At 44.3% G+C, this 144,179-nt stretch overlaps 1 protein-coding gene across 6 annotated transcripts; it reads left to right on the top strand.

Moving 5' to 3' along the window:
• The first annotated feature begins 31,974 nt into the window (after positions 1-31,974).
• On the top strand, positions 31,975-136,766 carry LLGL2 (LLGL scribble cell polarity complex component 2). 6 transcript variants are annotated; one of them, XM_077251505.1, is made up of 26 exons: positions 31,975-32,113; positions 74,734-74,836; positions 95,198-95,295; positions 98,520-98,601; positions 102,876-102,991; positions 108,271-108,429; positions 108,509-108,671; positions 108,772-108,904; positions 108,991-109,045; positions 109,131-109,285; positions 110,439-110,656; positions 112,036-112,103; positions 113,577-113,730; positions 114,460-114,564; positions 120,291-120,583; positions 123,156-123,297; positions 124,502-124,652; positions 125,347-125,463; positions 126,154-126,320; positions 126,392-126,656; positions 126,781-126,934; positions 127,073-127,104; positions 127,452-127,502; positions 129,459-129,501; positions 130,452-130,513; positions 136,296-136,766. In XM_077251505.1, exons 2-26 carry the CDS (start codon positions 74,762-74,764, stop codon positions 136,298-136,300), a joined length of 3,063 nt encoding a protein of 1,020 aa, XP_077107620.1. In that variant the 5' UTR covers positions 31,975-32,113; positions 74,734-74,761; the 3' UTR covers positions 136,301-136,766. The 6 variants fall into 6 exon arrangements, with proteins under 6 accessions (XP_077107620.1, XP_077107618.1, XP_077107622.1 ...); XM_077251503.1 differs by having other exon boundaries at positions 136,293-136,766; XM_077251507.1 differs by lacking the exon at positions 31,975-32,113 and adding an exon at positions 32,116-32,251.
• Positions 136,767-144,179: the final 7,413 nt, after the last annotated feature.

The raw sequence follows: 144,179 nt of genomic DNA, 5'->3' as shown, positions 1-144,179 counted from the left end.
TTACCTTGCGCAGGCGTGTACTCCGGAGGACAGAGAATGAACTTCAATCCAATATTGCGGCCAGCATGCAGCCAGCGGGTAAGGAAAGGGTGAATCAAACACCCAAAAACCCCGCCCATATGACCCAAAACAGGTCCCGCCAAATTCAGGTGACAGGTTCCCTTTAACAGCTTGGAGTAGGACAACATGTATAAAGAGTATCGTGATCAAAATACAACTTGCCTAATAATTCTGCACAGTGTACATATTCTAGAATACCCGATGCGTTAGAATCGGGCAACCATCTAGTCACTTTGTAAAACTGGATTACTAGGCTATTCAAGTATATTCCAACTTACTTCCATTAATAGGGTTGTGCTTTAAGAGCATATGGATGTTATATATGAAAGTCCTCTGCTAAGGACACTCCTCTCTGAGTCAGAACACAGAACCCCTCTATAAGGGAATGTTCACACTTGGCGTTTTTGCTGCTTTTTTTCTGCAGCAAAACCTGATTTCTTGGCAGGAAAGAAGCTGTGGCAAAAACACATGTTTTAGTGTAATTTTGGTGTGTTTTTTTCATGCGTTTTTGGGGCTAACTTGTGTCTCCTTGTGCATGCAAATAAAGTTGAGTGCCCCCTGAGAAAAAAAGCCAACCTACTTCCTGTAGAACCATACCTCCTCTGAAAAGCCTGCAATTCAAGTGTCGCTACAGTAAAATCACACTGACAGGTTAGAATAGAATAGATGGAATAGCAATATACACATAGAATACATATATATATATATATATATATATATATATATATATATATATATATATATATATATATATATACTAGATGGTGGCCCGATTCTAACGCATCGGGTATTCTAGAATATGCATGTCCACGTAGTATATTGCCCAGCTACATAGTATATTGCCCAGCCACGTAGTATATTGCCCAGCGACGTAGTATATTGCCCTGCCACGTAGTGTATTGCCCAGCCACGTAGTATATTGCCCAGCGACGTAGTATATTGCCCTGCCACATAGTGTATTGCCCAGCGACGTAGTATATTGCCCAGCTACATAGTATATTGCCCAGCCACGTAGTATATTGCCCAGCCACGTAGTATATTGCCCAGCGACGTAGTATATTGCCCTGCCACGTAGTGTATTGCCCAGCTACCTAGTATACTGCACAGCTACGTAGTATATTGCACAGAGCCACATAGTATATTGCACAGCCTTGTAGTATATTGTCCAGCCACGTAGTATATTGCCCAGCCTTGTAGTATACAGCAGAGCCACGTAGGATATTGCCCAGTGACGTAGTATATTACCGAGGCACGTATGTGACAGGTCCAAAAAATAAAAAATAAACATACTCACCTAACGATCCGAGGGCCCCTTGTAGTGTATCATACTCACCATTCTTGTCGCTGCTCCTCCGCGTCCCGTGTCTCCTCTTCCTGGGATCCTGTGCAGATGGTAGTGCTCGGCTTCAGGAAAATGGCCGCGGGATGCCGCGCATGCGCAGATCGAGATCGCGGCGGCCATTTTCCTGAAGCCGAATTCCATTGCAAGTGCCAGGGCTGGTGGGAGCAGGACCTATGAAGACGTCGCGGTCACATGACCGTGACGTCACGGAAGGTCCTTGCCGCACACCAGCCCTGGGACGGGACCTCACCGCAAGCTGACGGTTGTAATGGAGTGGTCCGGGGAGCGTGGCGAGGAGCGAGAAAGGCGGCGGAGGGTGAGTATAGCAGGTTTTTTTTTTTTATTTATTATTTTTAACATTACATTTTGTACTATTGATGCCGCATAGGCAGCGTCAATAGTACAAAGTTGGGGACACACAGGGTTAATAGCAGCGGTAACGGAGTGCGTTACCCGCGGCATAACGCGGTCCGTTACCGCCGGCATTAACCCTGTGTGAGCGGTGTATGCGGGCGCTGGGCAGTGAGTGCGGGGAGTAAGGAGCGGCCATTTTTTTCTGGACTGTGCGCGTCGCTGATTGGTCGCAGCAGCCATGACAGGCAGCTGCCGAGACCAATCAGCGAACGAATAACGGTGACAGAAGGACAGACGGAAGTTACCCTTAGACAATTATATATATAGATATATATATATATATATATATATATATATATATATATATATATATATATATATATATATATAAAGAGAGAGAGAGATGTCAGTGATATATATATTTATATATTTTTATATATAAAAGTATTTATATGTATATTTATATTGCACAGAGAGATAGAATAAAGTCCGGTAATTCATATGCTGACTTCTGTAAAAATACCTGCAGGAGCCAACAGGATAGAAGGGATGGATTGCACACAGTAAATGCTGTACATACAGAATAAGTAGATATATAGATGTCAGTGACATGTCTTCTCCCCTCTCACCTCTTCTTCCCACAACCGCATGCAAGACTTCTCCCGTGCTTCCCCCATACTCTGGAACTCTCTACCCCAACACATCAGACTCTCGCCTACCATGGAAACCTTCAAAAAGAACCTGAAGACTCACCTCTTCCAACAAGCCTACAGCCTGCATGATCTTCAACCTACTGAACCGCCGCACAACCAGCTCTACCCTCTCCTAGTGTATCCTCACCCATCCCCTGCAGACTGTGAGCCCTCGCGCCCTTGGTGTTTTTTTGCTCATGTTTAATGTACTTGTCTGTATTTGCCCCCTATTGACATGTAAAGTGACATGGAATAAATGGCGCTATATCTATCTATATAATTGTCTAATGGGTACTTCCGTCTGTTTGTCTGTCTGTCTGTCTGTAACGGAAATCCCGCATCGCTGGTTGGTCGTGGCCAATCAGCGACAGGCTTAGTCTGGCCACAAATTGGCCCCTCCCTACTCTCCTCAAGTCATTGTCCCCTCTCTACTCCCCTCCAGTCAGCGCCAGTGTGTCGCCCCATCCCAGACCAACTTTTTACTATTGATGCTGCCTATGCAGCATCAATAGTAAAAAGATATGTTAAAAATAGCAAAAAAAAAAAAAATCATGCTATTCTCACCTTCCGTTGCCTCCGCAGCTTTCCCGCTCCCCCCGATGCTCTCAGCAGCTTCCGTTCCCAGAGATGCATTGCGAAATTACCCAGATGACTTAGCGGTCTCGCTGCTATATACTACGTGGCTGCGCTATATACTACGTGGCTGTGCTATATACTACGTGGCTGTGTTATATACTACGTGGCTGTGTTATATACTACGTGGCTGTGCTATATACTACGTGGCTGTGCTAAGCGCGACGTACATACATACATACATATTCTAGAATGCCCGATGCGATAAAATCGGGCCAAAATCTAGTAAATGTATAATAATAATAAAAAACAATTAGTACAGTGTGTGTGCAAATTACTGGACATGTATTTAATTAATTAAAGATTATTTTTGGGGAAAAAATGGCATGGGCCCCACGCAATTTTAAAAACCAGCAGAGGGAAAGCCAGTGACTAGGGGCAGATGTTTATAGCCCGGGAAGAGGGTAATACCCATGGTGCTTCCCAGGCTATTAATATCAGCTCACAACTGTATATTTAGCCTTCACTGGCTATTAAAATGTTGGACCTCTGAAAAAATGACGTGGGGTTCCCCTATAATTAATAAAAAGCAAAGGCTATGCAGACAGCTGTGGGCTGATATTAATAGCCTAGGAAGTGGTCATGCATATTGACCCCCCCCCCCCCCCCCCCGGCTAAACACATCAGCTCTCAGCCGCCCCAGAAAAGGAGCATCTTTAAGATGCGCCAATTCTGGCACTTAGTCTCATTCTTCCCACTTGCCATGTAGCGGTGGCAAGTGGGGTAATAGTTGTGGGGATTGATGTCACCTTTGTGACATTAAACCCTGAGGTTAATAATAGAGAGGCGTCAATAAGACGCCCCATTACTAATCCCATAGCTTCAGTGACGTCACAACTAGTCACTGTAGCTCCGCTCAGCAGCTCATTCACCAGTGGTTTTCAGCTGGGACAGTCGCATCTTAGCACCATCCAGGTTGAAAACTGTATATCCCCCAGATATAGATTACTGCGTGGGACACAACGACGGACAGGTATGGTATGTTGTTGGTTTGTTATTTTACTTTTATTACAGGAAATCGAGGGCTTTGCTTGGATTAAGCGTCTAAATAAAAATGGAAAACTGTGTTTAGTCTTACTTAAAATAAAGGATTTTATTCCGACGGTGTCTTTATTTAACATATAACTATAGGGTTAGTAATGGATGGGTGTCTCATAGACGCCTCTCCATTACTAAGCCGTGGGCTTCATGTCACCTAAAAGGTGACATTAACCCCACAAATATTACCCCACTTGCCACCGCTACAGGTCAAGTGGGAAGAGCCGGGCAAAGCGCCAGAATTGGCGCATCTAATAGATGTGCCTTTTCTGGGCAGCTGCGGGCTGCTATTTTTAGGCTGGGGGGCAAATATCCATAGCCCCTTACCAGCCTGAGAATACCAGCCCCCAGTTGTGAGCTTTAGCAAGGATGGTTGTAAAAAATGGGGGGGACCCCACGCCGTTTTTTTAAATTATTAATTTAAATAATTTTTAAAAAGTGTGAGGACCCCTCTATTCTTGATAACCAACCTTGCTGAAGCTGACAGCTGAGGGTTGCAGCCCTCCGTTGTGCATTTAGTCTGGCTGGTTATCAAAAATAGGTGGGAACCCAAGCCGTTTTTAAAAACAAAAATTATTTATAGTGCAGGAGCGGCAGATGAATATTCCCATCCGCCGCTCCTGTTCTCACTGTAATTAGTGGTAGCAGGTGTCGGATGATGGGATCAGTTGTCCCATCAGCTGAGCTGACACCAGTGACTGGAGGTAAAGTTTGTAACTCCAATCACAGCTGAGCGCTCCTGTTCTCTTCTGACAGCGTGGGAACCGCGGCTCTCTGACCGGCGGGGATGTTTTCAGATGCAGTGTCAAACACTGTATTGTGGGCCCCCATTCAAGTGAATGGGGTTCGGGTCCGCTCTGCTGGATGACAGGCTGCATGGACGTATCATGCAGCTTGCTATCTAGATGTAGCAGAGCCGAGTTTGAGGTCACATCCGGCTGTCCTTGACTTTTCTGCAGCAAATAGGCTGCAAAAAATTTCATCCTGTGTATTTGCAGCATTTTTTCATGTGACTTGCCCCATGTCAAGAAAACTCTGCAAAGCACAAAATCCTGATGACAAAAAAAAACCCAATGTGTGTGTATGAGATTTCTGAAATCTCAGTTTTTGCTGGTACTGTAAAAAGCAGCTGAAAATTAGCATACAAAAGCAGCAAAAACGCCCAGTGTGAACATACCATTTTGTGTGAACCATTTGTGTGAGGCCATTCATCAAAATGGCAGCAAAAATTCTGTGTGAGCGAGACTTCCTCAGGCAAAATCAGTTCTTGTGAGACAACCTCTTCCTGTGCAATATTGCAATCAGCATTTTCATGATTTTTTCTCCTCTCATCGAGTCCCTTATTTGTTCCTCATGGTTATAAATTGTGGATGCACTCACACCCTGGAGTCTGAGGAAGTCCAAAAGGTCTCTCTAGCCCGCCCATATGAGAAGATAAATTATTCATGATATTTGGGGGGGCACTGGAACTGCAGGTAAGAAGTGAAGTGACCACATTTTAGCTATGGCTGCAAATGCTGGTGCCATGGTGGGTCCAATGATTAAACCTCACAGCATCACAGAGAACTACAATGCTGTTAGCACTTGAAACCTACCGAGATTTGTGCGCCGAGTTTGCTGCCATATGGCTTCCATTACGTATGAATCCACATTTACTACTATCAGGTATGCAATGTCAGTAATGCTGGGTTTAGATGTACAATTTTACAGTTTGTAAACGGTCTGCAATGAGCATACATGACGTTATAAGTTTGAGTCAGTGTTGGCATTGCTGTATAAGGACTGTTTAATATAACGGTATGAACCTGGTTGTATAAGATGATCTTGCATGAAGTTATGCTCCCATAAACAATAAGATAGCCGTTGGATGAATGATGGTTCGATGGTTCGGCCGTCAGCTGTCTTTCCGGACTCCATACAGCCGAGAGCTCATTTATTGTCTATGAGAGAGCCTCTGCCCGACTCCTCCTGGTTGTGGTTTATCTTGCCAAGAACAAAAGGATTGGCTGTCCGAAACTGAACATGCTTTCTCTCTAACTTGACATCATCAGTTGGGGGGAGAAACTGGAGGCCCCCATACACAGTAGACTGTTGGCTGAACCCGATAATATCGGCGGGTTCAGTCAACATCAATCAAACGTGTAATGGCCTTTAGTTGTCTCTAGGCCACTAATTTGAGCCCAAAGACTAACATAAGCCAGGTTTGCTATCTAGCTCCCATGAATCCTGCTGGCAGTGTCAGTTTTAGGGCTCATTTCCACATGCGAGTCACACGTCCGTACCTCGCATGTGGAAACCAAGCTGTGGAGCCGGCACTGAGGAGCGGAGCGTGCGGCCGCATAGGAACACATGGAGCTGCACAGCTCCGCTCCTGAGTGCCGGCACCAGGGCTTGGTTTCCACATGCGAGGTACGGACGTGTGACTCGCATGTGGAAATGAGCCCATAGTTCTGCCTTCGGCGTGTGAACCTGTCTCTGGTAGCTCTTGATTTCTTCTGCTGTGATTCCTGACTTTCCCCGTGTCAGTTGACTCCCTCTGTCTGCCCTTTTCCCAGCGTTTCCCTGTTTGTCTGTTTGATTCTCTGGTTCCTGACTTGGCGCGTATTCGGACTCGCTTCTGCCTTCTGACTTTGTCTTATCCGCTTCCGACCGTTGCTGAACCTCCTGGCTTATTCCTGACCACATGTACTGCTTATCCCTTTTGATACTTCTGCCTCTGATTGTACTTTGACTCGGCTTGTCTGACCACTCTCTCGCCACTTGGTGGCACCTGTGCTGCTGCTCTGTGGTGCTTCTCTGTGTGCGCAGTGTCACTTCCCTCTCAAGCTCCCTATGGTGGAGGTTGCATTATACTGCACTGCAGCAGCATGACATTATAGGTGACCTAATACATTTAAAGGGATTTCTGCATTTTTTTTCTCTGCTCTGTTTGCTATGGATCCGCTCCATACCTTGGCGGATCAAATGGACAGTTTGACAGTGATGATCCAAGGCCTGTTTGTGGAACAGAGGGCCTTGGCCTTGGCTCATAACCACCTGCAAAGGGAGCTTTCTGACACAGTAAAATCATTGCAGACTGACTGTAAGCACTCTAACTCTGTTGATGTCTCATTGCACTCTCCTAAACCTACAGTCAAGCTTCCAGATACCTTCTCTGGGGAGATGGAGAGATTCCATACTTTTAACCCTGCTGTTCTGTTAGGTCAAAAATGACCGTTTTTGAAATTCTATAATGTTATAAAAATTCAGCGTGTGATTCTGAGACTTGAGGCTCCCTGACTTTTTTTTTCGTCATTAGGGGGGTACTCTCTGTGGGAATTTTTTTTTTTTTTGTTTACTTTATTTGGTACAATTTTTTTTACACTTGTACTGTTCGGTCAAAAATGACCGATAGGCCTTTATTCAGCTCTCCAGACAATTTTTGACAAAAATAAAAGTGCTATCACCTCATTTTGAACTATATATTGCATCTACTACTATTTATCAATGTATCTGACTACTTTTGGTCAGAACAGATTTACACATACCAACATTTTCAAGTTGCGATACAGCCGACGGATTCGCTTCCAGTATAGCTATGCGCAATTTATTTCACTGGTTTTTATTTACCCTGCTGTTCATATAGATCTAGTTCCATTCAGTTGTCAACATTTCATATTGTAAGGGTATGTGCACACGTCAGGATTTTGTCAGGATTTTGTCAGGATTTTGTCAGGATTTTTCATCAGGTTTTGTAGCCAAAACCAGGAGTGGGTGATAAATGCAGAAGTGGAGCATATGTTTCTATTATACTTTTCCTCTAATTGTTCCACTCCTGGTTTTGGCTACAAATCCTGATGAAAAATCCTGACAAAATCCTGACAAAATCCTGACGTGTGCACATACCCTCAATCATGATTTTCTGATTTTCCATGTGTTTGCTGGTTGTACAGTATTACACTGTACATAAATGTTAAATGTTAATTTATTTGATTCAAAAAATAAAAGTTTTTGATTTAATTTTTCATCTGATTATTGAAAACCATGTTCACATACAGTAAAACAATGCAACAGGTAATCAAATAACACTTGAATTAGGTACAAATCACAACTTTGTTAGGTCCGGTCAAAAATGACCGGGAACAGTATAAGTGTATAAAAAACAACGTTTTTTGCCATTTTATAGAGAAAAAAGCTTTTTTTTTTTTTTTTTTGCCTTTGAAAAAAGTATATCTACATAATGTTTGATATTATTACTTATAGTTAACATTTAGATCAAGATTTTTTTTTTATCTGCAAAAATAATCAATTTTTACAAAAATCGAAAAAATACCATGTTCCCTTTTGGATATAAAAAAAATATAAAACAAGCTTTGTATTTATTTTTTTTTCTGGTATTTGAACAACCATCTTCACAAGCAATATAATAGTGCAAAAACTGTTTAAAAAAACCACTTAGATTAGCTAAAAATGATTATTTTATAAGGACGGTCAAAAATGACCGGGAACAGTACAAGTGTATGTGAAATCTAAACAGAACAGCAGGGTTAGGGCTCATTTCCACATGCGAGACACAGGTCCGTATCTCGCATGTGGAAACCAAGCTCTGGCGCCGGCACTTTGGAGCGGAGCTGTACAGCTCCATGTGTTCCTATGCGGCCGCACGCTCCGCTCCTGAGTGCCGGCTCCACAGCTTGGTTTCCACATGCGAGATACGGACGTGTGCCTCGCATGTGGAAATGAGCCCTTAAGGAGAGTTGCAAGCTATTTTTTTCTCTTAGACCCCAATCTTCTGGAGGTGAGAGTCAGCGGGTGGGGATAATCATTTCCTTACTGCGTGAGAGAGCTCAGTCGTGGGCTTTCTCTTTACCTGCTTCTGCCCCGAACGTGTGTCTGTGGACAGATTCTTTGAGGCTTTGGGACTGATTTATGACGAACCAGACCGTGTCAGGGTAGCAGAGGACATGATCATGGGTCTCTCCCAGAATGAACTCACTGCTGAACAGTATTGTTTTGAGTTTAGGCGGTGGTCTGTTGAGGTGTCTTGGGGTGACTCTGCTCTGAGATGCTTATTTGAGAGAGGACTTTCTGATCATCTCAAGGACGTGCTGGCCATTCATACGCCACCCAGTTCCCTGGAGGAGGCCATGACCCAGCCCATTCGTATGGACCGGAGGTTACGGGAGAGAGGAATTATCCAGCGTGAGATTCCTGTATTGCCTGCCAAGTCTGAGGTAATGTAATTCAAGGAGACTATGGAAGTTGGTGACACGAACTTCAAGGAGAAAGTGAGGAAACGACGACGTGATGGGAAATTATGTTTTTATTGTGGAGATCCGGGACATTGGAAGAAGGACTGCCCCTCCTGTCATCCTGACTCTCAGGTACGATTTTCATCATTTCAAAAAGTTTTGTTAGAGGTGGAACTGTGTTATGGAGGTGGTTTTGCATCCACTTCAGCGTTTGTGGACCATGAATTTCATTGACTCTAGTCTGGTGTTCAAGTTAAAGTTAGGGACAGTTAGGCTAGAGACTCCCATCCATACTGTTGCCATTGATACGACACCGTTGGATCAAAATGTCCTTAAGTTTATCTCTGAGGAGTTCCTTCTCAAGGTAAGTTCCTTGCACCAGGAACAAATTTTATGTTATGTTATGAATAATCTTCCTGCGGGACTGGTGTTGGGGTTCCCATGGTTGCCGAGGCATAATCTTGTTATAGACTGGGGATCTCGTGATATTGTTAAATGGGGTCCTAATTGTTCCAATAGTTGTCTTTCTGCTGTTTTTGTGTCTGCCAATAGTCCAGAGGGTATTCCGGAGTTTGGGGACGTGTTCTCCGAAAAAGAGGCTGAGGTCTTACCACCCCATCGTCCTTATGATTGTACCATTAATCTTATTCCGGGTTCTAAATTGTCCAAAGCCCGTTTGTACAATCTTTCTGGCCCAGAACGTACTGCTATGAAACACTATATCTCTGATAGTCTACGCAAAGGTCATATCCATCCCTCTGTCTCACCTGTGGCCGCGGGATTCTTTTTTGTCAAGAAAAAAGATAGTGGTTTACGCCCGTGTCTCAATTTCCGGGAACTAAATAACATTATGGTGAGAAATACCTACCCTCTCCCACTCATTCCTGATCTCTATAACCAATTGTCTGGGGCTAAGTGGTTTTCCAAACTTGATCTCAGGGGAGCATATAACCTTATCTGCATTCAGGAAGGGGATGAGTGGAAAATGACATTTCTCACCTCCGAGGGTCTGTTTGAAAATTTGGTCATGCCCTTCAGTCTCAAGAATGCGCCCGCGGTGTTTCAGAACTTAATCAATGATGTTTTTTCTGATTTTATCGGGCGCTTTATGGTTGTATACCTGGATGATATCCTTGTTTTCTCGCCTGACTAGGAATCCCACATTGGTCATTTACGTGCTGTTCTTCACAGGTTACGGGGAAATTCTCTGTTCGCTAAACTAGAGAAATGTTTGTTTTGCGTCGAGGAGCTTTCTTTTCTGGGGATCATCCTTTCTGCCAATGGGTTTCGGATGGATCCCGGAAAGGTACAGGCCATTGTTGATTGGATGCAACCCAAAGACCTTAAGGGGCTGCAGCGTTTTCTGGGTGTCGCCAATTATTATCGAAAATTCATCAAGGGGTTTTCTCAGGTGGTCAAGCCACTCACCGATCTCACTCGCAAGAGTGCTGATCTCAAAGTTTGGTCACCCTTGGCAGTTGAAGCATTTGTCACATTAAAAAAGTGTTTTATGTCTGCTCCTGCATTGGTTCACCCAATCTATCTGAACCGTTCATTGTAGAGTTGGACGCATCAGAGGTGGGAGTAGGGGCGGTGTTGTCTCAGGGACACAGTTACTTTAACCAATTTAATACCATGTGCCTTTTTCTCTTGGAAGTTTTCCTCTGCAGAGAGGAACTATGATATTGGTAACCTGGAATTATTGGTCATAAAATTGGCTTTTGAAGAATGGAGGCATTTTTTGGAAGGGACGGTTCATCGGATCACGGTGATTATGGACCACAAGAACTTGTTGTATATTGAATCTGCCAAACGGTTAACTCCTAGACAGTCTAGGTGGTTGCTTTTTTTTTCTCGTTTTCATTTTTAAATAACTTTTGGCCTGGGTCCAAGAATGTCAAGGCTGATGCCTTATCTCGCAGTTTTGATCCGATATCACCCCCGAACCTCCCTCCTCCATTCTTCAGCACGGGGTGGTTGTTGCAGGGGTATCCTCTGAATTGGAGCAGGAGATTCGGAAGGCTCAGTCTCTTGCTCCTCCCTCTTTGCCTGACAAAAAGTTCTTTGTCCCAGTTCACTACCGATTGAAGGTTCTCCGAGAATTCCACGATTCTGCTCTCAGTGGACACCTGGGGATCTCAGCCACCCGGAAAGCCATTGCTAGGCTGTTCTGGTGGCCCTCCATGACCTCTGATATTACTGTGTTTGTGTCTGCTTGTGATACCTGTGCACGTGCTAAGAGCTCCCATAATCAGCCGGCCGGGGAATTGGTGCCATTGCCAATTCCAGATAGACCATGGACAAATGAGTCACTGATCTCCCTCCTTCTAATGGCAAAACTGTAATCGGGGTAGTGGTTGAAAGATTTAGTAAACAAGCGCATATTGTACCTCTGGCAGGATTGCCTAATGCTGAAACACTATCTAAGCTGTTTGTTGAGCATGTTGTACGGCTGCATGGCGTACCTTTGAATGTGGTTTCTGATAGAGGGGTGCAAGGACCACCACATCTAATCCCTGTCATGGCCTGCCCAATCTTCAGATCTGAACCCCATTGAAAACCTCTGGAATGTAATCAAGAGCAAGACGGAAAGTTAGAAGCCAATAAACAAAGAAGAACCACTTACATTTTTGTACCAGGAGTGGAATAAGGTCACCCAAAAGCAGTGTGAAAGACTGGTGGAAAGCATGCCAAGACACATGAAAGCTGTGATTAAAAATCATGGTTATTCCACAAAATATTGATTTCTGAACTCTTCCTGAGTTAAAACATTAGTATTGTTGTTTCTAAATGATTATGAACTATTTTTTTTTTGCATTATTTTTAGGTCTGCAAGCAATGCATGTTTTTGTTATTTTGACCATTTCTCATTTTCAGAATATAAATACAAAATGTATTGCTTGGAACTTCGGAGACATGTTGTCAGTAGTTTATGGAATAAAAGAACAATTTATATTTTACTCAAAAATATACCTATAAAGAGAACAATCAGATAAACTGAAAATTTTGCAGTGGTCTCTTAATTTTTGCCAGAGCTGTATATATAGATATACACACACACACTAACACACACACACAAACACACACACACATACGTTTGCCAAAGTTTTCACCCCCTTTGCATTTTTTGTGTTTTGCTACCTCATAACCTGGAACTTCACAGTTTTTTTCAGGGTTTGCATCAGTTCATGTGAGGCCGGTTTCACACGTCAGTGGCTCTGGTACGTGTGGTGACAGTTTCCTCACGTACCGGAGACACTGACACACGTAGACACATTAAAATTAATATGTCTCTGCAGATGTCAGTGTGTTTTCACGGACCATGTGTCCGTGTGCAAAACACGGAGACATGTCAGTGTTCGTGGGAGCGCACGGATCACACGGACCCATTAAAGTCAATCCGTGTGCGTTTTTTAATTCATAGGGTTAAAATGGAAAAAAATGTTTAAAAAACGGACACACGGACAGCACACTGACAGCACACGTACGAGAAAAACGGACACACGGACAGCACACGGATGACACACGGATGGCCTACATGCACACACGGACACGGATAGCTCCGGGACCATTTCTTCACGTACCGGAAAAATCTGGACGTGTGAGACTGGCCTAAAGAGCATGTCTACAATTGTGAACATTTAGTTTTCTTTTTATTGTGAGGCAAACTACAAATAGGACAAAATAACTGAAAACTTCAGTGTGCACAACTAATCACACCTCTAAAGTCAGTACTTTGTCTAGCCTCCTTTTGAGGCAATTACAGCTGCAAGTCACTTTGGATGATTCTCTATAAGCTTTCCACATCTTACCACTGGGATTTTTGGCAATTCCTCTAGGCAAAACTGCTCCAGCTCCTTTAACCCCTTTCTGTCATTGGACGTACTATTCCGTCCATGTGGGGTGGGCCCTACTTCCCAAGGACGGAATAGCACGTCCAGCGCGATCGGCCGTGCTCACGGGGGGAGCGCGGCCGATCGCGGCCGGGTGTCAGCTGCCTATCGCAGCTGACATCCGGCGCTATGTGCCAGGAGCGGTCACGGACCGCCCCTGGCACATTAACCCCCGGCACACCGCGATCAAACATGATCGCGGTGTGCCGGCGGTATAGGGAAGCATCGGGCAGGGAGGGGGCTCCCTGCGGGCTTCCCTGAGATCCCCGCAGCAACGCGATGTGATCGCATTGCTCCGAGGGTCTCCTACCTCCTTCCTCGCTGCAGGTCCCGGATCCAAGATGGCCGCGGCATCCGGGTCCTGCAGGGAGGGAGGTGGCTCTCTGAGTGCCTGCTCAGAGCAGGCGCTGGTAAGCCTGCAGCACTGTGAGTCAGATTGGTGATCTGACAGAGTGCTGTGCAAACTGTCAGATCACCGATCTGTGATGTCCCCCCCCTGGGACAAAGTAAAAAAGTTAAAAAAAAAATTCCCACATGTGTAAAAAAATGAAAATAAAAAAAAAATTCCTAAATAAAGAAAAAAATATATATATATTATTCCCATAAATACATTTCTTTATCTAAATAAAAAAAACCTAACAATAAAAGTACACATATTTAGTATCGCCGCGTCCGTAACGACCCAACCTATAAAACTGTCCCACTAGTTAACCCCTTCAGTAAACACCGTAAGAAAAAAAAAAACGAGGCAAAAAACAACGCTTTATTATCATACCGCCGAATAAAAAGTGGAATAAAACGCGATCAAAAAGACAGATATAAATAACCATGGTACTGCTGAAAGCGTCATTTTGTCCCGCAAAAAAAGAGCCGCCATACAGCATCATCAGCAAAAAATAAAAAAGTTATAGTCCTCAGAATAAAGCGATGCCAAAATAATTATTTTTTCTATAAAACAGTTTTTATCGTATAAAAGCGCCAAAACATAAAAAAATGATATAAATGAGATATTGCTGTAATTGTACTGACCCGAAGAATAAAACTACTTTATCAATTTTACCAAATGCGGAACGGTATAAACGCCTCCCCCAAAAGAAATTCATGAATAGCTGGTTTTTGGTCATTCTGCCTCACAAAAATCGGAATAAAAAGCGATCAAAAAATGTCACGTGCCCGAAAATGTTACCAATAAAAACGTCAACTCGTCCCGCAAAAAACAAGACCTCACATGACTCTGTGATCTCAAATATGGAAAAATTATAGCTCTCAAAATGTGGTAACGCAAAAAATATTTTTTGCAATAAAAAGCGTCTTTCAGTGTGTGACGGCTGCCAATCATAAAAATCCGCTAAAAAACCCGCTATAAAAGTAAATCAAACCGCCCTTCATCACCCCCTTAGTTAGGGAAAAATTAAAAAAACGTGTTTATTTCCATTTTCCCATTAGGGCTAGGGTTAGGGTTAGGGCTAGGGTTAGGGTTAGGGCTAGGGTTAGGGTTGGGCTAGGGTTAGGGCTAGGGTTAGGGCTAGGGTTAGGGCTAGGGTTAGGGTTGGGGCTAGGGTTAAGGCTACAGTTAGGGTTGGGGCTAAAGTTAGGGTTGGGGCTAAAGTTAGGGTTAGGGTTTGGATTACATTTACGGTTGGGATTAGGGTTAGGGGTGCGTCTGGGTTAGAGGTGTGGTTAGGGTTACCGTTGGGATTAGGGTTAGGGGTGTGTTTGCATTAGGGTTTCAGTTATAATTGGGGGGTTTCCACTGTTTAGGCACATCAGGGGCTCTCCAAACGCGACATGGCGTCCATTCTCAATTCCAGCCAATTCTGCGTTGAAAAAGTAAAACAGTGCTCCTTCCCTTCCGAGCTCTCCCGTGTGCCCACACAGGGGTTTACCCCAACATATGGGGTATCAGCATACTCAGGACAAATTGGACAACAACGATTGGGGTCCAATTTCTCCTGTTACCCTTGGGAAAATACAAAACTGGGGGCTAAAAAATAATTTTTGTGGGAAAAAAAGGATTTTTTATTTTCACGGCTCTGCGTTATAAACTGTAGTGAAACACTTGGGGGCTCAAAGTTCTCACAACACATCTAGATAAGTTCCTTGGGGGGTCTAGTTTCCAATATGGGGTCACTTGTGGGGGGTTTCTACTGTTTAGGTACATTAGGGGCTCTGCAAACGCAATGTGACTCCTGCAGACCAATCCATCTAAGTCTGCATTCCAAATGATGCTCCTTCCCTTCCGAGCTCTGCCATGCGCTCAAACGGTGGTTCCCCCCACATATCAGGTATCAGCGTACTCAGGACAAATTGGACAACAATATTTAGGGTCCAATTTCTCCTGTTACCCTTGGAAAAATACAAAACTGGGGGCTAAAAAATAATTTTTGTGGAAAAAAAGTTTTGTTTTATTTTTACGGCTCTGCATTATAAACTTCTGTGAAGCCCTTGGTGGGTCAAAGTGCTCACCATACATCTAGATAAGTTCCTTAGGGGGTCTACTTTCCAAAATGGTGTCACTTGTGGGGGGTTTCAATGTTTAGGCACATCAGTGGCTCTCCAAACGCAACATGGCGTCCCATCTCAATTCCTGTCAATTTTGCATTGAAAAGTCAAACGGCGCTCCTTCCCTTCCGAGCTCTCCCATGCGCCCAAACAGTGGTTTACCCCCACATTTGGGGTATCAGCGTACTCAGGACAAATTGTACAACAACTTTTGGGGTCCAATTTCTTCTCTTACCCTTGGGAAAATAAAAAATTGGGGGCGAAAAGATAATTTTTGTGAAAAAAAATGATTTTTTATTTTTACGATTCTGCATTATAAACTTCTGTGAAGCACTTGGTGGGTCAAAGTGCTCACCACTAGGGTTGAGCGACTTTTATTTTTATAGGATCGGGTCGGGTTTCACGAAACCCGACTTTCTCAAAAGTCGGGTCGAGTGAAATCGGCCGATCCTATAAAAAAGTCGGGGTTGGGGTCGGCCGAAACGCGAAACCCAATGCAATGCAATGGGATACTATGGTTCCCAGGGTCTGAAGGAGAGGAAACTCTCCTTCAGGCCCTGAGATCCATATTTAAGTGTAAAATAAAGAATTAAAATAAAAAATATTGATATACTCACCCTCTGATGCGCCCTGGTAGTAATTGGCATCTTCCGTTCTTAAGAATGGCGCTTGAAAGACCTTTCGATGACGTCACAGCTTGTGATTGGTCGCGGCGGCCCACGTGACCGCTCAGCGAGCAATCACAACAAGCCGTGATGTAATTCTCAGGTTCTAAATTCCTCATTCTAGGAATTTAGGCCATGAGAATTACATCACGGCTTGTGATTGGTCGCTGAGCGGTCACGTGGGCCGCCGCGACCAATCACAAGCCGTGACGTCATCGAAAGGTCCTTCACGCGCTCATTCTTAAGAAGGAAGGCTGCCGGAAAGAAGCCGAGGGTGAGTATATTCCTATTAGGTATATACTCACCCTCGGACGCACCCTGCTTCTTTCCGGCAGCCTTCCTTCTTAAGAATCAGCGCATGAAGGACCTTTCGATGACGTCACGGCTTGTGATTGGTCGCGGCGGCCCACGTGACCTCTCAGCGACCAATCACAAGCCGTGACGTAATTCTCATGGCCTAAATTCCTAGAATGAGGAATTTAGGACCTGAGAATTACATCACGGCTTGTTGTGATTGGTCGCTGAGCGGTCACGTGGGCCGCCGCGACCAATCACAAGCCATGACGTCATCGAAAGGTCTTTCAAGCGCCATTCTTAGGAACGGAAGATGCCGGTTACCAGCGGCGATGTCCAGGCTGCGTCGGAGAGGTGAGTATATCAATATTTTTTATTTTAATTCTTTATTTTACACTTAAATGTGGATTCCGATACCGAGTTCCGATATCGCAAACATATCGGAACTCGGTATCGGAATTCCGATACCAGATTCAGAAGATCGCCGACCTCATGGCCGACCCCACACAGGGGTCGGGTCGGGTTTCATGAAACCCGACTTTGCCAAAAGTCGGCGACTTCTGAAAATGGCCGACCCGTTTCGCTCAACCCTACTCACCACACCTCTAGATAAGTTCCTTAGGGGTTCTACTTTCCAAAATGGTGTCACTTGTGGGGGGTTTCAATGTTCAGGCACATCAGTGGCTCTCCAAAAACGCAACATGGCGTCCCATCTCAATTCCTGTCAATTTTGCATTGAAAAGTCAAACGGCGCTCCTTCCCTTCCGAGCTCTCCCATGCGCCCAAACAGTGGTTTACCCCGACATTTGGGGTATCAGCGTACTCAGGACAAATTGTACAACAACTTTTGGGGTCCAATTTCTTCTCTTACCCTTGGGAAAATAAAAAATTGGGGGCGAAAAGATAATTTTTGTGAAAAAAAATGATTTTTTATTTTTACGGTTCTGCATTCTAAACTTCTGTGAAGCACTTGGTGGGTCAAAGTGCTCACCACACCTCTAGATAAGTTCCTTAGGGGTTCTACTTTCCAAAATGGTGTCACTTGTGGGGGGTTTCAATGTTCAGGCACATCAGTGGCTCTCCAAACTCAACATGACGTCCCATCTCAATTCCTGTCAATTTTGCATTGAAAAGTCAAACGGCGCTCCTTCCCTTCCGAGCTCTGCCATGCGCCCAAACAGTGGTTTACCTCCACATATAGGGTATCGGCGTACTCAGTACAAATTGTACAACAATGTTTGGGGTCCATTTTCTCCTGTTACCCTTGGTAAAATAAAACAAATTGGAGCTGAAGTAAATTTTTTGTGAAAAAAAGTTAAATGTTCATTTTTATTTAAACATTCCAAAAATTCCTGTGAAACACCTGAAGGGTTAATAAACTTATTGAATGTGGTTTTGAGCACCTTGAGGGGTGCAGTTTTTAGAATGGTGTCACACTTAAGTATTTTCTATCATATAGACCCCTCAAAATGACTTCAAATGTGATGTGGTCCCTAAAAAAAAATGGTGTTGTAAAAATGAGAAATTGCTGGTCAACTTTTAACCCTTATAACTCCCAAACAAAAAAAAATGTTGGTTCCAAAATTGTGCTGATGTAAAGTAGACATGTGGGAAATGTTACTTATTAAGTATTTTGTGTGACATATCTCTGTGATTCAAAGTTGGAAAATTGCGAAATTTTCAAAATTTTCGCCAAATTTCCTTTTTTTTCCACAAATAAACGCAGGTAATATCAAAGAAATTTTACCACTATCATGAAGTACAATATGTCATGAGAAAACAATGTCAGAATCACCGTGATCCGTTGAAGCGTTCCAGAGTTATAACCTCATAAAGGGACTGTGGTCAGAATTGTAAAAATTGGCCCGGTCCATAACGTGCAAACCACCCTTGGGGGTAAAGGGGTTAAATAGGTGGTTTCCTCTGGTGAACAGCAATCTTCAAGTCTGACTACAGATTCTCAATTGGAGTAATGTTTGGGCTTTGACAAGACCACTCCAACACAGTTACACGTTTCCCCTTAAACCACTTGACTGTTGCTTTTGGCATTATGCTTTGGGTCATTGTCTTGTTGGAAAGTGAACCTCCATCCCAGTCTCAAATCACTGACCAACTGAAACAGGTTTTGCTCAAGAATGTCCCTGTATTTCTACCCATCCATCTTGCCCTCGACTTGGATCATCCTCCCTGTCCCTTCTGATATAAAACATACAGACAGCATGATGCTGTCACCACCATGTTTCACTGTGGGCGTGGGCGGACATATTGCCGCTACATCCGGTGCAACTTCACCGGGTCCCGGAGGCTCTGGGGGGCCCCAGCAAGGAGGCTAATAATGAGGGCAATCTGGCTAGGTTATCTGGCCCTGAGGGGCCCCTGGCCAGATTGCCCTCCTGTGCGGTGGGCAGGGAGCAATCCCTGCAGCTTCGCTGCCTGCAAGAGAAAACGGCAGTGAAGCGGAGCTGCAGGGAATGGATCCATCCTGCTTCCTGCCCCCCGCTTCCTGTTTCTCACAGCAGCGGCTGAATTAAATCATCCTTCAGCGCCGCGGCTGTGCGAGACAGGAAGCAGCCGGCGATCGTGCAGCTTCAGGATACTGTGCGCAGAGGTGATGTGAGGTGTGTGTATGTGTATGCAGAGAGGTGAATGGTGCTCTGTGTGTGTAGGTGGAGAAGAGGGCAATGTTGGGGGTGATGGGGCAGAATGCAATGATTAGGTTGATGGAGAGGGCAATAATAGGGGGGGTGGGGAGGATGAAATGATGGAGTTGGTAAATGGGCAATGATGGGGATGGTGGGGGAGGAGGAAATTATGGAGGTAGTGAATGGATAATGATAGAGGTGGTTGTGGAGAAGACAATGATGATGGCGGTGGAAAGGACAATGATGGGGTGGTGGGAAGGAGGAAATGATGGAGGTGGTGAATGGGCAATGATGGGGATGGTGGGGGAGGAGGGAATGATGGCGGTCGTGGAATGGGTAATGATGGGGAAGAAGAAATGATGGCAATGGAAAGGACAATGATGGGGTGGTGGGGAGGAGGCAATGATTGAGGTGTAGAATGGGTAATGATGGGGTAGTGGGGAGGAGGAAATGATGGAGGTTGTGGATTGGGTAATGATGTGGGTGGTGGGGAAAAGACAATGATGTGGTGGTGGAAAGGGCAATGATGGAGATGGTGGGGAGGAGGCAATGATGGAGGTGGTGGAATGGGTAATGATGGCGTGGTGGGGGAGAAAGCAGTGATGGTGGCAGTGGAAAGGACAATGATGGGGTGATGGGGAGGAGGCAATGATGGAGGTGGTGGAATGGGCAATAATGGGGTGGTGGGGAGAAAGCAATGATGGAGGTGGTGAAGAGGGCAATCATGGGAGTGGGAGAGAAGGCAATAATGAGGAGGGGGAGAGGACAATGAGGGGTGTGGGGGATTGGGATGGGAGGAAGGGGGATTTATAATGGATTTAGGAACAGGGGGAGGTGGAGGAAGATGTTATTATCGATTATTATGTCTAACACAGTCCCCTTAGTATAGACTGTACTCACTTATTATGTATAGCACAGTCCCTTAGTATATAGTTTACTCACTTATGTATAGCACAGTTGCTTAGTGTATAGTGTACTCACTTATTATGCATAACACCATCCTTAGTTACATAGTTTCCTCTTTTGTTATGTATAACACCGTCCCTTGTTGCATACCATCCTCTCTAGTTATATATGGTGCCGTCCCTTATTATATAGCTTCCTCTGCTGTTATGTACAATGCTGTATCTTACATAGTGCATTCTTGTTATTTTTTTCATTCACAGCGCCCTCTTTTATTACATAGTCCCCCTCTTGTTAGATATAAAATGACCCTGATGGAGAAGCCAGTGACCAGATGACCAGTCCATCAGATCCTCCATTCCAAAGAAGCTTTCCCATGCTCCATCAGCCATCATTGCATTATATACCTTCAGGCTCGGACTGGCCCATAGGGGAACAGGGTAATCCCCCTTGGGTCCTTGTGTAGATATGGGCCGTTGTGTAGATATGGGCCACCAGCCCCACTGTATGAGCAATACTTGGCCAAATTCACTTGATTTAATCTGTACAGAAAAAGCAGCATATCAACACTCATTAACCAAACTACCCAGTTTACTGCTATATAGAAACATAGCTAAATTTGTGAATGAGAGAAATGTAATATTTGCATGCAGGTGAAAAGTGGGCCCCCCAAAGTCAATGTTACTAGTGGGCCCTTGGCACACCAGTCCGACACTGCATATCTTACAAGAGAGGACACTATGTAATAAAAAACGGGGCTCTATAAAATCCAATATGTAAGGGAGGGCACTGTATAATAAGGGACGCTATATACATAATAAAGGAGACTATGTAATATATACATGTATGTGTGTGTGGCTATATATATATATATATATATATATATATATAAATATATATATATATATATATATATATATATATATATATATATATATATATATATAGCTGTAGCTTTGTCGCCTTAAAAGGAGGGTGGCCCGGACACATTTCCTGCACAGGGGCCCCAAGCTGTGTGTCCGCCCCTGACGATGGGGATGGTGTTCTTGGGGTGATGAGCTGTGTTGGCTTTGCAACAGACATAACATTTACATTGTTGAACAAAAAATTCAATTTTCGTCTCATCTGCCCACAGCACCTTCCTCTATACATTTGGGAAGTCTCCCACATGTCTTTTGGCAAACTCAAAATGAGCCTTACAATTTTTGTGTGTAAGTAAAGGCTTTTTCTGCCCACTCATCCATGAAAGCCACCTCTGTGGAGTGTACGGCTTATTGTGGCCTTATGGACAGATACTTTAGTCTCTGCTTGGGAACGCTGCAGCTCCTTCTGGGTTACCTTTGGTCTCTCTGCTGCCTCTCTGATTAATGCCCTCTTTGCCCAGGTTGAGAGTTTTGGTGGGCAGCCATCGCTTGACAGGTTTGTTGAGGCACCATGTTCTTTCCATGTGATAATAATGGATTTGATGAGGATCCGGGGGATTATCAAAGATCGGGATATTTTTTTTACAACCCAACCCTAATTTGTACTTCTCAACAACTTTGTCCCTGACTTGTTTGGAGATATTCTTGGTCTTCATAGTTATGTTTGGCTAGTGGTGCCTCTTGCTTAACCCCTTTACGTCCAATGACAGACATAGCATGTCATGAGCAGGAGTCAATTCCTGCACCATGATGGCTATGCCCATCATGACTTTGAACTGTCAATGTAAACATGCAGTGACAGTTCAGTGCTGAGAGATGTCATTGACAGTTCAGTGCTGACAGCTGTCAGTGACATCTGAGCGGCATGGAAAGAGGTGCTTGACCCAAACTGTCAGTCCCCGCACTCAGATTGGTGTGATCGGTCAGTCAATCTGACTGACTAATCAGAGCATGGTCCTGTAGAAGGTGTTGAAATATTAGCAACTCCTGTCCGATTAGAACAGGAGCTTGGTGCTGCTAGTGGCTGAGCTCCGACACTAATGGCCAGGGATGGTGCCAGAACCACACTGGCTATTTAACCCTCTAAATGCTGCAATTGCAACATTTAAGAGGCAGGCAGAGGGAAGGGAGCTCCCTCAGCCTTCAGATCGCTGCCCCTGCGAAGTTGCCATGGTCATGTCGACCCTCATGAAGATGGTTAGCAAGCTACAGGAAGCTCATGAGACCATGCTCAAAGCATTGTCTGAGAAGCTTTCTGTACAGGTGTAATGCATTATAAATTCAATCAAAGTGAAAAAATGTGAAAGTCCCATAGAGGGACTAAGTCTAAAAGTAAAACAAAAATGTATAAAATAAATTACAAAATAATAAAAAAATATTTCACTAATAAATATATATTTTTATGTAAAAAAACCCCTAAAGTATGCATATATGTTATTGCCACGTCCGTAACAACCAGATCTATAAAATGCCACACTAGTTAACCCCTTCAGTGAACGTCACAAAAAAACAAGGCAAACTATGCTTTTTCATTATACAGCTAGAAAAAAAGTGGAATGAAACGTGATAAAAAAGATGAATGTAAATAAAAATAGTAATGTTGAAAACATCATCTTGTCAGGCAAAAATTGTTGCCATACATCTCCATTAGTGGAAAAATTAAAATGGTATAGCTATCAGAATATAGCAATGCAAAAATGTTTCTATAAAAGTTTTTATTGCATAAAAGCGTTAAAACACAAAAAAGACGGAAATATGGTATTGCTGTAGTCGTACTGACCCAAAGAGTAAACCTGCCTTATCATTTTTTCTACATGCGAAATGGCATAAACGCCCCTCCCCCCCCCCAAGAAAAAAAAATCCTGAATTGCTGGGTTTTGTTCAATCTGCCTCCCAAAAATGGAAATTCAAAAAATGTTGTGCCTGAAAATGGTACCAATAAAGACATTAACTCGTCCTGCAAATAAAGAAGCCCTCGCATGACTCTGTCAGCAGAAATATGCAAAAAGTTATAGCTCTCAAACTATGGCAATGCAAAAACTAGTTTTTGCAAGAAAAAAGCATGTTTTAGTGTGTGACAGCAGCCAAACAGAAAAAAACTATATAAATCGGGTATCGCTGTAATACCACCGACCCAAAGAATGAAATAAATAAAACCAATTCTTCACCTGCTGTTGAGTTGTTCATTCTGCCACTCAAAGATCTTAGTAAGGCTTGTCTCACATTTATACTGCGCGTTACGCTGAGCGCTTATACCAGGGTTTCCGTGTAAATCTCGTCATTCAGATGGAACCCTCATTGGAAGATTTCCAATAATGAGGTAGATGGAGGCACAGTAGATGCCGTATGGCCTGTGGCCTGTGATCTGGTGGTGTTCGCCTGTTTAGGCGTACATAAACGTGCCATCGGCCTCAGTTTTGTGCACTTCTGAAATGAAGGATACAGCTGAACAGAGTCCAGAATAACTCTGCTGCCTCATTATAGTGAATGAATCCTTTGGGGCGTTTCATCTGAATAATGTCATTTGGACATTTAGATGGTGTCACCGATGTAAGTGCTCAGCATTGAGCTCCGGATAAATGTGATACGAAATTTTATGTAAAATGCTCCCAACAAATCTTCAACTCAATCCACAAAAAAAGCAAGTCCGTCAGCACTCAGGTCCATCATCGGTCAATGAAATTATAGGGGGCTTCCATTTACTGGTAGTACAAAGGCTCTGGAAAAGCGCTATGGCTCCTCGCCTCCAAAAGACATCCAGCAAATTCTGCTCTCCTAAATCCAAATACCCCCTCCCTTCTGAGCCCACATTCTTTCTAAACCACATTTAGCGTCCACATGTTTCATAGGTGTATAATTCCAAAATGGGGTCACTCGAGGAGGGATTCTGCTCTTCTAGTACTTAGGGGCTCTGGGAGTGGTCCACAAACTATGTTTGCAAAATCTGCGCTTCAGGAGGCAAATAGCGCTCCGTCCCTCCCGAGTCTCGCCATGTGGCTGAGCAGTACTGTACCGTCACATATTAGATATTTCTACATTCAGCAAAAATTTTTTACAAATTTTGGTGCCATTTTTACCCATTTCCCAGTGTGAAAATGTAAAATCTGTGGCTAAAACAAAATTTAGGTGGTAAAAATGTAATTATTTTTTCTTCACTGCCAATGTTACAAAGTTCTGTAACACATCTGTGGTATCAATATGACCACTGCACCCCTAGATGAATTTATCGAGAGGTTTAGTTTATAAAATGGGGTCATGTATGCTGGGTTCTGCTGTTCTGGCACCTCTGTGGCTTTACCAATGTGAACTGAAACCATCAAACCAGTTAAGCAAAATCTGAACTCCAACATGGCACTTATTCCATTCTGGGCTTTGCACTATGCCGCAAACCACAACCACATAATGGATATTGGTGTACTCAGAAGAAATTATTCAACAATTTTTGGGTTCCATTTTCTTATGTTACCCTTGTGAAAATTAAAAAATTGGGGATAAAATAACTTATGTGGCAACAGTAGTTTTCTGCCACATATGGTGTATCAGTGTACTCAGAAGAAATTGCAAAGTGTAGGGTACAATTTCTCATGTCATGTTTGTAAAAATACAAAATTTGGGGCTAAAATAACATTTTGTGGGCATAGTAGGTTTCCTCCACATATTGGGTATCTGTGTACTAAGAAGAACTTGTGCAACAAATTGTATGGTGTATTTTCACTTGCTACCCTTGTGAAAATAAAAAAAAAATGGGGCTAAAAGAACATTTAAAACTTTTTCATGGCTCAAAGTTATAAACTTCTGTGAAGCACCTGGGGGTTGAGGGTGCTCACGACACGTTTATATACCGTATATACTCGAGTATAAGCCGACCCGAGTATAAGCCGACCCCCCTAATTTTGCCACAAAAAACTGGGAAAACTTATTGACTCGAGTATAAGCCTAGGGTGGAAAATGCAGCAGGTACCGGTGAATTTCAAAATTAAAAATAGATACTCCATACCGTTCATTATGGCCCCATAGATGCTGCACATAAAGCTGTGCCATATACAATTCTCTGCACCGTTGCCCCATAGATAGCTGTGCCATATATATAATGCTCTGCACCGTTGCCCCATAGCTGTGCCATATAGTGCTCTGCACCGTTGCCCCATAGCTGTGTCATATATATAATGCTCTGCACCATTGCCCCATAGCTGTGCCATATAGTGCTCTGCACCGTTGCCCCATAGCTGTGCCATATATATAATGCTCTGCACCGTTGCCCCATAGCTGTGCCATATAGTGCTCTGCACCGTTGCCCCATAGCTGTGCCATATATATAATGCTCTGCACCGTTGCCCCATAGCTGTGCCATATATATAATGCTCTGCACCGTTGCCCCATAGCTGTGCCATATAGTGCTCTGCACCGTTGCCCCATAGCTGTGTCATATATATAATGCTCTGCACCATTGCCCCATAGCTGTGCCATATAGTGCTCTGCACCGTTGCCCCATAGCTGTGCCATATATATAGTGCTCTGCACCGTTGCCCCATAGCTGTGCCATATAGTGCTCTGCACCGTTGCCCCATAGCTGTGCCATATATATAGTGCTCTGCACCGTTGCCCCATAGCTGTGCCATATATATAATGCTCTGCACCGTTGCCCCATAGCTGTGCCATATAGTGCTCTGCACCGTTGCCCCATAGCTGTGCCATATATATAATGCTCTGCACCGTTGCCCCATAGCTGTGCCATATAGTGCTCTGCACCGTTGCCCCATAGCTGTGCCATATAGTGCTCTGCACCGTTGCCCCATAGATACTCCACATAAATCTGTGCCATTGCTGCTGCTGCAATAAAAAAAACAAACCACATACTCACCTCTCTTGCTTGCAGCTCCTCGGCGTCCCGTCCCGGCGTCTCTCTGCACTGACTGATCAGGCAGAGGGCGGCGCGCACACTATATGCGTCATCGTGCCCTCTGACCTGCACAGTCAGTGCGGAGAGACGCCGGGAAGACAGAGCGGCGCCCGGCGGGTGGAACGAGGGAAGGTAAATATGCGATACTTACCTGCTCCCGGCGTCCCGCTCCTTCCCCCGGACAGCTGGTCTTCGGTGCCGCAGCCTCTTCCTCTATCAGCGGTCACTGGCACCGCTTCATTAGAGAAATGAATAGGCGGCTCCGCCCCTATGGGAGGTGGAGCAGCCTATTCATTTCTCTAATGAGCGGTCCCACGTGACCGCTCAGGGGAAGAGGCTGCGGCACCCGGAGACCGTGGGACGGGCAGGGGGAGCGCCAGGAGCGCCGGAACTAGGTGAGTATATGACAGTCCTCACCCGCCGACCCCACCACCGATCATGACTCGAGTATAAGCCGAGAGGGGCACTTTCAGCCCAAAAATTTGGGCTGAAAATCTCGGCTTATACTCGAGTATATACGGTAAGTTCCTTGAGGGGTCTAGTTTCTAAAATGGGGTCACATGTGAGGGGTTTCCACTCTTTAGGCACATTGCAGGCTTTCCAAATGCGACATGGCGTCCGCTAATGATTCCATCAAATTTTGCATTCAAAAAGTCAAATGGCCCTCCTTTCCTTCCGAAACATGCCGTGCACCCAAACAGTACTTTTCTTCCACATATTGGGTATCTGCGTACTCAGGAGAAATTGCACAACAAATTTTAGTGTCCATTTTCTTCTGTTACCGTTGTAAAATTAAAAAAACAATTGGGGCTAAAACAACATTTTTGTGGGAAAAATGTGATCTTTTTTTATTTTTGCGGCTCAATGTTGTAAACTTTTGTGAAGCACTTAGGGGTTTAAGGTGCTCACCACACATTTAGATAAGTTCCATGAGAGGTCTAGGTTCCAAAATGTGGTCACTTGTGGGGGGTTTCCACTCTTTAGGCACATCAGGGGCTCCCCAAATGTGACATGGGGTCCACTAATGTTTCCAACAAATTTTGCGTTCAATAAGTCAAATGGTGCTCCTTCCTTTATGAACCCTGCCGTGCTCTCAAACAGAAGTTTTCCTCCACATGTTGGGTATCGGGGTACTCAGTATCAATTGCACAACAAATTGTATGGTTCATTTTCTCCTGTTACCCTTGTGAAAATGCAAAATTTTGGACTAAAAATCTTTTCTGCTGGAAAAATTTGAGTTTTTATTTTTCATATTCCACATATGGGGTATCAGCATGCTCAGAAGAAATTGCCCAGCACATTTTTTCATCCATTTTTTCCTGTTACCCTTACGAAAATAAAAAAAAAATTAAGTCTAAAGTAAAATTTTTGTGAAAGAAAGTTAAATGTTCATTTTTTTCTTCCACATGCCATTAATTCCTGTGAAGCACCTGAAGGGTTATTAAACTTATTGAATGTAGTTTTGAACACCTTGAGGAGTGTTGTTTTTGGAACGGTGTCAGTTTTGGGTATTTCTGTAATACAGGCACCTCACAGTCACTTCACATTTGATGTGGTCAATAAAAAAAAGGTTTTGTAAATTAAGTTGGAAAATTGAGAAATTGCTACCGGGAACATTATTTTAACAGCAAAAAAAAAAGATTTTTCATTTCTTCTCTCCAGCGAACGCTGCTGGAGAGAAGAAATGAATGGCGGCTTCAGCACCACAAGCTGGGGGGACAGCGCTTACTGTAGCGCTGTCTCCTGCACGGCACCCGGACGGCACCCGGACAGCATCCGTGTGCAGTACGTGTTTTACACGGACCCATTGACTTTATTGGGTCCGTGTGATCTGTGCGCTCCCACGAACACTGACATGTCTCCGTGTTTTTCAAATGGACGCACGGTCCGTGAAAACACGCTGACATGTGCAGAGGCACATTGATTTTAATGTGTCTACGTGAGTCAGTGTCTCCGGTACGTGAGGAAACTGACACCACACGTACCGGAGCCACTGACGTGTGTAACCGGCCTAAGACTTCTTATATTTTGCCATCTATAAACCATACCTACTATGTTAACTATTCATATTATTTACTGAATTGCTCATACATTGGATATTTTATCTCATTGTGTCTGCGCACTACTCTTGCATCTCTTTTTTCATGTTTTAAATGTTTTTAACTTGTTATTGTCCTCTGGCACTTTGCACGTTAAATTTGCGCTATTCTTTTTCTTTCATAATGAACAAATGTTACCGCTATCATTAAGTACAATTTGTCAAGAGAAAACTAGAAATCCCATGTCCACTATGCATCTATGTGCACCTGCGGATAACCCCCAGAAACTGACATGCAGCGCGTCTTTCAGATCCGCAATATGTAATTTTCTCTTGCGGTGACTCTAGTCTCCGCAACAGAAATTTCCACAATAGAATGTATTAGGTGCGGTAAATCCGCATGGTTCAGTGGCCATCGTAAGTTCAGTTAGGGTACGTGTCCACGGTCAGGATGGCCGGCGGTATCGCCGGAGCGGCGAAGCCGCTCGGCGCTAAGCCCCGCCCCCTTTCTGGGACGCAATGATGCCGGATGTGTTAACTGTACACATCCGGGATCATTGCACCCTCGCATAGCGCCCTGTGATATTACTTGCGGCGACGCAGCGTCGCCGCAGGTAGCACGGACATGCTGCGATCTGAAAAGACGCGCAGCATGTCCGGAGTCGCAGGGAAGTCGGATGCGTGTTTCCACGCATAGTGGACACGGGATTTCATAAAATCCCCTCCACTATGCTGGAACATCTGGACGCTGCGTGTTTGACGCTGCAGCTCTGCGCAGCGTCAAACAAGCAGCGTTTACTGACCATGGACACATACCCTAAGGGTGAGTGTCCACGGTAAGTAAACGCTGCGTGATTGACGCTGCAGCGTCAAACACGCAGCGTCCAGATGTTCCAGCATAGTGGAAGGGATTTTTTGAAATCCCGTGTCCACTATGCGTGGAATCCCGCACGCGGCGGCCCTGCGACTCCGGACATGCTGCGCGTCTTTTCAGATCGCAGCATGTCCGTGCTACCTGCGGCGACGCTGCATCGCCGCAGGTAATATCACAGGGGCCTATGGCGAGGGGTGCGATGATCCCGGATGTGTACTGTACACATCCGGCATGATCTCGTCCCAGAAAGGGGGCGGGGCTTAGCGCCGAGCGGCTTCTCCGCTGCGGCGATACCGCCGGCCATCCTGAGCGTGGACACGCACCCTTAGGGTATGTGTCCACGTTCAGGATTGCATCAGGATTTGGCCAGGATTTTTCATCAGTATTTGTAAGCCAAAACCAGGAGTGGGTGATAAATGTAGAAGTGGTGCATATGTTTCTATTATACTTTTCCTCTAATTGTTCCACTCCTGGTTTTGGCTTACAAATACTGATGGAAAATCCTGACCAAATCCTGATGCAATCCTGAACATGGATACATACCCTGAGTCAGACATTTGACTGAATTGACTCTTCAGCACATAAATTGACTTGTTGCGTGTGCTATCCATTATTTTTTCTAAATAGATCATGGATCCATTACAATATACGGTATGTTCTTTTTTTCCATTGTGTTATTTTTTCTGTAGGTGTAGGCACCAAAATATGTAATAACAATCTTTTTCAATTATCATGTTTTTATTGCATTTTTTTTAAATGCGTTTTCCCCATTTTTTTTAAATTCCTTCTTGGAGATTTGAAGTTGCGTTATATGAAATCACATTCACTTTGCTTGAGCTCAGATTTTCTGCACAAAAAATGCAGTATTTCTAGTGAGTGGAAACATGGGTAGGAGAAGCTAAGGCCTTGTGCACATGTTGCGTATCTGGTAATCTGGTAAGTTTTTTTATCTCAGTATCTGTAAGCCAAAACCAGGTGAGGAACAATCAGAGGAAAAGTATAATAGAAACACGTCACCACTTCTGTATTTATCACCCACTTTGTCTTACAGATACTGAGGTAAAAAATTCACCAAATGCTGATAGAGTGAGAAAGGCCTGAGGCCATGTGCCCACAATCTGGAAGTAGCAGCGCTTTAGACACGGCGCATGTTCACTGAACCGAGCGGATTTACCACATTCATTACATTCTATTGGTGAAATTTCTATTGCGGAGACTGTGGTCTGGAGAGACGCACCGCATGTCGGTCTCCGTGGGTGAGCAGTGGGCGTCTGTGGATGCATAGTAGACATGAGATTTCTTGAAATCCCATCCACTGAACGGTAACATATGGACGCTGCGGGTTTGACGCTGCATCAAATCCTCAGCAACTCCGGATCATGGGTACATACCCTAAGGCATTTTTTCCTCATTTTAGAAAAACGGATGCAACAAGAATTGTAGAAATTGACACACAGAACATAAATGGACCCAGCACAATGAAAGAAACACAGACCATTTTTCATGTATGAGAAAATAAATGTGTAATGTGTGAATCCAGCAGAAATGTCGGTTCACATTACGTTTTTTTTCTGGCATTTTTTCTAAAAAAAACAAAACAAAAGAAAAACAAAAACAAAACAGCAGAAAAAGAATTCATCAAATGCTCAAATGGTTCTTCTTATTCATTTCTATGTAAAATGACTTGCTGTCTATCTGTTCGGGCATTTGAGCGTTGTTTTTTTTAATTCATCAGTCTTTTTGACACGCCAGGCATTTATAAGAAGTGACATGTCCGGTCCTCAGGTGTTATGAGGCTCCTCCAAACTTTACAATAGAAGTTGATGGGAAGGCTAAAAAAAATGTCCGGAAAAAGCCTAGGCCTCTTTTTAAGCATTTTTGCCTCAAGAATGGATTAAAGAAAAAACAATAGAAAAACGGTGGAAAACACCTTAACCAAGCGCTTAACGGAAACAACCCAAAAAGTCTAACAAAAATCACTTCAGGCGAAACGCGACATGAATGGAGCGATTCCTGAAGCAGCTCCCGCTTGAGAGTCGGACATTTTTGATTGCTTGAAAAAGACGCAGTGTGCGCATACTCTTAGGCTACGTGCACACGATGCGGATTCTGCTGCGGATCCGCAGCGGATTTGACGCTGTGGATCCGCAGCAGTTTTCCCAAAGTTTACAGTAGCATGTAAACCTATGGGAAAAAAACCCGCTGTGCACATGCTGCGGAAAATTCCGCGCGGAAACGCAGCGGATTATTTTCCGCAGCATGTCACTTCTTTCTGCGGATTCCGCAGCGGTTTTCAACCAGCACCAATAGGAAAGTGCAGTTGAAAACCCGCAGAGGAATCCACAGAAGAAACCGCGATGAAATCCGCAGTGAAAACCGCAGTGGTTTTGCACTGCGGATTTTCCAAATCCGCTGCGGAAACATCCGCAGCAGAATCCGCAACGTGGGCACATACCCTTAGGCCAAGTGCACACGAGGATTTGGTGACGTTTTTACCTCAGTATTTGTAAGCCAAAATTAGGAGTGAAACAAATACTGAGGTAAAAAAACCTCAACAAATACTTAACATGTGCATGTGACGTGGCCGTAGTTTGTAAGGAGGCGATAACTTCTTATTGTCAATTACTTTGTATTTTTAAATATTTTCCCTTTTCCCAGTAATGTTCCCTTTCTTGTTAGAAAGGTGTGTAAATGTACGAGCAGGGCACAATGCTGACATGAGGGGAGAGCTGTAGTACTGGGGTGAGCAGGTGACCGTTCTCTCAGTCACTGGGCGCCACCAGCAGCTTGGAAGTAAAGCTTGCAGGGATTTCTTTTCTACACCGCGCAATGTTACGGGCGGTTCCATTCAGTATTGCGACCCAGGTAAGCCAGGTGCGCGGAGGAATCAATGACATCCAACCTAATACATTATTCATGAGAAGAAGGGCCGGACCTGGGGGCCTGTACGTAAACTGTCTATAGGGGCGTAGCTTGGGAAGCAGGCTGTCTTTTTTCCTATTGGTCAGCTCTTGTAAGGCAGTCATGAATATGTAATTAGCCGGCCCCCAGTGGAGGGAACCAGGAAGCGGCTGCGGCCCAGGCGCCTCCCGCGGGACGAGGATCGGGGAGCTGCTGGTTGCGGGGAAGGTGAGTGGGGAATGAGAGAGTGGAGAGCGGCGGAGGCGGCGGCTGCCCGGACTATAGGCGACCCCGGTAGTGGCGGGGACGTGATGGGGGCGGGGCGCTGAGTGCCTGCTGCCGTAGAGAAGAGCGCTTCAGTCATGTGTGAGTGCCCGGTGATGTGAGGGGCGCCCGGTGTGCTGGGTGGCGGCTGTGTGCCCGGGTGTGGCCGGCTCAGCGCCTGTGTCTGCCTGGTACAACAGGTGTGTGCCGGAGGGCGGGGGTGGAAGTTCCACGGTGTCATATCCTCCTGTCACCCACCTGCAGAGCACTGCTCCTCCGCTGCACTGGCGCCGCTGCTGCTGGCAAAAGTTAGTCAGTGGCCGTGGAGCAGCATACATGGAGGATGGTAAAGTGCAGGTGCTGAACTCCCAATGTAGGGAGTGATGGAAATGCCTCCTTGTGTCTGATCATTCGTAGGGAGCGATGGCGATCCCCCCCGTATGTCTGATCTGTAGGGAGCGATGGTGATCCCCCCCCGTATGTCTGATCTGTAGGGAGCGAGGGCGATCCCTCCGTATGTCCGATCTGTAGGGAGCGAGGGCGATCCCTCCGTATGTCCGATCCGTAGGGAGCGAGGGCGATCCCTCTGTATGTCCGATCCGTAGGGAGCGAGGGCGATCCCTCCGTATGTCCGATCTGTAGGGAGCGCGGGCGATCCCTCCTTATGTCCGATCTGTAGGGAGCGCGGGCGATCCCTCCGTATGTCCGATCCGTAGGGAGCGAGGGCGATCCCTCCGTATGTCCGATCCGTAGGGAGCGAGGGCGATCCCCTCCGTATGTCCGATCTGTAGGGAGCGAGGGCGATCCCCTCCGTATGTCCGATCTGTAGGGAGCGAGGGCGATCCCCTCCGTATGTCCGATCTGTAGGGAGCGAGGGCGATCCCCTCCGTATGTCCGATCTGTAGGGAGCGAGGGCGATCCCCTCCGTATGTCCGATCTGTAGGGAGCGAGGGCGATCCCCTCCGTATGTCCGATCTGTAGGGAGCGAGGGCGATCCATCCGTATGTCCGATCTGTAGGGAGCGAGGGCGATCCCTCCGTATGTCCGATCTTTCCGTAGGGAGCGAGGGCGATCCCTCCGTATGTCCGATCTTTCCGTAGGGAGCGAGGGCGATCCCTCCGTATGTCCGATCTTTCCGTAGGGAGCGAGGGCGATCCCTCCGTATGTCCGATCTGTAGGGAGCGCGGGCGATCCCTCCGTATGTCCGATCTGTAGGGAGCGAGGGCGATCCCTCCGTATGTCCGATCTGTAGGGAGCGAGGGCGATCCCCTCCGTATGTCCGATCTGTAGGGAGCGAGGGCGATCCCCTCCGTATGTCCGATCTGTAGGGAGCGAGGGCGATCCCCTCCGTATGTCCGATCTGTAGGGAGCGAGGGCGATCCCCTCCGTATGTCCGATCTGTAGGGAGCGAGGGCGATCCCCTCCGTATGTCCGATCTGTAGGGAGCGAGGGCGATCCCCTCCGTATGTCCGATCTGTAGGGAGCGAGGGCGATCCCCTCCGTATGTCCGATCTGTAGGGAGCGAGGGCGATCCCCTCCGTATGTCCGATCTGTAGGGAGCGAGGGCGATCCCCTCCGTATGTCCGATCTGTAGGGAGCGAGGGCGATCCCCTCCGTATGTCCGATCTGTAGGGAGCGAGGGCGATCCCCTCCGTATGTCCGATCTGTAGGGAGCGAGGGCGATCCCCTCCGTATGTCCGATCTGTAGGGAGCGAGGGCGATCCCCTCCGTATGTCCGATCTGTAGGGAGCGAGGGCGATCCATCCGTATGTCCGATCTGTAGGGAGCGAGGGCGATCCCTCCGTATGTCCGATCTTTCCGTAGGGAGCGAGGGCGATCCCTCCGTATGTCCGATCTTTCCGTAGGGAGCGAGGGCGATCCCTCCGTATGTCCGATCTTTCCGTAGGGAGCGAGGGCGATCCCTCCGTATGTCTGATCTTTCCGTAGGGAGCGAGGGCGATCCCTCCTTTTGCGGCCGTATGTTCCGCAGAGAATGATGGCAAGACGGACAGGACATATCTGACGCTGAATTTTTTAAAATTAAATTCTGCATGTTTTTGACAATTTTTGTTGCATTGCTAAAACCTGCACTGCAGGAATTGTCAGGCCGTGGATGTTAAATCCGTGGCAACGCTCAATTTACTCTGTGGAAATAGCAGATAGGAGGAAGCCAAAAGCATTAGTATATTCGGGCTGTAGTTAGAAGAATTCGGAAGGCTCGCCTTATAGCGTTATGTATGCATGTATAGGTGCAACATTTCTGGGGTCAATGGAGCCTGATGTCAACGTCCGTCATGTAGAGATGAAACTGCAGCAACGTGATAAAGGAAGATCTTTATTGGGCTAAGAATGTCATTCCCCCAATGAGCCTAGTATCTGAGTTGAGCTATTTAATGAATTTGGCATTAGTTCAGATGTCCATGATTGCCGTACATCTTTATACCTGTTTTTCACAGAACATGTACCCATCATAGTCTATAGTACTGTAGACACGTCCGTGCTCTCTGCAGACTGAGTGTTCATCCCTTTTTGACAATTGTCGGTTTTTGATCCCAGTCATGGATCACTCATCCATTCATGCCTGTGGTCCTATGAAAAGCTCGGACAGCGCACTAATTACAGACCAGTACCTGCTTTGCACTGTCTGATGGGAGAATCAAGGATATTTTCCTCCAATTTTTTTTATTGCTTGTGATGAAATGGATACTGATGAAAACGGATCAGTTACATGCATGCCTCGCATCTGACTTATACAAACGACCCAAGGAACACGGAAGTGCCTCCTAATTACAGAAAAAATGCATTATTTCAATATGGTTTTCTTTATTTTCTTCTTCCTTTGTATTGCACACCCTAATGCAAAAGCCTATCCTTGATGTGCATGTGTGAGAGTGGCCTGCAGTAATATAATATAGCCGCGTGTGTTTTAGGATATGTCACTTTTACTCCGAGGGCAGGTGCAGAGGACTTTGTTTTCTCCATCCAAGAAGAGAAAAATGGTCCTATTGCGTTAATCACACTCATCAGAGTGGGATCCCAGTTTCTTTGGGGTGGACAGGAAAAAAAACTGCTTCACCTTCTCCATTGTGTCAGTCCGTGAAAATTGTCAGGAATAAACAGTCGCATGTACAAGCCCTTATTGACACACCTCTGTTTATTTTCAAAAGCTAAAGATAGACTGAGCTTTTAGGCCATGTTCACACTGGATGTAATTTCATAAGAAAACGTGCCCACTGTGCACTTAAAGCTGTGTGCCCATGATCGGCTTTTGGTGCTGTGTAATTTCCCTGTGCCAAACTCAACGTCATAGGCTATGTGCACACGTTGCGGATTAGGCTTATGAATTTCTGGTGCGGATTCTGTCTCTCCTGGCAGAAAACGCACCTGCGGTTTTTTGTGCGGTTCCGCAGCTTTTTTTTGTGCATTTTTGCGGATTTGCTGCGGTTTTTACCCCTGCGGTTTTCTATAATGGAGTGGGTACAAAAACGCTGCAGATTCACAAAAAAGAAGTGACATGCTACTTCTTTAAAACTGCAGCGTTTCCGCAGCGGATTTTCAGCAAAGTGTGCACAGCATTTTTTTTTTCTCATTGATTTACATTGTACTATAAATCAATTGCGGATCTGCAGCGTTTCTGCACTGCAAAAAACGCTGCGGATCCGCAGAGAATCCGCAACGTGTGCACATAGCCATACAGTTCCAGCAAAGTGGATGGGATTTAAAGAAATCCTACGGCCACTGTGCTTTTATATATTTATTTTTTTTACCCAGTGTAAACTGACCTGCTTTGTGTGTTTCAAATCCACAACATGTCAGTTTCTCTTGTGGATGAGTGTTATGTGCAGATCTCCCCATATCCCATATTTTGCGTACTATGAGGCACCGCAAATTTTCCATAGACTTCCTGCAAAATTCTCTACTGTATCTGTGTGGACAAATCCACACCATGAGCAGCTACACTGTAGGGTTTTTATCACGATCAACCAGGGCTGTGGAGTCGGTAAGCCAAATCTCCCGACTCCTCAATTTCCATGACAGACTCCACCATAATGGGCTCTGACTCCACGACTCTGACTCCGACTCCACAGCCCTGAGATCAACCACACTGACTTGCATCAAAAACTTCTGCAACTGTCCAATTCATCTCGGGCTTGCAGAAGTGCATCTGATTGCCTTCAAAACAACCTTAGGGTATGTGCACACGTAGATGGAACCTCTGCGGATTTTTCCACACCTGTTTTGGTAAATCCGCAGGTAAACCGCACTGCAGAATAACAGTGGATTTACCGCAATTTTTTTTGAGGATTTTGTGTGGATTTCACCTGCGGTTTTACACCTACGGATTCCTATTATGGAGCAGGTGTAAACCACTGTGGAATCCGCCAAAGAATTGACATGCTGCGGAATAAACGCAACGTTTCCGCACGTTTTTTTCCGCAGCATGTGCACTGTGGATTTTGTTTCCATAGGTTTACATGGTACTGTAAACGCATGGAAAGCTGCTGCAGATCCGCAGCAAAATCCGCAAAGTGTGCACATAGCCTTATTCCAATGAGTGGGAATTATTTTACTTTGCAGGAATGTCTGCCCAAACATATCTGTGTAGGGTCTCATCAGATTGTGCTGCAGACTTTACCACTTCGACATTGCAAGATTTCACCACCTTGACCGAATGAGCATGCTACGTATGTTTTTTTTTTTCTTTTTTTTTTTTTTTTTTTAATTTTACCATAATCGTGGCAAAAGCCTATTCTGTAATTTTCCAAAGTTGTGGCAAAACCTTACTGTTCTACTTCAGTTAAAATGTTTTTTTTCGCTCAGCAATGGTCAGCAGCATGTGGATGAAATTTGAAAACCTTTCGGATTTTCGGTATTTGCTTTCACATTGTGTGGCCACTGACGACCCGTCTACTGATACCTGCCAGGTTACATGTGTGATCGCTGTTATCGCCTATCTTATTCATTAGTTTGCTAGGTTTTACAGATACTTTCTATCTGTGGGGAAAAAAGGCTGTCTCTGTTCATGGACTCCTGTACTAGAATGGCAGGGTTTTGTCCTCAAACCGGTAGGATGTTTCTTCTCTCTTTATTTCTCTCTCCAAAAAAAAGACTTGTGAATAGCCTCTGTCTATGGAGAAACTGATGACATACATTATATTCGTCAAAAACTGTTGTGTGAACAATAGCCCCCGTACTCATTAGACTAGAGTCGGCTGAACCCGACTTTCATAGAGCACATAGGCGCTCACAGCCTACCAAGTATATGGGAGGGACACTGCCCCCTGAGGAAGCAGCGGCGAAACGCGCGTTGGGGTACCTGAGCTGTGGTAGTTGGCATCCGATGGGTAAGACAGGCTGGTTGATCTTTTTAAATGTACTTATTGCACTTTAGCTTTAGCCTTACGGCTTAATTACTGTATTAATCAGCCCCATATGGTCTTTACCCAGCACTATAGGTCTTTTCCTTGAGGTTCCCCCCTTCTTTATATTTATACATGTGGGTATTTGGAACGTTCTCTTGTTATGGATAGCCTGCCACGCCAGATTTTTTGCACCGTTTATCTTTAGATCTGTCCAATAGTTGTGATATTATCTATATACATTTTATGTGACCTTTTTCATATATTTGTGTGCCTTGTTTTTTCTGTATAATCAATAAAGAGTGGTATATTTTTATAGTACCTTGTCTTGGCACTTATTATTATATTCTTACTATTCTATGGTGTGGAATGTACAAACTCCAAGGTTGTTTTCATATGGTTTCTACTGTATATGGGAGGGACGACTGAGATGGCTGTTGTCTGAATGATCGGCAGAGGCATCGTTCGGCTGATGACCAGCTTAAGGCATAAACCTGTAGCCTCCTCCGATAAACATTAGATGGCTGTTGGCTTAATCATGGTTCAGCTTGACCTCTATCACCATTGATAAAACTGGTGAACAAACACAATTTCTAAAAAGTAGGTGCCCAAACAATGAAGGAATTAATACTCCCAACCCATGTTAACTTCATAGAGTATTCTGTTCTGCCAACTTTGTGGCAGCAATTTGAGGGTGGACTGTTCCTGTTCCAGGATGTTACAGGATATCTGATCCCAACTCCAACCACAAACCACCCAACATCTATGGTCAACCTGATCCCTCATGTCCATGTCTATAGTCCTAGTAGAATGAAGGTCCTTCTAGTAGAATGGGGGACCAATTGTATGATTTATGGTTTTGGAGTGAGATGTTTATCACATCCATAGTATGTGTACACACAAGGTTATGTTTTGTAGCTGTGCGACACGCATCCAGTGTGGCATAAGGTGGACCTTATGGCTTTTTTTTCTGCAAGCATGGTGTATTGTAAGAAATTCATAACAAGTTGTAAAGGACCAGGTTATGTTTCCGTTGCTGCATCATGTTACAGATGCCACATCACCGACTATACTTTTTTGTTTTTTTTGTTTTATTTTCTTAAATAATAAATTTCGACCCATCAGAGTAATAAAGCAAAGACGACCAGATTCTTGTGTACAAGACCTCCTACCATTCCACAGCACCTCTATAGGCATCATGCACCTGTCCTAGTCAATAGTACCGGGGTATGTTATCAGCTGATTGTGCAGGTAACAGCAGGCATGGTGTCACCTCCCAGTGTGTGAGTGGAATACAAATACCCCTTTAATGCCTCTGCAGTGTGCAGCAATGTCATGGCAATACCAGCAATAAACTAAAGGTACCATCACACTCAGCAACTTTGCAACGAGAACGACAACAATCCGTGACGTTGCAGCGTCCTGGATAGCGATCTCGTTGTGTTTGACACGCAGCAGCGATCTGGATCCCGCTGTGATATCGCTGGTCGGAGCTAGAAGTCCAGAACTTTATTTCGTCGCCAGGTCGGCGTGTATCGTCATGTTTGACATGGAGCTATCAACCAGCGAGAACGATAAGTGAGTCGCCGTTACGTCACAGGATCGCTCCTGCATCGTTCTGGAGCTGCTGTGTTTGACGTCTCTACAGCGACCTAAACAGCGACGCTGCAGCGATCTAGTTTAGGTTGGCTCGTTGTCTAGATCGCCGCAGCGTCGCTGAGTGTGACGGTACCTTAAGTTTCTACTGCAGTGTGTGACTAGACCCCTAAGGTTACTATTTAATGATTGTAAGCAGAGCTCTTGATGGCTGTGATGCAATGAATCCAGCTACAGGGTGATTAAATAAAATGCTTTTTGATGGGCACAATGCTGGACAAATCTTGTGCTCATCAGTTCAAGGTGTGCTTTTATGTAGGCGAACTGCTACCGTAATTTTTGGCATACAATGGATGTCCTGCCAGTCCATAAACAACTATACTTGGCTTTTCACCAGAATATGGACAAACAGGATGCGGAAGAGACTTCTCATTACAAACAATCTTGGGTGAAGGTAGAAACTTTGTTGGCACAACTTTCCAATTATATACAGTCTAATTATAAAACTATAAACATGGTGTGGACACAGTGTAAAACCTTTCGTATTATAGAACTGCCAACGTATAGAGGCTTTGGCCCATAAATACACAAAAGTAGAAGAGTGAATAGAATAAAGTAAATGCCCCAACAGTGTCCATCCCACAGGCCATATGATGTGCTTAGTGCGGAGATATCTTTAATGCAGCGGCACGTTAAGATATAATGACACCGGTATGTAGAAAGCGGGCACTGTCCATGAAGCGTTTCCAGATGAATATTGATCGCAGCCCTGTTGCACGTTTCAGCACAGCTTTCATCTGGAAGAGACTTGGAACGCGACTTCCGAAAATGTCTCATTAAAAGCATTGCTGTATAGCCAGAAAGCCAAATCTGACTCCTCAGTTTCCCTGACTTCCGACTCCCTCTTAGGCTACATTCCCATGATTCTGAAGTAGCAGCGCTCTGCACGCAGCGCATTTTTGCTGTGGTCAAAGGGCTGCAATCTATTGAACGCAGGTAAATCTGCATGTGTTCACTGAACCTTGCAGATTTACCGCATGCAATATATTCTATTGATGACATTTCTGTAGCAGAGACTAGCTACTCCACAAGAGAAATTGCCATGCTGCGGTCCTAAAAGATGTGCTGCATGTCCGTCTCTGCAGTAGATCCGTGAGTGCCGGTGCACTCATAGTAGACATGAGATTTCTAGAAATCCCATCCACTATGCTGTAACATCGGGCTGCTGTGGTTTTGACACTGCATAAATACGCATCGTGAAAACAGCAGCAATTCCTGATCGTGAGCACAATTCTTCACTACTGAGCATGTACATAAAGTGCAGCACAGAATCATCTCCACTAAAAGCCCAGATCCTTAGATCAGGGACAGAACAGACATTTATAGGACATTTCATAACTTTCCCAAATTCTTATGGAAACATTTACAGCGCATCCTACGTTGTACTAAACCCAATTTATTATATATTTTAAGAGTCAAGGTACCTTCACACGAAGCGACGCTGCAGCGATAGCAACAACGATGCCGATCGCTGCAGCGTCGCTGTTTGATCGCTGGAGAGCTGTCACACAGACTGCTCTCCAGCGACCAACGATGCCGAGGTCCCCGGGTAACCAGGGTAAACATCGGGTTACTAAGCGCAGGGCCGCGCTTAGTAACCCGATGTTTACCCTGGTTACCAGCGTAAAAGTAAAAAAAACAAACAGTACATGCTCACCTGCGCGTCCCCCAGCGTCTGCTTCCTGACACTGACTGAGCTCCGGCCCTAACAGCAGAGCGGTGACGTCACCGCTGTGCTTTCACTTTCACTTTAGCGCTCAGTAAGTGTCAGGAAGCAGACGCTGGGGGACGCGCAGGTGAGCATGTACTGGTTGTTTTTTTTACTTTTACGCTGGTAACCAGGGTAAACATCGGGTTACTAAGCGCGGCCCTGCGCTTGGTAACCCGATGTTTACCCTGGTTACCAGTGTAAAACATCGCTGGTATCGTTGCTTTTGCTTTCAAACACAACGATACACGGCGATCGGACGACCAAATAAAGTTCTGGACTTTATTCAGCGACCAGCGACATCACAGCAGGATCCTGATCGCTGCTGCGTGTCAAACTAAACGATATCGCTAGCGAGGACGCTGCAACGTCACGGATCGCTAGCGATATCGTTACAAAGTCGTTTCATGTGAAGGTACCTTCAGAGTTGGCCCATATTATACTGACTCCACAGCCCTGATAAAAGCAATGCGTTTCAGGGCATCATAGCCCCTTTTTTTTCCCCTAAGCCCTTATTGAATGCGACCCTTGGATAAATAGAACTGCACTTTATTTTTTTTGTTGTTTGTGGGGGGGAGGGGGGATTTTCTGGTATGTGGGTCAAACTGAAGAGTTGGTTTTGTACACTTGTTCCATGAACTGCATTGTGGCTGACATTCGGTTGTCTTGTGCGAGGTTACTGACGCCCTCTTTCGTCAGCAGTTTATACATGGCGTGAGTAAACATTACACATAGGATATACATATCTTCCTCACACTAGTCAGTAGTTTATACAAATAGTTCTTGTGACCATATTAAGACTGCAGTAGTGACTCCCTGTTATGTCTGGCAACCAAGAATATTTGGGTGATGGAAAAAGCAATGTGAACTCCTGATTGATGGCTTGTATTAAATTGCCATCACCTTTTAAAACAGCACTGAGTATATAATGGCAAACACTTACTGTATGGATCCCGTCTGTAAATACATTGCTTGGCATAGTTTGTATTGATCCAAGGAGCCATCTTGCATAGTCCTGAGCTGTAATCGTGTTTCTACTGCTTGCTGCAGGAAACTGTCTACAACTTGTTAAAGGGTACCTTCCACCAGGCTTTGCTACCCCATTTGAGAGCAGCGTGATGAAGGGTCAGAGACCCTGATAACAGCGATGTCACTGGGCTGCTTGTTGCAGGTTTGATAAAATCCCTATTTTCTCTGTTGTAGCTTTAGCAGTTCTCTAAATGCTGATCTCTGTGTAACCCCTCCCACACCACTGACCGTCAGCTTTTGTGTATGCTATGCATAGGCAGAAAGCTGTGGTGGGTGTGCATTTGAACTGCATGGCAACAGATTTACTAGCGATAATCTGCTAATTGAAATTTATATAACCTACAGGAAGCAACCCAGTAAGTGACACATTGCTGGAATCGGGGTCTCTGCCCTGACATCATGCTTCTGTCAGATTAGGTAGCACAAATTTGGTGACAAATTAACGGACTCCACAGTGAGGGTACCATCACACCAGCTGGTATTGCCATACCTCTACCACGTAGAACCTGAAAATCTATTGGTTTTTTTTTTTCAGTGGTTGTGGCTTTTTCTTTTTCAGAAATAATTTTAGGCAGAAGTTTTTAGAACTGTTTCTTTGGAAATCAGTGTTATCTAAGATATAAAGCTGAATGTGTGTATGTCCGGGATTGGCATCTGAACCGTCGCAGCTACAGCCACAAAATTTTGCACATTCACACGTCTGGACCCCGAGAGCGTCAAAGCTATGTTGTGAGGTGAAATTTTAACCCCCGCGCTTTCCAATTCACCAAACAATTTTGCCCCTATCTACATAATGGGGAAAAAATTAAAGGAAAAGTGTTGGAGGCAAATTAACAGCTGCCAGATGTGAACAAGGGGGACTTAAAGAATGAGAGTGATGGCGCCAAAGACTATATACTGTACAGTTGCTAAGGTGGGGCCCCGACATGGGATAATCACCACACCACCACGGGGATATGAACACACACACAAAATGCGCCATACACTACCACGTGCTCGAACACATATACCACCCTCAGCGCACATTTCACCACACATACACCAACCTCGCCACATAAAAGTCGAAACACAAGTCGCCGCTCAAAACTCGCCACGCGCAAAACTCTCCACATGCAAAACTCGCCACACGTGCAAAACTCACCTCATGGAAAACTCGCCACACGCAAAACTCGCCACACGCAAAACTTGCACACGCGGAAAAATTGCCACATGCACAAAAGTTGCAACACATGCAAAAGTTGCCTCACACAAAACTTGCACATACTCAAAAGGCACCACACATAAAACTCGCCACACGCAAAACTCGCCATGCGCAAAACTTGCTGCACACAACTTGCTACACTAACCTGTCACATGCAACTCGACACACAAAAAGTCGCTACATGCATGTCGCCACACGCAACTCAACACACACAACTTGACACACGAAACTCGCCCTAAAACACACACAAGTCTGGTATTATCCTTCAAAAATAAAAATCTGATTAATAAGCAGACAAACTACAAGAGCAACAAATGTACCATATAGGAATCCGGCAGCTGTCAGTCACATGACCTGTCTATTATGTGTATGTGTGAGCTAATATATACTGCCTGGGGGTGGGCTTACTGTTGGCTGGCAATTTAGCTTACAAATACTGAGGTAAAAATACTGACCAAATAACGTGTGAACGAGGTCTAATACAGGAGGAGATGACATACAGATATATACTATATACAGGAGGAGATGACACACAGGTATATACTATTTACAGGGGAGATGACACACAGGTATATACTATATACAGGAGGAGATGACACACAGGTATATACTATATAGAGGAGGAGATGACATACAGGTACATACTACATACAGGAGGAGATGACACACAGGTATATACTATATACAGGAGCAGATTACCTACAGGTATATAGTATATACAGGAGGAGATGACATACAGGTATATGCTATGTATAGGAGGAGATGACATACAGGTATATACTATATACAGGAGGAGATGACACAGATATATACTATATGTAGGTGAGATGACACACAGGTATATACTATATACAGGAGGAGATTACATACAGGTATATATTATATATAGGAGGAGATGACATACAGGTATATACTATATACAGGGGAGATGACACACAGCAGGTATATACTATATACAGGGGAGATGACATACAGGTATATACTATATACAGGAGATGACATACAGGTGTATACTATATATAAGGGAGATGACAAACATGTATATACTGAGGTGAAAATGAGAGGTGTGAGGTGAAAATGAAAAGGTGTTAGTGCAAAATGAGAGGAGTGAGGGAAAATAGTGGAGTGATCGGAAAATGACAGATGTGAGGTCGAAATGACAAGTGTTAGGGGGAATGAGAGGTGTGAGGGAGAAAATGAGAGGCGTGATGGGAAAATAAGAGAAGTGAGGTGCTATAACTAACCACAGATATTTACTATGCCCAGGCAACACCGGGCTCTTCAGCTAGTACTTTATATAGATTAAATCTATTTATAAACTGTAAAATGTTGTTCAAGGGTAGACATGTACTTTAATAGTCCAGCCAACTAATGCCTTATAAAATCGGCTTACAATGCTATAAAATAACTCCAAAAAAGTAGCTCTCCTTACCAGAACCTCTACCTTTTCTGTGTTATTTTATAGCATTCTAAGCTGATCAAAATAAGGAATACATCAGGTGGCTGGACGGCCTTTTTGGGCATGCAGTTCCCCATGGGAACATGTCAGATATTTGCTGTGGATTTACATGTAGAAAACCTAGCAGTGAACCAGGCTTTTCTATCTCCAGCAATCTATATGGACTGGTGGCTTGTATGTGAGGCCACCACTCAATTTTAATTGACAGGGCATTTTAGTGCCTGAAGGCAGTCAGAGGTTGGACACCCACTGATCACAAAGTTAGCAGCTAGGAATAAATCCCTTTAAAGGGATCCTGTCAGCAGAATTGTGCACAGTAACCTACAGACAGTGTCAGGCTGGCGCCGTTATACTGATTACAATTGATACCTTGGTTGATGAAATCTGTCTTTTGGTTGTTTTTTTTTTTTTTTTTTTTTTTTTTTTTTTTAATTTTCTGTTTTGAGTTAATGATATGCTCGTGCTTCAGGGTCACTGACCCACCCCCTATTTTACATACTGAATATAATGTTTTGAAGGAGAAAAAAAATTTCACTCACCTGGCGCTTGTGCTGTAGTATGATGGCATGTATAATGTCTATGTAATTTTATTTGGTGATATACATGTATTCAGAAAGGGAAAAAAACTCTCAAAATGGCACTGGCTGCACCTGCGCAGTAACAGGCAGTGCCATCTTGGTGGAGACAAATTATTATTTTCCTGTAGCAAAATGGCTTCAGCGCCAGCACAGTAGCATCTATCAGATCAGCGATTGATGCTACTGTGCTGGTGCGGCCGGCACAGTTTTGAGGTTTTTTTTTTCTGAATACATGTATATCACCAAGTAAAATAATTACATGGACATTATACAGGTGATCATACTCCAGTGCCTGCCTGCTAAATGTGAAATTTTCTCTTTTCCAAAACCTATTATATTCATTATGGAAAATAGGGTGCAGGTCACTGAGGGATCACTGACCTGTCATAAGCCATACGGATAAATACCTAATCGGAGCACCACATCATAAAGGCCTCCCCCGGCGCTGACCTGACACTGTAGATTACTGTGCACAATCCTGCTGACAGGTTCCCTTTAAAGACTGATTTGATTTACCCCTTGTATTTTGGGGTAGTGTACTAGTTTGACAGACCGATTTGCTCATCTCTAACGCTATGTGCACACGTAGGAAATGTGGTGCAAAATTTTCTGCACTAAATCTGCATCTGCTGGCAGAATCCGCAGGTGCGTTTTTTATGCGTTTTTTGTGCAGATTTTATTTCTATAATGGAGGAGTGCAGAAACGCTGCAGAACCGCACAAAAGAAGTGACATGCACTTCTTTGAAATCTGCAGCGTTTCTGCACAGATATTTCTGCACCATGTGCACAGCTTTTTTTTTTCACATTGATTTACATTGTACTGTAAATCACAGTGCAGTTCTGCAGCGTTTCTGCTGCAGAAAAATCTGCTGCAGATCTGCACCAATTCTTCACTAAATCTGCATCATGTGCACATACCCTAATTCTCAGCGATCTACATGTGCTTCTCACAAAACTTAGAATATCATCAAACAGTTACGGTAAATTATTTCAGTTCTTCAATACAAAAAGTGAAACTCGTATATTATATAGTCATTACAAACAGAGTGATCTATTTCAAGTGTTTTGTTTGTTCATGTTGATTATGAAAACCCAAAAGTCATTATCTCAGTAAATTACAATACTTTATAATAGCAGCTTGAAAAATGATTTTAAAATCTGAAATGTTGGCCTACTGAAATGTATGTTCAGTAAATGCACTCAATACTTGGTCGGGGCTCCTTTTGCATCAATTGCTGCATCAATGCGGATTGGCATGGAGGCGATCAGCCTGTGGCACTGCTGAGGTGTTATGGAAGCCCAGGTGGCTTTGATAGCAGCCTTCAGCTCGTCTGCATTGTTGGGTCTGGGGTGTCTCATTTTCCTCTTGACAATACCCCATAGATTCTCTATGGGGTTAAGGTCAGGCGAGTTTGCTGTCCCATCAAGCACAGTGATACTGTTGTTTGTAAACCAGGTATTGGTACTTTGGCAGTGTGGACAGGTGCCAAGTCCTGCTGGAGAATGACATTTCCATCTCCAAAAAGCTTGTCGGCAGAGGGAAGCATCAAGTGCTTTAAAATGTCCTGGTAGATGGCTGAGCTGACTTTGGTCTTGATAAAACACAGTGGACCTACACCAGCAGATGGCATGGCTCCCCAAACCATCACTGATTGTGGAAACCTCACACTAGACCTCACGCAGCTTGGATTGTGGCCTCTCCACTCTTCCTCCAGACTCTGGGACCTTGATTTCCAAATGAAATGCAGAATTTACTTTCATCTGGAAACACCACCTTGGGCCACTGAGCAACAGTCCAGTTCTTTTCCTCCTTGGCCCAGGTAAGACGCTTCTGGCATTGCCTATTGGTCATAAGTGGCTTCACACAAGGAATGCAACACTTGTAGCCCATGTCCTGGATACATCTGCGTGTGGTGGCTCTTGAAGCAATGACTCCAGCAGCAGCAGTCCACTCCTTGTGAATCTCCCCCAAATTTTTGAATGGCATTTTCTTAACAATCCTTTTAGGCTATGGGCCCACGTTGCGGATTTCTCCGCACCGTTTTTAAAAATCCGCAGGTAAAACACACTGCTTTTTACCTTCAGATTACCCACAGATTTCACCTGTGGGTTTTACACCTGCAGATTCCTATTGAGGAACAGGTGTAAAACACTGCGTAATCCGCACAAAGAATTGACATGCTGTGGAAAATAATCCACAGCGTTTCTACGCAGTATTTTCTGCACCATGGGTTTGTTTTTCCATAGGTTTACATGGTACTGTACACCGCATGGAAAACTGCTGCGGATCCGCAGCCAAATCCAGAACGTGTGCGCATAGCTTTAGATTGCTTGCTTATTCAGTCTCTTATTACTCATCATTTTCACAGTTACTATGGACCTTCATCGGGTTCATTTCAAAACAAGCGAATGATGCCGATTATATAATAGTACATGGGCATTTAGACGTTCCAACACAATTCCTTTCCTATCATTAAGGGTTAACAGTATTGAACATTATCTTGTTTTTCTCCATGAACTTTGGTCAGCCATTTAATCTGTCTGTCCCATGTGCCTTAATTAGACCTTCCACAATAAACGAGGGTGTGCTGGGAAGTTAGGGACTACAGCGTGGAGTTTGGGTGGATTTAGGGAAGGGCAGCTACAAATTCCAGGTGGTTTTCTCTTCTGCTTCCCAGCTTTTGAGTCAGTGGCGTGTTCTCAGACTTTGTTTCAAGTTGTGAAAGTGTCTGCAAAGTATCTGTCATGTTTTTACCTGGTTCTACCATATTATCTGTTCATTGTCACTTGTATTGTAGGTTGTTCTTGGCTATTAGGCTATGGTAAAAGAGTAAGAACACCTATATCTTATTGACATGGTATGTTGAGAGGATTTTACAGAAGATTTTGTTAAAAACAAAACAAAAAAACTCTTCCAATATTCTTTGAAGATTTTCCATCGTCTTCGATGTACGAAATACACATCACTCATACAGATATTTTCCGACAAGTGGTTTTGAAAACCTCGCTGCTGAAAGGAGAAACAAAAGTGATACATTATTACTTTAATGTAGATTACTTGTAAGATTTGATTCTTATTTGACGCTGTTCAAAAACGCTGCAAAAAAATGCATGGGGAGGGGAAAAAACCTTAAAAATCGCATCAGATATGAAAAACCTCGTTGGGGAAAAAGTGTGTGCATGGGTTTGTAACACTGATTTATTTTGAAAACCATGTCTGATTGATTTACACTCATGCAACAAGGGGAAGCGCCAAACACCCATGTGCACAAACCCTTTAGTCTATGTTCCTACAATGAGTACGGTATTTGACAAGTTTTTGAAGTTGCAGAATTTCTGCAGCATTTTTGCACCGTTTGTTCCCCAGGCAGTGGCAACTTTTTAGTATCTGGTAACTGCAGGAGTGGGGAAAATAAGTATTTGATACACAGCCGATTTTACAAGTTTACCCACCTACAAAGAATGCAGAGATCTGTTTTTTTATAGTAGGTACAGTTCAAGTGTGAGAGACAGAATCTTTAAAAAAGAAAATCCAGAAAATCACTTTGTATGATTTTTACATAATTAATTAGCATTTTATTGCATGCAATAAGTATTTGGTATAATAGAAAAACAACTTATTTGGTACAGAAACTTTTCTTGCAATTTTTAGAGTTCAGAGGTTTCCTGTAGTTCTTGATTATCGTATATACTAGAGTATAAGCCGACCTGAGTATAAGCCGAGACCCCTAACTTTGACACCAAAAACTGGGAAAACTTATTGACTCGAGTATAAGCCTAGGGTGGAAAATGCAGCAGCTACCGGTAAATGTTAAAAAAAAATAAAAATAGATACCAATAAAAGTTAAAATTAATTGAGACATCAGTAGTTTAAGTGTTTTTGAATATCCATATTGAATCATTAGCCCCATATAATACTCCATACAGTTCATTATGGCCACATAAGATGCCCCATATAATGCTTCATAAAGTTTGATGGGCCCCATGAGATGCTCCATATTAAAATATGCCCCCTATAATGCTGCACAAAGGTTAATAATGGCCCCATAAGATGCTCCATAGACATTTGCCCCATATAATGCTGCACAAATGTTGATTATGGCCCCATAAGATGCTCCAGAGATATTTGCCCCATATAATGCTGCACAAATGCTGATTATGGCCCCATAAGATAATAATAATTATTATTTATATAGCGCCAACATATTCCGCAGCGCTTTACAGTTTAACAGTTTCAAACAACAATCATAGGTAACAATGTTAGCAATACAATAATAAAGCAAAATAAGACGACCCTGCTCGTGAGAGCTTACAATCTACAATTAGGTGGGGGAGATACAAAGTACAGGTGTGTATTTACAATGATGGTCCAGCCATCTTCAGGGGGTGGGGGATAGATTGAGATAGTGAATGGGCTACACACACACACACAAGCATAAAACCTTGATTAGTTAATGTGGTAGGCAGCTCTGAACAAATGAGTTTTGAGCGAGCGCCTAAAACTATGCAAGTTGTGGATGGTCCTAATATCTTGTGGTAGAGCATTCCAGAGGATTGGCGCAGCACGGGAGAAGTCTTGGAGTCGGGAGTGGGATGTATGGATTAATGCCGAGGTTAGTCAAAAGTCATTTGCAGAGCGCAGCGGTCGGTTAGTCCAATAGACAGAAATGAGGGAGGAGATGTATGGGGGTGCCGCACTGTGGAGAGCTTTGTGGGTGAGAACAAGAACTTTGAATTGTATCCTGTAATGAATGGGCAGCCAGTGTAATGACTGGCGAAGAGCGAATGCATCTGAGTAACGATTAGCCAGATGGATAACCCTGGCTGCTGCATTAAGGATGGACTGGAGAGGGGAAAGTCGCGTGAGGGGGAGGCCAATTAATAGAGCATTGCAGTAGTCCAGGCGGGAGTGGATCAGGGCGACAGTGAGGGTTTTTGTTGTCTCCATGGTAAGAAAAGGGCGGATTCTAGAGATGTTCTTTACGTGTAAGCGGCACGAGCGGGCAAGCAATTGTATATGGGATGTGAAGGAGAGATCAGAGTCAAACAAAACACCCAGACAGCGCGCCTGCTGCCGGGGAGTTATTATGGTGCCACCCACGGAGAGGGAAATGTCAGATTTAGGGAGGTTAGTAGATGGCGGGAGCAGAAGAAGTAAAGTTTTGGAGAGGTTGAGTTTCAGATGGAGAGCGGACATGATGTTGGAGACTGCGGACAGACAGTCAGTGGCGTTCTGTAGTACAGCGGGGGTAAGGTCAGGGGATGACGTGTATAATTGTGTGTCATCAGCATAAAGATGGTACTGAAAGCCAAATCTTCTGATGGTCTGTCCAATTGGGGCTGTGTAGAGGGAGAAGAGAAGAGGGCCAAGGACTGAGCCCTGGGGTACCCCGACAGTGAGAGGAAGAGGAGATGAAGTGGAACCAGAGAACAGAACACTGAAAGAGCGGTCAGAAAGATAGGAGGAGAACCAGGAGAGAGCAGTGTCCTTAATGCCTAGTGACTGGAGCCTAGAGAGTAGGAGAGGGTGGTCAACAGTGTCAAAAGCTGCAGAAAGGTCGAGAAGAATGAGTAGAGAGTGGTCACCGTTACACTTTGCTGTCAGAAGGTCATTGGTCACCTTGATGAGTGCAGTTTCTGTCGAATGTAGGGGGCGGAAACCGGACTGTGAAGGGTCTAGGAGGGAATGAGTGGAGAGGTAACGGGTAAGGCGGGAGTAGATCAGGCTCTCCAAGAGTTTAGAGATGAAGGGGAGATTGGAGACCGGTCTGTAGTTGTTTGTGCAGGATGGGTCGAGGGTGGGTTTTTTAAGTAATGGAGTAATGATAGTGTTTGAAGGAGGAGGGGAAAATGCCAGAGGAGAGGGAGAGATTAAAGATTGTGGTTAGGTGAGTTGTGACAACTGGAGAGAGAGACTGGAGGAGGTGTGAGGGAATGGGGTCGGTAGTGCATGTAGTCGGACGAGAAGAGGAGAGGAGCTTGGAGACTTCTTCTTCTGTGATGGGATCGAATGTGGAGAGTGAGCCAGGGGAGATGCAGGGAGGGATGGGAGTCATTGCACTTGGTGTCTGGGAGCGGATTTCCTGACGGATATAGTCTATTTTCTCTATAAAGTGGGAGGCCAGGTCATCAGCACAAATGTCTGTGATAGGATCTTGTGCTTTTGGCCTCAGGAGGGATTGAAAGGTGTTAAAGTTTCTTGGGGTTGCTGGATAGTGAGGAGATCAGGGTGGTGTAGTAGGTCTGTTTAGCAAGGTGAAGGGCAGAGTTATAGGTTCTTAACATAAATTTGAAGTGTGTGAAGTCTTCTGGTGTGCGTGTTTTCCTCCATAAGCGTTCAGCACTCCTAGAGCATTGCTGGAGAAATCGGGTTTGCGATGTGAGCCAGGGCTGTTTCACTCTGTGTTTGGAGGTTCTGAGGGTGAGGGGAGCTACTTGTTCAAGGGTGCTTCTAAGGCTACGTTCACATTTGCGTTGTGCGCCGCAGCATCGGCGCCGCAGCGCACAACGCAAACAAAAACGCAGCAAAACGCATGCACAACGCTGCGTTTTGCGCCGCATGCGTCGTTTTTTTCATTGAATTTGGACGCAGCAAAAATGCAACTTGCTGCGTCCTCTGCGCCTGGACGCGGGCGCCGCAGCGACGCATGCGGCGCAAAACGCAAGTGCGCCGCATGTCCATGCGCCCCCATGTTAAATATAGGGGCGCATGACGCATGCGGCGCCGCTGCGGCGCCCGACGCTGCGGCGCTGGCCGCAAATGTGAACGTAGCCTAAGAGTGTCGTTGTAGTGATGTACAGCCAGATCAGGACATGAAAAAGAAGAGATTGGGGACAATGCTGAGTGTAGGGAGTCTGAAAGTGTATGAGGGTTAATGGCATGTAGATTTCTGAATGTGTTGTAGGTAGGAGAGTGCTGGGGTGGGGGAGGAATTGTGAGTGTGAAGGATAGAATGTTGTGATCAGAGAGGGGAAGCGGTGAGTTATCTAGGTAGGAGATTGAACAGAGCCGGACAAAGACCAGCTCCAGGGTATTACCGTCTTTGTGCTCCATAGAGATATTTGCCCCATATAATGCTGCACAAATGCGGATTATGACCCCATAAAATGCTCCATAGAGATATTTGCCCCATATAATGCGGCACAAATGCGAATTATGGCCCCATAAGATGCTCCATAGAGATATTTGCCCCATATAATGCGGCACAAATGCTGATTATGGCCCCATAAGATGCTCCATAGAGATATTTTCCCCATATAATGCTGCACAAATGTTGAATATGGCCCCATAAGATGCTCCATAGAGATATTTGCCCCATATGCTGTTGCTGCGATGCAAAAAAAAAAAAAAAGGCATACTCTCCTCTCGTTGCTCAGGCCCCCGGCACTTGCAATATTCACCTGTCCTCGTTCCACCGCCGGGCACCGGTTCTCTTCCGTGTCCTCTGCACTGACGTTCATGCAGAGGGGGCTTACTAACCACGTCATCGCGCCCTCTGACCTGAGCGTCACAGCAGAGGACGCTTAAGACAGAACCGGTGCCCAGCGGTGGAAAGAGGACAGGTGAATATCGGAATGCTGCTCATCCTCCCCATTATACTCACCTGCTCCCGGCGCAGTCCCTGGCAGCTTCCCTGATGGTCTTCTCCAGGCGCTGACAGCTTCTTCCAGCATTGAGCGGTCACCGATACCGCTCATTACAGTAATGAATATGCGGCTCCACCCCTATGGGAGTGGAGTCGTGTCCATATTCATTACTGTAATGAGCGGTACCATGTGACCGCTCAACGCTGGAAGAAGCTGTCAGCGCCTGGAGACCATCGGAGATGCTGTGACCTCGCCAGGAGCAGGTGAGTATGTCACAGCAGCCACTCCCCCTCCCCCCCCCCCCCCCCTGGGACAATGACTCGAGTATAAGCAGAGTGGGGCACTTTTCAGCCTAAAAAAAAATGGGCTGAAAATCTCGGCTTATACTCGAGTATATACAGAAAGTTTGCACGCACTACAGCAGGTATTTTGGCCCACTCCTCCATACAGATCTTCTCCAGATCTTTCAGGTTTTGTTGCTGGGCTGGGCAACATTGAGTTTCAGCTTCCTCTAAAGATTTTCTATTGGGTACAGATCTGGAGACTCGCTAGTAGAGTTGAGCAAATTTGTTTGGATTTGGTTCCAAATACGATCGGCAGCGAATATTGTTTTTGCAATATTCGTCGAACACAGCTGAACGTCATTGGAGGCAATGGAAGTAGATACTACCGAATAGGTTCGTAACCGATCATCAAATATACATTTGGCACGAATATGGTACTAATATGGCAAATTCAGATTCGGTGACCGAATCCAAACAGATTCGCTCAACTCTGCTCGCTAGGCCAATCCAGGACCTTGAAATGCTTCTTACGGAGCCACTCCTTATTTGCCCTGGCTGTGTTTTTCAGGTCATTGTTATGCTGGATAATCCATCCACGACCCATCTTCAATCTTCTTGCTGAGGGAAGGAGGTTGCCGGCAAAAATTTTGCAATACATGACCCCACCTATGCTCCCTTTAATGCGGTACAGTCGCCCTGTCCCCTTATCCAAAAAGCACACCGAAAGTATGATGTTTCCCCCACTATGCTTCATGGCTGGGATGGTGTTCTTGGGGTTGTACTTTTCCTTCTTCCTCCTCCAAACATGGTGTGTGAAGTTGATACCAAAAAGTTCTGTTTTGTTCTCATCTGACCACAATGACCTTCTCCCATGCCTCCTCTGGATCATCCAGAAGGTGACTGGCAAACTTCAAACTGGTCTGGCCATTTGCTGGCATGAGCAGGGTGACCTTGCGTGCCCTGCAGGATTTTAATCCATGATGGCGTAGTGTTTTACTAACAGTAATGTTTGACACTGTGGGCTCTCTTCAGGTCATTGACCAGGTCCTCCCATGTAGTTCTGGACTGATTCCCTGACTTTTCTCAGAATGATCCTTGCCGCACAAAGCAAGATCTTGCATGGAACCCCAGATTGAGGAAGACTGACAGTCATCTTGTGTTTCTTCCATTTTCTAATAATTGAGCCAACAGTTATCTTCTCCCCAGGCTGCTTGTATATTTAATGAAGCCCATCTCAGCCTTGTGCAGGTCTATAATTTTTTCCCTGGTGTCTTTAGACAGCTCTTTGGTCTTGGCCATGATGGAGAGGTTGGAGTGTGATTGATTGTGTGGACAGGTGTCTGAGTAATGAGTTGAAACAGGTGCAATTAATACAGGTAATTAGTGCAAAGTAGGAGGGTTTCTTAAAGAAAAACAGGTCTGTGATACCCACAATTCTCGCTGATTTGTAGGTGATAAAATACTTAAAGGGCACCTGTCACCCCGTTTTTTCAGTATGAGATAAAAATACTGTTAAATAGGGCCTGAGCTGTGCATTACAATAGTGTATTTTGTGGACCCCGATTCCCCACCTATGCTGCCGAAATACGTTACCAAAGTAGCCGTTTTCGCCTGTCAATCAGGCTGGTCTGGTCAAAAGTGCGTGGTGCCTTCCCCCAGATCTTTCTTAGTTTTCCGTTGGTGGCGTAGTGGTTTGCGCATGCCCAAGGTCCCGAATCCACTGCACAGGGGAGTTGAAAGAGCGCGATGTGCACTATTTCATTGGTGATCGGTGGGGGTGGCCATCTTCCTTTGGCCGCGCGTGCGCAGAAGCGGCGCTCTGCTGGCCGCGGGATGCCGCGCGTGCGCAGATGGAGATCGCGGCGGCCATTTTCCTGAAGCCGAGATGCGAACTCTGCTTCAGGAAAATGGCCGCCGCGATCTCCATCTGCGCACGCGCGGCATCCCGCGGCCATTTTCCTGAAGCCGCGGCCAGCAGAGCACCGCTTCTGCGCATGCGCGGCCAAAGGAAGATGGCCGCCCCCACCGATCACCAATGAAATAGTGCACATCGCGCTCTTTTAACTCCCCTGTGCAGTGGATTCGGGGACCTTGGGCATGCGCAAACCACTACGCCACCAACGGAAAACTAAGCAAGATCTGGGGGAAGACACCACGCCCTTTTGACCAGACCAGCCTGATTGACAGGCGAAAACGGCTACTTTGGTAACGTATTTTGGCAGCATAGGTGGGGAATCGGGGTCCACAAAATACACTGTTGTAACGCACAGCTCAGGCCCTATTTAACAGTATTTTTATCTCATACTGAAAAAACGGGGTGACAGGTGCCCTTTAATTTGCGTTTTTTTGCATGAAATATGTAAAAATCATAATGTGTTGTTTTTTTTTGTTTAAAAAGTTTTTTATTGAAGGATACAATATTCGTGTACACAAATTATGTAATACAATAAACAATGTATAAGTATACAGTTCTACATCTCCTGGGCATCATATAATTGAAACATGTAAAATTGCAATCAGGGTCCAAGAGAAAATAAGATTAACAGCATTACATAATCAAAAGGAAATGACCTTCCTTTTTAACTTATTTTGTTTCTTGTTTAAACACCAAAATAAAGATAAAAGAACAAACAAATAACTTTACATTATTAGAATCACATTAACCTACTGGTAACAATTATTAAGTGCATTGTCGCTTCAGTCACACCCTAGCATGTCCTTCATGTCGAATCGGGGGATCTCCTGCCAGTATCCTATTAATATACCATGGGGACTGTTCAAAGCAGGCTATAAGATGGTTTCTCATCTCCTCAGAGAACAAATCAATAAAACTCTCCCAAGTATCAAAAAAGCGGGACACCATGCGATCTTCGCCCAACTGTGCCTCTATCCATTCCATACGAAACACATGTTTTAATTTATTTAAGAACATTGACAGCGTAGGAGGTTCCGCAGTTATCCATTGTTGTAAGATACATTTTTTCCCCACCATAGACACTATAGAGATCAGACGTTTGGCCCCTCTTGTAATTCTCGAACCCTCTCCCGGCCATATTCCCAATATCGCCCACTCCGGCGTACAAGGCATATAATTGTGTTGTTTTTTTTAATTAGATTGTCTCTCACAGTTGAGTGTACCTACGATAAAAATTACAGACCTCTCCATTCTTTGTAGATGGGAAAACTGGCAAAATCATCAGCATAAATTTCTTAATTTCCCACTGTAAATAACCAGGTTTCTGGGGAAGTTCAGGAGTGTGTAATTCAGCTGACAGATCATGGATGGCTTTAGACTTTTGAGGCACTTGTTGCTTTAGCTGTGTCCTCTGTAGTGGATACTCTGATGTCTAAAACCTTCTGGCACCTCTAAATAGTATTTCAAGTGGACCTTGCTTCACAATACACACTGTGTACATTATTAAAAATATATGTTAAGGGTACCGTCTCACATTGGCACTTTGATCGCTACGACGGTACGATCCGTGACGTTCCAGCGATATCCATACGATATCGCTGTGTCTGACACGCAGCAGCGATCAGGGACCCTGCTGAGAATCGTACGTCGTAGCAGATCGTTTGAAACTTTCTTTCGTCGCTGGATCTCCCGCTGTCATCGCTGGATCGGTGTGTGTGACAGCGATCCAGCGATTCGTTCGCTTGTAACCAGGGTAAACATCGGGTTACTAAGCGCAGGGCCGCGCTTAGTAACCCGATGTTTACCCTGGTTACCATTGTAAATGTAAAAAAAAACAAACAGTACATACTTACATTCCGGTGTCCGTCAGGTCCCTGGCCGTCTGCTTCCCTGACTGTGTGACAGCTCTCCAGCGACCACACAACGACTTACCAACGATCACGGCCAGGTCGTATCGCTGGTCGTGATCGTTGGTAAATCGTTTTGTGTAGCGGTACCCTAACTTGATGATGCTAGTGTAATTACTCTTTAATGTATGCATTTGTGCTATGAAAGCTGATAATAGATTCTCTGTCATCAGTTTTAATCCTAGAATTTATGGCGTTCAGCAAAGTGGGATCTGAGATGTGTCGGTTGAGAGAGTTGAATAGATTTTTTTTTTTTTTTCCTGTTTTTATCAGGTTGCACCATCTGTCAGAAAGCTGCCTGAATGGCTCTTCGCAGAGCATATTGTTCTTTATCTGAAGGCATTAACCCTGTCTCTTGTGGGTTGGTGGCCTTCACTATTTCACCCGAGAGGTCTGTTTGAAATTCCTCAAATGATTGCAGTGATTACAACACCTGAAGGATCAGACCCAAGTAATAAACTTTGATCTGTAGCAGCCGCTTCCTTCCAGTGACCTTGCTGTTTGTCTACTTCCCATTCATTCTGTGGTATTTACTTTCCATTGTGTGTGTTTGTCTAGTTGTAGACATTTATCTGCTAGGAGCCATAAATCCAGCAAAGTCTTTCTGAATCATCTGCTTGTTTTCCTAGCCCTTCTGGCCTGTCCCACTTATGGCCCCACATTTACTGTCCAGTCAGGCCTTTTCTTCCTCTTGATTATTAAATAGGGTTCAGTGTACTTCCAAGTTTGTTTTACATTGCCAGATGAGCAGCCTGTTCTGAAAATGACCAGTTTGTGTGTGTATACTATATACATACACTCACCGGCCACTTTATTAGGTACACCTGTCCAACTTCTTGTTAACACTTAATTTCTAATCAGCCAATCACATGGCGGCAACTCAGTGCATTTAGGCATGTAGACATGGTCAAGACAATCTCCTGCAGTTCAAACCGAGTATCAGTATGGGGAAGAAAGGTGATTTGAGTGCCTTTGAACGTGGCATGGTTGTTGGTGCCAGAAGGGCTGGTCTGAGTATATCAGAAACTGCTGATCTACTGGGATTTTCACGCACAACCATCTCTAGGGTTTACAGAGAATGGTCCGAAAAAGAAAAAAAATCCAGTGAGCGGCAGTTCTGTGGGCGGAAATGCCTTGTTGATGCCAGAGGTCAGAGGAGAATGGGCAGACTGGTTCGAGCTGATAGAAAGGCAACAGTGACTCAAATCGCCACCCGTTACAACCAAGGTAGGCCTAAGAGCATCTCTGAACGCACAGTGCGTCGAACTTTGAGGCAGATGGGCTACAGCAGCAGAAGACCACACCGGGTACCACTCCTTTCCACTAAGAACAGGAAACTGAGGCTACAATTTGTACAAGCTCATCGAAATTGGACAGTAGAAGATTGGAAAAACGTTGCTTGGTCTGATGAGTCTCGATTTCTGCTGCGACATTCGGATGGTAGGGTCAGAATTTGGCGTAAACAACATGAAAGCATGGATCCATCCTGCCTTGTATGGAGCATCTTTGGGATGTGCAGCCGACAAATCTGCGGCAACTGTGTGATGCCATCATGTCAATATGGACCAAAATCTCTGAGGAATGCTTCCAGCACCTTGTTGAATCTATGCCACGAAGAATTGAGGCAGTTCTGAAGGCAAAAGGGGGTCCAACCCGTTACTAGCATGGTGTACCTAATAAAGTGGCCGGTGAGTGTATATATCATATCAAGGGTTGCTGGCCTTGGGCCACAAGTCGGCAGGCACTCTGTGACCGTGATCCTCACCGTGCGCGATGTGAGGATTCGCAAGTCTGCAGGCACATAGACTGAATGCAGACAAGGTCAGACAACCCCTTTTGATGAGCATTCCCCTTCCCCCCCCCCCCCACCTTTGTACCTACAACTTCCAGTCTTCTGCTCATTGTCACTGATCTGAGTCTGCAACACAGAGTGCGCTGAGATTGTGCACATGGCACAATAACAGTGCGCAGGGACTAGCCCAACCCCTGAAACGAGTGGCACACTTTGTTTCAGGGAGAAAACATGCTGTGACAGTGACCGCAGCCTCTGCCCCCTGATGCACTGGGATACTCAGTGTCTTCACCCAGGAAGTTGGAAAATGCAATTGCTGTGAGATAATGTAGTTATGGAATTTTTAATGCACGTATATTAGAAATTAGTTTATATTGGAGCACTAAATAGATAGGGATTTAGATTAAAATGTATTTGACCTTCAGACCACCCCTTCAAGAATAGGTAATGGGTCAACGGTCACCTTAACCTTGACCACCTACAGGTTTAGTGCAGTAGTAGGACTGTTGTGTGTATTGTACTATGTACAGGCCTCCTCATTGTGCTGTGTATGTCACCCAGTGCATGTTATGCTACAATCCGAGATATAATCTGCATTCTGGATATCTGCTGAGTGCTGTAGACACTTGTGACCATTGGTGTAAGTAGCAGGAATAAAATAGAGCTAAAGCTGGCCATTCCTGAGCTGGTGACACAGTTCTGCAAGTTCCATAAACTACAGTAATTGTTCTGTGATTATTGTAACACACACATCTGCCATGTGTAAAAATAAATGTAACCTGAAGACGCTGGAGGGAAAGAGTGGGCAGTTGTAATGCTAGGATGTTATGGTGCAGTGCAGAGTTCACACCTTTCCTACATAAAACCTCCTGTAGTCTACAGGTCACAGAGAGTCTCGGCTTCTCCCAGCTTCTACGCCCACTGTTGAAAGTGCAAACACACCCAGAAACCAGGGCTGCTGGCTCTGTGCCATCCCTTGCCATACAAGCAGTGAAACTACACAGGGTGTATGAGCCAGATGTGATCTGCCAAACACCCTGCTGTCCTATAGAACTTCCCCTACAAGGCCAAGACCGGCAGGCTCTGTACAGCACACAATGTGGTGGAAACCCGGCTGAATCCTTGTATGGGAATGTTAGACAAAAAAAAGATCTTTAAGTCATTAAAACTATTCTTGGTCAATAAACACATCAAGGAAACATTCTTTACAAGATGCAAAAAAAAGAGATAATCCAGGCCTCAGTGTTGTGTAATCATGTATAGCCATGCATGTTGTAACTAGGCTTTATTATCTGACTGGTCCAAGGCCTCATTTAGACGTACATTTTTTTTTTTTTCTTTCTCATGGCTGGAACACCCACCTATTATGGTGTATGGGGCTATTCACTTGTTCCTTGCCAAAATCACTGAGACCTGTTCTTTACCAACACATAGATGCAAAGAACGAATACAAGTCTATGGGTCCCTGAAAAACCCGGCTGCACTCGGATGGCATCTGTGTGCAGTCTGTGATGAACATTGCAGAGAATAGGAGAAGCTTTCATTTACTTTTCCACATGTGAAAATCATTCATGGTAAAAACTGACTCCGACCAAACACTGATGACACTCTGATCCAAAACACTGACACGTACCATTGTTTTTTGTGTACATAAACAAATCCGAACGTCAGAATGAGGACTAAAGAACACCTTTCTGCTCTCCTGACCAGTCTGTGTATTTCCTATGGAAGGGCACTTCCAGAGCAGATTTCCTTGGCAGCTACTCCTGATATTCTTTCTGGAAGTGTATGAATGAACACTTGTGGATTTCTATTCAATGTGCCAGCGTGCTTGCTTCATGATCGACACTGATTCTCACTTTTTAGGGAAAGATTTTTTTTTTTTTCCATCAGCATCCATTTTATTTTGGACTTCATTGCAATTATGCAGGTACCAAATTTGAAATAGTTTTTTTTTTTTTTTTTTTTTTTAACTTTTAACTACTTTTCAACATTGGAGAAAAAAAGTTCTCTTCCAAAATCAATGTTTTTGAGTCTACATATTCCCCTAGACCATGCGACCACTTGATCGCTGGTAAAATACACTGCTACTTTTGGACTGTAGCACTGCTGTCCTACTACTCTCGTACTTTTTCTACTTTTTGTATTGAGCCTGGCAGCAGAACCCCTATCTAGTAGGAATTGATAGTGCTAAAATGGCAAATCTGAGGGCCTTCATTAGGCTCCAGCTACCACAACACATCACCACCCTGTTGAAGGTAGTGCCAATGCACTGGCAGAGGGAGCCTGATCCTTCAGTGTAACCTCTTAGGGTACTGTCACACAGTGGCACTTTGATTGCTCCGACGGCACGATCTGTGACGTTGCAGCGTCGCTTGATTATCGCTCCAGCGTCGTAGACTGCGGTCACACTTTGCAATGCACGGCACTGGAGCGATAATTTCATGACGTAGTTGCGATGTAAAAGTCATACAGGACATTGGGAATATCGTGCACTCCTTTGTTACACGCTGCGATCATGCCGCCACAGCGGGACACTTGACGACGAAATAAAGTTTCAAACGATCTGCTACGACGTACGATTCTCAGCGGGGTCCCTGATCGCTGCTGCGTGTCAGACACAGCGAGATCGTAAGTATATCGCTGGAACGTCACGGATCGTGCCGTTGTAGCGACCAAAGTGCCACTGTGTGACAGTACCCTTAGATGCTGAAGTTGGTATTGACCCTGCAGCTAATGCGACAACTGCTGGGATTTTCTCCATTCTCGGTAGTTGTAACCTTATATCGCCACGCTCCTGCAAGTACAGTGACAGCAGTGCAAGATCAGAATGACCTTTATATTCTTTATAGAGTAAAAGTAACTTTCACTGATGACAGGTGTATTTACATCATGGTTCATTTTCAGAGAACTTGTCATCTAATTCATGCTGCCTGTACCACTAGAGTCTGGCTGCATTTTTGTAGCTGTATATAGTTTACACCGATTCAGTGTTTCTGAGAAACCATGCTTAGAAAAGACAGCTGGGACTATGCGTCTTGGATGACTAGTAAAAGGCAAGTCCCCGGTGGCTTTTTCCTATTTTTGTATATTGGAAACAAGTAATCCAAGGCACAGTGTTTTAGTAAGAAAATACGCGGCTGAAATAACACATCAGATCTTAGTTTCATGCTGCCCTTGGTTCGGGCAGAATGTAGATAATAGGTTCCCTTTTAGAGTACGTTCACGGGAGTGTATAAAAAAAAAAAAATCGTTAAAGGGAACCTGTCTCCCCCAAAATCGAAGGTGAGCTAAGCCCACCAGCATCAGGGGCTTATCTACAGCATTCTGGAATGCTGTAGATAAGCCCCCGATGTTACCTGAAAGATGAGAAAAACAGGTTATATTATACTCACCCAGAGGCGGTCCCGGTACGATGTCCGGTCCGGGGCCTCCCATCTTCTTACGATGACGTCCTCTTCTTGTCTTCACGCTGCGGCTCCGGCGTACTTTGTCCTGTTGAGGGCAGAGCAAAGTACTGCAGTGCGCAGGCGCTGGGCCTCTCTGATCTTTCCTGGCACCTGCGCACTGCAGTACTTTGCTCTGCCCCCAACAGGGCAGATAAAGTACGCCTGCGCCGGAGCCGCAGCGTGAATACAAGAACAGGACGTCATCGTAAGAAGATGGGAGGCCCCAGACCGCGACACCCATCGGACTGGACCGCAGCGGGACCACCCCTGGGTGAGTATAATCTAACCTCTTTTTCTCATCTTTCAGGATACAGAATGCTGTAGATAAGCCCCTGATGCTGGTGGGCTTAGCTCATCTTTGATTTTGGGGGGTGACAGGTTCCCTTTAAGGGTTTCAGAACTTTTTTTTTTCTCACTTGTCATCCATGTACAGTCTTTTTTTTTTTTTTTTTTTTTTCTTATCACAGCAACTATTAATCATTTACAAAACCACACACAGTTTTTTATGTTACAGAATTGCAATGTATGCTTGACTAATAATGGATGCTAAACTCTGGCTCTATGTGGCATCCGATATTTATTTATTTATTTTCTGGTGCACTTGTAGACTTGGGTGAATCTCATCCAATTTACGAAAGAAAGTAGTGCATGCTGTGGTTTATTTTTTTGGCCCAGATTTGGTCGCTTAAAAAAAAAAATCCCTCGTCTTCGTTTCCCCAATAAATAACGTTGGTCTGACTGCTGTATGGTTTTTTCCACAGACAGCGCTCTGACCAAAAATACGGTTATGTAATCTTAAAGAGATTGTCCAGTGGCATAAAAATATATGGTATTTAATTGTTTACATAAACTCAATGAACTTGCCAATATACTCTGGCCTGGTCTGAAACCGTAGCACCCGAGAAGATTGCATTATGGTAGGAAATTCGTAGATTAAGATCTTTACTTCTACTGGACCTATCCTACTACCACCTTATCTTGAAGTTACTTCATAGTTCAAAAATAGTTTTTGGGGACCATAAATTAGTAGTAAAATGCCAGAAGTCGCTCTTAATTTTTTTCCTGGTATTAGAATATTAGAGCATTGGGGTATGTGCACTTGTTAAAGGGGTTGTCCGGTCCAAATCGATGTGACTGCAGACATAAAAGCCCCCCAGCGTACGCACTGTGCGCTGCGGGGATTCACCGGTTTCAGACCCGGGACCGGAGGGTAGTATGTATGAGTTACATGTACTCCCTGTCAGTGCATCTCTTGGCAGGAAAAATGCAGCTGCAAAAAACACATTGATTTTTTTACTGTTTGGTGCAGATTTTTTTCCCATTCATTAGTATGAATGAAATCTGTTGCAAAAACGCTGAAAGAATTGACATGCTGCAGATATAAACCTACAAGTTGTAACTAAGCTGCCTGTGCATGAGACACCAGGAAACCTTTCAGGTTTTGTGACAAATCTGCGCTGAAAAAACTCAGTAAAAATGTAATGTGTGCACACAGCCTACGGCTATGTTCACACTTTGCTTTTTGCTACATTTTTTTTCTGCAGGCAAAATCTGCTCTATTGGCAGTAAAGAAACTGCTTAAAAAAGCATTTTGGTTTTTTTTCTGCGTTTTCCATTCTTGATAGTTTAGTGCTTGTTGTTCCTCAGGTTTTTGCACCAAAAACGCAGCAAAACCTGATGCCTGCGTTTTTGCTGCTGTTTTTGCACTTATTGATTTCTATGGGTGAAAGTGACATGCACCAGTTGAAAAAACAAAACAACAGTTTTCCAATTCAGTCAGGAAAAGTGTGCCTGAGACTTCTGAAGCCTCATAGCTTTTCCTGGTATTGAAAAACGCAACATGTGAACACAGCCCTAGCATTACAGATCAGGACACCAATCCATACATACTGTAGTACATAGGCAGTATAGCTCATTCATGGTTGTTTGGTTGGCCGGGGATCTGCTCCCTTCCTTGTGTGTGGGAAGAGACTCGCTCTGCTGTTGAAATATTTTTGTAACTTTTGGTGTAGATTGCAGAAAGTGGATATAAAACATAGCTGGAATTCCTCTTTCAGGTCAGTAGGAGTTGCGCTGCTCGAGGGCTGAACCTTTGTAAAGTTTGCATGCTGTCTTCCCATCACTTCCCATGTGAATCTAGCAATAATGGTGCTGAATAACATGATATATATTTAGGGCACACATGTCCTGCACTGCTATACAAGGTGTTCTTTCTGTTGTTGTTTACTACTGTGACACTGGTGGTGACAAAGGGGGCAGATAGGGAGAATAGACTGTACTGAGCCATGTCTGTGATTGCGGTACTAAGGAAGTAAATGCTGCCTACTTGGGGCCCTCTACTGTACCAAACGTGACAGAAGATCATGGCTAAGGAATGGGGCTGTATGTGATAATGGCGCTATCCATAATAGGAAAGGCTGTTTTACATCTCTGCCATCATCTCTCTGCAAGCCAAATGGTAGATGTGGAGGATAAATATTTACATCCAGTAATTTAGACTATGTGCACACGTTCAGGTTTTTTCACATTAAAAACGCTATAAAAACTTATTAAAAACGCATGCATTATGCAGTATCACCTCTATGCTGATGACACACAGATCTACATCTCTGGACCAGATATCACCTCCCTACTAACCAGAATCCCTCAATGTCTGTCAACTATTTCATCCTTCTTCTCCGCTAGATTTCTCAAACTTAACATGGACAAAACAGAATTCATCATCTTTCCCCCATCTCACGTGACCCCCCCCCAACGAACCTATCCATTACAGTAAATGGCTGCCCACTCTCCCCAGTCCCACAAGCTCGCTGCCTCGGGGTAATCCTTGACGCTGATCTCTTTTTCAAACCACATATCCAAGCCCTTTCCACTTCCTGCCGACTTCAACTCAAAAATATTTCACAAATCCGTTCATTCCTCAACCAAGAAATCTGCAAAAACCCTAGTCCATGCCCTCATCATCTCTCGTCTCGACTACTGCAACCTCCTGCTCTGTGGCCTCCCCTCGAACACTCTCGCACCCCTCCAATCTATTCTAAACTCTGCTGCCCGACTAATCCACCTGTCCCCCCCGCTATTCTCCGGCCTCTGCCCTCTGTCAATCCCTTCACTGGCTCCCCATTGCCCAGAGACTCCAGTACAAAACCCTAACGATGACCTACAAAGCCATCCACAACCTGTCTCCTCCATACATCTGTGACCTCGTCTCCCGGTACTTACCCACACGCAACCTCCGATTCTCACAAGATCTCCTTCTCTACTTCCCTCTTATCTCCTCTTCCCACAATCGTATACAAGATTTCTCTCGCGTATCACCCCTACTCTGGAACTCTCTACCACAACATATAAGACTCTCACCTACCATCGAAACCTTCAAAAAGAACCTGAAGACCCACCTCTTCCGAAAAGCCTACAACCTGCAGTAACTACCGATCAACCAACCGCTGTATTACCAGCTCTATCCTCACCTACTGTATCCTCACCCATCCCTTGTAGATTGTGAGCCTTCGCGGGCAGGGTCCTCTCTCCTCCTGTACCAGTTATGACTTGTATTGTTTAAGATTATTGTACTTGTTTTTATTATGTATACCCCTCCTCACTTGTAAAGCGCCATGGAATAAATGGTGCTATAACAATAAATAATAATAATAATAATAATAATTCTATCATTTAGAATGCATTCTGCATATTTTGTGCACATGGATGCGTTTTTTTTCCGCAAAAAAACGCATCGCGGTAAAAAATGAGCATGTTCATTAATTTTGCGGATTTTCTGCGTATTTCCCGCAATTCTATGCATCTGGGAAAAACGCATCAAAAACGCATCAAAAAATGGGAAAAAAACGCATGCAGATTTCTGGCCGAAATGTCCGTTTTTTTTGTCAGGAAAATTTCTGCAAGAAATCCTGACGTGTGCACATACCCTTAATGCTGTCTCATCTGATTATTTTCTTTCATTTATTTCCCATTGGTCAATAGCCACTGCAAACATGTATAGTCACTTACCATTTCACCTCACACTTAGTCCCGGAAGGATAGTTGGTACCCCTTTATTGGTGGTCGAATTTGACTTTTTACTGGCTCCAAGATGGAACCATTTTTTATCAAAGATCTGGCACTTGATGAATGAAGAAGAAACATTTTTTTTATAGAGGTTTTGTTTTCTTTTTGCCACAGAAATAAAAAATGCACCTCCTGAATGTAAATGTGCACCACTTCATTAAGGCTATGTTCACAAATTGTGTTTTTTCACTATTTTTGTAATGTTTTTGTTATGCTAATTATCAGCTACATATTACAGCACCAGCTAAGTTTGAATTTCAGAAATCTCATGCACAAAGCTGTTTTTTTTTTGTCCTCAGTATTTTATGCAATACCTCGTTGTTTTTTTTTTGCAAAATGCAGCAGGTCAGTTTTTTGGTTTTTTTTTCAGCATTTTTACAGCTTGAAAAAAATGCAAGTATCAGTTTATCGTGTCAAAACCTGGTATTTAGTGCATAAAACGGAACCTGTTCGTCAGCATGCAGAAGAGGCAAATGTATCATGAAAAAAACACTGCAAAGAAACAGGACTGTGAAGTCTGTAAGCCAGGCAATCCTTATCAGTGCCTTTTTGCTCTGGTTGGTGGAGTTTTTCTACTGAGCATGTGCATAAAGTGCAGCACAGATTCATCTCCACTAGAGATCCTTAGATCAGGAACAGAACAGACATTTATAAGACATTTATTAACTTTCCCAAATTCTTATGGAAACATTTACAGCGCATCCTGCAGTGTACTACTGTACCCAATTTTTTATATGTTTTAGGAGTTGGTCCATTTTATACTGACTCCACCAAAATGAACTCTGACTCTACAACCCTACAAAAGACGCAACAAAAACTAAGCAAAACCTGCTTTTTTTTTTTTTTTTTTAAAAGCAAGTTTTTCTGCCAAGAGCAGATTTTATCTGGGGAAAAAACACAGCATGTGAACAAAAACTAATAGTATTGCACCACATCAGTAACAGTGCATTACACCATCGCTAATATATTAAGTGCATTTAGCCACTTTTCCCCACCAAATATAAATTGGCTACTGTGCTCTTCTCCCAGCTGATTGGCCAATGTGCACTTCCTGCTCCGCCAATTCATTACAAATATCTGCCTCCCCACCCCAATCCATTACAAGTCCCTTCCTCTTTCTTCGCGCTTTCACTACTTCATGTGGGTAATTTGCCCCAAATGACTTCCTGCAGCTTCACTGCTGTTCTCTATTGTGGCCAGCGGACCTGCAGGAACGCTCTCTACCCACAATGCGCGACAATATAATGAGGGCCATCTAGCCATGGCCTCCCCCAGACTGTCGGGCCCTGGGTGGTAGCCCAGATTGCCCTTTTGATAATCCACCACTGACATGACCTACTATGGCATATTGAAGGGGAACATACTTTTTGTCCATTGGACTTACATGATAGTGTATTTTAAAGGCAAATTGTGACAATTGCTAGACCTGTTGCTTGGAACACTAGCAATAAGCGCTTATTTCGGCGACACCGGGGTGAACGTGGAATACTATGGGGCCATTCGTGGGTGAATGAGCAATGTCGTTGAAACTAGTACAGTCTTGTCCACAAAACTAATAGAACACATTTTGTTTTTTTTCCATACTGCAAAATATGAAGATGGAGAGGTTCACTGAACTGTGTGGCCAACTACAGTGGTGCACGGAGTGCATGTGCTTAGTTTGAGCAGACATTTTGTGCTGACAGATCCCTTTAAGGAAGGCAGCTTGAACTCACCCAATGCATGAAGGTGAAGCATTGCTCCTTTCTGGGTAAATTATGGTTCTCCACAGTCCTTCTTGGTTTGGCTTTCTGCTGTGTGAACTACAGGTCCTTCTCAAAAAATTAGCATATAGTGTTAAATTTCATTATTTACCATAATGTAATGATTACAATTAAACTTTCATATATTATAGATTCATTATCCACCAACTGAAATTTGTCAGGTCTTTTATTGTTTTAATACTGATGATTTTGGCCTACAACTCCTGATAACCCAAAAAACCTGTCTCAATAAATTAGCATATTTCAACCGTCCAATCAAATAAAAGTGTTTTTTAATAACAAACAAAAAAACCATCAAATAATAATGTTCAGTTATGCACTCAATACTTGGTCGGGAATCCTTTGGCAGAAATGACTGCTTCAATGCGGCGTGGCATGGAGGCAATCAGCCTGTGACACTGCTGAGATGTTATGGAGGCCCAGGATGCTTCAATAGCGGCCTTAAGCTCATCCAGAGTGTTGGGTCTTGCGTCTCTCAACTTTCTCTTCACAATATCCCACAGATTCTCTATGGGGTTCAGGTCAGGAGAGTTGGCAGGCCAATTGAGCACAGTAATACCATGGTCAGTAAACCATTTACCTGTGGTTTTGGCACTGTGAGCAGGTGCCAGGAAGCATGAAGTGCTCCAAAATCTCCTGATAGCTAGCTGCATTGACCCTGCCCTTGATGAAACACAGTGGACAAACACCAGCAGCTGACATGGCACCCCACACCATCACTGACTGGGTACTTGACACTGGACTTCAGGCATTTTGGCATTTCCTTCTCCCCAGTCTTCCTCCAGACTCTGGCACCTTGATTTCCGAATGACATGCAAAATTTGCTTTCATCAGAAAAAAGTACTTGGGACCACTTAGCAACAGTCCAGTGCTGCTTCTCTGTAGCCCAGGTCAGGCGCTTCTGCCGCTGTTTATGGTTCAAAAGTGGCTTTACCTGGGGAATGCGGCACCTGTAGCCCATTTCCTGCACACGCCTGTGCACGGTGGCTCTGGATGTTTCCACACCAGACTCAGTCCACTGCTTCCTCAGGTTCCCCAAGGTCTGGAATCGGTCCTTCTCCACAATCTTCCTCAGGGTCCGGTCACCTCTTCTCGTTGTACAGCGTTTTCTGCCGCATTGTTTCCTTCCAACAGACTTACCATTGAGGTGCCTTGATACAGCACTCTGGGAACAGCCTATTTGTTGAGAAATTTCTTTCTGGGTCTTACCCTCTTGCTTGAGGGTGTCAATGATGGCCTTCTTGACATCTGTCAGGTCGCTAGTCTTACCCATGATGGGGGTTTTGAGTAATGAACCAGGCAGGGAGTTTTTAAAAGCCTCAGGTATCTTTTGCATGTGTTTAGAGTTAATTAGTTGATTCAGAAGATTAGGGTAATAGGTCGTTTAGAGAACCTTTTCTTGATATGCTAATTTATTGAGACAGGTTTTTTGGGTTATCAGGAGTTGTATGCCAAAATCATCAGTATTAAAACAATAAAAGACCTGACAAATTTCAGTTGGTGGATAATGAATCTATAATATATGAAAGTTTAATTGTAATCATTACATTATGGTAAATAATGAAATTTAACACTATATGCTAATTTTTTGAGAAGGACCTGTATATGTGGTGATTACGCCCATTAAACTTGCCGTGTGATGGACCTACTACAGTAGTAAAGTACACTTTGGTAGCCTGAAAAAGGTAATCAACATTGAAAGGGTTGTCCCACAAACAATGTTCGTTTTAATCATTAGATCTTGGAATAATAAGTTCCACAATTACCGTATTTTTCTAGAAGATGCACTTTTTTCCAAAAGAAATTTGGGTGAAATCGGGGGATGCATCTTATAGTCGGAATATACCGTCCTTACAATCAGCGAGGTGGCAGCAGGAGTCGGGCGATTGTTCCTGTGGTCCGACGCTACAGGGCGATGATCTCACTCCCATCCCGGTGCTGCAGGCTCAGCGGTGGGGGGTTCCAGTGACATTTTGTGAAAGCCCGGAGCCCGTGCTCTTCCGTTGCCTCGATGCTGTGGCCTTCGGGAAAATGGCTGCTGGAGGCAGCGCATGCACAGACTGAGATCTCAGCAACGCTGCGTCACAACCTGGAATTTCAAGAACATGCCTATAACTGTGAACATTTGGTTTTCTTTTTATTTTGAAGCAAATAGGACAAAGTAACTGAAAACTTCAGTGTGCAGAACTATTCACTCTCCTAAAGTCAGTACTTTGTCGAGCCTCCTTTTGTGGTAATTACAGCTGCAAGTCGCTTTGGATAAGTCTCTATGAGCCTTCCACATCTTGCCCCTGGGATTTCTGCGAGTTAGATGGTTTCCTCTGGTAGACGGCAGAATATTTGTAGTACGTCCTGCCTATGTGAACACAGGTCTGTCATCCACTTCGGTCCCGTGTCTTTATTGGACCAAACTGATTTTTCATCCACTCTAAGTCAAGTATTACCTTGTGTAAGCTCCACTAGTGGCAGGATTTTCTGTGGGAGTATTTATATGGAGTGGGCATGTTCATGCTGACAAACTATTTTTAATACGACTTACACCCTTCATGCGGGCTTGATGATCTTTTTCTTACAAGTTTATAAATAGTTAAAGGGGTTTTCCTCTTTCAGAATACTTCAGCCCGCAGGTTATATGAAGGAGAGGGAAAAGAAAAGCTTTAGCGGGTTGATAACTTGCTGATTGGTTGGTGTCCCACCGCTGGGGCCAGCCGTGATTTGGCACAATGGGGAACAAGTCTGTTGTCACAGTCTATGTGCACACGTTGCGGATTTGCCTCTGGAATCTTTTGTGCGGATTCTGCATCTCCTGGCAGAAAAGAAAACGCAGGTGCGGATTTGATGCCTTTTTAATGCGGATTTTGTGCGTATTTGCTGCAGATTTACTGCGGATTTTGTGCGGATTTGCTGCGTTTTTTACCCCTGCGGATTTCTATAATGGAGTAGGTACAAAAACTCTGCAAATCCGCACAAAAGTGACATGCTACTTCTTTTAATCCGCAGCGTTTCTGTGCGGAATTTTCCTCACCATTAGCACAGCATTTTTTTACATTGATATACATTGTACTGTTAATCACTTGCAGATCTGCAGTGTTTCTGCGAGGTAAAAAAAAGCAGGAAATCTGCAATGTGTGCACATAACCTTACTGCCGCTCTATTCATTTTCTATGTGGCCTTTGAAAAAATCTGAGTGCAGCACCATAGGGAATGAATGGAGCAATGGCTGACCATGCACGCTGTGGGGTCTCATCAGACTTGGCCCAACCGATCTAGAAGTTCTCACCAATATTTTTAATAGTTTATAACTTATTTTTGCTACACAACCCCTTTAAGACCCCATGCACATTAGACTAATACTAGTCAATAGCGACAAGTTCAGCTGACAGTTTAATGTCTCTCGATGTCTAGGGACAGAAAGCATGTTGGATTGTGGACTGCCGATCTCATCCTTTTGTGATATAAGATTATAAGCCACCGCCAGAGATTTTTGGCAGCAGTACTGTCAAAAAGAACACAGGAATGCTTGGCTGAAGAGCGCTAAGAACAATTCTCACATTTCTTTTACGTTTTATATGCAGTTTTGCAGAATGTATTCATGCTTTTATTCCCACTAATTTGAAAGGATTAAAAGTGCTGCAAAAATGTTGAAAGAATTGTCATGATTTTTTTTTTTAATACAAGTGTTTATATGATTTCCGAAATCTCATTGATCTTTCCGGTACAGTAAAACATGCATTTTACACACCAAGTACTCAGCAATAACACCTCTTGTGAATATCCCCTAATATAGTATTTTGCAATTAGTCACCAACTTGCTAACAAGTTACTCCCTAAGGAGACATTCCCCATTTCTTAGGAGTTCAGCTGAGCTAGATTTTACTCTGGAACTGTTCTCTTTTGACCATGGGGTGAAATTCATTCGTTTATAACCAAATCTGTGTAATGTCAGCTTTCAGGTGCAGAATCCATGTCCCCACAAATCTGCTCCGTGTGAAGGTGGCGGTGTAATTCTGCCTGTTCAGGGCAGAAGTTCCCCCTGATGCTTCTGTATGTGAGGACTGGCAGTGAGTGTATTGTCGGCAGTGAGTGTATTGTCGGCAGTGAGTGTATTGTCGGCAGTGAGTGTATTGTCGGCAGTGAGTGTATTGTCGGCAGTGAGTGTATTGTCGGCAGTGAGTGTATTGTCGGCAGTGAGTGTATTGTCGGCAGTGAGTGTATTGTCGGCAGTGAGTGTATTGTCTGCACTGAGCAGGGGTGTTCTTCGTGCCATGAGCAGAAGTATGAGACCTGCACGGACTGATCACATGTGAGCATCCTAAAAATAGGACCGCAAGTGTGCAGCAGCCTCCCCTTCACCAGCCATTTGTAGCCGTCATCCCGTGCCTTGTGACTTGTAATAGGAATGTGCACCGAGTCATTACCACAGGCCTTTATGGGATTTGGCCAGTCTTTTTTGCTAAATGTATTCATGTCCAGTGTAGTGACTCTTGGAAGCGGTGTCATTGAGCTGCCTTTACTACCAGGAATTCTGCTCAGGGTACCTGGATTACCTGTTGCATCATTCTCAGTAAATGTATGAAGATCCCAAGGTGAAGCATTGCCTCATCTGCCTGACAGCAACATTTAGAGTAAACCTACAAGGGAAGACTACAGCTAAGAATTGCTTCATCTCGGGTTAAGAAATAGCTATTTATTTGGTATGCTCACTTTATCTACAGGTGCACCTAGTCATTAACGGGGCTATGACTTTATAGCACTTACTAAAATATGTAAGTATTACAGGTTCTGCTCCTGCAATTGACTATACAACTCTTCTGTCCATAAAAATGGCAGCTAAAGAAGAACGTGATATGCTTGTCCATCAGCCTCCAAATGAAAAAAACTTTCCCAAATCCTGGGATTTTTCAATTGGAGGAAACTGCTAGACTGATCTGGTCACATACTCCTCCGCCAGCAGCCATAATAAGTGCAGGAGGAGAACCTGTAGGTGCCACAAATTTGTATGCCCAACACACTTGTTAAAAAGGTGCTGTCCACTTTACCTTTATTTTAACAGCATCACCAAGATACGCCATTAGTATCAAATTAGTGGGGCTTTGGTACTTTGGCACCTCCACTGACTAACTTCAGCAGCGGCCAGATGTATACAATGTAACAAACTACACAGCCCCTACAATGTATAGTGGCTGCTCCCAGGTACTGCAGAATGGCTCATGTTTATTTGGGCATGGTGGAGCATTCCAGAAAACTGGTGCAGCACAAGAAAAGACTTTGAGATAAGAGTAGGAGATTTAACTTAGAATATTGGATCTTTATTCAACACGAAGAGCATGGTTAAGGTCGTACACAGAGATGGAGATGATGTGGGCAAGTGTCGCACTAGAGAGAGATTTGTAGATGATAGTAATAAGTTTGTAGTATTTTTTTCAGATGGGCAATCAATGCAATTACTGGTACAGGGTGGAGGAGTCAGTGCAACAGCTGTACAAAAATGAGCCAGGTGCTCCATTAAGGATAGATTGGAGAGAGAGAGGTTCGAAGGGAGACAGATTATTCATGAAGTCATCAAGCAAACTTTGTATTTAAATTTTCCTGCATATGTAGTAGTAATCTAAAAGTACATACCGTCATTTTAAATATGTGGTTTTATTACTGGATATTTGGCTGCAGGGAGAAAACCTGTTTCTTACACAGTAGAAAGCACACCTCATGCTCCTTGACTGACATCCTGCTCAGTAGGATGTCAGTCATGGAGCAGCAGTGATGACAGCACACTAACTTGACCCTGGCGCTACCCAAATAATTTGAAGTGAGTGGCTGCAGGGAGGATACAACTTTATTTTTTCCCTGCAGCCAAAAATCCGGTTAGTCTGCCACATATACGTAAAAGGTTATGAACTTGCAGATTACCAGTATGTCTACAGGTAAATACCAGGTTTTGATAACCGGTTACCTTTTAAAGTAATGAAGACAAGATATGAAACATGTGAAGAGAGAAAAAAAAAAAAGAACAAGTTCTTATTTTGGAGACCATTGAAGACTGGTAATTAGTCAAGGCAAGCAGTTTGATGTAAGGGACTCTGGACCTCATTTATTCTGGTGGCTAGAAAATCCTCCTCTCTGTATTGGGTCGTCTGCCTCATCCTAGATTTTCTCCGCTGCCTGTTGCTTCGTGCCAGATGCATAGATCTAGGCTGCTGTGACTCGCCCACCTTCATGTTTCCCTACAGACATGAGCACCGGGGGCCACAATGGCTGTCAGGTACTGTTGTTTGTTTTCGTGCCGTAATCTGTGCAGAGATCAGTGGAGGAAGCTACATGCGGCAAACTCTGCTCACACAGAGGAAATGCTCTGCTCATAAAGTGATGTTTGTTTTCAGCCATTATTAATATTACAATGTGTTCTGTCTGGAACAGACAGGTTGGTGAAGTGGTAATCTCTCCTCCAGTCCCTGCCGCCAGCGCTGGGGGTAAAGGTCCGGGGTGTGCAGCTGTCACTTGGGTTAATGAGTAACATAGTCCGCAGCCAGCTCTATATGCTATACTGCATGCGCAGCCTCCAAATTCAGCCGAACCGTCCTCTGAAAATACATTGGATATCCCCGAGAGCTGTCGACGTGTGCCATGTGTGTAAAAGTGTTTAGTAATTACTGGGCGTCGTTTGGGCATCTATATGGAGTTCTCAGTGGCAGCACCCATGACCCTAATGGTGCTGACCGGATTCATCTATGGTTTTTTGTGGTTGTATAATGCACATCTGTACTTGTAACGTCCATGATCTTGGTTCTGCATCTATCATGGAGATTTTTCATTTGCCTGTGTTGAATTTTCAGGGTGTCGCTGAGCTCGGGCGCTGCAGAAATGAAACGCTTCCTAAGGTCTGGTCAAGACTCTGTGAGGGAGAGACTGAAAAGGGACCTGTTCCAGTTTAACAAGGTGACGTGGGCTTAATACTCGGCAGGGCTTCATTCCTAGGGTATTGGACGTGGTGCCGCAGACTGCGACATGTCTGCATGTATGTATACGTGGCGGGATTGTTCTGACTGCTGTGGCTGGCTTCCTATAGTTCATTATATGAATTATTTATTTCTGGTGCCACGCTGTGACCATCTGCTGCTTCATCTCTCAGCTCAAAAATGGATTTCTTGTTCACACATGAATGATGGTTATACAGCAGAGAGCCGCATCATAAAAGCACATAGTACTGTCTAAAGAGGATTAACCTGTCATCTCATGTCTTAGTAAACCATTTTATTTATAGCGCAATATCTATTTTCCATTTTTTTTTTTCATAAAGAACTTTGCATTGTGCCATTAGTCCGTTGTTCCTCCTGGAAATATATGAAGAAATTGACCACTAGGGGCCTTATCATTAATTTGTCAATAAAGTATTTGCACAGCGTCATTTTGCAGCACTGATTTGAGTGGAAAAAGACAAGTATAATTAACATGGGAAATGGTAACACTAAATTTAGTCTTGGAGTTCCAGGATGAGCAACCGAGGAACAACAGAATGCTAAAGTCTAAGAACGAAAGCTGTGTAATTGCTTGTTTACTGGTAATCCAGACCTGTCAGGAGAGCTGATCGCTCCTCTTTAGAGCACCACTTCTGCGTTTTTTTGTTTTTTTTATTGCACTTCTGGAGTGGTACCTTAACTGTAATTGTCCTGCTCTCTGTCTCGTACTCACCTGCTTCCGCCTTCATCATTTTCCCTGCAGTGCTCCTGCCGATCTCTGGTGAAGAGTGTCCTGACGGCAGCTCCAGTGTTTCATGGAGCCTGACGGAGGTCACTTTTCAATACATCTGAGAGCCTCGTTCTGGCTCTAGGTTGCATTGAGCTGCTGTGACGTAACTTCTGACTTCCGGCCAGTCAGAAGGTACCAGATGGCACCGCGGTATCAGAGCTGCCTCGGCAAAAGGTAAAGCCGCTAGAAAGTCAGTATATGAACGGGGGAAGGAGACTTGCATTTAAAGTGCCGCTGGAGTGGTGCTTTAAGAAGCAATTGTAACAAAACCATTTCCTTCTGAAAATTAAGGGAAATATGTGACTAGAAGAACGGAAGTGCAAACCATAGTGTTTACTAATTTTAAAAGGATTGTGTCACCATATTTGACCTATCTATACTATTAATATGGGCATCCTGGTTATAGACTTCACAAAAAAGTCCTACCTGTAAGCCTCATATCAGATAGTTTGTTAATAAGTAGGGATGAGCGAATAGCTTTGGCTAACTCCTTATCCGAATAGTAGCTATAACGCTTCCCAGATAGCTGCATCAGGAACCCGGATACCCGATAATCAGCTGTTCGGCTCCGCAGCTGCATATGTCGCAGCTACGTGACAGTCACAACACATGCATAGACAGCCTGTGTGTTTTGGCTCTCCATGCATGTGTTGTGACTGTCACACAGCCGTCTCTGGTCTCAATCTAGGGCCTCCTCTCCTTTTCTTGAGATGCCGTCCTCCTTCCCTGTTTCGTGTGGATGACGCATCCTACGTCATCCACAGTGTCCAACATTACGCTCCTGTGCAGGCTTATATTTTTTCTGTCCTGTCGAGGGCAGAGTAAAGTATATGTAAATATACTTTATAGTATATGTAAAATAGGGGGCAAGTCAGTGAAGGATCAGTAACCTGTCCTAAGCCCATACAGATGCATATGTAAGCAGAGCACCAAATAAAGCCCACCCCTGAGCACCACAGAAAACCTGCTGACAGGTAGGGAACTTGGCACCTATACAATTGATACCTGGACTATAGCTTTTAGTGGTTTGGTTACAGTAAAAAAAAAAAAATAAATATATATATATATATATATATATATATATATATATATATATATATATATATATATATATATATATATATATATATATATATATATATATATATATATATATATATATATATATTTTGCAATTAATAGGGCTTTGTGCACACTTGACTTCACCAAAGGGCTCAGAGCACCATTGCGCCTCCTAAAATTTTGTGTATTGAGAGTTGTCATGTCTTGATTGCCTGAACTTTACAGTGGCGCTTAGTGTTACACTGGCAAGAACTGTTAGGCTGGTTTCACATTTGCGTCTGTGTGCGCAGCTTACGATCCTCATGCGTACCTATCTTTATCATGGTGTATGCATGGACATGCGTTTGTATGCGTTCGCATGCTTTTGTGTACGCATGCGTTTTTTCGTGGTGTGCGGCGTGGCGAACGCAACATGTTGCATTTTTGGAAGCGTAAAAAATCAGTCAAATATGTGCAGGCATGCGGATGAGTGCGTAAAAGAAACGCATTACTGTCTATAGGAACGCATGCGTTCGATGCGCTTGCATACTTCGGACTCCGCATGTCCAGGAACTGTTTTGAGACACGCCCTCCTGGAAATATAGAACGCATGCACATAAAAAGCGCAAACGCAAGCAAAAACGCATACAAACACAGCTTTTTTTGCCGTCATGCGTAAGCTGATGTGGATAAAAACGCTGCGCTAGCATGTCTTTGGTTGCGGATGATACGCTGTACACATAGACGCAATTGTGAAACTTAAATTATTGAGCGACAGGCGCAGAGCAAAACCAGTATTGAGAACCTGCAATGACTGAGCGCGGCTGCATTGTTCACGCAGAGCTGTGATTGAGTCTAGTGCTGTCAATGAAAGTGACAATCCACAGCTCTGCCCCTACACGGACACTGCTGCCGCACTTATATAGTGTCATTGTCGCCACTCGGCACCAGATACCGCCTGCAGCTGCTGCTCCTCAGTACTGTACTGCCGGCAGTAAGGGAGTGTGGTCGCAGTGCACGGCTTGTTCTTTGTCAACCAAGTGCAAATTCAGGGGCACAACGGTGCACCAAAATGCAATTATTTGCAGACAAAAAAATTAATATATATTTGTAAATATATAAAATTCATATTGTTATACCAACAAAGGCTATATTACATGTATGATTTTTATAGGGGCTAAGTTCACTATATACCCGTAAAAGTGTTCAGTTAGCCTCAGGGTTGTGGAGTCAGGAGTCAGTATACGTTTTGGTGGAGTTAGTCAATATAAAATGCCTTGACTAGTGATGAGCGAGTATACTCGTTGCTCGGGTTTTCCCGAGCACGCTCGGGTGCTCTCTGAGTATTTGTAACTGCTCAGATTTAGTTTTCGTTGCCTCAGCTGCATGATTTACAGCTGCTAGCCAGCCTGAGTACATGTGGGGATTACCTGGTTGCTAGGGAATCCTCACATGTAATCAAGCTGGCTAGCAGCTGTAAATCATGCAGCTGCTAAATCTAGACCAAATCTCCGAGCAGTCACAAATATTCGGAGACCACCCGAGCGTGATCGAGAAAACCCGAGCAACGAGTATGCTTGCTCATCACTAGCCCTGACATCTACTGGGGGGAGAGTTGGAAGGCCCCCATACACATTAGTGTCCAATCACACCGTTATCGGCAGGTTAGCCTTGTGGTAATCAAAAACATATGTTGGCCTTTAGGCTATATTCACATGTTGCGTTTTTGTGCGTTTTTTTTTTTTTTTTAAACCTGCAGGAAAACCTGCTCTCTTGCAGTAAAGAAGCTGCTTACATAAAGTAGCTGTTACTGCATTTTTTGCTGTGGTTTTTACTGTGTTTTTCAGGATCCCAACGTTCAGCTTTGCTTCCACTACAGAAGCATGAACACAGGTCTTAAATTGGTGACCTACGTGAAACCATTTTTGGAAAATATAACAGTGGGGTGAATTGGTGGGGAGTAGTTTACCTAAGAGATGAGCAGAGCATTGTTTGTAGGACAGTGTTTACTTACACACTTCAGTAAGGGTACCGTCACACAGTCACACTTTGATCGCTACGACCGTACGATCCGTGACGTTCCAGCGATATCCATACGATCTCGCTGTGTCTGACACGCAGCAGCGATCAGGGATCCTGCTGAGAATCGTACGTCGTAGCAGATCGTATGGAACGTTCTTTCGTCGCTTGATCACCCGCTGACATCGCTGGATCGTTGTGTGTGACAGCGATCCAGCGATGTGTTCGCTTGTAACCAGGGTAAACATCGGGTAACTAAGCGCAGGGCCGCGCTTAGTAACCCGATGTTTACCGTGGTTACCAGCGTAAACGTTAAAAAAACAAACAGTACATACTCACATTCCGGTGTCTGTCCCCGGCGTCTCAGCTTCTCTGCACTGTGAGCGCCTGCCAGCCGGAAAGCGAGCACAGCGGTGACGTCTGACGTCACCGCTGTGCTTTCCGGCTCTGCTGCTTACACAGTGGAGAGAAGCAGAATGCCGGGGGACAGACACCGGAATGTGAGTATGTAGTGTTTGTTTTTTTTACGTTTACGCTGGTAACCAGGGTAAACATCGGGTTACTAAGCGCGGCCCTGCGCTTAGTTACCCGATGTTTACCCTGGTTACCCGGGGACTTCGGCATCGCTCCAGCGCCGTGATTGCAACGTGTGACCGCAGTCTACGACGCTGGAGCGATACTCATACGATCGCTGCGACGTCACGGATCGTGCCGTCGTAGCGATTAAAATGGTACTGTGTGACGGTACCCTAAGGGTACTGTCACACAGTACCATTTTGATCGCTACGACGGTACGATTCGTGACGTTCTAGCGATATCGTTACGATATCGCAGTGTCTGACACGCAGCAGCGATCAGGGATCCTGCTGAGAATCGTACGTCGTAGCAGATCGTATGGAACTTTCTTTCGTCGCTTGATCACCCGCTGACATCGCTGGATCGTTGTGTGTGACAGCGATCCAGCGATGTGTTCGCTTGTAACCAGGGTAAACATCGGGTAACTAAGCGCAGGGCCGCGCTTAGTAACCCGATGTTTACCCTGGTTACCAGCGTAAACGTAAAAAAAACAAACAGTACATACTCACATTCCGGTGTCTGTCCCCGGCGTCTCAACTTCTCTCCACTGTGTGAGCGTCTGCCGGCCGGAAAGCGAGCACAGCGGTGACGTCTGACGTCACCGCTCTGCTTTCCGGCTATGGCGCTTACACAGTGGAGAGAAGCAGAACGCCGGGGACAGACACCGGAATGTAAGTATGCACTTTTTTTTTTTTTTTTACGTTTACGCTGGTAACCAGGGTAAACATCGGGTTACTAAGCGCGGCCCTGCGCTTAGTTACCCGATGTTTACCCTGGTTACCGGGGACTTCGGCATCGCTCCAGCGCCGTGATTGCAACGTGAGACCGCAGTCTACGACGCTGGAGCGATAATCATACGATCGCTGCGACGTCACGGATCGTGCCGTCGTAGCGATTAAAATGGTACTGTGTGACAGTACCCTTAGCCACGGGGCATTGTTCAATTTCACACCTAATGTTTACTTTACACACATCACTAATTTAATTAAACTGTCCTAATCCTAAACTGCCATTCTCAACTGCCATGATCATCAAGACATTATGGTTTATGCTTGGGTAAAATCACAAAAATAAATGCTTCACATACTCCTGTACCTGTTTTCTTTCATTAAAAACGCAGCAAAACCTGATACCTGCATTTATTGCTGCGCTTTTGCACGTATCCATTGCTTTCTATGGGTATAAAACGCTTCAAAAACGCTGAAAGTGACATGCTGCATTTTGCAAAAAACATGGTATTGCACAAATTGCTGAGGACATATATACAAACGCTGTGCATGAGATTTCTGTAATCTCAGACTTTGCTGGTACTGTAAAACAAAGCTGAAAATTTGCATAAAAAAGCATTTAAAAAAAAAAAATGCTGAAAAAATGCAACGTGTGAACATAGCCTTATGTTATATGCCCTCGATCAGGAACTGCTGCAGGTTTGACTCAGCGTATTTATATGCAGTGTCAAACCTGCAGCATCCAGATGTTACAGCATAGTGGATGGGATCCCATGATTACTATGCATCCACAGACGCCTGCGGATCACCCGCAGAGATGGACATGTGGCGCCTCTTTCCAGACCGCAGCATATCTATTTCTCCGCAACAGAAATTTCATCAACAGAAATGTATTGTATGCTGTAAGTCCGCATGGTTCAGTGAATACATGCGTGTTTACCTGCATTCAGTAGAAGGCCGTGCTTCAGACACAGCAAAGATACGCTACCTCCTAAGTGCTGCAAGTTCTGGATCGTGGGCACCCCGCCTTAGGGTACCGTCACACAATGCCATTTTGATCGCTACGACGGCACGATCCGTGACGTCGCAGCGATCGTATGAGTATCGCTCCAGCGTCGTAGACTGCGGTCACACGTTGCAATCACGGCGCTGGAGCGATGCCGAAGTCCCCGGGTAACCAGGGTAAACATCGGGTTACTAAGCGCAGGGCCGCGCTTAGTAACCCGATGTTTACCCTGGTTACCAGCGTAAACGTAAAAAAAACAAACAGTACATACTCACATTCCGGTGTCTGTCCTCCAGCGTCTCAGCTTCTCTGCACTGTGTAAGCACAGCAGCCGGAAAGCACAGCGGTGACGTCAGACGTCACTGCTGTGCTCACTTTCTGGCTGGCCGGCGCTCACAGTGCAGAGAAGCAGAACGCCGGGGGACAGACACCGGAATGTAAGTATGTACTGTTTGTTTTTTTTACTTTTACGCTGGTAACCACGGTAAACATCGGGTTACTAAGCGCGGCCCTGCGCTTAGTTACCCGATGTTTACCCTGGTTACAAGCGAACACATCGCTGGATCGCTGTCACACACAACGATCCAGCGATGTCAGCGGGAGATCCAGCGACGAAAGAAAGTTCCAAACGATCTGCTACGACGTACGATTCTCAGCAGGATCCCTGATCGCTGCTGCGTGTCAGACACAGCGATATCGTATGGATATCGCTGGAACGTCACGGATCGTACGGTCGTAGCGATCAAAGTGTGACTGTGTGACGGTACCCTTAGAGTTTGTGGTTTCTCAGCTGACCAGAGTGCACATGGTTATCTGGACACTGGTGCAACCTTTGGCTCTATAGAGGGCTTAAAGGGACTCTCTCAGCACAGAATGACTGTTCAGACCAAGTACAGGTTTCGTCACCCTTCCCAATCCCCCCCCCCCCCCCCCCCATTTAAGCTATCTCTGTCTCTCATTTTAGGGCACATGCTCTGCAGTCATACAGATGCATGGTGTATGTGTTAGTATGCTTACTTTTCATACTCATTAAAGATTGGTAGTTGTCTGCACGGCAATGTACCTGCCAAACTGGTTTTATTACAATTCATCAATGGATTATATACATGTTTTCAGGCATGAAGCCAAAACCACAGTAAGGTTATGGTGACGTTTTTGCTGTGGCTTTTCCTTGCAAAAAAAGCAACGTTTTACAGTAGAAGCAAACTAAATTTTTTTTTTTTTTTTATAGAATCTCATGCACATGGTAAGCTCTTTTTTTTTTTTTTTTTTTTTTTACCCGTTCATTTAACCCCTTTTCGACATGTGGCCTAATAGTACTCACATGTTGGACTCCCCCTGTTTGGTGCGGGCATGACAGCTGATTTTTATAGCTGACATGTGCCTGTAACAGCCGCTTGTGGAATCTCAATCCACCCGGGGCTGTTAACTAGTTAAATGCCGCTGTAAATCTCTGACAGCGGCATTTAACTTGTGCTTACAAGAAGTGCGTCACTAATCCCGCCCATTGGGGACTCCGTCACATGATCGCATGTCACCGATGGGTTGGCATGACAACCAAAGGTCTGCAGCAGACCTCTTAGGTTGCCATTGCCAGATTGCTATGAGCGCTGCCCCCGTGGTCGTGCAAGTGAGCATTTCTGCAGCACACGAGCGATCTGATCATCTCCTGTGTGTAGCAGAGGTTATCAAAGTACTGCATCATCTAGTCTCCCATCTAGTCTCCCAAGACTATTGAAGCATGCAAAAAGTTAAAAAAAAAAAGTTTTTAAAAATTAAAAAAATATACCGTATATACTTGAGTATAAGCCGAGAATTTCAGTCCATTTTTTTAGGCTGAAATTGCCCCTCTCGGCTTATACTCGAGTCATTCCCAGGGGTCGGCAGGGGAGGTGGAGCAGCAGCTGTGTAATAATATCACCTGCTCCTGGCGCAGTCCCTGGTTCCCCGGCGCCGGCAGTTTCTTCCTGTAGTGAGCGGTCACATGGTACCGCTCATTACAGTAATGCATATGGACCCCACTTCACTCCCATAGGGGTGAAGCCGCATATTCATTATTGTAATGAGCGGTACCATGTGACCTCTCACTACGGGAAGAAGCTGCCGGCGCCAGGAGCAGGTGAGTATAACGCAGTGCGCGATATTCAAATGCTCCCCTTGCCGCCGCCGCTGCATCTTCCCCGTGCTCTGCATTGACGCTCAGGTCAGAGGGCGCGATTAGTGTGCACACCGCCCTCTGCCTGAACAGTCAATGCAGAGCACGGGGAAGACGCAGCGGCGGGTGGTGGAACGGGGAGCAGGTGAATATAGCAAGTGCCGGGGGCCTGAGAGGTGAGTATATAATTTTTTATTTTTTTTAATCGCAGCAACAGCATATGGAGCAAATGTCTACATGGAGCATCTTATGGGGCATAATCAATGTTTGTGCAGCTTTATATGAGGCAAATGTCTACGTGGAGCATCTTATGGGGCCATAATCAGCATTTGTGCAGCTTTTATATCGGGCAAATATCTTTATGGAGCATCTTATGGGGCCATTTATCAACGTTTGTGGAGCATTATATGGGGCAAATGTCTCTATGGAGCATCTTATGGGGCCATAATCCGCATTTGTGCAGCATTATATGGGGCATATTTTAATATGGAGCATCTTATGGGGCCATCATGACCTGTATGGAGCATTATATGGGGCTCCTGATTCAATATGGATATTCAAAAACACTTAACCTACTGATGTCTCAATTAATTTTACTTTTATTGGTATCTATTTTTATTTTTGACATTTACTGGTAACTGCTGCATTTTCCACCCTAGGCTTATACTCAAGTCATTAAGTTTTCCCAGTTTTTTGTGGCAAAATTAGGGGTCTCGGCTTATACTCAGGTCAGCTTATACTCGAGTATATATGGTAGTTCAAATCACCCCCCCTTTCGCCCCATTCAAAATAAAACAATAACAAAAAAACAAATATTCACATGTTATCGCCGCGTTCAGAATCGCCTGATCTATTAATGTAAAAAAAAATGAACCCGATCGCTAAACAGCATAACGAGTAAAAGATTAAAAATGCCAGAGTTACGTTTTTTGGTTGCTGCTACATTGCAATAATGGGCAATTAAAAGATGTTATCTACACAAAAATGGTATCGGTAAGAAACGTCAGCTCGGCGCACAAAAAATAAGCCCTCACCCAACCCCAGATCACAAAAAATGGAGACGCTACAGGTCTCAGAAAATGGTGCCATTTTTTAAACAAATTTTGGAATTTTGTTTTCACAACTTAAATAAAAGACAAAAAAAAAAACTATACATGTTTGGTGTCTATGAACTCATAATGACCTGGAGAATCATAATGGCAGGTCAGTTTTAGTATTTGGTGAACATGGTAAAAAAAAAAAATATGAAAAAAATAAATAAATGTGGAATTGCACTTTATTTGCAATTTCACAGCACTTGGAATTTTTTTTCCAGTACAACCTATGGTGTCGTTCAAAAGTACAACTTGTCCCGCAAAAAACAAGCCCTCACATGGCCATATTGATGGAACAATAAAAAAGATATGGCTCTGGGAAGAAGGGGAGCGAAAACGGAAAATGGCCTGGGTGTTAAATGCATATAAATATGCCTGAAAAAATGCATCAAAATTGCACATGGTGTATGCAACATTTTTCCTCACACTTTTCTTTTTTTTGCGTGAAAAAGCAAACTGTTCAGAATAGCTCCATGTGGATGTACTTCAATTGGGCGGACATTGCAGGCTGTGGACAAGAAATGATAGTGGCCTAGTTTACGGTGTGCAGGCGACCTGCCTCTGGTTATTGTGTGTCAGAGGAAAGCAGCCATGCTTCAATGTTCAGGGTCCCTTGAGAAATGTTTACGAAGGATTCCTGAGAAACTGGAGCAACTAATTTATAGTAAAGAGAACTGGAAGATTACATCCAGAAGTAATTGTTACATAAATATACAGTGGATGTTAAGCTTTGGTGAGCCTAAATAACTATGTCATGTGAGTGTATTGTTGTCCATAAATAGCAAATCCTCGGTAGTGTTATTATCAGAAAAAAGCCCCTTTATCCACAGGGACGTCCCAGGAGGTTCATGTCTGCCAACACAAACACATTTATTATTCTTGTATACACTTAATGTGTGCACATATAATATAGTATATTCCCTATGTAGAAAGGTTTCAAAATACTCAGACATCACTGTTTTTTTTAAATGAATTTTTAAGAGCTAAAATGAATGTCTAGCAGAAGCTCAAAAATGATTCTATTTATTTTTCTTAGAACTTACTGCTTTTTTATATAAACTGCTAACCCCTTAGTGACAGAGCCAAATTTGTGAAATCTGACCAGTGTCATTTTATGTGGTAATAACTCTGGAACGCTTCAACAAATCCCAGTGAGATTTTTTTTTTTTTGTTACGTTATAATGTATGATAATGGTCGATACTTTTGATAAATAGACAAAACATATAAAAAATGTGACAAAAATGTGAAGAAAAAAAAAATTGCATTTTTCGAACTTTGAATGATGATCCCTTTAATCCAGATAGAAATACCACAGAAAAACCTGAATAAATAACATTTCCCACATGTCGGCTTTACATCAGCAGCGCTTATAGAATGTTATTTTATTTTGTTAGCATTTCAGGATGTTTAAAAATGTAGCTGTAATTTTTCATTTTTTTCAAGGAGATTTACACATTATTTTTTTTTTAGGGACTTATCCATGGTTGAAGTGACTTTAGGAGTCCTATATATTGGAAAATCCCACAAAATGATACCATTTTAAAAACTGCACCCCTTGACATATTGTAACTGCTGTCAGGTAGTTTGTTAACCCTTCAGGTGATTTTCAAGAATGAATACAAAGTGGCATGACAGGAATGAAAGTGTATATTTTTACCACCTAAATGTCACTAACTTCTGAACAGGCCACTGTAGCCGGCAGACTTTAAGGCCGCTATTTGATTGTGAACTGCCATGGCAAACATCAGGACCACAGGATCATGATCTGAGGGCACCAATTGGGATAAATAGGAAGCCCCCACTCTGTAAACCATTTATATGATGTAGTCAATTTTGACAGCAACATCTAAGGGGTTAAACAGATATGGACTGTGTAAACACTGATCGTGGCTGATGCAGCAAGTTGTCAGCTATAGTGCACATCTGACAGCTACTGGATTGTCACCTGTATGGGGATGCTAGTCTCTTATATCTCAGGTCAGTGAAAAGACGTATTGGCGGTCATTAAGGGGTTAAGTTAGAGATATAATCTTTGACTACAGATTATCTCCAATGTCTACAGGAAGTCTGAAGTAGTCTGAGACACTCCTGTCTCCTCATTGGTTTAGGGTACTGTCACACAGTCACACTTTGATCGCTACGACCGTACGATCCGTGACGTTCCAGCGATATCCATACGATCTCGCTGTGTCTGACACGCAGCAGCGATCAGGGATCCTGCTGAGAATCGTACGTCGTAGCAGATCGTATGGAACTTTCTTTCGTCGCTGGATCTCCCGCTGACATCGCTGGATCGTTGTGTGTGACAGCGATCCAGCGATGTGTTCGCTTGTAACCAGGGTAAACATCGGGTAACTAAGCGCAGGGCAGCGCTTAGTAACCCGATGTTTTCCCTGGTTACCAGCGTAAAAGTTAAAAAAAACAAACAGTACATACTTACATTCCGGTGTCTGTCCTCCGGCGTCTCAGCTTCTCTGCAGTGTGAGCGCCGGCCAGCCAGAAAGCGAGCACAGCGGTGACGTCACCGCTCTGCTTTCCGGCTCTGCTGCTTACACAGTGGAGAGAAGCAGAACGCCGGGGGACAGACACCGGAATGTAAGTATGTACTGTTTGTTTTTTTTACGTTTACGCTGGTAACCAGGGTAAACATCGGGTTACTAAGCGCGGCCCTGCGCTTAGTTACCCGATGTTTACCCTGGTTACCCGGGGACTTCGGCATCGCTCCAGCGCCGTGATTGCAACGTGTGACCGCAGTCTACGACGCTGGAGCGATAATCATACGATCGCTGCGACGTCACGGATCGTGCCGTCGTAGCGATCAAAATGGCACTGTGTGACAGTACCCTTAGGCTGTTCTCCTCCATGCAGCTGTGCCTTCTCAGATCGGCTGCTATGTATAAGGCTAGGTTCAGATTGCGTTAGTGCAATCCGTTTAGCGCGAGCGCTAGCGGATTGCGCTAACGCAATGTCTTTTTCGGGGCCGCGTTCAGGGGTCGCGTTAACGTCCCCGCTCTCGCAGATCCCCGATCTGCGAGAGCGGGGAACGGACCTCTGGCGCGCCGCGGACGCTGCAAGCAGCGTCCAAGGCGCGCTACAAAAGACCGGCACATCGCTAGCGCGTGCCGAAAATGACACGCGCTAGCAATGCGCTCTAACATTGCCGGCAATGGGAGCGCTAACGGACGCGGTGCACGGCGTTAATTTCGCCGTGCAACGCTGTCCGTTAGCGCTATCCCATTAACGCAATGGGAACCTAGCCTAAACTTAAATCTATCTCAGGCTCACAAGAAAGCTAAAGAAAGATGACATCCAATACAGCAAGGGCAGAATGATTATGTAGTACAGATTGCTAAACCGTCAGTGAAAAAATGGTAATGACAATGTACCCTATTTTTCGGACTATAAGTTGGGATGTACTTACAGTTAGCGTGGAGGAAGCAGGAGTCTGGCGTTTCTTCCGGTGGGTCGATGCTGCAGGGCGATGATCTCGCTCCCATGCCAGCCTGGTGTGGTAGGTTCATCAGTGCTCTGTGGTGCGAGGCGCTAAGCCAACATTTTGTGAAAGCTCGGAGCCCCCACACTTCTATTGCTTCGATGCTGTGGTCTCCGGGAAAATGTGAAAAATGGCCGCCTGCGCATGCGCAGATTGAGATGTTGGCTCAAAGAACTCGTCTCCCTAGATGGGGACGAGATCTCAGTCTGCGCATGCGCCGCCTCAGGGGGCCATTTTCCCAGAGGCCGCAGCATTGAGGCAATAGAAGTGCGGGGACTCGGGCTTTAACAAAATGTCGCAGTAGCCCCCGCACCACGGAGCACCGCCACACCTGCGCATCAGTCTGGGTCATGCCATCGCCGGACCACCAAACAGCCCTTGTGGCTCTGCTCCACCAGCGCTTCCGCTTTTTTTCCCCCATTTGGCGCATTATTTTTTTTCCCCCCCCATTTTCCTTCTGAAAATTTGGGGTGCGTCTTATAGTCCGAAAAATACGGTAATTGCCAAACAAGGATATGATTTCTCCATGTCACTTTCTCAAATTGCCAACGTGACTGTGATCCGAGTGTAGTGCGATTGGCCATTCAACACACTTTTAAGAGACTCTCATTCCCCAAAAGGAAGAGTGATGCTTCCATGTGAAATTCTCCATGGACTTTCATTGTGTACAGTCCATTGGGAACACTGACCGAAAATATCCTCCTCTCAACCAACCCCATATACCAAGGCAAATGAGCCTTACACCATACACATTACTAGCTATTGGCTCCCCACGGACAGGAAGCTGAGGTTGCGGAAACTGATGGACACATCCAAAATTCCTCTGGTCACTGTAGCCAGAAGTTCTGGGCAAGTTATGGTGTATGTGTATTCAAAAGTTAGAAAGTGAAGTATGTGCCGTCAGTGAGTGGGAGCCCATCCCCTGTGAGTTCAGGTACTCCAGGGTCTTCGTTATTTCAGTACTGTATCTCTGACCCACCTTATTAGTTGCAGACGTTTATATTAAAATGACTGTTCCAGATAAACCGGTTGGGTGAGTCTTGAAAAATGTGTCACTAATGCCGAATCAGTCTCATGAAAGCGTTACAGGGCAGGCATCAGTAATAATCACAACCAGAGCACAAACAACTTATTATTGTGCAGGAGGGATGATGTCAGTCTGTGCTGGTTGAATTACACGTCACTTAGAAAAGAACTAAAACCTTGCAGAGAGCAGAATATCCAGTATCGTTTTTCCCACGCTGCTTTGCCAACTCATGGGCTTATAGACTTTCTTTTTCTCTAGTCCAGTTAAGCTCGTATTGATGTTTTAGTTCCTATAATCCACCTTACCAAGATTCCTGTAGATAATCGCTCAGAGATCATGGGACTCTTATAGAGACATGTAAATTCTTAGCACACAGCTGCGTACAAACCGGATATTGAACTAAGATGTCCTATTTTCCAATCTGTGTACAGCTATTTTGTTCTGTCAGCCTCTTTCCTTATATACATATATATACTACATTTCCATACAGTGTATTGATCCAAGTTTTAATACGATTTTAAAGATCCACACAACTATGTATGTATGTATGTGTAATTGTATAAATTGTGTAGTAATGAGAAATGACACCGGGAAAATGTATTGAATACATGAAGAACAGTGGTGCAAAAAGCCATGGAAAGTCATGCCACCAGCTGTAATCTATTGGTAATTAGAAAGCAATCCTGTCACTTAGTGGAAAATATTAGCTGGTTCAACTGACTGCCTATAAAAGGGTGTCTCATTACCAAGGTGTCACTCAAGAAACGCCTCATGATGGGCTAAACCAGCGAGCAATCTCAAAACCTTTGTAACCTTATTGTTGCAAAACAAGCCCATGGCACGGGTTACATCTTCTGAAGGTCTGGTCATGCACAGTGCGCCTCTGAAGCTGGGAAGCGTACACCTGGCTACAGAGGTGCAGTGACACTGTCGAAATGAGCGGCGTGCATGCGTGAGTTTTGTGCATGCTGGTGATGACGTCAGCTCGTGCAAATTATGTTATAACGCCCACAGGGGCAAGAGGGCTGACTAGTTTGGGGAAACAAACGCCCCATCGACTAGTCAAATCCCTAATTAGCATAGGAAAAGGGAATCTTCTGAATGTTTTGTTTTGTTTTTTTAATTTATTTATTTAACTGAATAACATTATAATGAAGTAGTGAATGCTTCTGGGTTGGAGGGCAGACCTGACAGGTTCCCTTTAAAATGGGAATCTGTCAGCAGGATTGTGCTCAGTAACCTACAGTGTCAGGTCGGCACCGTTATACTGATTACAATGATACCTGGGTGATGAAATCAGTCTTGTGGTTGTTGTTTAATGTTTGTTTTCAATTAATGATATGCTCGTGCTTCGGGGCGGCCAGTGGGGGTTCTTCATGTTTTGCTCTGATTAGCTATTCATAATGCAGACTGCTGACAGGTTACTGATCCCTCACTGACCTGCCCCCTAGTTTACATAATGAATATCTGTACATACTGAAGAAAAGAAAACCCTTTTGCAGGCAGGTGCTGGCCGTGGCCCGTGCTCTGCAGCATAATCTCATATTTAGTGTCCTAGTAATAACCGTTCTTGATGTTAATTGAGCAAGAGCAAAAAAAAAAAAATCAATTTGAAAATGGCGCCAGCCGTGCCTGCGCAGTATTAGCTATCGGTGTATACATAGTTCTGACAGCTGCTATTGCGCAGGCGCTGGCGGCACCATCTTGCTGGAGAAGAAAAATTTCCTCCTCCAAGATGGCACTGTCCTCGCCTGCGCAGTAGCAGTTTTCGGATATCTCTGAGAGATCGGGCCCCCCCACAGGCCGCTCCGAAGCACGAGCATATCATTAACTCTAAGCTGAAAATAAAGATTAAAAAGAACCACAAGACGGATATAATCAACCAAGGTATCATGTTAGTTAGTATAACGGTGCCAACCTGACACTCTATGTAGGTTAGGCTACTTTCACACTAGCGTCGTGCACTGCACGTCGCTATGCGTCGTTTTGTAGAAAAAATGCATCCTGCAAAAGTTCTTGCAGGATGCGTTTTTTGTCCATAGACTTGCATTAGCAACGCATTGCCACACGTCGCAACCGTCGTGCGACGGTTGCGTCGGTCCGTCGCCACCAAAAACGTTGCATGGAACTCCGCCCCCGCCTCCCCGCACATCACAATGGGGCAGCGGATGCGTTGAAAAACAGCATCCGCTGCCCCCGTTGTGCGGCGCTTTCACTGCTTGCGTCGGTACGTCGCAACGACGCAATTCGTCATGCGTCGTACGACGCTAGTGTGAAAGTAGCCTTACTGTGCACAATCCTGCTGGCAGATTCCCTTTAAAAGAAGAATGAATGGACAAATGCACCAACAAGATATCCTTGATAAAGATCTGCTGCCATTTACCAGGATGAATGAAACAAGGGTGGACATTTCAGCAAGGAATGATCCCAAACACACAACCAAACCAAATAATCAGCACTAGTGTAGTTGTTTAAACTCACTGAGGCTGTGTGCACATGTTGCAGATTTTTTGCAGTTTTTTCGCGTTTTTTCCCTATAAAAACGCTATAAATCCGCAAAAAATCTGCATACATTATGCATCCCATGATTTTTAATGAATTCCGCACTTTTTGTACACATGATGCGTTTTTTTCCACGTTAAAAACGCATCGCGGTAAAAAACGCAGCATGTTCATTAATTTTGTGGATTTTTCGCCGATTTCCCACTATATAATGCATTGGGAAATGTCCAGAAAAATCCGCACCAAAAATGCAGTAAAAATGCGAATAAAACGCATGCAGAATTCTTGCAGAATTCTTGCAGAAAATCTCAGGAATTTTCTGCTAGAATTCCTGAACGTCTGCACATAGCCTGATAGTTATACTCTCAGGGGCAGTAGGAAGGCAGCAATAAGAGATTATCCATCCATCCTTTAATCTATAAATATAAAAAACTCCGGACATACACAAAAGTGACATTATGGGTAAAGAGAGTAATAAAGTGCTTGAAGCAGAGCTCAATAATAAATGGTTTGGTCTCATCAGTTCATTCAGTTCCATCATTAGCAGGGTGAAGACACGCAGGAACAGACAAGATGATTACATGTAGGGGTGGGGGGGAGGTTCCCCATCTTCCCCAGTCATGCCCCTGTATTGCTTCTGCCCTCACAAGGACAGCCCCCAAGTGTAGACTGCTAGGATGTGCCCACCATAGTGTTTTATTTTCTCCGTACGCCTTTCCTCCCCAGTACAGGAAATTCATCAGGGGAGCAAAAACTTGACACAACCCAGATATAAAATCGTTGGTACATGTGGTCCCTCCATCTTGTTCTGTTTTTAAATAGAGGTGTGCTAAATCCTCCTTTGTGCCAGCGTGTGACTCCACCTCCATGTCTTGGACCACATGGTGGAATGCGATCGGCCCGGAAGTGACGTCATTTCACTAACCGCATCATATCTGGTTACCAGTTGCCGATAGTGTGCGGTCCGCCATTGGGCATGGGAGTATGATGTTCTTGCCAGTCAGTGGACTGCATGTTGAGACGCATAGTATGCGAATGCCCTCACACCACATCCAGCAATTAGTGACAGTATAATGCACCTCATCCGGTCTCTGGACCGCTTCGTGGAGCGCAATAGTCCCATTCAGCATGAATCGTGCATCATCGCCAGACATATTAATGGTTCCCATGGTGGTGACACTGGGATGATTTGCTTCATGGGCATCGACAAGGTCAATCCGCAAGTAAGGGGAGGTGATTTTGACAAGATTATTCTGCAGAGGGAGTCACGGTGGAAATTGCACCTGGATATACAGTGGGTACGGAAAGTATTCAGACCCCTTTTAAATTTTTCGCTCTTTGTTTCATTGCATCCATTTGGTAAATTCAAAAAAAGTTCATTTTTTTCTCATTAATATACACTCTGCACACCATCTGTACTGAAAAAAAACAAATGTAGTAATTTTAGCAAATTTATTAAAAAAGAAAAACTGAAATCACATGGTCATAAGTGTTCAGACCCTTTGCTCAGTATTGAGTAGAAGCATCCTTTTGAGCTAGTACTACCATGAATCTTCTTGGGAATGATGCAACAAGTTTTTCACACCTGGATTAGGGGATCCTCTGCCATTCTTCCTTGCAGATCCTCTCTAGTTCCGTCAGGTTGGATGGTGAACGTTGGTGGACAGCCATTTTCAGGTCTCCCCAGAGATGCTTAATTGGGTTAAGGTCAGGGCTGTGGCTGGGCCTGTCAAGAATGGTCACAGAGTTGTTCTGAAGCCACTCATTTGTTATTTTAGCTGTGTACTTAGGGTCATTGTCTTGTTGGAAGGTGAAACTTCGGCCAAGTCTGAGGTCCAGAGCACTCTGGAAGGTTTTCATCCAGGATATCTCTGTCCTTGGCTGCTTTCTTGTTTCCTTCAATGGCAACCAGTCGTCCTGTCCCTGCAGCTGAATAGCTCACCCCCATAGCATGATGCTGCCACCACCAGGTTTCACTGTTGGGATTGTATTGGACAGGTGATGAGCAGTGCCTGTTTTTCCCCCACATATACTGCTTTAAATTTTCACCAAAAAGGTCTATCTTAGTCTCATCGGACCAGAGAATCTTATTTCTCATAGTCTGGTAGTCCTTAATGTGTTTTTTTTTTTCCAAACGCTATGCATGCTTTCATATGTCTTGCACTGAGGAGAGGCTTCCGTCGGGCTACTCTGCCATAAAGGCCCAACTGGTGGACGGCTGCAGTGATAGTTGACTTTGTGGAACTTTCTCCCATCTCCCTACTGCATCTCTGAAGCTCAGCCACAGCGATCTTGGGGTTCTTCTTTACCTCTCTCACCAAGGCTCTTCTCCCACGATTGCTCAGTTTGGCTGGACGGCCAAGTATAGGAAGACTTCTGGTGGTCCCAAACTTCTTCCATTTAAGGATTATGGAGGCCACTGTGCTCTTAGGAACCTTGAGTACTGCAGAAATTCTTTTGTAACCCTTGCCAGATCTGTGCCTTACCAAAATTCTGTCTCTGAGCTCCTTGGCCAGTTCCTTTGACCTCATAATTCTCATTTGGTCTGACATGCACTGTGAGCTGTGAGGTCTTATATAGACAGGTGTGTGCCTTTCCAAATCAAGTCATATCAGTTTAATTAAACACAGGTGGACTCTAATGAAGTAGTAGAATCATCTCAAGAAGGATCACAAGGAAATGGACAGCATGTGACTTAAATGAGTGTCTGAGCAAAGAATCTGAATACTTTGACCATGTGATATTTGTTTTTCTTTTTTTATTAAATTTGCCAAAAATTCTATATATTTTTTTTTCAGTCAAGATGTGCAGATTGTACATTAATGAGAAAAAAATGACCTTTTTCGAATTTACCAAATGGCTGCAATGAAACAGTGAAAATTTTCAAGGGGTCTGAATACTTTTCGTACCCACTGTATATAGATATGTTTTTCGCACCATCCATCTTCCCCTCGACTCGGACCATTTTCCCTGTTGCTGTCGAATAACATCCCCATAGAATGATGCTGCCACCACCATGTCTTACTGTAGGGATGGTGTTCTTGGGATGATGAGCTGTGTTGGTTTGGTGCCAGACATATCGTTTACTTCTGTGGCCAAAAATTTTGCTCTCATTTGACCACCGCACCTTCCTCCATATATTTGGGGAGTCTCCCACATGCCTTTTGACAAACTCAAAACGAGCCTTACAATTTTTAAGTATAAACGGCTTCTTTTTGGCCACTCTCCCATAAAGGCTGCCTTCTATGGAGTGTACGGCTTATAGTGGTCGTATGGACAGATACTCCAGTCCATGCTTGGGAAGTCTGCAGTTCCTTCAGGGTTACCTTTTGGTCTCGAATGAATAAAATAGATGCTTTCTCCCCTTACAATATGTTAATCGTAGCACCCTTTCTGATAAGAGAGTGATTGTATTAGACTACTTGTCCACCTTGGTCACATCCAAACATACTACCAGACTGTATAGTAACTATTAGGTATGTGCACACAATGTCTTTTAGATGCTGACATACCCGTTGAGTTTTGCACGAGGAAGACTTTCAGGAAAACGCCTTCAGTCTTTCCTGAACCATCAGTCTGATTGTTTATTTGCAGTGTCCTTGCAGCTGTCGTGATTTTGTTGTTTTTGTATGGATAAAATGGTGAACTGCCTGAAGATTGGTCAGGTCTCTTCTTCAAACCATTTTGCGGCTTTGGAAACCTGAAGCTCTTTAAAGAAGCACAACCGTATTAAAAGAAAATCGTTTTTACATTAGTCTTTATTCTTGTTTAATTTATTTAGAAATTTTTCAGATACTCAAAGATGTGTTCTCCCATGAAGATAAGCCCTGTCCTTTTCTTTTCTGATGATCAATATTTTTGAGCCTTTGTTCACATATAATTTTTCTTTCTAACCTTATTTTCTTGCAGACCGTTGAACATGGATTTCCTCACCAACCAAGTGCCCTTGGGTTTAGTGACTCTTTACGGCTCATGGCGATTGGGACCCGCTCTGGAGCCATCAAAGTGTATCCTTTGATCATTTTAATCATGTCATTATTGGTGTTTACAGGGATTTTCTTGCGACTGACATTTATGGCATATCCACAGGTTGTCATAAATGTCTTAAAGATGTGTGTCTGGCCTAACTCTAGAAAGGGGTGTCCACGACCCCCATTTTGACAGGTGCCTGTCAGTAGTGGCAGAATATTCCTTGCTATTGCAGTGTTTAATACAGTGGAGCACACTTGCCCATGATGGAGAGATGAGATACAGTTCTACTAGACATCATGACCCTGATTCATCATTTGCATGTTTGTTTTTAAGTTACTTTAACCTTTGTCTTGTGGTGTTCATTGCCATTTTCTGTGCCACATTCTTCAAAATGGGGCACACAATTCATGAATTTTACTGAAAGTCAATGTTTTTTTTTTTTTTTTCCGTCTTGAATGGTTATGAATATAACACAAAAAGTCAAACTTTTTACAATTGTACTGAAAAAAACCGTGCTGTACTTAAAATAAAAAAAGACAGACTATTAGGGTACTGTCACACAGTGGCACTTTGGTCGCTACAACGGCACGATCCGTGACGTTCCAGCGATATAGTTACGATATTGCTGTGTCTGACACGCTACTGCGATCAGGGACCCCGCTGAGAATCGTACGTCGTAGCAGATCGTTTGAAACTTTATTTCGTCGTCAAGTGTCCCGCTGTGGCGGCATGATCGCAGCGTGTAACAAAGGAGTGCACGATATTCCCAATGTCCCGTATGACTTCTATATCGCAACTACGTCATGAAATTATCGCTCCAGCGCCGTGCATTGCAAAGTGTGACCGCAGTCTACGACGCTGGAGCGATAATCAAGCGACGCTGCAACGTCATGGATCGTGCCGTCGGAGCGATCAAAGTGCCACTGTGTGACAGTACCCTTAAGGGAGCTGTAGTGGAGTTGGGCCAAATTTTAAGAATTTGTAAAGAATGAGCTGAAAACATCTGTAATTGCTAAACTCCACCCACAAACTAGAAAACAAGTAAAAACAAAAAAAGGATGCAAATAGAATGATGAATTTTGAAAATACAAACAAAAAAACACAACAGGAAACACACAAAACCAGACAAAAAACATGTGTAAAGGCAATGATGAATAAGGACCTAAGCTTAGGCTACTTTCACACTTCCGTCTTCCAAATCTGCACAGGATCCGTCAAGATGTTGAAATGACGGATCCTGTGCAGATTGTGGAAAACTTGTGCACTGGGCCCGTCTTTCTGACGGACCCGTCGAGCCTATGTGCACCTGTTGTGTATGTGTTTTCACAGCAGTTTTCCGCTGCGAAAACGCATACACAGCACAAACCAGGTTTAAAAAAAAAAAAAATCGCAGTGTTCTCACCTACCGGTGTTCCCGTGCAGCGATGCTCTCGGCAGCTAGCGTTCCTAGTACTACATTGCGAAATCTCGCGAGACCGCGACTTCTCGCGAGATTTCGCAATGTATTACTATGAAGGCCAGCTGGCGGGAGCATCGCTGCGCGGGACTCCGGTAGGTGAGGATATTGCGATTTTTTTTTTTTATTATTTATTTTTTATTATTTTTCACATTATATCATATGCATAGGCAGCATCAATAGTAAAAAGAGAAAGAGAGAGAATTTCCCTGATGGGAAATTCTTCTACGCATGCTCTCTTTGAAAAGGCGGGACCCGTCGCTGGATTCCTGCCTTTCACAGGCAGCGATGCATCCTGCGCCCATAGCCTACTATTGTAGCCAGACAGGCAGCGCAGGATGCGTCGCTGACCGATTTTCCGACGTGCAGAAAAAACGTTCCTCTGACCGTATTCTCTGCCCGACGGACCGTTCTTTTATGCAGAATCCAGTGAAAGACGGATGAAACGTGTGGCCATCCGTCACAATCCGTCGCTAAGGCTTCTTTCACACTAGTGTCGGGCTCGGCCCGTCGCAGTGCGTCGGGCCGAGGTTACCGACGCTAGCGTTGTATATGCCGCACAATGGGGGCAGCGGATGCATTTTTCCAGCGCATCCGCCGCCCCATTGTGAAGTGCGGGGAGGTGGGGGCGGAGTTCCGGCCGCGCATGCGTGGTCGGAAAAAGCAGACCGTCGGCAGCAAAAAACGTTACATGTAGCGTTTTTTGTGCCGACGGTCCGCCAAAGCACAACGCATCCGTCGCAATGCGTCGCTAATGCAAGTCAATGGAGAAAAAACGCATCCTGCAAGCACTTTTGCAGGATGCGGTTTTTGTCCAAAACGACGCATTGCGACGGAGGACAAAAAATGCCAGTGTGAAAGTAGCCTAATACAAGTCTATGGGAAAATGCAGGATCCTGCAAATTTTTTTGCAGGATCCTGCATTCTCAAAAATCGACGATTGTGACGGGAGCTGAAAGACGGAAGTGTGAAAGAGGCCTAAAGGTACCGTCACACTAAGCGACGCTGCAGCGATACAGACAACGATGCCGATCGCTGCAGCGTCGCTGTTTGGTCGCTGGAGAGCTGTCACACAGACCGCTCTCCAGCGACCAACGATGCCGAGGTCCCTGGGTAACCAGGGTAAACATCGGGTTGCTAAGCGCAGGGCCGCGCTTAGTAACCCGATGTTTACCCTGGTTACCAGTGTAAAATGTAAAAAAACAAACAGTACATACTTACCTTCGCGTCCCCCGGCGTCCGCTTCCTGCGCTGACTGAGTGCCGGCCCTAACAGCAGAGCGGTGACGTCACCGCTGTGCTGTCCTTTCACTTTACGGCCGGCAGTCAGTCAGTGCAGGAAGCGGACGCCGGGGGACGCGAAGGTGAGTATGTACTGTTTGTTTTTTTACATTATACACTGGTAACCAGGGTAAACATCGGGTTACTAAGCGCGGCCCTGCGCTTAGTAACCCGATATTTACCCTGGTTACCATTGTAAAACATCGCTGGTATCGTTGCTTTTGCTGTCAAACACAACGATACACGGCGATCTGACGACCAAATAAAGTTCTGAACTTTAATCAACGACCAGCGATATCCCAGCAGGATCCTGATCGCTGCTGCGTGTCACACTCAACGATATCGCTATCCAGGACGCTGCAACGTCACGGATCGCTAGCGATATCGTTTAGTGTGACGGTACCTTTAGCCTGCGGATATGTCCTAAATGTCTGTTTGAAGACAACCCCATAAATAGGAATATATTGCTTACGTTGTCTCCTCATTTCAACCCGGTGTTTTCTTAGACAACGTTTTCCATCAGATATGGCTCCCCTGGAGTGGAGTTCATGAATTTACATGAACAGAATAATGCAGTGATAAAGATCAGCTTTATTCCAAACCAGGTGAGATATGTGTTTGGTTTGGCCAAACCTCACTACAGGGTCACCTGTATAAATCAATGTTGGGGCTCAATCACATGATGGATTTTCCCATCCGAGTGTTATCCATGGTTTTCACATATAGCGCATACCTATGAAAGAGTGGGGCTGTGCACATGTCCGGTTTTTTTCGGACCAAGTGGTCCAAGGGAAAAATTGTAGATGTCAGATTTTAATCTGTGTGACTGTTCAAAATAGGCAATGGAGGTCTGTGGAAAAAAATCGGACCACACTCAGATGACGTCAGAGTGTGGTCTTATTTCTACGGACTGACAAAATGGAGAAGGTGGAGAACATTTTTTTTTTCTCTGTTCATGTCCAAGAAAAACTGATGCAATTCTGATCAGAATAATTGAACATTTTTCTAGGATGTGGAGAAAACATTCATGTGACCCTACCGTTAGAATGAGACCTTTTTAGGAAGCTGTATATACAGTTGTGTGAAAGTGTTTGTCCCATCCTGATTTCTTATTCTTTTGCATATTTGTCAAATTTAAATGTTTCAGATCACCAAACAAATTTAAATATTAGACATAGATAACACAAGTACACAGAAAATGCAGTTTAAAATGAATGTCTTTATTAAGGGAAAAAGAAATCCAAACCTACAGGGCCCTGTGTGAAAAAGTGATTGCCCCTAAACCTAATAACTGGTTGGACCCTTAGCAATTGCACTGCAATCACTCGTTTGTGATAACTGGCAATGAGTCTTTTACGACGCTCTGGAGGAATTTTGGCCCATCTTTGAGAATTGTGGTAATTCAGCCACATTGGAGGGTGTCCGAGCATGAACCGCCTTTTTAAGGGCATGCCACGGCATCTCAATTGGATTAAGGTCAGGTTTTTGACAAGGCCACTCAAAAGTCTTAATTTTATTTTTCTTTCATTTAGATGTGGACTTGCTGTTGTGTTTTAGATCATTATCCTGCTGCATAACCCAAGTGCGCTTCAGCTTGAGGTCACAAACAGATGGCCGGACATTCTCATTCAGGATTTTTTGGTAGACAGCAGAATAAGGCGAAGTTCACACTGAGCGTTTTTTTTTTTTTTGTTTTTTTTTTCTGTATCAAAATTGGTGTGCTTGGCAGGAAAGAAAATGAAGCAAAAAATGCAGGTTTTGCTACTTTTTTGTGGCATTTTGTTGCAGTTTTTCTTGCTTTTTTTTTTTAATTCAGTGGGTGAAAAAACGCTGAAAGTGACGTGCTCTATGTCCAAAAAACAATGCAAAGCACAAAATACTGATGACAAAAAAACCAAGCTGTGTGCATGAGATTTCTGAAATCTCATAGACCTAGCTGTTACTGAAAAATGTAGCTGAAAATTCGCATCAAAAGCACAGCAACAACACTGTGTGAACTTGGCTTAAATGGTTCCATTTACCACATCAAGTCTTCCAGGACCTGAAGCAGCAAAACAGCCCCAGAGCACACTACCACCACAATATTTTTCTGTTGGTATGATGTTTCTTTTCTGAAATGCTGTTACTTCTACGCAGATGTAATGGGTAGTGATGAGCGAGTATACTCGTTATTCGAGATTTCCGTAGCACTTTTGGATGTCCTCCGAGTATTTGTTAGTGCTCGGAGATTTAGTTTTCAGCGCCGCAGCTGAATGATTTACATCTGTTAGCCAGCATAAGTACATATGGGAATTCCCTAGCAACCAGGTAACCCCCATATGTACTCAGGCTGGCTAACAGATGTAAATCATTCAGCTGCATCAACAAAAACTAAATCTCCGAGCACTTACAAATACTCGGAGACCCCCCGAGCATGTTCCGGAAATCTCGAGCAACGAGAATACTCGCTCATCACTAGTAATGGGACATACACCTTCCAAAAAGTTCAACTTTTATCTCATCAATCCACAGAGTGTTCTCCCGAAAGTCTTGGGGATCATCAAGATGTTTTCTGGCAAAACCGAGAAGAGCCTTTATGTTCTTATTGCTCTGCAGTGGTTTTCATCTCCAGTCTCTTATGGCGGAGTCATGAACACTGACCTTAACTCAGGGAAGTGAGGCCTGCAGTTCCTTGGATGTTGTTGTGGGGTCTTATGTCTCTTGGATGAGTCATTGCTGCATTCTTGGGGTAATTTTGGTCAGCCGGCCACTACTGGGAAGGTTCACCACTGTTCCATGTTTTTTGCCATTTGTGGCTAGTGGCTCTCACTTTTGTTTGCTGGAGTGTCAAAACTTGAGAAATGGCTTTAGAAACTTTTTCTCATTTGTTCCAGAATTTCTTTGTATTGCAGCATGATGTCTAGCTTTTGAGGATGTCTTGGTCTACTTCAATTTGTGAGGCAGATCCTACTTAAGTGATTTTTTGATTGAGAACAGGTGTGGCAGTAATCAGGCCTGCATTTGGCTAGGGAATTATAACTCTGTATCCCAAAGATGTGATAAACCACAGTTCATTTATGTTTTAAGTGGTGGTGGGGGGGCTTTGTGTCAGTCTTTCACACAGGGCCTGTAGATTTGGATTTCTTTTTCCCTTAATAATAGTCATTAATTTAAAAACTGCTTTTTATATTTACTTGTATTATCTTTGTCTAGCATTTAAATTTGGTGATCTGAAACATTTACCGTATATACTCGAGTATAAGCCGACCCCCCTAAATTTGCCACAAAAAACTGGGAAAACTTAATGACTCGAGTATAAGCCTAGGGTGGAAAATGCAGCAGCTACCGGTAAATGTCAAAAATAAAAATGGATACCAATAAAAGTAAAATTAATTGAGAAATCAGTAGGTTAAGTGTTTTTGAATATCCATATTGAATCAGGAACCCCATATAATGCTCCATACAGTTCATGATGGGCTGCACAAAGGTTAATAATGGCCCCATAAGATTCTCCATATTAAAATATGCCCCATATAATCCTGCACAAAGGTTAATAATGGCCCCATAAGATGCTCCACACATTATGCCCCATGAGATACTCCACATAAGATGCTCCACACATTATGGCCCCATGAGATGATCCACACATTATGGCCCCATGAGATGATCCACACATTATGGCCCCATGAGATGCTCCACACATTGTGGCCCCATGAGATGCTCCACACATTGTGGCCCCATGAGATGCTCCACACATTGTGGCCCCATGAGATGCTCCACACATTGTGGCCCCATGAGATGCTCCATACATTGTGGCCCCATGAGATGCTCCATACATTGTGGCCCCATGAGATGCTCCATACATTGTGGCCCCATGAGATGCTCCACACATTTGCCCTATATGCTGTTGCTGCGATTAAAATTTAAAAAATCACATACTCGCCTCTCTTCGCTCAGGCCCCCGGCACTTGCGATATTCACCTTCCTTGTTCCACGTGCCGCTCTGTCTTCCATCCTCTGCACTGACTGTTCAGGCAGAGGGCGGCGCGCACACTAATCGCGTCATCGCGCCCTCTGACCTGAACAGTAAGTGCACAGGATGGAAGACAGCAACGCGCAGCGGTGGAACGAGGAAGGTGACTATCGCGCACTGCTCACCTCCCCCGATATACTCACCTACTCCCGGCGCGGTCCCTGGCAGCATCTCACTGTCAGATGGTCTCCGGGAGCCGGCGGCATCTTCCTGTGTTCAACGGTCACGTACTGCTCATTACAGTAATGAATATGCGTGCATATTCATTACTGTAATGAGCGGTACCACGTGACCTCTGAACACAGGAAGAGCTGCCCGGAGACCATGGGACATGCAGGGACCGCGCCAGGAGCAGGTGAGTATATCACCTCGCCCCCCCCTCCCCGCTGACAGTGACTCGAGTATAAGCCGAGAGGGTCACTTTCAGCCCAAAAAGGTGGGCTGAAAATCTCGGCTTATACTTGAGTATATACGGTAAGTGTGACAAACATGCAAATGAATAGGCAATCCGGAAGGGGGCAAAAACTTATTCACACAACTGTAGCTTCTGGCAATATTCTTCTCATGCCAGGCTTCCTGCCATCAGAGGAGCAGTGTAGGACCATGTGGGAGGGATACTTCAATGGGGTAGGAAGGGACACAACACAATCATAGACCAGCCCAGTCTCCCAAACATATTATTCTGGTAGTCTGGGTTTAGAATGGGGAAATTATTGAAAGCTCTAAGTCATCCCTATTTGTTCTTGTGAACACCGCTTACTTTAAACCTTTCTACCCTGAGTTCCATATTGTATTAATCTAGTGTGCGATGTCCCACCACATTGGGTTTACATACGGTTTATGGGATGGTATGACCTTTATTCATAGTGCCAACTCATCACGCTGCTGGATGATAACAGCCTCCACTTATGGTCACTGAGGCAGCAAGATGGCGTGTCTGAACTACAGGAGGAGAAGAAGTTCACCCTCCGAGGACCACCTGGGTGAGTACACACCGGATCCGCACAATGTAATTTTTCCTGACATTTTTATGGATTTTTTTTTTCTATTTTATAGATATTTGGTCTTCACAATAAAAACATGACATTTCAGCCGCCTTTCAGATTGTAATGACCTGACTCCTCTCTCTAATAGTTTCCTTACTTTGGGACTCTCTATTCTGGATCTTGGAGTTCACACATAAATGAGATCTTCTGAATAGCTTTACTGTTGTTTGCACCCCCCTGTAAAAGAAAAGACCTGACATGGCAGCTCTAAATCTGAACAAAGACTGTAGCCGGGCCCCAGACAACAACTAAACTGGTCACAAATGTGTTGGGGAATGATCATGTGAATTTCCATTCATTACATTAATGTCTGAGTTCCTGAATTGAGGTAGCTGTCATTACTGTGCCTCTTGGTCATAAATTTAAAGGAGTAGTTTGTGACCAGTCACTGCTCCATCCCTCAGTTCCTGCTTTGACTCTGCCAGCTTTGGGCTGGGCTATCTAACCTGGTGTGTAAACACTGGCTTAGTTGCTTTGCATGTGAATGAATTTATATCTGTGCCAGCTTATGTGCTCGGCAACATGGCATCTTATAATGCCAAGGTAAACGGTCTGCTGTAGTTTAAATAGTTTTTGCAAGATTGCATCATAGAACAAATAGTGTCCATGGAGCACGAGTGGGCAATTAATTTTCCCGAGGGGCCTTGTGAGACCGTGACTTTTGTGTAGGGCTGAACCAATAGGCAGAAATTAATTCTACTTAATATTATCGATATATTATTTATTGATAATTATATTAATATTGTTTCGCTTAATATTGAGCAGAATTAAGTATGCGGACATCCCCTGAGATCCTTTGAACCAGAGTACAGCCCCTTCTGTATATCGTATGAGCCCCCCAACAGCCCCTTATATGCGGCATGAGCCCCGCACCATCCTCCCTATGCACACTGCATGAGCACCGCACCAGCCTTCCTATGTATGCTGCATAAGCCCCCGTAGCCTCCCCATGTGCAGCACGAGGCCCCCCGTAGCCTCCCCATGTGCAGCACGAGGCCCCCCGTAGCCTCCCCATGTGCAGCACGAGGCCCCCCGTAGCCTCCCCATGTGCAGCACGAGGCCCCCCGTAGCCTCCCCATGTGCAGCACGAGGCCCCCGTAGCCTCCCCATGTGCAGCACGAGGCCCCCGTAGCCTCCCCATGTGCAGCACGAGGCCCCCGTAGCCTCCCCATGTGCAGCACGAGGCCCCCGTAGCCTCCCCATGTGCAGCACGAGGCCCCCGTAGCCTCCCCATGTGCAGCACGAGGCCCCCGTAGCCTCCCCATGTGCAGCACGAGGCCCCCGTAGCCTCCCCATGTGCAGCACGAGGCCCCCGTAGCCTCCCCATGTGCAGCACGAGGCCCCCGTAGCCTCCCCATGTGCAGCACGAGGCCCCCGTAGCCTCCCCATGTGCAGCACGAGGCCCCCGTAGCCTCCCCATGTGCGGCACGAGGCCCCCGTAGCCTCCCCATGTGCAGCACGAGGCCCCCGTAGCCTCCCCATGTGCAGCACGAGGCCCCCGTAGCCTCCCCATGTGCAGCACGAGGCCCCCCGTAGCCTCCCCATGTGCAGCACGAGACCCCCGTAGCCTCCCCATGTGCAGCACGAGGCCCCCTTTGCCTCCCCATGCCCACCCAAACATCCCATAGACATTAAAAAACACCTCAGTCCCGTTCCCCTCTCCCTGTCTCCAGTGTGCTGACTCTCCGCAGTACACAGCTAATACGATTAAATGATGTCATTGCGTCAGCTGTTTCACACGCTGATTGGTGGAGGAAGTGGCTGGAGGCCTTTCCTCCACCAAAGAAGTCAGCGTAGATGGAGACGGCGGGCGGGCATGGTGTGGCCCGTGGACCTCTGGTTTCCAGCCCCACAGCTGTCTGTCAGCCTGAAGGCAGGATGTGACCTGCGGGCCGCACTGTGCCCAGGTCTGCCATAGAGAATAGAGCAGTAGTTAGATTCTGAGTATGTTTCGTAGTTATGGGCCCAGTTGGATATTGCACATTAAAAATGAGAATAAGAGGAATTTGTAAAATTAACTGCGCTGCTTGCAAAGTGTTTCTTGTGCATCTTTGAATGTTGTTACCTAACCCCTTTAAAGAAGCACTCCTCCCATCAATGTTTTTATCCTCTTAATATATACTGCAATCGTTATATAGCACTGTGTGCTTACAATTGCTCATTTTGCCTTTCTACCCAGTTAATTATTTTCTTTTCCATTAGGCCAATTACATCAAGTGATTAAAAACTGACTAGCTGAATCCTTCCAAGCTGCACCCCCTGTTCACCTCCTGACCAGCTGCTCCTCTCTCATCCCTGCCAGGGACTTTGCAGTGAAGTAGAATTGTAGTTCTAATACTGACTCATATAGGGAAAAGAGACTTCCTATTTCTATATGGCGCTTTGAAGGATTCGGTTAGTCTGTTTTTAATCACGTGATGTCGTAGACCTAATGGAAAAGAGAAGAACTGACTGGGTAGAAGGGCAAAATGAGCAATTGTAAGTACACAGTGTCATATAATATAACTAATATATTAAGAGGATAAAAACCTTGATGGGAGTGCTTCTTAAATGACAGTCAGTATGCTTTTAAATGACTTAAGGAATGAGAATAGCGCCATCCGATGGGTGAAAATATTGCAGGTATCAGTTGTATATTATACCTGACACTCCATTATTGGCCTCGATTAGTGTCAACACCGATCATGACGTTTTAACCACCCAATTCTCCTGTCAACTGCAACAGCTGCATCTAGTTGGTTAATGGAGGGAGGGGGCTCCCCCTTTATCCCCATTGGTAGTCTGCAATTAAGTGGTTCCCCTTAATTGCCAGCTATGGTAGCCTGTTAAAATTTTAGTGTGAAAAAAATAAAATGTAATTTTTCATACCATTCAGTCCACTTTGTTAATCCTTTAGGTGCTTCACGAGAATTATTTAATGCAAACTTTCTGACAGCAGGTTTGAATACCTTGAGGGGTGCGGGATGTCAAAATGGTTTAACTTTTTTTTTTTTTTAATATATAGGCGCCTCAGTTAAATCAAAGCTGTGTGCGTCCCTGAAAAATATAAGATTTGTTAAATTCCTTGAAGGGGATAAAAAAAAAAGTTGTTGAAGCTTTTAACCCTTCAAATACCCTTACAAAATAAAACAAAATTGTTTTTTAAAATATTACAAAGTTTGTCTGTTATATTTTGTTTATACCCTTTTTCAAAATTTTCATAAAATTTCCAGTAGTTTAATAAATGCTGGTAAATGTAGAAGCATTCCAGAATTACCACATAAAGTGACACTTCCAAATTGAAACATGGGGCTTGATCACTGATGGGTAAAGGAGTATTCCGATTTCAGAAGTTCATGGCTGAGGCATTACCACCTATCTATTTGTGCAACCGTAGGTGGACAGGGTTTCGGTGAGCTGTGCTATGTTATTTATGTAACTCCCGTGAACGTGAGCTTCTGTTTGTTATTAGGTATGCCTATTTCTGCCATAGACTATTCATATGGGAGTATAGACAGTTTGCTTGTCTTTTAATGGGTTTGTCATTCTCCTGCATTCCGTCTTCCTGCTTGTGCCCCTGATGAATTGCAGTCCTGACCAGCACCCCGGTTGAGCTGCTGGCCCAAATTGTGCGCTCTCCGATGATGCAAGCAATGGCTGCTTTACCTCTGTAGCATCGGGTAAGGGCAGATGCACTGAAGCTGGCTGGATCCAGGGATCCGTCTAGTTGAGTCGTGTTTGCAAGCTCGGTAGCAAACAACTTGTAAGCACTGATAAGACCGTACAGGTGGCTGGTAACCTGGCAACGACAAGGAAACTATAAAATTAAAAATTCCTTTTAATAAGAAGTAAATTGCAAATTATAGGTCAGTTAGCAGTCAGCATGTAGAGGAAGATTCTGGACAGGGGTGCCATGATGAGTAGTAGAGATTCCAATCTTCTTGCCAAAAGGGAGTGACATTACATAGTGACACTGTCAGCCCTAACTGTGAGAATGACTAGGGGAACTATAGCACGGAGTTAAGGTATTCAATCATTTCTAAGAGGAGTAAAAATCTAGTACGATGTCTACTGTTAGCAGATGTGTAGCCTGACCTCTCTCATACCTTCCCTAGTGCTCCTGGCTGGTTTGTTTGCCAGCCATGGGCAAGTTTAGACTGGCATTGAAAACCAGCCTGTCCTGTTCTCCAAACTATACAGTACAAGCACATAAGTGACAAATTAAGTAGAGGAGTGAGCCTAGCAGGTAATGGACATGGGTATAGTTTAGATGTCTGTTTGGTAGGTACAATGGCGAGAAAGAATAGGCTGGAAAGTCATCTGTCTGAGATGGTTTAGTGAATCTTGCGTTGAGCAGGAGGTTGTTGGTCACTATAACCCTGGAGGTCCCTTCCAACACTAACATTCTAAGACATTTCTTATTTATATGGTAAATAACTGAGGAACACCACAGAAGAGTTTTAACAAAAAGCTTCGTTTTTTTTTTTGTGACAAATTTTTATTGAAATTTTTCCGAAAATACAAACGCTGACCACTTGACATTAACTGAATTTTGTGTTTCAACTGTTACATGTACAATTCAATTCAAGAAGTGAAAAGGGAACGAAGGTGGTGTACATACCGCAACACAAGGTTAAAAAAAAAAAAAAAGAGGAGAGGGGATCAAGGAGCGAGTTTTTATGGTTGTGACTCCCATTAGGCTTCTAGAAAGTTGGCTGTGGAGTCATGGACATCCCAGGGGTCCCAGGTCTGCCCAAATTTGACCAGTTATGTGTTCCAGTGAGCGGACAGCCTTCATTTATCCATATAGATCTAGATACAATGAGTGGACCATTTCTGTCCAGGCTCTTGCTATGAGAGGTTAACCTGCCATGCATATGTATAGGAACAGCCTGGCTGACTTCTTTCTTTCTCAGTCCCCTGGGCAATTTAGGAGGTCCAGGGGAAGGTGAATGGAGAAGAGGCCCTACACCAACTCTTTAATTATTGGTATACCGCATAAAATAATTAGTTAAACAGACATATCAAGAAATCTGTTGCCCTAAAATGAATCTTTGAGGGGGTTTATCGAGTTGTAGCAGATGTAAGTTCATAAACCTGCCATATGTATAATGTGAAACTCCTGCAATATTGAACAATAATGACATTGTTGCCTGTTGCCTCCATTTTCTTGCACTCAGTGTTTTTGGTATTAATATCTAAATTTGATGTGAATATTGTTGTTCCTATGTTAACAGGGCACCTCCTAGCGTAACCCAAATTAAGGTGCTCCTTGCCCACTCGTCTGGAGAACGGCTGTATGTGGGCACAGAAGGAGGCAGTGTTTTCACCCTTACACTACCATCCTTGCAAGTACTGGAGGAGAAAACAGTTGGGCATGATACCGCCTTACACGGGTAAGCAATGCTGTTCAGTTTGGATAGCTGTTAAAGACCTTTGAGGATTTTTCTCGTCCTATTTCTCATTTCTCCACAGACTCCCCAATGAGTATGCTAACAGACGCCCTTTTGAGTCTGTGGAAGCTTTGCAGGAGCATCCTAAGAACCCAGACCAAATCCTGATTGGTTATAGTCGTGGACTTATGATGGTTTGGGATGTGAGAAGTGGACGCTGCGTGCAGCAATTCCTTGGCACCCAGGTAGCAATATGCTTAATGTGTACATTATCTGTTCCTAGTGTATCATACCCACTTACATTCTGTTCCTTTGGTCTCTTCAAATTATTTACTTCTATATTAGCAACTGGAAAATATTTTCTGGTGCCGAGACGCACAGCAGATTATAAGCTGTCACAATGATGGAGGTTACAGTCAGTGGGAAGCAATCGGTGAACCTATACAACAGTCTCCCATGGAGAATAAAGTGCCATATGGTAATTCCGTCTAAAAAAAAAAAAAAGATAAGATTAGTATGGGCAGCAGGAATCACTATTGGCACTAAGTCCTGTTCTTTTCCTAGGTCCTTTCCGCTGTAAAGCAATCTGTAAAATAACGTGGCTGACATCACGCAGAGGGTAAGACTTGTTTCAGTTATGACAGTATTGCTCGCTCTGGCTTTGCAGTGTTGTTAATGGCTTCTTGCTTTTTTTTTTTTTTCAGGTCACCATATATTGTGTTCCAAGGTGGCATGCCAATGGCAAGTTACGGAGACAGGCACAGCATCTCTGTAGTCAATGCTAGCCAACAAGTAGCTTTTGACTTCACTTCTAGGATAATTGATCACTTAGTAATCTGCAACTCTGATCCCTCAGCTGGTAAGTAAAAGATGGTATTGGGATTTTGGGGAGGGGGTTTAGTTGGAAAATGGGGGACAGGATTATCTGAAGACATGTAGATAAAATTAAAATATCGGTTGTCTTTTCTATAACCTCATGATTTTAAATTTTTTCCACTTTTAGAAAAGTGCTCCTCACCACTGCAGCCAATCGCTGTGCTCAGTTGCTCAGCTGTTTAAGACATGAGCTGCCGAGCTGAGTTACTGGCTGCAGCGGTGATGCCATTGCTGAAAGCAAAATGCAGATGTTGGCAATGGCCCAGTGACTTTACTAAAAGTGGAAAACTTCTAGAAAAAATACATTTGTGTAGAAATAGTCATGCAGTGCAAATTTTAAATTGACAGCATGTGAATTATTAGTGTGGATTTCACCCTTTGCTATGCATAGGATGAAATGTGAAGCAATTTCTCAACTAAATCTGCATGGCCAAGTGCAGGCTGGTGTATTTTCGGTCCGTGTGCTCAATAATATTCCGTTTACCTGTGCACGCCAGCAATTTTGAACACTGACCAATGGTCCATGTGAAAAAGATTGGAAGACTTTCACGTACAATGAACCTGTCATCAGTTTATGCTGCCCAAACCACGGGCATGTATCAGACACTGGCTGTGTCGCGTATGTTTTGCTCTGAAGCGCTGCAGTGTGAGTACATATACCTTGAAACGCCGGCCGGGGACTCTGTGACTCGGATAACAATTCCAAGGCAGGTCCCCAGTTGTCTCCACCATGCCCCAATACGTTTGACTGACAGATCTCTCCCTATATTCCGTCATACAGAGAAACATAGTCCACTGGAGGAGTCGCCAGTGAAGATCCATCCTTAGGCTAGTCATTTGAGACTCAATGAAAAGTGTCTAAAGATGTGTACTGTGAAATACAGCAGGAATTCAAAGTAGAACATGCCTGGCTGTAATCACATAGCCAGTGTCTGATTCATGGTCCAGCCAGCATAAATATGATGACCTGTTCCCTTTTAAACGAGTTGTCCACTACTCAGACACCCTTTCTCAATCTGTCTGTTTGCCCCCAGTAAAATAACAGTTGCACTTTTTTAGGAAAGTGAGCAGTATTCTTTTTGTAAGCTTGTGTAATATGTTTGTGTTTACAAATATGAACATGATTTTGTATCTAGACTACGATGACCCACGTGCCCTTCTGGTACTTGCCGAAGAAGAGCTTGTGGCCATTGATCTCCAGACACCTGGCTGGCCAGTAATTCAGTGCCCTTACCTGGTTTCCTTACACTGCTCGGCAATCACGTGTTCTTACCATATCTCTTCTATTCCGCTGAAGCTGTGGGAAAGAATCATCAGTGCAGGCAGAAAGCAGAACACCCAGTACTCCAGCATGGTAAGGAGCCCTCTGATGGGTTTGGCAGGGTTGTATGTGGAAGGGTAAGCCATGTAGACTCTTGTACTTTGTTCCTAAGTATTTTTGCTTTGCATTTTGCGAGAGTGGGACATAGCTGAAAACACTTTACAAGCAGGTATGTCATCAGACCACTAGACTATATGAGGACAGCATAGTGTGGGAGCCGGTCTGCTCTCAGATTTCAAACTATCGTGCGGTTTGGTTAATCGGATTGTAGAAAAAGATAGATGGAGTATTTCCATTCGTCATTGATCCCCATATGCATGGGCATCGGCAGTAATCGAAGTCCTTGACTCATAGGAGCCATAGCGGCTGTATTGTTGTGGAGGCAGCCTACTCTGCTTCCCTTCACCCGTCCACAGTATATCTGGGAATATGCATCTGCATAACATATCTAATGAAAATCTACCAATAGCTGAATTTGGGATTGCCCATAGGGAGAGCAAGTAGAATTTAAATGGGGGAAAAAAAATCAATAATGTTTTTCACTATTTGCCCCAAATGGCAGAAAATAGCAGCATTGTGTAGATATACTGTATAAAGGAATGCAAGTAAACAGAAATTCGATCATTCACTCCTATAAACTAGTAGTAACAGAAGAATGGCTTCTTACAGTAATAGGAATGCTTCTTTTTATTCACCTACTGTTGCTCCATACCAAAATATACTATAAATACTAGAATAAAAATTATTTTGATTTACTAAAAGAAAATTCTCCTTTTAAAGCTGAAATGTTTCAAAGGTGATGAATAAAGAGAAACAATTTTTTATGTTCCTTAGAATACAGTTCTTCTTGTTTATGGACACAGTGTTATTTCCTGACCTCCCCTGTCAAGTGTTTAGTAGACTACCTCTAGTGCACGGACTGACTGATGCCACATTTAGGCAACCTTTAAAGGTAATCAGTCACCAGGTTGCTATATAATCTGAGGGCAGCATGATGTAGGGGCTGATGATTCCAGCGATGTCACTTGCAGGTCTGCTTGCTGTCATTGCGACACGATCACTGTTCTCTCTGCTGCACATCTAGCAGAGCTTAGAATGATGAGCTGTGTATAACCTCACCCACACCATCATTATACAGTGTACACAGAAAGCTGCTAATTTGTGGTGGGGTTGTGCTTACAAAGAACAAGTTGACCAGGAGGCACAAAACACCTAGTCCTGTAGTGATAATCTCCTGCTGATAAAAATGATGAAACGGCAACACACAGCCTGGTAAGTGACACATCACTAGAATCAGGATCTCAGCCTCCTACAGCATGACTCAATTACATGGCAAAAACCTCCTGACTGATTCCTTTTAAAACACTACATTTATCAGTTGCTTCTTACTGACTGCTCTCCATTCATTACAGGCATGGCCCGTTGATGGTGGTGTGAACTTGGCAGAAGCACCAAGACAAAGGGATTTGCTGTTAACAGGGTCAGTGTTTTTTCCCTTTCATCTACCATTATTTATGTAGATCCAAAATAGTCTCCTGTACTGTTCTGCAAAATGTGCATGTGCCCATATGTCCCAGTTCATTACAGCATACAATCTGATTTCCATATGATGCATACACGGATGAGTGAAACACACACTAGGACAAGGGCTGACTCATCTCTACTTTATTGGCATATGGAGGATCCAGCCCCATCTCTGAGTCTCCCCAGCTGAGCAAAATGCTTTTCATTCTAATCTGAGCTCGGTCCATGTTTCACTGATGTGTGAAGCCGGAATACCTTAACCCCATAATGATGAGAGCTATTTTGCCCCTTTTGGACACAAGTTACTTTCTACTAATTGTAATACTGTGTTCCAAAACCTCTGTCTGCATTACATCAACCATTTTTCTTGTGGCTTTGCAACATTTTTGCGACTTTGTGTTTTGTTTTTTTTGTTTTTTTTTGCCAGCCTCAGCCTGCTCTGTGATGGCGGGTGACCGGGCTGTGTTGTATTGGGAGCGGCGCATGGATCGTTGAGGCAATTGTAACCTTTTTTTTTAAATTTTATTTTATTTTTTATGTTTGCACCCTATTCTGAGTGGCTCTAAACATTTTTTTTTTTCATCTGCGGAAAACCCCTTTTTAAGATATTACTTTGCAATTCCTACTAACAAGCCTTTATGCCCCACTAGTGGCCCAGCTTTTTTCTAATAGGTCATAAAACAAAGCTTTTCTTATTTCTTTATAATAACCACACGTTATGGATCACTGTCTCTCTACCAATAACTAAAGCGCTTACCTAGAGCACCAAGTATCTATCTTTAAAAAGGTTGTCGAGGTTTTGGATTATACTCTGCAGTCACTGTATGCAACTGCAGACTTCTGAATCCTCACAACGCGCACATTGCATGCTGTCAGGATTCTTCAGTGCGGGTGGTCATGTGACCGCAAGTATTTGCATGCATACAATCATATGTCGACTAGACGTGAGGTGCCTCGCTCAATTCATTTACATTGAACAAGGCCGCACACAACTAGTCAGAATGTGGCCTGAAGTATGCAAATCACATACTTGCGGTTACATGACCAAAGTAAAATCCTGACAGTGATGAATGTTCACAAGTTTGCAGTCAAATAGTGACTGCTGACTTTCATCCCAAATGTAGATCACCTCTAATAACCATTGTTTTTTTAATGTTAACACTTCATGACTTGTCATTAATGGAGCATAAAGTCTGTTTAGTAATTTGAAAGTTGCTTTGGAATCAGTTTTTCTTGGCGGCCCCCTTATAAGATTAGGGTGCCAACCTCTGAATCATTGTAATCATTTTGGCTTTGACAATATATTGATCAGATTGATCTTTCTTCACGTTTCTTAAGAATTAAACATAATGCGTTGTCTTACGATCATCCTTGCTGAAATAGGTAGCAGTCTTTCTTCACGATTAATTTGGATATTCTCTTTTCTCAGGCATGAGGATGGCACTGTGCGCTTCTGGGATGCATCTGGCATTTGCCTTCAGCTGATGTACAAAATGAGCACAGTGGGAGTGTTCCAGACTGATATGGACCCAAACGAAAACCTGAATTCCCAAGGAGAAGAGGAGTGGCCCCCACTGAGGAAAGTGAGTGCAGTTCGTTGTCTAGTTTCACATGTCTAACTATGAGTAATCTGGAAAAAGAAAAATGTCTTCCCCATATGCTCAATTAGTTCTAAAAACAAAAAAAACATCTCTCTCTCTCTCTCTCTCTCTCTCTCTTCGCCACTGCCCTGGTCTCTGTTGTTTGGCTGCAGCTACTCACTGAGCCCAGAGGCTCTGCCCGTTTTTATAGTATGAGATGTTCAGAGTCGATGACCTCAGTGATTGACTGCAGCACTGTTGATGGGATGTCAGCACTGCAGTCAAACAGAGACCATGGCAGCGGGAAAGACACAGCACTGGGTGAGTGAAGAGTAGTATGGTTGGTGTGTGTGTGTGTGTTTAACAAATTGAACATATGGGGAAACATTTGTGAAAGGGACAACCCCTTTATGTAAACTATTTAAAAAAAAAAAAAAAAAAAAAAAAAATTGCTGCAGAAAAACATGGAAAATCTCAATACCCAGAGAACGTCTTTCATTGCTAAGTCTTCCATCAGGTATGGAGGGATGCACGTAGCACTTGGTTGCCCAGACAAGCGCACTCTGCCCAGCAAGTCTTGTGCATAGTTAGAATGGGGCATATTCGTATGACTAGAGATCACGATTATAGTGACTGTCTGAAAAGAATACCCAAAAATCTTTTTGTTGTTGTTAACTTTTTTTTGAAAGTGGCAGAACTATGATAAAATTACTTATTTTTTGGCCTTTGCAGGTTGGCTGCTTTGACCCTTACAGTGATGATCCTCGTCTGGGAATTCAGAAGATTTACCTTTGTAAATACAGTGGCTACCTATCTATAGGTGGGACTGCAGGACAGGTGAGTGCGCTTGAAGGGAAGCTGCACCATAAAGGGGAATGTATTAAAGGGGTTGTCCTGGCGGGGACAGTGAAGCAGGCGCTGATTGGGCTAACAACCTCATGTAAGCCCCCAGGACACGGGTGGCGACACCGCTTGACCAGCATCAGAGGGCAGTATAAAGTTTTTATGTTTGTATTTTAACGAGGGCAAACATGGGAAAAGAAAAGGGTTGTCCCAGTAGTAGACAACCCCTTTAACCTTAAATCTGTGAGCCATACTTATTTTTGCTTCACTAAACATTGGCTAAGCACTGGAAACTTAGAAAGTTTTGTATGTTCCAGAAGTTCAGGTATCTCCCCACCCCTCCCAATCTTGTGTCTGGCTGTAGAAGCCTTAGGCCATGTTCACACTTTGTGTTTTTTACCGCGGAACCGCCGCGATTTTGATGCTGCGGGTCCGCAGCAGTTTCCATTGCCTTTACATTTACATGTAAACCCTATGGAAACCGCAAACCGCTGTGCACATGCTGCGGGAAAAACCGCGCAGAAACGCAGCGGTTTACAACCTGCAGCATGTCACTTCTTTGTGCAGAATCGCTGCGATTCTGCACCCATAGGAATGCATTGAACCGCTTACTTCCCGCATGGGCTGTGCCCACGTTGCGGGAAGTAAGCGGATAATGTGCGGGTGGTACCCGGGGTGGAGGAGAGGAGACTCTCCCTCAGTCCCTGGGAACCATGTTTGTGTGTAAAAAAAAAAAAAAAAAAAAAAAAAAAAAAAAAAAAAAAAAAAAAGAATTAAAACAAAAAATCATGTTATACTCACCTCTCAGCGCTGCACGCGGCCGGCCGGTCAGAGTTGCTGTGCGAACAGGACCTGCGGTGACGTCGCGGTCACATGACCGTGACGTCACGAAGGTCCTTCTCGCACATCATCTTTGGAACCGGACCGCCGGGTGCAGCGCCGAGGAGATCGGGACGTCAGAGGGTGAGTATATAAACTTTTTTTTTTATTTTAACATTACTATTGATGCTGCATATTGCTGCATATGCAGCATCAATAGTATAGGAGTAAACCCGCAGCGGAAACCGCAAAACAAACCGCGATAAATCTGCAGGGATAACCGCAGCGGTTTTGCCCTGCAGATTTATCAAATCCGCTGCGGGAGAACCCGCAGAGCACGCCGCAAAGTGTGAACATGGCCTTATTCACATCTATATACACAGTAGGAGACACAGATTTGTAAAATGAAGTACCACCCCTCACCCAACTACAAATTATTAATGGGAATGTGTCATCAAAAAAATTGTCTTATTATCTCGATGAGGTTTATTGTTACATGTTTTTTTCATATCACTCACTATATTAAAACAGAAATTCTTCTACCCTGCCTTTACGCCTAATATTAGACTTCTGCTTCCAGTCAGAACAATTGTATTTTTTTTTTATTTTTTTTAAGAAAAGAATAATTGTATTTCTTTATTATTGAAGCATTATTTGATCAGGCTTCAATCTGGGGAGAAAATATTCTGAGGGTATGTGCACACGTTCAGGTTTTTTCGCGATAAAAACGCTATAAAAACATTATGCATCCTTTCATTTAGAATGCATTCTGCATGTTTTGTGCACATGGTGCGTTTTTTTCCGCGAAAAAAACGCATCGTGGTAAAAAAAGCAGCATGTTCATTAATTTTGCGGATTTTCCGCATTTTTCACGCAATTCTATGCATTTGGAAAAAACGCATGAAAAAACGCATGCGGATTTCTGGCAGAAATGTCCGGTTTTTGTCAGGAAAATTTCTGCAAGAAAGAGTGGGGAAGGAGGCGACTGGTGACCATCCTCAATTGTGACATTTGATTGTAATCCTGTCTGATTATATTGAGACTGCTGAAACTTCTTCCGTATAGATCAGGAAGCCTGATTCTAGTATAAGGCGTAGTGGCCAGTGTGAAAACTGCAAGATTTCTGTTGTGTGTGTGTGTTTTTTTTTTTTTTTTTTTTTTTTTTTTTTACATATCACTATAAGATGCTAAAAAAACTTTGGATCTACACATTTCAGCATTTCCTGATGACTCCTTCACTTTAAAGGGTTTGTGAAGTGCTGCTGTCTTTATACAGCATTGCCCAATCTGACGACATATCTGAGGAGACAATTGGTGAGGCAGCAGCCGTCCAAAGTCCAGAGGGTGGTATGCCTGTGTCTTATCATTTTGAATAGTACACAAACATGATACCCATATGTGCATTAGGCCATAGTCTCAGCAACTTTTATATTTTTTTCATTTTAAAAAATATTTTTAAAACTTTTTTTTTTTTACTTTTTACCTGTTTCAGTAGTCCCCATTGGATACTAGAAGCTGCAGCCCTGCTAGGTGTAGCTAAAATGATCATCTGCTATGAGCGCCGGCCAAAGGGCGGTGCTCATAGCACATCGGCAGTGGTTTCCTGCAGCACTGATGGGTGGGATTAGTGATGAGCTTCAGGCGCGGCCATGTTAAATGCCGCAGTTTGAGACTGACAGCAACCTTTAACATGTCAGCCACTGGTGGATCACGATTCCACACGTGGCTGTTAGGAGCACATGTCAGCTGATGAAATCCGCTAACATGCCAGAAAACATGCGGACTCAGAGCCGGATCCTGCATGGAATGCAGGGACACAACCTATGACTTATACATACGTCAGGTTATGAAGGAGTTTTCACACTGGACGAAATGTCTGTATGCTCATTGATTTAGGAACAAAGTTCATAATTGCGAAAGTATTCATCCCCTGTGCTACTAAACAACCTGGAATTTCACTTTTTGTTTTTTATTGAGAGGGGTTGCATCTGTACGTGTAAAGAACATACTTACAACTGTGAACATTTGGGTTTCTTTTTATTGTGAAGCAAATATGACAAAATAATTGAAAATGAAAACTTCAGTGTGCAGAACTATTCACTCCCCTAAAGTCAGTACTTTGTAGAGCCTCCTTTGTGGCAATTACAGCTTTGCCATTTTGGATAAGTCTGTATGAGCTTTCTACATCTTGCCATCAGGATTCTTGACCATTCCTCAAAGCAAAACTGTCCAGTACCTTAAAGTTAGATGGTTTCCTCTGGTGAACAGCAATCTTCAAGTCTGACTATAGATTATCAATTGGATTAAGGTCTGGGATTTGATTAATCCACTCCAAAACATTTAGGATATGTGCACACTTTCAGGAAAGTTAGCAGAATTTTCCGGAGCAAATCCGGATTACTTTTGCAGGAAATCCGCTCGCGTTTTTTGCGCGTGTTTTTTTGCGGATTTTTCCGTAGGTTCCCAATGCAATAATATAGCGGCAAATCCACGAAAAATCCACAAAATTAATGAACATGCTGCTTTTTTTGTGCACAAAAATTGCGGAATGCATTAAAATTGATGGGATGCTTAATGTAAGCGTTAGGGTGCGTGTCCAAGGTCCGTAATGACTGCGCTTTGGACGGAGTGGAAAACCCGCTCCACCCAAAGCGCCGCCCCTTCTGTATGCGCAATGATTCCAGATGTGTTCATTGCACACATTCGGAATCTCCGCACCCCATACATAGGGCCCTGTGATTTACCTTGCTGCGACGGAACGTCGCCGGAAGGTAAACAGACGCGTTGCATGTCCGTAAACGCAGGGCCGCCAGGTGCGTGTTCGCACGCATAGTGGAGACGGGGTTTCATAAAATCCCCTCCAGTATGCTGCGGACGCTGTGGGTTGAACGCTGTGGCTGTACGCAGCGTTCAATCCGCATGTAATCCTGAATGTGGACACATACACTTAATGTTAATGTAAGCCAAAAATATTCGAAAAATCTGGAACGTGTGCACATAGCCTTACACATTTTCACTAAAACCACTTGAGTGTTGCTTAAGCAGTATGCCTTGGGTCATTGTCTTGTTGGAAAGTGAACCTCCGTCCCAGTCTCAAATCACTGACAGACTGAAACAGGTTTTGCTCAAGAATATCCCTGTATTTTGTGCCATCCATCTTCCCCTCAACTCTGTTTTGCCTGTCCCAGCTGCCAAAAAACATCCCCACAGCATGATGCTGCCACCACTTTTCACTGTGGGGATGGTGTTCTTGTGGTGATGAGTTGTGTTGGTTTGGCTCCAGACATAGCATTTACCTTGGTGACCAAAAAGTTCAATTTTGGCGTCATGTGACCACAGCACCTTCATCCATACATTTGGGGAGTCTCCCACATCTTTTTGCAAGCTCAAAATGAGCCTTACAGTGTGTAACTAAAGGCTTTTTTTCTGCCCACTTTTCCATAAAGGCCACCTTTATGGAATGTACGGTTTATTGTGGTCGTATGGGCAGATACTCCAATTTCTGCTTGGGAACTCTGCAGCTCCTTCAGGGTTACCTTTCGTCTGTGTGCTGCCTCTCTGATTAATGCCCTCCTTGCCTGGGCTGAGATTTTTGGTGGGCGGCCCTCTTTTGGCAGGTTTGTTGTGGTACCATATTATTTCTATTTGATGATAATGGATTTGATGGTGCTCCAGGGACCTTTCACTTGTAGTTCTCAACAACTTTGTGCCTTATTTGTTTGGAGAATTCCTTGGTCTTCACAGTGTTGTTTGGTTAGTGGTGCCTTTTGCTTAATGGTGCAGCCTCTTTGGCTTTCACAAAAGGTTCTTATATGACAGACCATGTGACCCTTAGATTGCACATAGGTGGTCAATAAGCACGACTTATGAAGCTAATTGCTTGCACCAGAAATCTTTAGGGGTTTCATTGCAAATGTGGTTGAATACATATGCACATGCCAATTTTTTAGTTTTTATCCCATAAATTTAATTTATGCCTAGATTTTTCTCACTTCCCTTCACCCACTTACACTACTTAGTACTGATGCATCACACACAAATCGGATTACAAAAATATTTAAACACAGGTTCTAATTAGTGATGAGCGAATATACTCGTTACTCGAGATTTCCCGAGCATGCTCGGGGGTCCTCCGAGTATTTTTTTTAGTGCTCGGAGATTTAGTTTTCCTCACCGCAGCTGAATGATTTACATCTGTTAGCCAGCATAAGTACATGTGGGGATTCCCTAGCAACCAGGCAACCCCCACATGTACTCAGCCAGGCTAATAGCTGTAAATCATTCAGCTGCGGCAATAAAAACTAAATCTCTGAGCACTAAAAAATACTCGGAGGACCCCCGAGCATGCTCGGGAATTCTCGAATAACGAGTATATTCGCTCTTCACTAGTTCTAATCTACCAAAATAGGTAAAAAGGAAGGGGGAGGTGGGGTGGAATAATTTTGCAAGACACAGTAGGGAACTTCACTCTACAAAAAAAAAATCAATTAAGAATATAAGCCCTTCCATGGTTATCTTAGATATTTTCAACAATCTTCTTTTTTCGTTTTTGAATATATTTCCTTTCTCTGCTTTTCTAAAGTAACCACAGTTTAAAAAAAAAAAAAAAAAAAAAAGGCTGTCTCATCTTGACAAACCCTTTTGAAATCAAGCCGGCCCACCAATCATGCGGTTTTTACTAGCCTGGCTCTTGCAGTAACTACCCACGTTTCCATAAATGCTAGAAATTGACCACTGACATATAAAACCTAGACTAGTCTGCCTGTGAGAGCCACTCTGGCTGATAATTGGGGATCCCAAGTCTTGCGAGACACACCCTTTAGTGGCCCATCATTGTTCATTGGATCATTCTTCCAATTAAAATAGTTTATTATAACTGCTATATTTTTTGTTTTTGCCAGGTCCTTGTTCTGGAGCTGAACGATGAGACCTCCCAGCACACAGTAGACCATACCCAGGTGGATCTCTTACAAGAGCAGGAAGGATATCGTTGGAAAGGCCACGAGCGTCTTCATGCACGACAGGACGCAGTGCGCTTTGCCCCTGGGTTTCAGCCTTTTGCCTTAGTCCAGTGCCAACCACCTGCTGCTGTCACTTCCTTGGCTCTGCACTCTGAATGGAAGTTGTTGGCGTTTGGCACCAGTCATGGATTTGGAGTTTATGATTTTCAGCGAAAATGTCAAGTAATGGTTAAGTAAGTCCACCAATCAAATTGTAATGATACTGATTTATGTATTGTGCAGTTCTTCACTGTAAGGTTGCGGGCACAAATCTGTCATTGTGTTTCTGTGCAAATTGCATAAAAAAAACCAAAAAAAACAACCCTCAATTTGACCATGCTGATTGAACTCAGGAAGTGATGGCCTAGAAGCTGGTGTTAGGAGTGGGTACAGCTATGTAAGCACACTCGTTTGGGAATTGTTCTTTCGTTTTTGTTTGGAAAATCCCCCTAAGATGATTGCTGTGTAGGACAATCAGTCAGAGACTACTTGGTTCTAGTGGTTTGTGCAACTCTGTAAAAACTCGGTTGTGCAAAAATATTGTGACGTTTGGCATTTATACGCCAGTCCCAGCCAGCTGCACCTATATGAGCATACCTTCGTCAGGACAGTGCGTAGTCACTGCATCTATCAAAATCGTCATGAGTTATGCCACTAAAGCGGCATATCCTACTCCAGAAATGTACGCAGCAGGGGAACTGCAAAAACCATGTACTGTGTTTATAGCCAGCAGTCTGATAGACTGAGTGGAGCAGAGGTGGAACTGGCAAAGCCCCATTGTCAGGATCTCTGGATGTCTCAGCAGCCTGTCACCCCCTTCAGCCGTTATAAACTAAAAGAGCCACCTTGTGCAGCAGTAATGCTGCATTCTAACAAGGTGGCTCTTTTAGTTTTAGGTTCAAGTATACCCCCAAAAAAGCGATTTGATACTTAGCCACCATTGCTGTCTCTAGCCAGGGAGGCGGCTCCTCACTCCCCAGCTCGAAACGCTCCTCTGCCGTCACGCACATCTTCTTGGTCTTTCTGCGCCGCCCCCTCAGCGCTGTTTACGTTTTCAAACCGGCGCCTGCGCTGTGTAGTACTGTTCTGCGCAGTAAGCTCTGGCCGTCTGCCGTCCAAGCCAGGCTTACAAACTTGCCTGCTAGGTGGGTAAAGATCACCCACAATTTATTAACAGATCCAGACACATAAATAACACACCTAGACTCAACACACACCACCTAGCAGGCAAGTTTCCACAGTTGCTTCTTGCCCGGCGATTGCTAGGAGGAGGAGGCACGATCAGCTGTATACTGTATCCAGACGCAGTAAGGCGGGGGACCGGGCTGACAGGGTGAAACACGCCATGCGCATGCCCAGGAATCCCAGCCTCGCACTGTGCATAATGCATAACACAGTGGGGGGCTGGGATTCCAAAGGTGCGTGGCCGCACTGCCGCGCAGGCGCAGTGTGCAAGCCTGGCTTGGACGGCAGACGGCCAGAGCTTACTGCGCCTGCGCAGAACAGTACTACACAGCGCAGGCGCCGGTTTGAAAACGTAAACAGCGCTGAGGGGGCGGCGCAGAAAGACCAAGAAGATGTGAGTGACGGCAGAGGAGCGTTTCGAGCTGGGGAGTGAGGAGCCGCCTCCCTGGCTAGAGACAGCAATGGTGGCTAAGTATCAAATCGCTTTTTTTGGGTATACTTGAACCTAAAACTAAAAGAGCCACCTTGTTAGAATGCAGCATTACTGCTGCACAAGGTGGCTCTTTTAGTTTATAACGGCTGGAGGGGGTGACAGTGGCCCTTTAATCCTTTCCCACTGAATTGGGAGGGGATAACATTGAATGCTGGGAGAAGTCCTCTAAAAAAGGTTTATGACAGAGGAACAAGCTTCAGCTATCGTGCAGCTTCTACTTCTAACTCATGAGCTCCTCTTCCCTTCAAGAATGGAAGCCAAAGCTTAAAGGAGTTTTACCTTCTCCAAGATCCTATCACAATATGTAGTATTTGTAATAATAATAATAATATTAGTAAATGCCTCCAATTAAAAATGTGGTATAGTTCTTCTAATTCGTTATGTCGCTTACCCCATGTTCAGGGCATTGCAGCAGCTTAGGCATGGTTATGACCACTAACCTAATAAACTAACCATGGATACCTAAGCTTCTGCAATAACTTGCATGCTGATGTGACATTTATGTATCCCGTGCCTGCTGCAGACTTTACTGTTATGTCAGACAAGACATCCATCTTAAAGAAATATTGATAAGCTGCTGCTGAACAGCGGCTACTCATTGGCTGCAGGCAGCATGTGACACAGCAGTGTCACAAAACACTCCCAAGAATAGCCGTGCTGACATCACAGGAGCCCCGCTGCTGTGGGAAGGGAGTATTCATGTTATTTTAATTGGGGCCCTGCATTGATTAAGCATTGATCGTATAGTAGAGAGTGACCCCTTTTTTAAGAGATTTGTTTGGTTAAGAAAAACCATTTACAGATGCCCAATTAGGCTGAAATCTCAGTTTTAGTGTCACTTTTAGGAAAAAAGAACCTGCAATTAATGAAGCTGTGCAAACCTCCTTTCGACTGTCCAATACAGCAACTCTGTATTGTTAGCAATACCTCTGTCTCCTACATAGATAGCACAGGATCACATTATTCACTATAGGCCCTCAGGAAAAAAACTGAAGAGCAAAAGTGAAATATCGCTCAGGAATCAAGGCGTTAATGGTGAACCGAATCTTCACCACCTTTTTACTCTGACCACTTTTCTGCTTCTATAGGTGCACACTACATGCCAGCGACCAGCTAGCCCTGGAAGGGCCTTTGTCCCGTGTAAAGTCTCTGAAAAAGTCTTTGCGCCAGTCTTTTAGGCGCATTCGGAGGAGTCAAGTCAATAAGCGAAGGGATGGAGTTGCAACTAAAGTAAGAACTTGCTGTATACTTTTTTCATTAATCTTTTTACTGAAGATATAAATGAGACACGATATGACGTTAGAAGTCAGATTGGGTAGTCGGCCTCCACTTTGGGATCTGACCATCTGTAGCAGGCTTCTTTGGTGGAGACTTGCTAAGGTGTAGATGGACGGTTGTGTTGTAGGAGTCAAGAAAGGTGCAGTTAGCAATGGAGATTGAAGCTTGACGTCCGCGCTTGCATAAGGCAGGGGGAGAAGCTCAGGTGTAGAATATACTCTTGTCTTTCAGTAAGTTATTTAAGGGGCTAATGGAGTATATAATGTGCTCCACTGGTGGTTTAGTGGTACAATATAGTTACATATTTCAGGAAAGGCGTGCTCATGCAGGCCATGTCTTCTAGGGTTTCTCTCATGAAATAATATATTGAGGACATCTCAGAGGTCCAATGAAGAGAAATGTCTTTTTAAAGTGGCTTTTCATGTTCAGAAAACCCCTATCAGACAGCTGCAGGTTGTTTTGCAAAAAAAGGTCAAATTGTTCTTTACTCCCCCTCATAGGGTCCAGTACTGCTTTCAGTTTTTAGTGCCTACAGCACTGACGTCATGTCAATCACTGAGCTTAGCCGGTCTGCCAGGGTTGACTGCACAAGCCACTGAGCTCACTTGCTGGCTGCAGTGCTGCGACATGACATCAGCGTTGCATAAATAACAGAGCCTGGGAGCAGCAGGGGAGAGACGTAGCTAGACCCGGGGAGGGTGAGTAAAGTTTAGTTGTTTACTTTTTTTTAAACAAACTGGAGCTGGGTGATGGGGGATTTCCAAAAGCAAAAACCCCATTAAAGCCTGAATAGGCTATAGCACCTTACTAAGAAATTGGTTAGCACATCTTTGCACCAGAAAACAGTGAAAGAGTATTCCCCATGTCCATCTCACCAGATGGATTGGGGGACCCCTGTTGGTGCCAGTTCCAGGACATGCACTTATCACACATCCTGAGAAATGTATGCCTTTGCAGAATTCATGCAAATGAAGGGTCTGTTTTCATGGAATATTACAGCTGTGCACGGTTCAGTACAACATATTGTTCCTCCAGTCTCTGCATACATCTGTCCCTCTTACATTAGAAGGTATTCAGAGTAATTCTTGTTTGATAAATTGGGAATGTCACTAAATATTACCTTGTGCTCAGACATACTTTGCCTTGATTTCACCAGGTGCAGGAGGCAAATGCCCGTTTAGAGCAAGAAGCTCTGAATGAGATGGAGCTGGCCCCTGTACAGCGCAAGATTGAGGCTCGATCAGCAGAAGATTCCTTCACTGGGTTTGTGCGCACACTGTATTTTGCGGACACCTTCATCCGTGACAGTAAGCTATATACCAAAGGGAATGGGAAGTGTATTCTCTAGTCTAGGAAGAGTTCATGAATTTTCCATTTTGCATCAGGTCACCTTTTGGATACATAAGGTGACTCCTTGCAAATGGTTTTCTTCTGCTCTGGCTGCTATTGGGATTGGGCAAAAAAATGTAAGTCCGCAGAGAAAGCACTGTACAGACACAGAATTAGCCGGGGCAACTGTGCAATCAGAAATCTGCAATGTTTTAAAGGGAGAATAAAATACACGAAGCAATACAAACTGCCAAATCCGTAAAACTGTATTTAAAGCTGCTCACTATTTTTATATAATCTTCTATTTTGATGATTATTATTAAAGGGACAAAGAATGGAAGTTTTCCAAAATGTGTAGTTCTGAGCAGTATTCCCATATCACTCAATTTGGAGCATGTAAATGTGATTTCAAAGCATTTAGTACAGATTTCACAATGGCACTAAATCTGGTCAAATAGATTGAGGGTTGAAATGAGATTTAAAGGGTTTGCAGCAGCCGAGTGGGAGTCTGCAGGTCGGAAGTGTCCGTGTATTACCATTGCCCAGAAGTGTTGAAATGAATTCCTCCCTGGAATTTATCATCTTCAAATTTGTACCTATTTTTAAGATGTTGTTTTTTTTCTACTAGTTGTTGGTTTTATGTTGGTCATTTTTAGCATTTTGTTTCCCCAGGCACCCGGCATTCTCCCTCTCTATGGGCTGGTACGAACGGTGGCACAGTATATGCTTTTTCTTTGCGTGTCCCACCAACAGAACGACGGATGGAAGAGGCAGTGTCTGCATCACAAAGTAAGGGCTTGTTTACATTGGCTGATGGCAGCTAAACCATTGGCTATGTTTGCCTACTGGCATGCCTATAATGGCTGTTTAGACAGGCTAATGGCACTTACCATGCATACAGAGCAATCAGTAATGGATCATTTTTGTGCACATAGTGTCATTGTTCCGGATAGCAAAGGTCCTGTTTACACAGGGGCATTTTTTGTCAAATATTATTTCAAGGAGTTTTCCCACTCTCAGAAAAATTGGACCCCAAACAGTTCGTATACTGCATGTTAGCAAACTAAACGGTACTCGCCTCCTTGAGATCAGTGATTGACTGCAGTAAAGTGAGTTGTTGACATGTCACTTTTGCAGTCAAACTACAGAAAACAGAGCAGCGATGGGAGGGTGATTGATTACGGCCGGGTTTTGTTATTTTCCGTTACTAGAATTGTTTGGGGTCCATATTTCTAAAAGTGAAAAACCCCTTTTAAAATGCCTCAAAAATGATTTCTGCCGAGCTTTTTTCTCATTTGGGTGACTGACAGCCTGTTTACATTGGTGGATTATCGGGAGTCAAGTGTTTCCAGGAAGCTTCGATCATATGGCTAGTCTAAGTGCACTTCTACGTAATTATTCTGTAGATTGTGTTGTTGATGTTGCTGATGTGGTTTGTATACATCATTATAAAGAGAAATTCTCTTCTGCTTGTTCTAGTCAAAGAAATCCAACTTATGCACAGAGCACCAGTAGTGGGCATCCTAATTTTGGATGGTCACAGCGTTCCCCTCCCAGAACCTCTTGAAGCTGCTCATGACCTTTCAAAAAGTCCAGATATGCAAGGGAGCCACCAGTTGCTGGTCATATCTGAAGAACAGTTTAAGGTAGGTATCATTGTGGTTATTGTACTGGATTAGGTTTCTACAAGCCGTATTCTGACACATGCCTTTAACAGGTATTCACTCTGCCAAAAGTGAGCAGTAAATTAAAGCTAAAGCTGACGGCCACAGAAGGTTGCCGGGTGCGGAAGGCCGCAGTGTGCACTTTTGGCAGTTGTCGAGCAGAAGACCATAGTGAAAATCACTTGACTGTTCTTACCAACCTGGGAGATATCCAGGTGGTGTCTCTGCCTCATCTGAAGTCACAAGTGCGTTATGACTGTATCCGGAAGGAAGATGTGAGTGGAATAGCATCTTGTGTGTTCACCAAGAGTGGACAAGGTGAGTGGAACCCACGTCCAGACGGTAAAACCAGTCTCGCTTAATACAACTATTAAAAATACTTGCAGCTTTCTTGTGTTTTGTTATTCTATACTGTATACTTAGATTTTTTTTTTCCTTAAAGGGTTTTACCTCATATCGCCTTCAGAAATGGAGCGTTTTTCTTTGTCCACATGCTGGCTTATTGCTCCTCGATGCAAGGTTGAGCCTCCAGAACCATCTGTGAATGGACGATTCCAAAGAGGCGACAGCACAGAAAGGCAAAACGAACGATCCAGGCAAGTGACACGGAAGTGGCCAGTTTTCCACCAGCAATTGCTATGGTGTCATAGCATCACTCGTACATATGAAACCTGTGTAGTCTTTTGAAATGCCAGATGGCCTGATAATATATTATTGGTTTACTGTCATTGCAGGATGCCCAGCAGGAGTGACTCTAGTACAGATGGTAAGAAAAAATTCTGAATTGTACCTAAATCCGATTATTACCCAGTCAGCTTGTCTTTTTTCTTTTTATAAATTTCAGTGACTTGGTCTCCCTAGAACCTGAATAAGTCAAATATGTGAAATTTGATTATATGGATTTTCTGCCATTAGGTAATTTCATAAGCATTAGAATCAGGGTGGGTATGACCGCTGGGACCTGGTCTTGAGAAGAGGGGTAAGACAGCTGGCCACACATTAATGGGATATTTGGTTGCAACGAAAGAAAGCCCCTGTAAATATAATTTCCTCACTGATAAAAATCTTTATGTATCTGACTTATTTCCTAATAAATTCTTGCCCTTCTCTCAGCACATAGATCTCGAAGGCAGGTGATGGAGCATGCGTTGCTGAACGATGAGCGTGAGTATCCCCCTTGTTACTGCTGCCACTGGAATGTGGCTCTTGATGTGTCATCATGAGGGGTGTCTGTATGGTAAAGGTATTTTAAGGATTTCAACAGTGTTGGAACTTGCAGTCCGCTGTAGTCTTTGATCGATTCCCAAGTTCTTATGAAAAAAAAATATATATATATGTATATAATTTTTTTTTTTGTGTGTGCCATAACTGGGCATTCGACCTGTTCCCATTCCTGCATTCGACCTGTGGGGCCATTTTATTTTTGAGTTTTACATAGAGGCCTGTCTCTCAAAACGCATAGAGAACATATTACATTTGTCAATATTCCCAAGACGTAGAAAAGGAAATTTGGTGTCCCGTAATTAAAAGGTACAATTTTCCTTCAGATGAAAATATGGCATAACAATTTTCTCTATTACAATCATTACTGAAAATGTTCCTATATATAGATATTACTGTTACATACTTGTTATAGTGCTCTGGTATTTTTTTTTTAAATTCCATCTCAGAACGTACATCTAATCTATTGCAGGTGAAAAGTCATTTCTACAGCACCGATTTTTATACTCTGGCCCGTACAATGGCAGAAATCACTTTGCCGCCTTTTTTCTGTGCAGTGAAACTAGAATGATGTTCTTAGAGGGAATCAAAGGAACACAAAGGGGCATTATACCAATGAACAGCAATATCAAGAGGGTTAAATTATATATAAAAAAAAGTGTTTTGCGTGATGTCACAGGGAAATCCTAATTACTTATTGTTTGCCAGCCTTTTAACATTGTGCATGGGAATAGTGAAACAAACATTGAATAATCAATCACCTATAACATTTTTTAAATTTCCCGTGGAAAATGAATGGTAACTTGATTGCTTGTTATGTTCATCTCCTCAGTCTTCATGTAAGACGCAGTGACCGAGAGAATGCAGAAAAAAAAAACCATGCTATGTTTAAATAGCCATTTTTATTCCTGATAGTTTTGAAATGTTTTTTGTTTTTTCTATTAGAAGCAGACCATTTTTAGTTTAATGTAGGAGCTGTCTACACTAGCAGAGCCCTTGAGTTCGGTGATTGGCTGCAGCGGTGATGTGTGCTGTTGATATTACGTTCTTACTGGACAGCATAGGAGGGCCATTGCTATAGCTGGGGGGGGAGGGCAAATACCATTTAATATACATGCCTACCAGCAGTTGCTTAACCCCTTCTTAACATCTGACATACACATGTATTTCATAATGGGAATGGTGGTCCTACATTTTGATGTACAGGTATGTCGTGGTGATCATGTGGACACGGGAGATGTTGCCTGCACAGTCACTGCCAGGAGCGCGGTTAACTGACAAATTCCAAGTGCATTGCAGTGGCCCAAAAAAAAATACTGGTGTTTCAAAATCAGCTATACGAAATGTGTATTTTTTTTATAATTTTTTTTTTTTTTTAAATGGGGCATAAAAGGGCGATTTGGAAATTTTCTTTCCATATTTTAAACTTTTTACTGTATTTATTGGTAACCTTAGATTTGAATTTGTGATATGTAGAGAAAATTCCTCATCTCCTATGAACCCCAGCCTCGGCCGACATGTGCCTGGAAAGATGTGGGCTCTTCGTGCAAGCCCACATCACAGTCAGAGCATAGGCAGAAAGCTGCCAATCACTCATGTGGGTTGGGTTATACAGACTCTGAATTCAGAGAACGGGTAGATCTGCAGCCAAAAAAATGGTGATTTTATCAAACCCAATAAGTGATACATTGCAGGAATCGGGATCTCTGCCCCTAAATCTTGTTCCTCTCAGATGAGGTAACAAAAACTTGGTAAAAAATTCTTAAATGTAAACAAGATTTTTCTGACAGCAAATAAACATTTTAAATGATGGATTGAAAGTGTGAAAAGGTTGCAGAACTATTTTCTGTGGTGATTAAATAACCTTGTTATTAAATGCAATAACTGTTATCTCTATAGATATGCTGAAGGAGATCCAGAGTACTTTGGAAGGTTCTCGAACGTAAGTGGGATTGTATCTGTCTAAAACAAACAAACAAAAGTGTACATCTGTGTGATAGTCCGTCACTAAAATGGGTACTCCATGATAGTCTGTACCGGACAGTTATGTCTGAACAGCCTTTGGTACTGTGGTACCCCTAAGGCAGGGTGGCGAACCTCAGACGCGTGGGCCCCTTACAGCCCTCCATGACCTTTTATCTGGGAGGATTCCCGAGGACTAGCAGCTGTATTTTGACAGCCGCAGGACCATTAATTTCTTGCTCTGTGAGAAAAATATTTAGAATTGAGTCCTCAGTGGTTGATACCTTTTAATGGCTAACTGAAAAGATGGTAACAGGTTGTAAGCTTTCGAGACTACTCAGGTCTCTTCATCAGGCATAGACTCATTGAAAGTCTGAAGAATCCCATATTGCTCTGTGAGCACACGCATTGTTCACTACTGCATGATAAGGCGCATGGAATGAATGCCAGTGTCAGGATATGCTTTGAGGGAGGGCACACAATTTGTACAGCCCCCGAAGTTATTATAACAAAGATATGACTGGCATGCTTTATATATAACTTCACCTTCTTACTATTCATGATTGTGTAATCATATGTAGGACTATCTGCATAATACTACTCTTTATAAGGCACATTGGGGCTAGTAGAATCTCTGCAATATTTGTACATATCCATTGTCCTCTTCATCCTGTATTTGTGTGGTACTTCTGTGTCTAAAAGACACTTATTTCTGGTGATTGGTGGAGGTCAGATGCTAGCCGATCACATATAAACAATCACTGTAAAAAAAAAAAAAAAGGGGTTCTTGTTTAAACCCTCTGACTTTTCCTCTCTTAAACCTGATGGACGCTTTTTTTTGCCCAACCAAATTATGTCCCAAAAACCTATAGCTGTTATGTATAACTAGCAGTCATATCTTATCAGTAACTGTTCCATCCTTCTTTGCAGGAGTTATGGAGAAAGAAACTCTCGCCAGATTGCTGTAGGAGGCAGGCTTAGTAATGGAGCAGGTATAGTATATATCATTATATAGTATGTATCAATCAATCATTCTGCATTGTATTTAACTGTTAAAACTATCTCTATTTTTATTAAACCAGTCAGGTTTTGGACTGTCTCTACATTGTATATACAGTGGGGGAAATAAGTATTTGATCCCTTGCTGATTTTGTAAGTTTGCCCACTGTCAAAAACATGACAGTCTATAATTTTAAGGGTAGGTTAATTTTAACATTGAGAGATAGAATATGAAAAATAAAGTCCAGAAAATCATATTGTATAAATTATATTCATTTATTTGCATTTTGCAGTGAGAAATAAGTATTTGATCCCCAGCAACCATTAAGGGTATGTTTCCACTGTCAGTAAATGCTGGGGATTGGACGCTGCGTACAGCCGCAGCGGCCAGAAGTTACAGCATAGTGGATGGGATTTTATGAAATCCCATCTCCGCTATGCGTGCACGGACGCCTCGGCGTCCCTGCGTATACGCACATGCGATGCGTCTTTCTAGACTGCAGTATGTCAATTTATCTTGCTGAGATGTGCTGCGTCCAAAGCGCTGTCAATACTGACTGTGGAAACATACCCTTAGAGTTCTGGCTTCTACAGATCAGTTAGACTCTCCTAATCAACTCATTACCTGCATTAAAAGTCAGCGGTCTTACATAGTCAGCTTTATAAAAGACTCCTGTCCACAGACTCAATTAATCAGTCAGACTCTAACCTCTACAACATGGACAAGAGCAGAGAGTTTCTAAGGATGTCGGGGACAAGATCATAGCCCTGCACAAAGCTGGAATGGTCTCCAAAACCATAATTAAGATGCTGGATGAGAAGGAGACAACTGTTGGTGTAATAGTAAGAAAATGGAAGAAATTTAAAAAATGACTGTCAATTGACCTCGATCTGGGGCATCATGCAAAATCTCCCCTCATGGGGTATCCTTGATCATGAGTAAGGTGAAAGATTGGCCTAAAACTACACGGGGAGAACTTGTTAATGATCTCAAGTCAGCTGGGACCACAGTCACCAAGAAAACCATTGGTAACACATTACACCGTAAATAGTGTAGTTACTTACCGATAACGGTATTTCTCAGAGCCCATGACAGCACTACCAGAGAGAGGGAATCCGCCCTTCAGGGACAAGAAACCTACAGGATAAAAAGGCGGTACCTCTCTCCTGCGTCAGTTTGGTTTACAGAGCATCAGAGGTCCTCCAGGTTAGTGACAACAGGAAATATACATTTTTAGCAAAATACTTATGAAGATTACACCGTGTCTAAATCAAACACACACTTCGTATAATAAGGTGCTCACCGCACACGTGATAAGGGGGGGAATAAGCAGGTGCTGTCATGGGCTCTGAGAAATACCGTTATCGGTAAGTAACTACACTATTCTCAGTCGCCCATGACAGCACTACCAGAGAGAACTGCAGAGATTATTGCTTTAGGGAGGGACCACAGCCTGCAAGACCCTTCTTCCGAAGGTTAAGTCAGACGAAGAGGCTAGGTCTAATCGATAGTGCCTAAAGAAGGTTGAAGGTGTTGACCAGGTGGCCGCTTTACAGATTTTATCTATTGGTACCTCCGACCTTTCGGCCCAGGAGGTCGCCATAGCCCTTGTAGAGTGTGCCTTGAGCCCTTCAGGCACTGCGTTTCCCGTGGATGAGTATGCCAGGGCTATCGCATCAGTAACCCAGCGAGCTATAGTGCTTTTGGAGGCTTTGAGTCCTTTTCTAGGTCCCTGAAAACAGACAAAAAGAGACCCTTCCTTCCTACACTGTCGGGAGGATTCTAGGTAATGTATTAAACACCTTCTCACATCTAAAGTGTGGAATTTTTCCTCTTTGATTTTTCGGGTTTGGAAAGAAGGAAGGAAGGATTATTTCCTGGGACCTATGGAAATTGGAAGCAACTTTGGGTAGATAAGCAGGGTCTGTTATTAATATTACCCTATCCTCCATGATTTGTGTGAAGGGAGGATTCGCAGATAAGAGCCTGGAGGTCACTAATTCTACGGGCAGACGTTAGGGCTGTAAGAAGGGCCGTTTTGAGAGATAAGATTTTAAGTGGTATCGAATCTATGGGCTCAAACGGGGGTTCTGTCAGAGCTGATAGTACTAAATTTAAGTCCCAAGATGGAGGACTTTTGATTTTTATGGGCCTAGAACGTACAGCGGCTTTAATGAATCTTGTTACCCATGGGTTAGTGGCAATACTATCATTGTATAAGGCCGCTACCTGCACTTTTAAGGTGCTCACCGAGAGGCCCAAATCCAAGCCTTTCTGTAGGAACTGTAATATTTTGACCACTGGGACCCCATCTTCCTGCACGTTTTCATTAAGTGGAAAGACTCTACGTCTTTTCTGGCCCAGACCCCCGAACATAATGTCCTGTACTGTTTTGTCAGGACGTGGATCTAGGACACCCATTGTAGATCTTACAGTCTTTACAAGGGCATCTACTTCGTCTAAGGGGAAGCAGTGACGGCCTCCACTCTGAGTCCGAGGAGGAAGAGGAACCTTTTCTGTCTGATATATCCTCATCAGAACTAGAAGGATCGGAGTGAGAAAGGGGCACAGGTGTTTTTTCCTTAACCCCCTCCCCTTTAAGGGATTTGAATGCTGTTTCTACCTCTGATCTTATTACTGATCGTAATTCAGAGGCAAAACTAGGGGTTTCTTCACAAAGGACTTGTCCTATACAGGAACCGCATAATTTCTTATCCCAGTTCTGTAACAGGGGTTCTCCACATAAGGGGCAGTCTCTATGTTTAGTTTTCTCCATTTTTTTTCTTGCCTAAAAAATAAATGGAAAAAGGGGACCCCAATTATTTGGTGAACTTTCACGAAGATCACTCACCCATCTTGCGCAGCCACAGGTACCAGTTCTGGAGGAGGTATGGGATCTTGTATGAGACCCGAAGTAGATGGTGTCGGCTGGCTAGACATATTGGAGGCTTTACTCTGCGGCGTGGAATGGCTCCTGGAGCGGGTACTTCGGGTGCCTGCAGAGGTCCTTCTCTTTGTCTCGCCTGACTTGCGCTGGTGGTGTCGCTGCTGCTGCGGCGGTGGCTGTAAGGGCTGTGCCGGCTGGAGCTGCTGATCGCTGTCCGCCATATTGGGACTGCATGCAGCAAAGGGCGCTCTCACAGCGGTCTTTTAAATAGTCTGCCGATTCACCCCTCCTCCAGGGCTGCGTTTCAGGGAAGCGCTTGTCCCCTCATCTCAAGTGCGCACGCGCGCTCTGCCCGGGACCCGGAAGTAGACAGCGTCTATATCTGGTGCGGCGGCCATCTTGGTGCTCTCACACACCGAGCCGCCGCTCCGGACCAGGAAGTGCCTCCGCATGCAAAGGCACGCCGGATCCCTGAAGCCCCTACCCCAATCCGGGGAGGCAGCCGCGCTCCCCTCCGCACGCTCTGCAGCCCCATCGGACCCAGAAGCGGCGGCGTCGGACACCGTACCAGCGGTGACAGGGGCCTCCCCGCCGTCATACCCCCACTGGTCGGCTCCGGATCTCGGGTACCGAATCCTTGAGGGTTCCCTTGTCAGGGACAGTAAACAAAACTGACGCAGGAGAGAGGTACCGCCCTTTTTATCCTGTAGGTTTCCTGTCCCTGAAGGGCGGATTCCCTCTCTCTGGTAGTGCTGTCATGGGCGACTGAGAAGGTTTAAAATCCTGCAGCATCCGCAAGGTCCCCCCTGTTCAAGGAGACATATGTGCAAGCCTGTCTGAAGTTTGCCAATGAACACCTGGATGATTGTGAGTTATTGGGAGAAGGTGCTGTGGTCAGATAAGACAAATATTAAAGTCTTTGGCATTAACTCAACTTGTCGTGTTTGGAGGAAGAGAAATGCTGCCTATGACCCAAAGAACACCATCTCCACTGTCAAGCATGGAGGTGGAAACATTGTTTTGGGGGTGTTTCTCTGCTAAGGGCACAGGACTACTTCACAGCATCAATGGGAGAAAAAAATGGAGTTATGTACTGTAAAATCCTGAGTGACAACCTCCTTCCCTCCGCCTGGATATTGAAAATGGGTCATTGCTTGGTCTTCCAGCAAGACAATGACCCAAAACATACAGCCAAGGCAACAAAGGAGTGGCTCAAAAAGCAGCACATTAAGGTAATGGTGTGGCCTAGCCAGTCTCTAGACCTTAATCCCATAGAAAACTTATGGAGGGAGTTGAAGCTTCGAGTTGCCAAGCGACAGCCTCAAAATCTTAAAGATTTAGAGATGATCTGCAAAGAGGAGTGGACCAAAATTCCTCCTGACATGTGAGCAAACCTCATCATCAACTACAAAAACCGTATGACTGCTGTGCTTGCCAACAATGGTTTATCCACAAAGTATTATGTCTTGTTTGTCAGAGGGATCAAATACTAATTTCTCACTTCAAAATGGAAAAAAATTATATAATCTATACAATGAGATTTTCTGGGTTTTATTTTTGATATTCTCTCAATGTTAAAATTAAGCTGGCAAAACAGGAGAAAAAATCCAGCTTCCAAAGATAATCAAATTTATTGAAGATAAAATGCAAAGTCCAAAAACATGGTTCACAGGAGAATGTGTAGCAGCAGGCTTTTTAAAATTAACCTACCCTTAAAATTATAAACTGTTCATGTCATGGTCAGTGGGCAAACTTACAAAATCAGCATGAGATCAATAACATATTTCCCCCACTGTAAATCAAACAAAAAAACAAAATAATGGTGTACTACATTGGATTAACTTCTGGATATGTAGCCTAAGCTGTATTAAACGCTTATATCATGGAGCAGGTTTTTTTTACTTTGCCTTATGTCAAATGCGTAAGCTACAATGAAAACCATGTTTGGTTACACTGTTAACATACTTTGTTAAAGGGAATCTGTCAGTAAACCAACCCTCCTAAGCATTCTACATGGACATGCAGATCACAGGAAGTTGAATACAATGATACCTTGATATCTACGATCCTATGTCTTATTCCAGAGAAATCCATGTTTTTGTTCTATTTAAATGAGCTGTTAGACTATGGGCCGGACACTGATAGGCATGAGAATCTGCCTCCAGAGCTTATTATAAATCAAAGGTAAGTTACCCGTGTGATGTGTAATGGCCGCTCTCCTGATCACAGCGCAGAGCTGTGTGTGATTATACCTGACACATCTGCAGATTCCTCTTGGTGCTTCAGCTTCCAGGCACCCAGTCTTGCAATATTGTTACAGTGCATCAGAGCTGTGAGAGCTGCAGCTGCTAACATGTTTGTTATGAGACAAAGTTCAGTTCTACTGTTCTGTGTTAGTTACATATCTCACACTGGTAGTACTTCCCTTCATTTATAATGAGCTCTGGAGGCAGAATCTCATGCAAATCAATGTTCGGCCCAGTAGCCTGAAACAGCTCATTTAGATGTAAGAAAAACATGGATTTCTCTGGAATAAGACATCTGATTGCAAATTTCAAGGTATCCTTTTATTCTGCTTCCTATCGCCTGCATGTCCATAACGCCTGCTACATCTTACTGACTGATTCCCTTTAACTATGCTTTTGTGCTTTGGTGATAATTTGTAACGATTCCTTAAAATCACAAGATTCTTCTGGGCTGTCACTCCATGATTTTTTTTGTGACTGCTTTTATGTGATTGGAGTAAACTTGTAGTTTTTATTTATTTATTTTTTTTAAGTTTATGTATTTTAAAATTTTTTTTTTTTTTGCGTGAAAGTTAGTTAAAAATATGAAACCTAGTGTATTGTCATCAAGACTAATCTGAATTTACCCTTTTTCAAAGCAGAATGACATTCCTCCTGACACGCTGATGTTTTGGGTTAAACCTAACCCATTGTGAATACACTACTGACTGGAGGCCCTTGGACTAGAGCAAGCTACAAGACAATGCTTTTCTCCATGGTTTGGACTATGTGGCCATATAGCCTCCATTCTGCACATGTCTCTTTAGCTATTCCTACAGGAAATTGTTTTTTAAGTTATACATTTTACTGCCTTACACCCTTCCCTCTGACCGTTCCTTGAGAGGAAGATGGACAATTTTTTTTATTTTGTTTTTAACAGGTTTTCTCTTATTGAATTATTTTAGGATCAATGTTTTTATACTGTACAATGTGGTGTAAGATGCCCTTGATGTTGGGTAACTTGAATTTATTGGGTTATTGTGCTTCCCAGTGATTGGGCTGCCATGCAATCTATTTTTGTAGGAAATAACCATTTGGTTGCCTTGCACACCAATAAATTATATGTTCAGTTACCACTGGCTCTGTGTGAATGATTGACAATATGTATATTGGTACCCTACCCCACGACTGGCAATAGAGCTGACAGAGCTCACATGATTTAACCAGTCGGAACTGGTTACTGGTGAACCATTAATTGCCCCACAATGAAAGCAGTTTCCTTTGCAGTAAAACTATATAAGCCAGTATTGATCCTAATATCTATGCTTAACCCTTTCCTGACCGGGCAGTTTTTTGTTTTGTTTTTTTCAATTTTTGTGCTTATGTCTTTGCTTCCCCTTGTTCCAAGTGCCATACTTTTTTTAATTTATCAGTACACCTAGCCATGTGAGGGCTCTTTTTATTTTGTGAGACAAATTGTACTTTCGATTGATGCCATACAATTTATCCTATGAATACTATTGGAGGAAATAGCGCAAAAATAGGGTCTTATCCGAGATATAGTCGGTTGATACAATTACATTGTACTCACCAGATGTAGCTAAATGAAAGCTTTGGGAGAATTTGCTGCAGCAGATCCACAGGTCCAGTAGAAATCAGCCGTTAGAAGTAATGGGAGAAAGCGTGGTTTTGTTCTGCGCTGCTGAATCACTGAAGGTCCAAATGTATTAATAAATGTGGTTTTTATTCAACACGTTTCAGAGTTCTAAGACTCCATCAGGAAACATCACAAAATGTGTCAATGCAAACTTCTCAGATCTTTAACCCTTTTGTGCCATGCGCCGTACTAGTTCGGCGCTGCGGCAACTGCAATTGTGCCAGCTGCAGTACTAGTACGGCGCACCGATCACCGCGGTCTCGTGCTGAGCGCCGCGGTGATGGGGTGCGGGTTTCAGCTGTGTGTGACAGCTGACACCCCGCCATAATGCCCCGATCGCAGGCATTTAACCCCTCTGATGCCGCTGTCAGTAGTGACAGCGGCAAAGAGGGGGATCCCCCTCTATTTGCCCCCGTCCCTGCGCGCTCCCATGAGAATAACGCGATATGATCGCGTTATTCTCATGGTCTCCGGTGTCCTGGAAGGAGTCCCCGGATCAAAGATGGCCACGGGGCTCCTTCCCGGTCCTTCAGTGAGGTGGCTTGCGAGCGCCTGCATAGAGCAGGCGTCGGCAAGCTTCCTGCACTGTGTCAGATCGCTGATCTGACACAGTGCTATGCAAAGTGTCAGATCTGCGATCTGACATGATACAGTGATGTCCCAACCTGGGACAATATTCTAAAGTAAATAAAAAAAGTGCAAATTTTTTTTTTTTTTTTTAAATCCCCAAATAATAATAAAAAAAATATATAAATCTATTTTTCCAATAAATCCATTTATTTATGTAAATAAAAAAAACAAAACAAAAGTACACATTTGGTATCGCCGCATCCGTAACGACTCGCTCTATAAAGCTGTCCCACTAGTTAACCCCTTCAGTGAACACCGTAAAAAGAGGCAAAAAACAATGCTTTATCATCATACTGCCGAACAAAAAGTGCAATAAAACGCGATCAAAACCACAGATGTAAATAAAAATGGTACCGCTGAAAACGTCATCTTGTCCCGCAAAAAAACAAGCCACCATACAGCTCCATCAGCAGAAAAATAAGTTATAGCTCTCAGAATAAAGCGATGCAAAATATAATTATTTTTTCTATAAAATAGTTTTTGTGTAAAAGCGCCAAAACATGAAAAAAAAGATATAAGTGAGGTATCGCTGTAATCGTACTGACCCGAACAATAATGCTGCCTTATCAATTTTACCACACGCGGAACGGTATTTAAAAAAAAAAAAAAAAAAAAAAAACGCAATTCCTGACTTGCTGGTTTTTGTTCATTCTGCCTCCCAAAAATCGGATTAAAAAGCAATCAAAAAATGTCATGTTTCCGAAAATGGTGCCAATAAAAACGTCAATTCGTCCCACAAAAAATAAGACCTCACATAACTCTGTGGGTCAAAATCTGGAAAGATTATAGCTCTCAAAATGTGATGCAAAAACTATTTTTTTGCAATAAAAAGCGTCTTTTAGGCTAGTTTCACATTTGCGTCTGTGCGCAGCGCATCATCCGCAAACGCATGCAAAAACGCATGCTAATGCAGCGTTTTTATCCACGCATGACAGCAAAAAAACGCAGCATTTGCATGCTTTTTTGATTGCATTTCCGCTTTCTATGCGCATGCGTTCGATATTTCCAGCTGGGCGTGTCTCAATGGGCGTGTCTCAAAACAGTTCCTGGACATGTGCAGTCCGAAGTACGCAAGTGCATCGAACGCATGCGTACGCAAGCGTTCCCATAGACAGTAATGCATTTTTCTCTAGTAGCCTTCCACGACAGCCACCAGGAGGTTGTCTCCACACCCTAATGGGGGACAGGAAGCACAAGAGGTTAAAAACCCCTCCCACCTCCCATTAACCAGTGTCTTTCCTGTCCCCCATGGGGCATGGAGAGGTTACTGGTGCGCTGGAGGTTACTGGTGCGCTGCAGCGGCCGGCTCTAGCAGTGTACCTTGTTTCTCTTTTGTGCCGGGCACTGATGGTCGGGCCCCCAGGGCTTCCTCCTCCGTTGTGCCTCCCGTCTCCTCCGGATTCTGGGACCGTGTTCCCGGTCCTCCTGCGTCCTCTCACGGGGATAAAGCTGGCCGGTGAGCCCATCCCGGAGGCCTCCCTGAGCTCTCCGGCGTCTCCCCCTCCTGCGCGCGCTGTTCGGCGACCCGGAAGTCAGGTGATCCTTCACTTCTGGGTCGGCGCTCCTGTATAGGAGCGACACCGTCCAGCGTTATGGATCACCGAACGGCGTGTGAGGCACGCTGCATCCTCGCACGCCTGCCTGGGACGGCGGAGGGGGAGGGGCGGTTAATTGCCACGCGCTGGTGCAGGCTTATTTTCTATATAAGGCTACTTTCACACTAGCGTCGGGCTCGGCCCGTCGCAGTGCGTCGGGCCGAGGTTACCGACGCTAGCGTTCTCTGCGCCGCACAACGGGGGCAGCGGATGCATTTTTCCAGCGCATCCGCTGCCCCATTGTGAGGTGCGGGGAGGTGGGGGCGGAGTTCCGGCTGCGCATGCGCGGTCGGAAAAAGCGGACCGTCGGGAGCAAAAAACGTTACATGTAACGTTTTTTTGCTCCCGACGGTCCGCCACAACACTGCGCAACCGTCGCACAACGGTTGCGACGTGTCGATGCGTCGCAAATGCGTCGCTAATGTTAGTCAATGCAGAAAAAACGCATCCTGCAAGCACTTTTGCAGGATGCGTTTTTTCGGCAAAACGACGCATTGCGACGTTTTGCAGTTAACACTAGTGTGAAAGTAGCCTAAGCTACGAAGACGTCTCAGGTAAGCCTGCTTAAGCATGGATTCGTCTTGCCCTGCAGCTGCAGAGCCCAGCGCTCCTCAAGCCCTAGTAAGTGTGGCAGAGATGGGTCCCATTTAAAGGTAGTTTTGTATACACCTTCTTACACCGCTTCCTCTCTCTTTTCAGAGAGTCAAGCTTGGCCCTAAATCCATTACTAAACGCAAATGTGCAACCTGTAATGTGAAAATGCCATTAGATTGGGAGAAAAAGTTGTGCCAACCTTGTACAGATAAAATTATCCGGGCGGAACACCCTTCATTGATTGAAGAAATTCGCTCCCTGGTTAGACAGGAGGTTCAAACCTCTTTGGCCACTCTCGCCCCGCCTCCACTGCCACCACCATCCTCACCTGGTCCATCACTTCCCAAAAAGAGGAAAATCCAGGAGTATTCTGGGTCAGAGTCTGAAGGGTCTTATACGTCATCTTCAGTCAAATGGGAGGATGTGTTACCCCATAAATCTGCGGAAATTAGAAAATATCTTTTTTCCTCTGAATACATTGAGGAATTGGTGTCTGCAGTAAGGAACACCATGGAGATAAAAGAGGAATCGGTTCCTCAGTCTATACAAGATGAATTATTCGGTATACATACTGAAAAACAACCTGGGTTTCCCGTACACAAAAGTATAATAGGCATGATTAATAATGAATGGGAATTGCCTGAGAAACGGCTAACTACTCCTTCAGACTTTAAACATCGGTTTCCTCTAGATGAGGACGCAATCAAATGGAACATCCCAAAAATTGATGTTCAGGTGGCTAGAGTGGCTAAGAAGACGGCTCTGCCGTTCGAGGACTCCTCCCAGTTAAAAGACCCTTTAGATAGGAAGATTGAGAGCCTTCTATAAAAATCCTGGGAAACTTCTACCTCAGCCCTCAGATTTAACATCGCATCCACCTGTGTGGCCCGCTCTCTCTTCCGCTGGATAGAAGAGCTAGAAAACCACATCTCTCAGGGTACCCCGAGAGAAGAAGTGTTGGACTCCTTGCCTATTTTGCATAGAGTAACTGGGTTTCTCGCAGACGCCTCACTGGAATCTATCCGTGTGGCCGCCAGATCTCTAGTCCAGACGAATTCAGCCAGAAGAGCTCTCTGAGGTGACATCTCCGCTCCACATTTTTAGCCAAAGATAAAACTCTGTTCCATTCCCTTTAAGGGTGACTACGTGTTTGGGCCCTCATTGGATGACATCCTGGAGAAAGCCACGGACAGAAAGAAAACTCTTCCTGAACAAAGGCCTCCCAGGAAGCGTTTTTTTCGAGCCTCCCAGTCCCAGCCCTCCCAGGGTAAAGGAAAAGGGAAAACCGGGAGGTGGAGTTATGCTAAGGGGAAGCCTAAAAACATCCTTATTCCCCAGCAAACACAAGAAGAAAAACAATGACTCCGATCCGGTGGGGGGAGGCTTTCGAACTTCACTCACAGTTGGCAGAATGTCTCCAACAGCCCCTGGGTAGTGAGTGTTATCCAACATGGTCTTCTGATAGAGTTCGTTGCACCTCCTCCCAGGATCTTAAGAGTCACCTCCCCGTCATCTCGGGAGACTCAAAAACTGATGATGGCTGGAATACAGGACTTACTAGACTCGAGAGCCATTTCCATGGTCCCGGTAAACGAGCAAGGGAAAGGGCACTATTCCCGTATCTTCATGATAAAAAAGCCTTCTGGGCAATCTCGGATCATAATAAATCTAAAAGCTCTCAACAAGTACATAACTTACCGCAAATTCAAAATGGAGTCAGTAAAAACAGCCATCCCTCTGATAGCTCCTCATTCCTATATGGCAACAATAGACCTCAAGGATGCCTATTTCCATATTCCAATGCATCCTCGCCACAGGAAATACCTAAGATTTGCGGTCCAATTCAATCAAAAAATCTTACATTTCCAATACAATGTTCTCCCCTTTGGGATCTCCTCGGCCCCAAGGGTGTTTTCCAGAGTCATGGCGGAAGCGGTAGCTCATATCAGGAGCCAAGACATCGTTATAGTGCCGTACTTGGACGACCTTTTAATAATTGGACCTTCTGCCGAAATTCTCAATCAGAGAATTTCCAAAACTCTGAACATCTTACAGCTTTTGGGTTGGATACCCAATCTAAAGAAGTCTCAACTATTACCATCAAAGGTGAGGAAATTCCTCGGAGTCCTTTTGGACTCAGGAAATCAGAAATCTTTCCTACCAGAGGAACACCAGATAAACCTGATATCCAAGGTCTTAGACTTCAAAAAACAACGTTCTCCGACTCTGCGGACTGCAATGTCTCTTCTGGGGTCGATGACGGCCTGTATACAATCAGTCCAGTGGGCTCAAAGCCACTCAAGAGTACTGCAGGCACACATCCTAGGGAACTGGAACGGAAATCCAAATTTCCTGAACAGAAGAGTGTACACTCCAGGAAAGGTAAAAGCCTCGTTAACCTGGTGGGCGATCCAATCAAACCTGCTAAAAGGAGTGGACTGGATACAAGATCCGCTAATCACAGTGACAACAGATGCCAGTCAAAAAGGTTGGGGAGCAGTTGTCTCGCAAATCCCATTCCAGGGTCACTGGAAACAGAAAGAAAGCTCCAATTCCTCCAACTCCAGAGAATTGACGGCAGTGGAGAGGGCCCTTCTGGCCGCCAGCAGTCTCATTATAGGTCAACATGTCAGAATCTACTCAGACAATATGACGACTGTTGCGCATTTAAAACACCAGGGAAGTCCGAAGTTCAACCGATTGAGAGCAATATCAAACAGAATTTTTTGCTGGGCAGAGAAACATCTCCTCTCACTATCAGCAATACACCTCAGGGGGTCAGTAAACGTTCATGCGGAACTCCTAAGTCGTCACGATTTACATCCGGGAGAATGGAGCCTGAAGGCGGACATTTTCAGAATGTTGACAGACAGATGGGGACTTCCCGACATAGACCTTCTAGCGTCAAGCCAGAATGCACAGGTCGAGAACTACTTCTCTCTAGACCCCAAGGACAGGTCTCAGGGAGTAGACGCCTTCGCTCATACATGGAGGTTCCATCTAGCATACGTGTTCCCTCCAATACCGTCAGCGTCGGACTGGCCCACCGGGAGATCAGAGAATCCTCCGGTGGGCCCGCCTCCCAGTGGGCCCTCCCCCTCACCAGCAACAGACTCCTGCCTCACTCATTAGCGTCTGCTCTGCCCTGTATTAGGATTGCGGCGCCTGCACCCAGCGGTGAGTTCGTTATTCCACACCCGGTGCCGGCCGTTTGCACTGCTCAGCAACAAGTGATGTGAGGTGAGCGCTTTCTCATCACCTGCTGCGGCTTTTACTGATCTTGTGGCACTCACCGCTCTATCAGCTGTGGCGTGCTGGATGAGATCAATAGAACGAAGCCCCAGCAGCAGCAGGTGATGAGAAAGCGCTCACCTCACATCACTCCTTGCTGAGCAGTGCAGACGGCCGGCACCGGGTGTGGAATAACACACCACGCACTGCACACAGCCTCTAGAGCGGAGTTGATTTTTTGAGGGCCATGGCATGATGTCACCGGAAGGGGCGGGGCCTCCATCAGACCACCAGTGATCTGAAAGCAGGAAGCAGCGTTGTTCTGAGGCTGCTACTTGGAGAGGAATGAAATGAGAGGCTGCACCATGGAGCCCCCTGAGGAGAGGACCAAGAAGCTGCACAATGGACCCTTGCACCAATAGGAATGAAGACCCAGGATTCAGTGGGAGTGGTGAGAGGATGTATTTTGGAAAGGGTTGATGTAACTTGAGTGGGGCTTGTAAAGGGAAGATGATGAGGGGCTGTGTGGAGAAGGGGAGATGATAATGATGGGCTGTATGGAAAAAGGGTCATGATGAGGGGCTGTGTGATAAGCGGGATGATGAGGGGGCTGTATGGAGAAGGAGGGATGATGAGGCTGTGTGGCGAAGGAGGGATGATGAGGCTGTGTGGCGAAGGAGGGATGATGAGGCTGTGTGGCGAAGGAGGGATGATGAGGCTGCGTGGCGAAGGAGGGATGATGAGGCTGCGTGGCGAAGGAGGGATGATGAGGCTGCGTGACGAAGGAGGGATGATGAGGCTGCGTGGCGAAGGAGGGATGATGAGGCTGCGTGGCGAAG

The sequence above is a fragment of the Ranitomeya variabilis genome, chromosome 4 (assembly GCF_051348905.1).
Source record: "Ranitomeya variabilis isolate aRanVar5 chromosome 4, aRanVar5.hap1, whole genome shotgun sequence".
In the NCBI taxonomy this organism is placed as follows: Eukaryota; Metazoa; Chordata; class Amphibia; order Anura; family Dendrobatidae; genus Ranitomeya; species Ranitomeya variabilis.
The sequence above is the reverse complement of the archived record's forward strand: the minus strand, read 5'-3'. Positions and strand labels throughout refer to the sequence as shown.

Bases quoted from the DNA above. Each gene is read 5' to 3' on its own strand.
- LLGL2 (XM_077251501.1), top strand. The intron at 95,296-98,519 runs GTATCCTTTGAT...GTTTTCCATCAG, and splicing joins CGCTCTGGAGCCATCAAAGT to ATATGGCTCCCCTGGAGTGG. The intron at 109,286-110,438 runs GTAAGTAAAAGA...TTTTGTATCTAG, and splicing joins CAACTCTGATCCCTCAGCTG to ACTACGATGACCCACGTGCC.